This window comes from Perognathus longimembris, chromosome 8, assembly GCF_023159225.1.
Source record: "Perognathus longimembris pacificus isolate PPM17 chromosome 8, ASM2315922v1, whole genome shotgun sequence".
Taxonomy (NCBI): domain Eukaryota; kingdom Metazoa; phylum Chordata; class Mammalia; order Rodentia; family Heteromyidae; genus Perognathus; species Perognathus longimembris.
In genome coordinates, this window is record NC_063168.1 from 11,823,536 (window position 1) to 11,948,896 (window position 125,361).

At 40.6% G+C, this 125,361-nt stretch overlaps 10 gene segments (V, D, J or C); all 10 read left to right on the forward strand.

Moving 5' to 3' along the window:
* LOC125356164 overlaps positions 1-8,909 on the forward strand; it is a 24,193-nt gene extending 15,284 nt beyond the window's left edge. The window contains 1 exon segment of the V gene segment in view: positions 8,502-8,909. Within this exon segment, the coding sequence occupies positions 8,502-8,893 (392 nt within the window).
* Positions 8,910-12,290: 3,381 nt separating this feature from the next.
* LOC125355931 lies at positions 12,291-36,873 on the forward strand. The segment is given in 5 exon segments: positions 12,291-12,345; positions 12,469-12,533; positions 15,704-15,803; positions 34,474-34,792; positions 36,762-36,873. Coding segments are annotated over 5 exon segments (651 nt in total).
* A 1,186-nt stretch (positions 36,874-38,059) lies between these two features.
* On the forward strand, positions 38,060-38,915 carry LOC125355932. The segment is given in 2 exon segments: positions 38,060-38,108; positions 38,584-38,915. Coding segments are annotated over 2 exon segments (381 nt in total).
* A 12,519-nt stretch (positions 38,916-51,434) lies between these two features.
* Positions 51,435-51,933, forward strand: LOC125355933. The segment is given in 2 exon segments: positions 51,435-51,489; positions 51,611-51,933. Coding segments are annotated over 2 exon segments (378 nt in total).
* Positions 51,934-56,867: 4,934 nt separating this feature from the next.
* On the forward strand, positions 56,868-80,276 carry LOC125355934. The segment is given in 4 exon segments: positions 56,868-56,953; positions 65,584-65,666; positions 78,567-78,785; positions 80,241-80,276. Coding segments are annotated over 4 exon segments (393 nt in total).
* A 1,974-nt stretch (positions 80,277-82,250) lies between these two features.
* On the forward strand, positions 82,251-86,255 carry LOC125356173 (the record flags this gene model as incomplete). The annotated part of the segment is given in 2 exon segments: positions 82,251-82,319; positions 85,924-86,255. Coding segments are annotated over 2 exon segments (387 nt in total), but the record flags the coding sequence as incomplete, so codon positions are not given.
* A 1,924-nt stretch (positions 86,256-88,179) lies between these two features.
* LOC125355935 lies at positions 88,180-115,449 on the forward strand. The segment is given in 5 exon segments: positions 88,180-88,184; positions 103,471-103,478; positions 111,727-111,799; positions 111,923-112,115; positions 115,257-115,449. Coding segments are annotated over 3 exon segments (441 nt in total).
* Positions 103,203-104,133, forward strand: LOC125356177. The segment is given in 2 exon segments: positions 103,203-103,270; positions 103,680-104,133. Coding segments are annotated over 2 exon segments (381 nt in total).
* On the forward strand, positions 106,479-107,244 carry LOC125356187. The segment is given in 2 exon segments: positions 106,479-106,527; positions 106,928-107,244. Coding segments are annotated over 2 exon segments (366 nt in total).
* Positions 115,450-120,226: 4,777 nt separating the features above from the next.
* LOC125355936 lies at positions 120,227-120,786 on the forward strand. The segment is given in 2 exon segments: positions 120,227-120,281; positions 120,395-120,786. Coding segments are annotated over 2 exon segments (447 nt in total).
* Positions 120,787-125,361: the final 4,575 nt, after the last annotated feature.

Here is a 125,361-nt window from a genome sequence, read left to right on the forward strand (position 1 = left end):
TGGGAGAGCCGGCTTCCATCTCCTGCAGGTCTAGTCAGAGCCTCCTGCATAGCAATGGAAACACATATTTGGAATGGTTCCTGCAGAAGCCAGGCCAGTCTCCACAGCTCCTTATCTATAAGGTTTCCAACCGAATATCTGGGGTCCCAGACAGATTCCGTGGCAGTGGGTCAGGCACGGATTTCACACTCACCATCAGCAGGGTGGAGGCTGAGGATGTTGGGGTTTATTACTGCTTTCAAGAGACACATTTTCCTCCCACAGTGATACAGCCCTGAACAAAAACCTCTCTGCTTGAGGTGGCATAGCTGTCAAATGTAGCTGGTTTGGGGAGCAAGCTGTCCTGAGTGTGAGAACAAGGAGCTGGTGAAGGCAGCTCAATACATTTCAGCTGAGCTCAGGGTACCATGAGTGTTTCTGCTAAACCTTAAGATATACTGGGATAAAAGCCATGGCTCAGGCAGCAGGAGAATAAATATGGCTCGTTGAGTGGCTCGTTGATACAATAATTCATGATAAACTTGGTTAAATCCTCCTTCTGTTCCTATCTGTTCTTATGTCATGTATTAATTGGATTTGAGTACCACTAATTGGGTAATACTTGGTATGATTAAGAAGAGGTGTTTCTCAATAATTCTCTCCTTGGGCTGATGTGGTGGGAAGATACCAGCTCAGTTTTAGCTTCAACTATATTGAGAATTTGAAGCCACTCTTGGTTACATAATAAAACCCTGGTCAAAAGCAAAACAAAACAATCACGGCAAATGAGTAAATCTTCCATTATGCTGTTCAGGTCTGGTGTTTTGTCATGGGTACTGAGATAAATAACTACCACAACCCTGTGTAGGAAAGCCATGAGGGAGGCATTCGTGCTGTCATGTTTTCATGTAGGAAAGAATTTTTGCTGAAGACCATTCCTGCAAGAACTCATTGTCATGTGATCATAAGAACCAAGAGATGGAGAGAGCTCTTATCAATGCAGAGGCTCTGGGGAAAGGAGGGTCCTGTTTTTTGTACACATAAGAAAAATTTGTATGCAGCAATATCTGGAACTGCTGTTCACATGTGTGAATGTATAATGTGTCAAATACCAGTGGGTGTGAAAATACAAGAAAGTTAGCAGTTGGCACAAACAGTTTCAAAGTCATGTCACATTTCCACATCCAGTGGAATCCGGTGTCTTATGAACAGTTTGATGGAAATAAATTTTTATGGACTTGCTGAGAAGTACACAAAACGAGCTAAATATTCCAAAAGTAATGAATACTTTTATTAGGTGGTTAATTTTTTTTTCTGTTTCCATCCTCCTGCTTCCTCTATTTAGCACGTGCCTCTCCCCTACCCCTCATCCCTATAGACATAATGGAGTAACCTAAACTGCTTTTCCTTACAGGGAGATATCAGGGGTTCTTAAGCAAGGAGATGTGAGATCACGATAGCCATTCTCCATTCAACACAACATCATCAGAGAGAACTTTGAAACTGATAACCCTAGAGGTGGCCCAGCAGAGCCTATGTGGCTGGTGTCATGGAGACAGAAGACACAGGACACGATGAGCAGAAGACCAAACAGCACCTGCAACACTGAGGGGACAGTAGAGACAGAGCCCAAAGCTCATGTGACAGGTATCTATTGAGGGTGATCTTTGCAGCCTTGAGGAAAAATATTCCCAGTAAGTGGGGGATTTCCACTTTCTTCTCCCCACCCACATCCTTTCTCTTGAATCAGATCACAACAAATTGCTGTGGCAATGGCATGATGGGAGAACATGGCTTGTCAACCTCCAAAGCTCAGCTCACTTCTCTTTGCTCACTTGACTTTCTCTGCCTCTGTCCAGGTTAAAAAAATTTGCCTCTGTCCAGTTGTGGTGACTATGACCAAAAAAGAGAATAGCAAATGCTCATTAGTTCAACTGGTATGAGTTATTTCTATATTCAGGAGTTCTAGATCACCCAATCCATATTTCTTCCATTGCTTTCTGGTATTATCAAGATATCACTACATTATATACTTTCCATATTTGTGAAGTGCTCATTTTTGGAGAAATGTTTTAAGCCCATCAAGGCCTTATCAGGAAATGGAAATTATTTTCACTTTTAATGCAGTTCATATTTTAGAGAAGGCATTATCAGCAATGTGTGATTTTAGAAAGAATGAAAATGCTCTCTTCTCAGAAAAAAAAACTCACATGGCATACTCATTTGGCAAAAATTAATCTTAGTTCTATATTCTAGAAATCATCTATTTTGGAAAAACACATTTCATAATTTCTGATTAAAATGGTATTAAAATATTTTTTGGAACAAGTTAGCTTCGTTGCTGTTACATACAATGCCATTCACAGTATAAGGCTATTTCAATCATCTGGGGAAACAATCTTTTTTAGTCAGATTGATTTTATCATGGGGAAAATGATTCTGTGGTTTTTACAATTGTATATTGTGCAAAAATGAAATTATATATATATATGAAGTAGTTGGCGACATAGTTCTTCATAATATATATACATGTATACATATATATATATAATCACAAGTGTTAGTATACACATCCAAAGTTCTGCTGATTTCACTCAATTACCAGATATGTGTGAGAACTCGGTGCATACATCTTCGAGCTTGATATATGAATCAAACACGAAAGATGTAAAATATTGGAAATAGATTTAGAGCAATAATGGAATATTCAAGTACTCTATTTTCACTAACATTGAATATAAGTAGAAGACTAGTAATGAAAAGGATGAAAGCATTTATTTCTATAAAATTATAGAACAATTATATCTTCAAGATATAATGCACATTACACCACCAACTGCATAATACACATTTTTTCTCATAGAACATTCTTTATGTGATTATAACTTTCCAAAAGTCTTAATAAACTTAAAAAGAGTAGAAGAACTCAATTTATTTTTACTAATGTTAAAGGATGGAAATTGCAAATCAACAGCAAAAGAAAATCTGAAAATTTTACAAATTTCTGGGAAGAAAATATTAAATTGTTTTCTTAAAGTTGATCTAAGAAGAAATCCAAAGGCATACTTGAAAATTATCATGACAAAAATGTAAAAGCAAACTATTATACTAAACTTATGAGATTCAGAATACATTGGCATTAGAGCAACAATATATTACCATGAGCGCCTACTTAATAAAGAGCAGAGTTCTTGAATTACATTTATTTTTGGAAAACTGGCTTCAAAAAATCACCTTTGTAAAAACTTAAATTTCTTTCACCCTCAAGAATCATGAACACTCACAGGATCAACAGAAATGATAAAGTTAGCTGGGCACAGGTGTTTCACACCCGTAATCATAGTACACTGTACATAGTACACATAGTACATAGTACACTGGAGGCTAAGATCTCATGATTGCAGTTGAAAGTGACCCCAAAGTCCAGGCAGAAAAAAATTCTGAGAATTTTGTTGTTGTTGCTGGTTCTGGGATTTGAACTCAGGGCCTTTGGGCTGTCTCCACTTTTTTGCTCAAGGCTAGCACTCTACTACTTGAGCCACAGGTCTACCTCAGTCTTATTTAGTTTATTCTCTGGTGGTTAATTTGAAATAAGAGTTCGATGGACTTTACTGCTCAAGCTGAGTTCGAACTATGATTCTCGATCTCAGCCTCCTGAGTACCTAGGATTACCAGTATATACGAGCCACCAGCACCCATCTAAGACAGAGATAGCTGTTAACCATCAAAAGGCCAGTAGGGAAGACCTGGCTCATGTATACAGTGCTAACCTTGAGTGAAAAGGTTAAAGGACAGCCCAGTTCTGACACAGAAATAAAGTAAAGTGAGTCACAAAGTTAGAAAAACTACCTAAAGTGGTTTAAAAGGAAAAGAAGACAAACTGAGCAACTTATAGACAATGTTTCCAACTTAAGGCCCAAGTCCCTCACAGTTCAGTGGCAGTAGGTTAGACAATGATGTCTCTCTGAGCAGAAGTAGCATCTTGGAGGTACAGGTGTGGGAGGATAGGGAGAGGAGGGAGAAGAAGAGACATGGAAAGGGACTGAGGGACTGTATTTGTGTTTGGGGAGAGGAACCAAGAGTTGGGGAGAGAGAAAGGAGAGGGTGATGAGGTGACTGTAACTGAAGTACAGTGTATGATTGTATAAAATCAGTATAAAAATCATGAAAAGGGAACAATAGAAGAGTAAAGTGCAGTAGTAAACTTGATCAAATAAAGTGTATTTATGTATGAATGTCTCATAATGAAGCCTCTTTGCAAAAGTAATATATGCTCAAGGAAATGTAGAGTAGGAAGAAGACGGAGACATAGAGGAGGAGGACAGCAGAAGGAGGAGGAGGGAGAGGAGAAGGAGGTGATTAGTGAAATCTAATTCCTGAGATCCTACAAGATATAATTTCACAGTATGACCATTAGATGGCACTCTACACACACAGAGCTTCCTCTGAGAAACACCAGGGAACTAGAAGAAATATGTCTGTTGTCACTAGCAACACCCCCTTGAACCCTGAACAGTGCAACAGTCCAAAACACAAACTCCTCATTTAGGACTTCCCTTAGCAGGGTGAATTTCGGGGCAAAAGTCCTCTGCCTTTACTGGTTCTGAGACATGAGCCTGGCATTGCCTCTATCCCTGTCTTCTCTATGCCACCAAAGCCATCTTTAAAGGAAGGGATATTGGAGAAATGTCCTGCAAGAGGGAAGTGAACATTAAGAAGGAGGGTAGAGGGAGAATCCAGTCATAAAATCCAAGGATTATCCTACAAAATGAAGAAGATTGAGAAAAGGTATGTTGGAAGGGATGGGACAGAATGAGGCAGGGGTGGTATTGAACAAGATGCACTGTATTCTTAAACAGTCTTGTTAGAGGGCAACGCTTTATACAGCTACTTACAGATAAGTTTTAAAGGAGAAGTCATACAGGGAGGAACAAATTCCACAGCACCAATGTTGTTGGAATAAAAGATACATGGGTGTGCTGACTCAAGACCTGCTCCCAGGCATCGAGCCTTGTGAGGACATGGCAAGAAAGAGATCCATCAGGACATCCAGCTGTCGGACTTCCCCAGCCTCCAGAACTTTGAGAAGACAAATTCCCGTGCATCAGTTTCTCCTGCTCCAGGGATTTCATTCCCTATGGCAATAGAAACAAGGTTAGGATTCCATGTCCAGAGGTTAAAACCTAAAGGCTGATCCTGTTCAAGAGAACTTGTTTGGTGTATTAGTTTGTTTGGTTTGACATATACATTCTTGTCATGTCCTCACAATGCAATGCAAGTTGATTATGGGTTTTCTTTCCTTCTTTTGGTGTTCTTTTTATCCTAAATGGGATCTTTATCCAAATTATAAAGCTGGAGGTTAAGACCAAGAAACCCAGGGAGACCAGGGAGACAGCCTCTTCAACAAATGGTGCTGGCAGAATTGGCTAAACATCAGTGGAAAACTAAAATTAGAAACTTATATATCACCTTGAAGCAGAATAAGTTCCAAATAGATCAAAGGTATTGCATGAAAGAAAAGCCCTCAAAACATTAGAGGATGGGATAGGAGAAATACTATGGCTTCTTGGCATAGGTCAAAACTTCCTTAATAAAGACACAGAAACACAACAAATTAAAACAAATTAGATAAATGGGATTGCATGAAACTGCAGAGCTTCTGCATGGCAAAGGACATAGCTAGCAACATAAATAAAAAGTCCACAGATTGGGAGAAGATCGTCACATACAACAGACAAGGGCCTCATATCCAAAATATACTTAGAACTGAAAAAACTAAGTTCCCCCTAAACATATGTTCAAAGAAACAACTGTTCCATTAACAAGTAGGCTGAAGACTTAAAGAGAGACTTCTCTTCAAAGGAAACAAGAAAGGCCAATGAGCACATGAAGAAATGCTCAACACCTTTGGCCAATAAAGAAATGCAAATCAAAACCATATTGAGATTCCACCTGTCCACAGTTAGAATAGCATTATGAGGAAACCTAATAACAACAGATGATGACAGGGAGATGGCCAAAAGGGAAAGCTATTACACTGTTGGTTGTAAACATGTTAAACCACTCTGGAATGCAGTATGGAGGTCCCTCCATACACTAAACATAGAGCACCTCTATGGCCCAGCAAACCTACTCTTGAAAATGTGCCCAAATGACCACAAACACGACTTACTGATGCTACTAGCACAACTTTGTTGATTGCAGCATTTTTTACCATTGCGAAGGTATGGAATCAACTCAGATTCCCCTCAGTAGATGAATGGATCAAGAAGATGTAGCATATACTCACAATGGAATTCTAAGCTTCCATCAGAAAGAATGACATTACCCCATTTTTAGGAAAACAAAGATTTGGAAAAAGTCATATAAAGTAAAGTATGACAGAGTCAAAGAAACATAAGCTCCATGGTTTCCCTTTTTGTAATATTTAGTATATGTCTAGGTTAGTCATAGAAGAGGATTACTGTAAGTCAATAGGTATAAACATATGACTATTTAAGATGAAGCTAATTGAAATGAACTCCAAGATATGGAAAGAAGAGGTTTTTCTTTGATATTTTTAAATTACTGTGTGAAGTTATTTCTATTTTCTTTATTTCCCTTAGTTTATCCCCTGTTGTCACTACATTCATTTTGGTACCCTGTGTCATGTCATTTGTGTATATGTATACACACACATAAATACACACATATACATATATATGCTTATCTGAATTAGGTAAGGGAAGGGTAAAAACAAACAAAATAGTGACACTTAGAAGAAGACAATTTTATGTTGGAAATGAATTTTACAGCTTAGGGGTATTGGGATAGGCAGGGAAAATGAAAGAAAAATGAGGGAGGGGGTTAACAATGTTTGACAAGAAATTTTCTCATTACCTTACATATGCAACTGTAACTCCTCTGTACATCCCCTTGACAAGAAAATTAAATTTAAAAAAAGAATTCAGAAACGAATATTGATGAGGAAAATAAATAAACAAAACAAAGGAACCATGATTGGGAATATTATAAAGCATGGAAATACGTCATTTCCAACTGTAGTTGGAGAAAACAAAACACAACAATGGATTTTCCTTCCAGAGTAAGATAAGATCAGAAGGATAATCCTAGCAAAAGATCACAGTAGCTCAAAAGCTATGTCCAGATGAATACATAAGATGATGCTAAATGAAATGAACTCCAAGTTATGAAAACAAGTGCTTTATCATTGTTGTTATTTTCAACATGCCACGTGACATTCTGCCCTTTTCCTGTTGTCATTTTTTCCCACAGTTTTACCCCTGATATCACTATAACTGATTTTGGTGTCTTGGATATTATATATAGGTGTATTGGAACTAGGGAAGGGAAAAGGATTCCAAAATGGAGAGTCAAAGGCCCAAAAGGCAAACCAAAGCAACAGCAACACTTAACAAAACTATATGGTATAAACCAATTGCAAAACTCATGGGTGGGGAGGATAATGGGGAAAGGGTAAGGCAGAGGGGGAGAAATGAGGGAGGAGGAAACAAATTGTACAAGAAATGTACCCACTGCCTTACGTATGAAACTCTAGCCCCTCTGTACATCAGTTTGACAATAAATAATTACTCAGAATAAAAAGATTTCAAACTGAAAATTCCATAAATTGCTGTGTCACGAACCTGACATGAGATGACCAACAAACCTCCCAAAAAGCAAAGCCCAGAGGCTGCTCTAAGAAACCCTTGGGAAAGTGGGAATGATGCTGCCCTATTGTCAGTGGAATCCTAAGGAAGGGGAGCTCTCTGCAGGCTTCCTGGTACTCATGATGCTGGGACTCTGTGTCTCCCCATGCACGAATCCCTGAATCTCTCCTGTGCTACACAATCTGTGACAAGTACACCTGACAAAATAGAGGAGCTTATGTCTTACCTGCTATGTCAGTCATAATGATGCAATGTATGAATTAAATCAGTTTCAAATGTGAAGACATTCTATTCTCTCCTGACTTTCACTTCCGTTTTGATATCCTGAACATGAAAAAATCATTTTTCTCTGATTCATTCCAATTTAAACAGTAATTACAAGGAAAATCAAGAAATTAGGTCCTCATCCCTGAAGATGCCAATAGATGTATTCAGCAGACAGAACAGCAGATTGATTGACACTTGTGCTCTCTGGGTGAAGCACATTTTCTCTTCTAAACCAAGAAACCAGGGCCCCACAAACCTGTGATGATTTCCTGAGACCAGCCAGCTCACCAGCTCTTTCCAGTTTTGCTCAGCCCTGCTGATTTGCATATGCCTAAATCAGAGCCTATGCCCCACTGACTTCATAACATGCTGCTTACACCCTGTGCAGCAGTCAGTCCCAGTCAGCGCCCAGCATGGACATGAGGACCCCTGCTCAGCTCCTGGGGCTCCTGCTACTCTGGTTGCCAGGTAAGGAAGGACAGCACTTCTCCCACCCTGTGTGTTCTGTGCCACCTGGGTCTTCAGGTAATTCCTGTTAGAACAAGACTAATAGTGTGTGTATTGCTTTTATGATTCCAATGGCAGGTGCCAGATGTGACATCCAGATGACCCAGTCTCCAGCCTCCCTACCTGCATCTCCAGGAGGCACAGTCTCCATCACTTGCCGGGCCAGTCAGAGTATCTATGGTTATTTAGCCTGGTATCAGCAGAAACCAGGGAAAGCTCCAAGGCTCCTGATCTACGGTGCAACCAGTTTGCAACCGGGGATTCCATCCAGGTTCAGTGGCAGTGGATCTGGGACAGAGTACACTCTCACCATCAGCAGCCTGCAGCCTGAAGATGTTGCCACTTATTACTGTCTACAGTATAGCAATTGGCCTCCCACAGTGATACAAGTCATAACAAAAACCTCCATGGAAGCAGAAGTGAGAGGCTGGGCTGCCCCAGCTGCTCCTCCTGGGGCCTCCACCTCCTGACAGAGCTTCTCAGATGTGGCCAGACTCTTACCTTACTACAAGCTTTGGGTTAGCGTTTGCAAGGAGGCTCCTCTGTACTCTCTGTATCTTTCCTCCTCTTCAGCTCCAGAAGCACAAACATGGTCATTTCTCTTCTCATATAAGGGGATCTCTTGGGATTCACAAGTGAAACAGAAGCCAGCTAAGACTCTCCAAGTAGAATTTTTTTTTTCCTACTGGAAACCAGTTGGATCTACAGTTGTTGAAGTTCTGACATGGCCACAAAATATGGAAGTAAGGGGGTGGGAATCCCTGGTTTGACTAAGCTGTCCCAGTGTTTGTTCACATAAGCCAGTGATTCTCCACCCTGTGGAGAAACCCAGGGCCGGCTGCTGATGCTCTAACCTGCCCCAACAATACCTCCAGTCATTCTCCAGCCTCACCTCTGTTCACATGTCAGATAGCTTACATCAATAAGCACTAAGTTTTCTCCTATCTTCCAAATTTTATAGAGTGACCCTGAATTATGAAACTCGGCAGGAAACCAGAGAAGCACCAGTGATTGTAGAAACCCAGCCTAGGGCTTCTACAAGCAACCCTACTGAACACAGTGATTCATCCGATTGAGGTATCTGGCAGCTCAGGATAGTCAAGTTTCCAACAATCCTCAAAACTTTTCATTTCAGTGATGGCACTAGAATACATGGAAGTGTGAATTTCAGTGTTGTCTTCCAACCTGTGATCATAACAAAAAGAAATGAAAACACATACACATACACACACACACACACACACACACACACACACACACACACACACGAGGGGCGGGGGGTGGAAATGGTACAGGAACAGCCATGAAGAAAGGAATGTAGGTCACGTGGTAAAAATCTTCTCAATGTTCACCCCGCCTCATATGCTGAGCTGGAGATACTGGTCGAGTTGATACTGAGCTGTGAAACAGAAGAATATTGAGATGCATTTCTTGGGAAAGATTCAAGAATTGAAGGGACCTCTGGTCATAGTCTGATGCTACTGCAAGCTCATGAGGAAGAGCATCATGTTGCACTCTGGGTCTGTATTATCCCAAATGGTTTTTAATATTTTCTGATCAAATGCAAATTATCTCATATCATAACTTTCTAATCAATCTAGCAGCATCTACCTGAGCATCCAAAAGTTGATTCTGCCTCCACCGTATATCTGGGCATGAGTGATAAAGAATGGTCATTCAGAAGCAACTAGAGAGCTAAAATATTGATGACCAGAAATAAACTCAATGGGACTCCAGTAACTTGTAAGCAAAAGGGAAATACTAACACCTCACTGTAGGAAGAACCATAGGATTCAGGAAGGTTTATTATACATTTATAGCTTAATCCCTTGATCATTTCCATGGTCTAAACATCAGCAAACATCCCATGGAAAGTTATAATCTGGTCTTTTTAAGACTCTATCTGTGCCCAGTTGCTAAGGTAGTTCATGCAATTTCCAAAGCTCAGCTGGATTCACTTTGCTCTGTTAAAATCCCTCCAGTTAAGATACAGCAGAACCTATTTGAGCACATATATTTGGCTAATTTTATTAAAGATCAAAATGACATCTTATCTACAAAGTCTCATTCCTTCTCTAGAATTTCATGTAATCTTATTTTCATCTCACTCATAACATTCCAATATCCTCAAAAGCGAATGTTTGAAAGTAATTTTAAAAATTTTTATCCATGTCTGTCAATGTTAGATACATTGAGCAGTAGGTGAATTAATAAATACAATTTACATGATTAGCAAGAACTTGCAGACATGTGAAAAGAAAAGTAAAGAATGAATGATAATGATATCATCATCAAAATTGCATGCAGAGGTTAATGAAAACAATGAATTCATTTTGATAATAAACTTGTCAACGTATACAACTTTAAACATCATCCACTTAAAATACTTCTCTAAGAATGTGTGCGTGTGTGTGTGTGTGTGTGTGTGTGTGTGTGTGTGTTATATCTTGTCATTATCCAATGGTAATAGACTTTGGGAGATAATTCTATACCGTCATATCTGTGATTTGTTTTGCAAGATTCAGCAATTGCAGTGAGACACATATATTGCTAATAGACTTCTTTAGAAAAAGAATGGTTGGGAGTATGGCAAATAGAGACTGCTATTACAGTCAATAAAAAATGATGTCTTATTTTCCATCCTCCCTGGAACTAGATCATGTCAAGCTGTCTGCTAGTAACTTTTGAAGTTCAGCCCATAAAAATACAGGCCACGTTTCATGGCCATTGGCAGCCATGCATCAGTAATATTCTCAGAGTCCCCAGGCTCAACCTTGTCATTGCTGAAAGGAAAGCTAGGGTCACTTTTCCTTGCTGAACTGGGCGGGGACATCCAGGGCAAAGGCAGAGATGTGACAAATGAGGTCTTTAAATCTATGTGCAACTCTTGCACAGATCCCACTGGTTTCTACACATAGATCTGCATTGGCTTGAGAAGGGATCCAGACTCCTCCTGGAGAAGCAGACAGCAATGCTACAGTCTAGTCAGGATGGTAAATTCCCTGGATGATAAAGAGTAAAATACAAAAGTGCAGTTTATAGTGCATAGCGGAGACATGCCTTGTATATCAGTGGATTTTGTTGGTGCAGTCAGAACGGTAATCGAGTAAGCCCTTCTTACTGCTGAGCTATGAGAACTACCAAATGGCTTTAAATGGAACAGTATATAAGAAATCCCAAATGAAGAAATAAGCCATCCCTAGAGTTCTGAACATGAGAAGTGTAAATGTAAACAAGTCAATAGAAATCATGGCATTATCATTTCTATGGTATCATTTTATATTTTGCAATATACTGCATTTGCAACATATTGCTTTACCATTTACTATAATGACCATGATTAAGACTATCACAAAATTATGTTATTTAAAAATTACTTTTATATTACCAGGGTATCAAACAATTTTAAGCTCACAAAAATTGTAAAGGGAACATAATTTTTTAAAATTATTTCTTTCCCAATCAGCATTATTAGGAGTGAGTTAAGATACCTATGATAGTGTTCTTTGTGATCTCTAGGGAGACATGACCCAGAAGGATCTCACTCTATCTCTGGGACACATGACTTCATTTAGTGCTTTTTTTCCATTATAGCATTACAATAATAGTCGTTTAGGTAGCATTTGCGATGGAATGGTCTCAAAGGACATTGTCTCCAGAGAAGTCTATGCTGCCTTGGCCTCGGCTGGCACCCAATGGGACCTAAGGCTGAGTTACTGAGAAGAGCCAGTCCTGCAGCTGTGCCTGTCCCTACCCAGACCCTGCTAATTTGCATGTGCACAGAAGAGCACAGCCCACTGCCCTGAGCGCTTGTTCATAGGCTGCTCACTCCCTGAGCAGGGGTCAGTGTCTCAGTCAGTGCACAGCATGGACATGAGGGTCCCTGCTCAGCTCCTGGGGCTCCTGCTGCTTTGGATCCTAGGTAAGGAAGGAAAGCACTGAGAATATATATTCAGCTCCTTGGGTTTCATCACTGCTGCCTGGTACTTATGTCATCTTGCAACATGCTTAATTGTGTGAATGTTTGCCATGTTTCCGATTGCAGATGCCAGAGGTGGTATCCAGATGACCCAGTCTCCATCCCCCCTCTCTACATCTCTAGGAGAGAGGGTACCCATCACTTGCAGAGCCAGTGAGGACATTAGGAATTGGTTAGCATGGTATCAGCAGAAACCAGGAAATGTCCCTAAGCCCCTGATCTATCAAGCATCCAATTAGGAATCAGGTGTCCCATCGAGGTTCAGTGGCAGTGGATATGGGACAGAGTTCACGCTCACCATCAGCTGCCTGCAGCCTGAAGATGTTACCACTTATTACTCTCAGCAGCTTTATAGTACCCCGCCCACAGTGATACAAGTCATAACAAAAACCTCACAGGATAAAAAGAAGTGAAAGGTTGGCCTGCCCCAGCTGCTCCTCCTGCTGCCCCACTAGCTGAGAGTGCTTCTCAGATGCAGCCAGACTCTCAAGGCCACCAGGAGGTTTAGGTTAAAGGCTTCAGAGACCACCATTTTCTGTTGTCTCTGTTTCCACTTGTGCAGTCCTAGCAGAGCAGAAGTGGCAGTGCCTTTTTAAGGCCTGTGAAAGTCTGAGTTACAGAACAGTGGGATTCCTTGTAAACTAGAGACACTAACAAATAAAAGCATGGACTTTGTTTACAATGCAGCAATTAATAGCTGTTTCTTTTTCATTCAGGAATTTTGTCTAGGATCAGCCTTTGCCATTTTATATACAAAAATCAACTGCTATGTTAAAGGAAAATGCACTTTACATTCTGATCACATTCCAAAGAGATGCAGTGAGATCAATATGACCAATGCAAAAATGATATAGTGTAGATTAAATATAAAACTCAATCACAATCTGAAATACCAATAGAGATCTCAATCACTCATTTATTAGGCAAAAAATATAACCTAAAACACAACATTAAAAAAACCATGAAGTATAGATCCTCTGGTTTCCTTCACTTGTGGGATCTAGAATGGCCTAGAAGTCTTTAAGTAACCCTAGTGGGTGGTATCCAAGCATTTATAAATGAATAAGCATTCTATGGAGAGCACAAACTGTATAATTCTTCAGAAAGACTAAGTTAGAGCTCAACACAAGAAATACTACAAAATGGGTACTTGCAAGAGGGGAGGTGAAGGCCAAAGAGAGTGGGATATAAGGTGAAAGAGACAAGTGGGGAATGCAGGCAAAAATCGATTGTATATACCAGGGAATTGAGAAATATAAGGGGGTGAAGATATTGAAGGGATAGCACAGATAAAGATGCATAGCACACCCAAAATGAATGGCAAAAATTCAATGCATTAATTTAAAAAATAAGAAAAGTGCAGGAAGGGCTGGAGTGGGAGGGGTGGATGAGAATGTAAAGGACTGACATTTACCAAGAGGCACTATGCATAGTTGCTCGGTTGAATGGCAACTCTTCTATACACGTACATAAAGAAAATAAATATATTCAAAAAATTAAACATTCTAAAATATCCTAAATTTGAAGGCCTAATTGTGTATAATATTGACTTTGATTTTCATCCTCTTTTACCCCCTTAACATACATCATCTCTGACTTAGCTCTAAGGGGTTTCAAAAAACTGTTTCCATATTTTCTATGACCTCAAATATGATGAAAAGGAAATTATTTGCCCCAGCCCAAGAATACCATCTTTTCATTTTTCTGTTCTTATGTCAGCAATTCTTTTGATAAGTTAATAGAATGAGTTAGCCTTTGTGTACAGCACCTTTAGCAAGGGTTACAAATGTGACCAGAGACCAAGCTTCTGACCAATCTATCCATGCTGTGTCTGAGAGTTGAATTCCAGCCTCAAAATGTTAGTATTTTTGGTGAAAAGCCAAAGTACTCTACAAACAGTGCTCTCAAAACCATTATAAATGAATTGGATGGCTGAGGAGCCTTTCAAAAAATCAGGTAGTAAGGGAAAGGCAGGTACAGTCCGGATTCCAGAACTAGTGATTGACTTCCTCAGAGCCCTCTTCAGTGGCGCAAAGAGCAGCGGGTGGTATGCCAGAATGGGTTGGGAGTGGTTGGAAGTCTGGGTTGGAGGATTTTCAACAGGAGACCTACCTGATGGGTATGCCTAGTCAGGAAACTCATAGTACCATGTTCTTAGTAAAAACGACATCTGACATTTTATGTAGATAGGATCACCTACACCTCTGACTGTCCTGAGCCAGTTCCTTCACAAAATTCCTGGTAACGTAAAAAGTATTTTGTTTTCAACTAGCTATGACGTGTATTAAAGAGAAGTATCATTAATTTTCTACAGAATCTTGCTAAGTAATAAATACAATAGTATGAACTTGCATATGGGTAGATAAAGTTTAGCTAATAAGTGTAAAGTTGGTATTATAGGATCAACTTGTGAATATGGGTTAAAAAAATTGGCATAAATCAAGTGAACAACTCATGGGGGGAGAGGAAAAGGAGGAGAGGGAGCGGGGAAATGAGGGAGGCGGAAACAAATTGTATAAGAAATGTACCCACTGCCTTATGTATGAAACTCTAGCCCCTCTGTACATCAGTTTGACAATAAATAATTACTCAGAATAAAAAGATTTCAAACTGAAAAATCCCATAAATTGCTGTGTCACGAACCTGACATGAGACGATCAACAAACCTCCCAAAAAGCAAAGCCCAGAGGCTGCTCTAAGAAACCCTTGGGAAAGTGGGAATGATGCTGCCCTATTGTCAGTGTAATCATAAGGAAGGGGAGCTCTCTGCAGGCTTCCTGGTACTCATGATGCTGGGACTCTGTGTCTCCCCATGAACGATTCCCTCAATCTCTTCTATGCTACACCATCTGTGACAAGTACACCTGGAAAAATAGAGGAGCTTATGTCTTACCAGCTATGTCAGTCATACTGATGCAATGTGGGAATTAAATCAGTTCCAAATGTGAAGACATTCTATTCTGTCCTCACTTTCACTTCCATTTTGATATCCTGAACATGAAACCATCATTTTTCTCTGGTTCCTTCCAATTTATAGTCATTACAAGGAAAATCAAGAAAACTTGGTCCTCATCCCTGAAGATGCCAATAGATGTATTCAGCAGACAGAACAGCAGATTGATTGACACTTGCGCTCTCTGGGTGAAGCACATTTTCTCTTCTAAACCAAGAAACCTGAGCCCCACAAACCTGTGATGATTTCCTGAGACCAGCCAGCTCACAAGCTCTTTCCAGTTTTGCCCAGCCCTGCTGATTTGCATATGCCTAAATCACAGCCTATGCCCCAATGACTTCATAACAGGCTGCTCACACCCTGTGCAGCAGTCAGTCCCAGTTAGCGCCCAGCATGGACATGAGGACCCCTGCTCAGCTCCTGGGGCTCCTGCTGCTCTGGTTGCCAGGTAAGGAAGGACAGCACTTCTCCCACCCTGTGTGGTCTGTGCTGCTTGGGTCTTCAGGTAAGTCCTCTTAGAACAAGACTAATAGTTTGTGTATTGCTTTTATGATTCCAATGGCAGGTGCCAGATGTGACATCCAAATGACCCAGTCTCCAGCCTCCCTACCTGCATCTCCAGGAGGCACAGTCTCCATCACTTGCCAGGCCAGTCACAGTATCTTCAGTAGTTTAGCCTGGTATCAGCAGAAACCAGGGAAAGCTCCAAAGCTCCTGATCTATGATGCAACCACTTTGCAATCCGGGATTCCATCGAGGTTCAGTGGCAGTGGATCTGGGACAGAGTTCACTCTCACCATCAGCAGCCTGCAGCCTGAAGATGTTGCCACTTATTACTGTCAGCAAAGTAGTATTTATCCTCCCACAGTGATACAAATAATAACAAAAACCTCCAGGGAAGCAGAAGTGAGAGGCTGGGCTGCCCCAGCTGCTCCACCTGCTGCCTCTACCTCCTGACAGAGCTTCTCAGATGTGGCCAGACTCTTGCATTACTACAAGCTTTGGGTTAGCATTTGCAAGGAGGCTCCTCTGTACTCTCTGTATCTTTCCTCCTCTTCAGCTCCAGAAGCACAGACATGGTCCTGTCGCTTCTCATATAAGGGGATCTCTTGGGATTCACAAGTGAAACAGAAGCCAGCCAAGACTCTCCAAGTAGAATTTGTTTTCTTCCTGGAAACCAGTTGGATCTACAGTTTTTGAAGTTCTGACATGGCCACAAAATATGGAATTAAGGGGGTGGGAATCCTGGTTTGGCTAAGCTGTCCCAGGGTTTGGTCACATAAGCCAATGATTCTCCACCCTGTGGAGAAAGCACGGGCCGGTCGCTGATGCAGTCAATTGCCCCAACAATACCTCCAGTCATTCTCCAGCCTCACCTCTGTTCACATGTCAGATAGCTTACATCAATAAGCACTAAATTTTCTTGTATCTTCTATATCTTACAGAGGGACCCTGAATTATGAAACTCGGCAGGAAACCAGAGAAGCACCAGTGATTGTAGAAACCCAGCCTAGGGCTTCTACAAGCAACCCTACTGAACACAGTAGTTCATCTGATTGAGATAGCTGGCAGCTCAGGATGGTCACGTTTCCAACAAGTCTCAAAACTTTCGGGCTGGGGATATAGCCTAGTGGCAAGAGTGCCTGCCTCGGATACACGAGGCCCTAGGTTCGATTCCCCAGCACCACATATACAGAAAATGGCCAGAAGCGGCGCTGTGGCTCAAGTGGCAGAGTGCTAGCCTTGAGCGGGAAGAAGCCAGGGACAGTGCTCAGGCCCTGAGTCCAAGGCCCAGGACTGGCCAAAAAAAAAAAAAAAAACTTTTCATTTCAGTGATGGCACTAGAATACACAGAAGTGTGAATTTCAGTGTTGTCTTCTAACCTGTGATCGTAAGAAAAATCAACCCCCCAACAAAACCTTCATTAATCTTGGAGGAAACTGTAAGGAGGTAGAAAATTTGTTAAATATCGCATTATTTTTTATCTTACACAGCAACAAACCATTGAAAGAACTTTCCTAATAAAACAAATCAGAAGCAAATCATCAGAATACTTTAAAGTGAGGAAATATTTTTTTGTTTTAAGGACCGTTTTTCCTAATGATATGAAGAAGTATTTTAATAAGACTTAATGTTATTTATCATTTCTTGTTCATATTTCCTGGGAAGTTGTAGTTCTGTTAGGCAATAATTATCTTTGACATTACCTTCTAGTATTTTCACTAGTTTAGATTCAGTGCTTTAGGTCAGGAATTAATAATGTGAATCAAATTTGGATTGATTTTGTAATGGACAGATAAGGGAAGTAGTTCAATCTTGTATATGCACCTATCCAATTTTACCAACACCAATTTTCGAATTTGAAGAGTCACTCTTTTCTCCAGTGTATGATTGTGACACCTGACGTAAAAAATGAGATGGTAGCCCCAGCTTCCCTAGAAGTGGAATCCCAGTGGAATCAATCCTGGTGATATGGCTCTCCTGGTTCCTGTGTGAGCTGGTTGCCTGGAGGAGCTCTTATCAAGGGAAAATTTACCACATGGGTTTTCCCTCCTGTTCTTGCAATGTTTTCATGTGTGGTCAGCCACTTCCTGAGATGATGTCAGTCTATCATTGCTATTGTCCTGATATAGCCCTTCATGTTAACGGTCCTAATGTCTTTAAAACCAATGCCTTTCTTAGCCTCCACTTTCTATGTGCTCCTCTGACCAAGTTGCAGTTATTTCCCCATCTTTCTGCTCTGTACTTTGTTCCTGATTTCACTGTAAGTCTAGATGAAGAAGGCAGCAATAATGTCCTGAGTGTTGAACTCCCTTGGAATTCACTTGATCAGCGTAGTCCCATCGTGTTTAAAGTCAGTCTCCTCACCTCCCTCAAAGTACTGTGGCATGGAGAAAAGATAGAGAGGATCTTGGCTACAAAACAACATGAATGGAATATTGTCCTATTCCGGATAAAGTTTTTATTCCCATCTGAATTCTCAGCAGCAGTTTTTAATTTCCTTATCCTTTCCTACTTTGCCACCTCCAGGTGAGCCGTCTCAACTGCTTCCTGAAGCATGTGTCCATTTGTTTAAAGCACCCTCCCAGGTACCTCAAAAACTGCTTTCTCAATTCTCCAGGATTGTCTCCATCTACACTAGCTGACTCCTCAATGTCACTGTCACAATCAGGAATGTATACATTCCGGAATATTCTTTCCAAGTTGAAGCATGTCAATTTATTTTTAACTTCATGAACAAATTAAGATGCTATGTCAGGCTTCCTTAAACAACTAATCACAGATGGAAAATATTTTGGGAAATATGGTAATTGTCCAAAATGTGAGAGACTTCTGTTGATATTATTCTCTAAAATATGACAGTATTTAACATTGAAATTATTTAAAGTAGGAGACAATGCACATGGGTCAGATGCAAATGCCATTATTACCAAAGGGTTTTACTGATGGTTTTGCGATTCTCAGAACAGAAGTCAGAGTATCAGACTGTGGTTGCTGGAAAACAGAGGACACTCCTTTCCATAACTCTTAGTAATACATATAAGCGATAAGTGGGACAAAAGTTGTTTGGAGACTCTGTATGAACGAGAGTATGAGGAACATGTGGGAGAGGTTTGGGGATTTTATGTGGTGGGTTCTGGTTGGGGGTAGGGATGGATTCAATGAGGAACCCCGGCAGAACCCTGCTGTGTTTCTTCTGGGCTGTTACTGCTGATGGGACCATGGACTGACTTCGTTGACGCTATGTTCATCTCCACTAATTTGCACTGTAATATAATGCATTGTGCAGAACCGTATATGTGCAGATGCCCAAGATTTAGAGATGTGCTCGTGTAGAAAGACCAGTGGTCACGAAACTCAGTCCTACACATAGCAACACAGGTGAGGGCACTTTCTGGAATGCTCCCAGCTTCAGGAGGCGGTCTCACCCAGAATGTATGTCTGGGATTGGAGACACATAGAATGCAGTGACATGCTAACCAGATGTCCAGCATGATCGACACCAACGAGGAGCTGTGGGTTTAGACACCAGTGCCCAGGATTCAGATCCACATGAAGGATGGTCAGTGATGCCATGAAAGACAAAACGTTCTGCTTACTCAGAGTAAGATTTAGTCTGCAGTCACAGGTATAAGAAAATAGCTCTTAGGTTACATGGTGGCCTTTGTACCATGGGGGCTCTGGTGAACTCGCCCTTCCCAGGTATATCTTCTGCCTGTTCCAAATGAGACCTCGTGTCCCAATTCAAATTTGACATATGCAATCAAGAAATTAAAACTGTACTGTTATAAGCCGATCTGAATTGGAATCCTCATTATGGTGATTTAGCTTTTAAGGGAACCATTATTGCCATTATCATTGTGTTTAATTAATATTTATGTTTTGAAGCTTGTTTAATCTAAGTTTACCTAAGCAATGGTGATTGTGGCTTTTCATCCCATGATCAATGGGCTTGAGAATAAAGATTGATTTCTTTTCTTCCATGAATAATTTTTTACCAATGACAACATTGGCAGAATATTATAATAAAAAGAAAGACAATTCTGATGGAAACTCTAATGCATTGCCTTCATAATACAGGCTTAGAATCTTTGCAGCAATGGTATTAAAAATACTTTAGTTGAGGGGCTGGGAATATAGCCTAGTGGCAAAAGTGCTTGCCTCGTATCCATGAAGCCCCAGGTTTGATTCCTCCGCACCACATATATAGAAAATGGCCAGAAGTGGCGCTGTGGCTCAAGTGGCAGAGTGCTAGCCTTGAGCAAAAAGGAAGCCAGGGACACTGCTCAGGCCCTGAGTTCAAGCCCCAGGACTAGGAAAAAAAAAAAAATCTTACTTTTTTTTTTTTTTTTTTGCCAGTCCTGGGCCTTGGACTCAGGGCCTGAGCACTGTCCCTGGATTCTTCCTGCTCAAGGCTAGCACTCTGCCACTTGAGCCACAGCGCCGCTTCTGGCCGTTTTCTGTATATGTGGTGCTGGGGAATCGAACCTAGGGCCTCGTGTATCCGAGGCAGGCACTCTTGCCACTAGGCTATATCCCCAGCCCCAAAAAATCTTACTTTATAACACTAAATATAGTATTACAAGAAGAGTTTTGATTTAATAATGAGCAGGTCTGTTACCTATCATGCCATGATGACTTGACTAAAATTATATTTTATGTATGTAACAAAATAAATTTTTTTTTATTTTGTTAAAACCAAGGCTTGAATTCAAGGTTTTGAACTCTCACTTTTTTTTCTTGATTATGTCTGGCCCCTGCCACTAGAGATTTGCCTCCATTACAGGTTTTCATTATTTCCTTTATAAAAGAACTCTCCAAGATATGTCTGCCTTCACTAATTACAAAACCTGAATCTCCAGATCTCAAAATCCTAGGTAGCTAGAAATGCTGGCATGAACTAAAAGCAACCAGCTAGATAACAGTGCTGTCGGGAGAGGAAATAAATCACATTGAGATGTCCTATGCCAGGACAATGGGTCTTGGTGCAGTTATGCTTAAATTTGTCTTTTTAGACAGAACAAAAATGGGTATATGGTAACTGAGTATAGCACGTAAGAAGCAAAGCAAGTTTTCAAAAGCTGTTCCCATGCCCTGTAAGTTCAAGGTGTGTACATGTAGCTCTGATGCTTTTGCTCCCGCAGTCACACAAGAGATGCAGGATGCACCCTAGTGAAGAAGACACTCGTTAGACCAATGCAATGCAATGGACTAAACCAGAATTTCCTCAAGGATGCTCGGTCTAATACTGTTGCAAGACCTGATAAAGCATATTGAGGACCAGTGGGAAACCAGCCTAGGATGACTTGCAAATGGCAGCAGAGCCTTTGAGGAAGAGATCGCAAAGGTTTCAGGCAATGGACCAGGTCACCTATCTTCTGCATCCCCATCTAGCATCTGTCAGGGCCTCAGGAGGGAGAGTGTCTCTCAGGCCTTGCTGAGAACAACGTCCTTCCGCTCTCCACAGTTTTCTGATGAGCTCATAGCTGCCAGGATGCTCAGTCTTGGCATCAGAGGAAGAGATCTTTTGCAGACAATTTTGCTTCTTCTGTCACATTCCCTCTAGTGGAGGAAGCACCTAAAGAAACACAGTATCATCAGTGATACCTGTGAAGATCCAATAAAAAGAAATGGCCAGCCAAGCACCCATGGCTCACACCTGTAATCCCCACTACTCAGGATACAGATACCTGAGGATCCCAGTTCAGAGCTAGTCCAAGCAGCAATGTCTATGGCATTCTTATCTCCAATGAACTACCAAAATGTCAAACCAGAGCTGTGGCTCAATGGCCCAACTCCAGCCTTCAGCAGAAGAGATCAGAGATAGCGTGCAGTCCCTGAATTCAGGATATAGGACACACACACACACGAAATCTTGTTAATTTGCAGCTTTCCTTATAATTAGGAGGATCTAGAATTGACTTTATAATTCCCTTATTTTTCACAGGGCTTAGTTTTCCTGTCCTTCTATTAGAAAACCGCTAGGGGACAGTCAAGGCACATACTCCCAGACACATATCGATTTATAACTCTAGTCTTAACACATTTCCTTGGCGTTTTGTTAATTTGTAAGTGCTTAGTTCAGTTGTGCCCAAACTTGTTTTCTCCTTTCTCAAATGCACACTTTACACAAGTTTTCAAACAAGTTTGTTTTTAGCTGTCTTCATTTTCTTCTATCTGTGTTAAAGTCCCTGATCTCTATCACTAATTATGTAGGTTAAAGTTGAATCTGTGAAATCTTTGTTTTAATCTTGAAACATTAACTGATACAAGGAGTACTCATTGTATACGTAGCAAAATATGTGTGTAACTACATGCAGGTGAACAACACATTTTCTCTTTTGTGGTACAATTTCCACATGAAATTTCCTATTCCCAGTCAAGGATATATCCTTTTCTCCCATAAGACAAGTGTTAGTTCTTTCTCTAGTAGGGGTTACTCACTCTTTCAACTTCTTCAGAATTGAGTGCTCTCACAGAATTCATTCTGTACTAAGTAAGGCCAGAGCTTTGTGCTAATCTGTGCTAGCAATCTTAAACACTTAGGCTGCCCACACAACATATCCCAGTACTGTCCAACCAGTACTGCAGAAGGACTGTGTCCTTCTCAAGATTCCATGGAGCTGGGGAATGTGAAGATGGAGCCAAGCACAGGGACCATTTCCTCTGCCAAATCAAACTAGGTGCAGATCTCAATGGATGCAGTTTCCAGTTGTGGCTGTTCCTGAGGCTGTGCTTTATGCAACACATCCTGTTCACACATCCAGACTTACACAGTTGGGTTTTTCTTAACATTGCACGTGGCATGGACTTTATTACATTTCATACAAATTCAGAACACTTTTCTGTCACTTCTCTCCAAAGAAGAGATTTTCTGCATGGCTCTTGGTTTTACTAGATTATTGCACCCCCTGGCTGATGTGTATATTGCTCCCTAGGGAGGGTCTTCATTTCTCAGAATGAGATACTCAAATCTCACTTGGTGTTGGCTATTCAGCACTTGTCATTTCAATGCAAAATGAGGTTCCTTACTCAGCTCCTAGGCTGCTAATGCTGTGGGGGGAGATGAGGAAGGAGATGGGGAGGAAGAGTGAGCTCTGATACCCACTGCTCCCCTTGTGTGTTATTCCCTTGTGTGAGATGTCCAGTTCCTGTCCCCTGGGGTGGACATGTAATGCTTTCATCTGTAAGAATGAGGAAAATCCCGGAAAAGATACAGGACACACACACACACACACACACACACACACACACACACACACTGAAAGACCCCCCCCAAGTTTGGGGAAGTCGATCAGTCAGAGAGACCCCTCCAAGGAACAGCGAGACACACGATGGATGCAAAAGCAAGAGGTTTATTATGGGTCGGGTACCCGGGCGTCCAAGTCCTCGCAGGGAGATGGCGCGCCGGGGCTCGGTTTCTAGGGGTTTTTATGGGGTTGCAGAAGCGGGCTTACAGAAGCTAAAGGCATAGTTACGGGATTCTGATTGGACAGCCCAAATAAGGCAAGGAACAGGGTTACACGATCCTGGTTGGTTTTCCTTCAAGAAGGGGCCAGGAACTGACCTAAGGACCCTTTTACGACCTTCCCAGTTATCAGCCAAAAACAGTTATGGGCTGTTCCGGCCTTTCAAGTGCAAACAGCCTTGTTCTATTTTAGTAATCAGACAAAACAATTTGGTATCTCCCTTGGTCTCGTTCATGTCCTCCAGATGGCTGAGCACAGGCATCCTGTTTTGTTTCTGGCCCTTTCCAGCTGCAGCTCTGTAGATTGTTGAGGTACAAAAATAGGGCTGTTTGGGCCTAATTTATGTTTGCAGTCTACATTGGCTGGAGGAAACCTTTCATTCCCCCCTTTTTCTTTGAACTGAATAAAATCTTTTATTCAACTAGGAGAGCCGTTTCTCGGCTGGTCCCAGGCTCTTGTTGCCTTAGTTGGTGATACTGTTGGGTAAGTACCAAGGCTTGTATAACAGACATTCTGTCTTTCATGAACTGTACTAGCCTATTAAGAATGCAAGGGCCAAAAAGCAAAATTAACAGAACAATGGTAAGGGGTCCCAACAGAGTGGAGATTAGGGTTGTAAACCAGGGGGACCTGGTGAACCAACTCTCAAACAACCCTGCTGTTCCTAAGGCCACACATGAACAAATCCAGGCTTTACCTACAAAACCATCTCAGCGAGGGAATCAAGCAGTTAAAGATATGAGGTCTTTTTGGTTAACATTTAGATGGCATCACATAAGTCCCTTAACCCCGCAGATGCAGGTACAGAAGTTTCACATCGAACCCCCAATTCTGACCCTATTTACCTATTTATATTATAGCCAATTTGATTATATACCAACTTTACTCATAAGCTCTAATTTTAAGACATATTGATATCATTTGCTACACACTCAATCTTTCTAGGGATTGTCATTCTTACTTTTAGCATGCCAAAACCGTTTTATCTAAAGGAAATGTTTTTGCTTTCCTAATTCTCTTTCTAAAGTCTTTCTTTATACAGTTTAACATATCCCTACTCACACCACCTTTTACTTCCTCACGCCAGCAGTGACTTACTGGAACATTCTGTAACACTTGACTTTTTAAATCCCTTTCTTATTCTCCAAGGCTTACTATACTAACTTTCCTCTTTACAGTTTCTGGGGCTTCTTTGCTGCTAGAGTTTTTCTTCCTCTGGTTTGCAGAATCTAGTTTATCTCAGCTACATCAAGGCAATTTACTGTGACTCTACCCACAGGCTGTTAGGGAAAACAAAGGTGGGGCAAGGGTCAGCCTGATGGGGACTGCTGCTTCTAAAAAGCCAGACCAGAGCCAACTATCATGAGTTACTATTTTAGAGTGGATTTCTCCTGATTCCAGTGCCTTTAAGTGCCTAAGGTTGGCCAGTGGCATCTGTAAGATCCACCCTCAGGAGGGCTCCATGAAGATGCCCCCAGACAGTTTAAATCTCTGTCCAGTTACCTTGGTATCTGGCACACCTGATGGCAGTTACCTCCCTTTCTTCTGAGGTCACACCCTAATTTATCTGGACACATTTTAATACTCCCACTCCAGGCATTGCCTGGAAGTGACTCTCCAGCCTGTCATATATGTTTTGATTTTAGCAGCAGGCCAGTCTGCTTGAAAATTTCTTACAATATCCAATTTTCTTAATAGAGCTAGTTATCTCCAGTCAACTCAAGAATACCCCCTAAAATTTTAGTTTTAGCAGATCCAAAGCACTTTCCAGCAGAAATCAGCTGCTTATGATAAGAATCCCATTTGTTTTACCAAGATAGGGCCACACAGGGTGAAAATGTAGATTCTTTCAGATGACTGTTAGACTCTCCTTGATCCTCACTCAAATGCAATGGGCAGGGGTCATGGTGGTATCAGGCAGCAGTGGCTTCCAGTGGTTCCAGTAGAATGTCACACCTTCTGGGTTACCTGCAACTTTCTCCATAGACTGGTTAGAGAAGCTTAACCTAAGTTAACCTAAGGCATAACTTTAGTCAAATTTCCTTGTATTTTCCTGATTCCTTCTTAAGCACACTAGATTTTGTAGGCTGGCACATCACTGAATGTCAAGACGGCTTTAGCAATTAATGGACCTTGGGCCATTTTGCCAGGGCAATAAGTTTAAATCAGATATTTCCAATAAGGCTAGGTTTTTTTTTTTTTTTTTTTTTTACCAACATAGAAGGTTTGGCCTGTAACCATTTCCCACAAGTGCAGTTTCTGTACACTGTTACCTCTGTTTTCCATGCCCCTAGTTTATCCTGTCTTATTTTCCCAAAAACAACTTTGGTCCCTTGGTCCTAAAAGGGGGGCTGATGGGCGAAGATCATCCATCTTCTGTAACTTCTTCAGGCTGACTCAGGGGCGTTGGCCTTACCTAGCCAGGAACCCATAACCTTAGTCTACTTTACCAAGGGGCTGCAGGGTCAGATGTCCAGTAGGAGCTTTACTCCAAACTGAAAATTACATTCAACATTTAACTTAACTATACAGACTTTTCGGGGCTACATCAGTATAGCCTTTTAACATTTTAGTTTGCAAAAGAATTTTCCTGACTGGCTGGGGAAATGGATCTCTGATAACCTAACAATGCCTAAATTACCTTTGTAGGCCTCAGGTAGGTCTCGATAAAGACATAATCTCAGGTCCACAAGTTTCCTTTCCTGAACAGATATGCCAACTCAGAATTTTCACTGCCAGTTAGGGCTTTGAGCAGATGCAGGGGGTTGGGATTTTTAAACTATCCCCTATTTAACAAACTTGGCTTTACTACTCACTACCGCAAATGACTGGCAAGTTCCCGTCCAGTTACAAAATAGATAGATATGGGCAATAAAAGGCATGCTTACGAACTATTCTTCTAGGACCTCCCGGCTCTGATTAACTTTTGAAAGGCCAAACAGGAGTGACTCTAGGATCTGACACCCTCTCTGCCATCCAAGCAGTGGCTTACTGCCTCTGGATGCTCCATCACTTTTGTCCCAGGAGGAGTGACTTTTCACTGGACTTGGACTCAGGGCCTGAGTGCTGTCCCTCAGCTCTCCAGCTCAAGACTAGCACCCTACCACTTTGAGCCTCAAAGCAACTCATGACTATTTCCAGCACTTCTGCTGGTCAGCTGGACACGAAGACTCCCACAGGGACCTTTCTCTGCCCGGGCTGGCTTCGAACAGCAGATTTCAGATCAATGAGTCTTACAAGAGGCCACTTAACTCCAATTAAAAGCAACAAGGTGGTCCATACAGAATTAATTTTTAAGCATACTCTTACCTGGAGCTTATTAAGGGCCAGTGTTAGATCTTGACAAACTTGTAGGGATCATCTGTCCTTCTCTATGGGCCTGCTGGAAATGGTTACAAAAAAAACCTACAAACAGACTGGAATGGCAATTAAACATTCATTTTGGTAGCCATAATTTTCCTCTATCCAACTTAAAACATTTAGGACAAGTTTTACTTCCAAATCTCTTACCTTGAAATGCATTTTGTCTTAATTTAAAGTCTTTAATATTTACTCTTTAGCACTCTGGCTGCTCAAATTCTTTATCTGGAAATGTATTTTAAAACCTTTAAAGTCAAGGCTTTTACACCTTTGCCCCAGTCTTATTTGCACCCAAAAGCTCTGAAACCCAGGGGGCATCCAGCCTCCTGGCTGCCTGTTTAAAAGAGCCTTTTTTTTTTTTTTTTTCTCTTTTTCTTTAGTCCCAGTTACCACATGAAGACCTTTAAACCCAAAAGACAATTTTTCTTAATGCAAGAGTTACAATTAATTACAATTACAAAATTAGAAATACTTATCCATTCAGCTTTCCAATAAATTAGTGAGAAACATTAGCTTGTTTTTTTTTTTTTTTACATACAGAGAGTTAATGAGAGTCTACATACTTTAAAATACTTGCCTGATCATATGTAACTTAAGATAGTTACGAGTCTTACTATTACATCACATAAAATTCAGTACCTGAATCATTAAACTGATATCCAAAACAATTGTAACAAAAGTTAAAACAGTCACCAAAATTACAAACACATGAAATCCAGTCTCAGCATCTTTGCTTTTTCAATACATCCGAATTACAAAATAGCACAGGAATCAAATTACATCAGATAAATATACTTTTTAATCATTTAAAAAACTTTTTTTTTTCTTAGTACTTCAAGGGGCAGTTTTTTTTAAAATTCCAGCCAAACCATTCATTTTTACCACCAGGTTTCCAAAGTTCACCTGAAAACAAAAGAGTCAAAAGAGAGGCCTCCATGGCCTGTCCTGCCAAACAGCCTATTTTCATCTTTTCATCCTACTCCTCAGAACTTGATGAACTGTCTTGGTGCCGGCCCCACTTCTCTTCCACCATGCAAGGACACCCCCTTTTGGCTGTCCCACCACGTGGATTCCCTCCAGGGCCTGTGCCACCACGTGGGCTGGCTAAGCTGTACTGTTGCCAGACCACCCCTCACTCCTGTGGATAGGCATACGGGCCCATTTTTTTTCTAGAAACCCAAGCAATTTTTTTTCCTTTTTTTTTTTTTTTTAACAGTGATAAACCTTTACATCAAAATTTCTGACACTTAACCTTAATTTCTTTTTTTTAATTAATGAAACATTTTCTTTAACTACAGTTCCTCTTTAAAACAATGCAATAATCCTTTAAAGCATTTGGTAACGCCCAAACTTAATGACCATTTGAATTTAAACTTAAACTCACTCAATTTTACATCATGCTAACAGTCTTGTACATGTTCACACTCACACATGCACACACACACACACATTTAAAAGATCTTAAAGCGCGCAAAATAAACATCGGCCGTACATTTTCCAGTGGCAGGAGGTATTTTTGCCAATCTTACTCCTGCAACACCAAATTTTAAGACAAAGCTTTTAACAAATGATTTTAGCATTCCCCAGCCTCATTTTCCTGGGCTTGATAATTTTAGCACAACATTTTAGCATACCAAATAATTTTCTGCTGAAGAAGGCTGGGTGGGGGGGTCACCCAGAGTTCTTTTTGCAGACCCTCACACTCTGATTGTGAGCTGTCGCCTGCACATCTTTCAAATGAGCTAAACATAAATCCAAGGGGGTAGAGGGAATCTGTCCCATTACGTCAGTCACAGTCAGGAGATACAAAAAAACAGGGAAGAACAGTCCAGACCAGACAATTTTTTCTACAACATAATCTTTTCTAGTATGTAATTGGATTTACTATTACTTTCTTTTCTAATTTACCACCAGACCTAGTCTCCTCTATACTCACTCTCGTCCTAGGCCCTTCTGCTTTCAATTTCACTTTCTCTTTTACATCAAAGTCCAATTAACCACATCATTTAGACTTCTCAGAGCATTTTACATAAACCAGACAAACATACAAAAGTGACGAGAGTAAAAGCAGTTTGACAAATCTGGAGAAGCAACGCTGCTAAGGAAAGGTAGGGAGGAAAATTCTGCTGGGGACATAAAGAGAAAGAGAAGGAGTCATCCCTGGAAGTCTTCTGTTTGTCACATTCTCAGCTTAATCCCCATGCCTAGGAGGAATTCAACAAACACAGGACAAGGTAACAAAACAGGTTATGCAGGTTTGACACAAAAGAGATACACAAAGTCCTAGGACAGTCAAAGCGAACAGCAGGGAGGCGAGACCAAGACAGACTTTCGCGGCGCGGCTTCGGTACCGAAAACAAAACTTCAGATGGAGACCTAGTGAGAGCCCGGCTACTCTCGTCTCCCAGAAGAACCACGTACCCGTATTTGGGTAGGATTCACAGAATGCTGATGGGCCAAATACTTGGCCCCAGACAACAGATGGGCCACCCTGGCCCCAGACACCACTGGGACGTCTCCCAGGGCTGCGGTCGGGAGTCCTGAGCTCGTCAGCTCCTCCACGGGTCCGCCAGATACAGAGCTAGTTAGCCAACTAGTGCAGACGCAGGCGCAGTACAGAAACCTCACAAAAACAACACAGAAGCAACGCCGAGTAAAATACGATTGCTGGCCAGCTTACCTCCCGTCGGTGGGTCGGTGGTCCCTGGGTGGGGGTCTCTATCCCGGACGAGCCCCCAACTGAAAGACCCCCCCCAAGTTTGGGGAAGTCGATCAGTCAGAGAGACCCCTCCAAGGAACAGCGAGACACACGATGGATGCAAAAGCAAGAGGTTTATTATGGGTCGGGTACCCGGGCGTCCAAGTCCTCGCAGGGAGATGGCGCGCCGGGGCTCGGTTTCTAGGGGTTTTTATGGGGTTGCAGAAGCGGGCTTACAGAAGCTAAAGGCATAGTTACGGGATTCTGATTGGACAGCCCAAATAAGGCAAGGAACAGGGTTACACGATCCTGGTTGGTTTTCCTTCAAGAAGGGGCCAGGAACTGACCTAAGGACCCTTTTACGACCTTCCCAGTTATCAGCCAAAAACAGTTATGGGCTGTTCCGGCCTTTCAAGTGCAAACAGCCTTGTTCTATTTTAGTAATCAGACAAAACAATTTGGTATCTCCCTTGGTCTCGTTCATGTCCTCCAGATGGCTGAGCACAGGCATCCTGTTTTGTTTCTGGCCCTTTCCAGCTGCAGCTCTGTAGATTGTTGAGGTACAAAAATAGGGCTGTTTGGGCCTAATTTATGTTTGCAGTCTACATTGGCTGGAGGAAACCTTTCAACACAAAATCTTGTTAATTTGCAGCTTGTGTTTCTGGGAAAGATTTTGAAACACGATGGAAAAGGTATAGGAGATTTCTAGACTCCTTTTAATGTTTTGCAAATCCATGTTTAATACTGTAAGTATTCTGAAACTATGGAAGAAATCCTTTCCAAGTTCTTTCCATTCCTTCTTAAAATCAATCATGAGAAATCATAAAGTTGTCACACATTGTTTGGCTGATATCGAAGACAAGAATGACTGAGATGTTAATGTGCTTCTTTTGTATGGATATTTCAGGATTCAGTGGGAAGTTGTGACAACCAAAACTCCACTCCTTTTGTCTTTCACTGCTTGAGAGCTGACCTCCATCTCCTGCAGGTCTAGTGAAAGCCTCCCATATAGCAGTGGAGACATATTTGAACTGGTTACTGCAGAAGTCAGGTCAGGCTTCACAGTACCTGATCCATTTGGTTTCCAAGTGGGATTCGAGGATCTAAGACAGGTTGATCAGCACTGGAGCAGGGACACATTTAACACTGACAATCAACTTGGTGTTGCAGTGAGGATGTTGCAGTTTTTACTGCAGGCAAGGCATACATGAACCTCCCAGGGTGGAGCAACCCCAAACAAAGCCTCCCTGCATATGGTGACCCAAATGCCCTCATGTGTTTGTCTGTCTGGGGAGAAGCCAGGCCAATTCTCTTAATCTGGGTGAAAAGAACAGAGTGAAGAGCTGACTTCTGGATTCATCCCAATTCTTCCTGTCTTGTACACACACAATAATTGAATTCATCCATGACTTCAGTCATCTGATTAAAGCTGAGGATGAATCAACTTTAATCAGTGCCCATCTAATATGAATTCGCAAAGAAAATATAGCTTTCTTATACAATGGACCTCTTATCTTTCACTCCTGCATGGAGAATAATTAAATTTTGTTGTTTGTTACAAAATTTTGACTGCCACTGGCTCATACTCAAGGTCCTAGCTACTTAGGAGGATATGATCTCAGGATCTCATTTGAAGCCATCATAAGAAAGGAAAGTCTGTGAGGCTCTTCTCTCCAGTTAACTGCCCAAAAGCTGAAATTGGAGCTGTATCTCAAGTGGTAGAATGCTAACCCTGAGCCAAAAATTCATGTCCAGTGTCCCTGCACTGAGCTGAAGCTACAAGAGTGTCACAAATAGCAAACCAAAACAAAAATCTAAAAGGTAAGAGTAAAAAAAAAAAAGGGCTACTCACAAAGGAAAATATCAATTGTACATCTAAATATAGGACTAAACCACTGGATAAAGATCAGTGTATTCCGATCTAAATCAAATTAATAAAATCAAACTATACAGCCCAAAAGATCTGTTGCTGGTAGTGGGATTTGAACTCAGGAGGTTTCTTGTGCTATTAAGCTGTTATTCAATAACTGCTCACTGTTTTGCCCCAGATTGCCTATCTATAATACTCCTATTCATATTTGCCACACAACTATGGTGACAGACATGCAACAATATGTCTTAGACATACACAAAGGAAAACCAGCACAGCATTATGAGCTGGGTAGGGTCCAAGAATGTTGCCATTTTCAATTTTTGTTTTTTTCTTATTTTATTTATTGTAAACTTGGTGAACAGGATGCTATAGTTACAAAAGTAAGGGAATGAGTACATTTCTTTTTAAACATTATTATCCCCTCCCTCATTTTCTCCAGCTTACCACTCCCTTCTCCTCTCCCCCCAAGTTGTAAAGTTGATTTCGAACATAGTGTCTAGTATCGTTCATACTTTGTCCTACTCTTTCTGTGATTCACTTTCCCTTCCATCAACCACATAAGCTTATACACAAGAAAAGAATACAGTAAGTAAAGAAAATGAAAAAAAATAGAAATAACTGCATACAAGACATTAAAAGAACCTCTTGTTTCCTAATTGTGGAGTGCATTTTCAAATTTACAATTTTTTTTTTTGCATTTCAATTACAATTTTTGTTCATACACTCCATCTCATGGTCCAAATTTGAACTCAGCAAAGGAAACAACCTGCTATTGTTCAGGGCTCTGACCTTGTCCATCTGATAAAGCAGCTCTCACAGAGACCATGGCAGGAGGACACCTTTACATCAGCAAAGTCTCTGCATGCAACGTTCCAGAATCCGCATGATCTCTTAAACTGCAAAAGCTATCAAAATAGCAGAAGAATATCAAATCAACTGAAAAGAACTACTTCTTTTGATTATTTTTTAATTTGTCTCCTATGGTCTTCAATTCATCCACAACATTCTGATGTCCTCATACACTTACCTTTGAATTTCTTAATCTTTTAAAGTATCATACAAAATTGTCACAGTGCTTGGATGAGTCTTCACGTAGAGAATACTAAAGTGGAAGCCCATGCATGTTCAATTGATTACAGTTTATAGTTGTAGGCTTTGGTACAATATTTCAAAGCATTAAGCCCCAGATCAGATTATACGATTATCTGCCAAAAAATGAAAATGAAGAAATAAAAACAACAGAAGAAAGAGTGATCATTGTGTCATCCCCAAAGTTATGTACAAAGGTTAGAGAATATATATATGTATATAGATCCATTTTAAATAATTATTTAATCCAATGTTTTTATTCAGAGCATCTCATCTACAGTTGTATTACAGGATAAATCAAAATTAATATACAGAGTAAATTTTTTATTTTGACATGATTACCTATTCTAAGATAATATAAAATGTGATGGGTGCAGTTACAAATCCAAAATGTTATACTCATTGGGTTTGGAAGAGTGCTGTACAGTGTGTATGGAGTGCTGGACTGGGTCATTCATGCCCTTATAAGGAACAGTGATCACAGGCTTGGGAGCTTTGTGGTTCTCTTCACAAGCTGTCATGAGCCAACAGCTGTATTCAAACCAACAAGGAAGAGTGAAAAGTGATGCGATTTCCTGTATGTGACCACAGCCACTTGGGGTTCAGGACTTGGTGCCTTGTGAGAAATCAACCAGAGCCAAAGTGTAGAGGCTCATAAGGTCTATAGTATGTTGATATTCAGGGTCTGCTCTACCCACAACTGAATTGGAAAATAAGTCTGTTTCATGTCTGAATTGCAATTTTACTCACAGAGATTCTTCAGGATGAATTGAAGATAATCTCTCATGTAATGTTTGACATGACCTGTCCATTTCCACACCATTAGTTAGAGGCCTTTGGAAAAGATCTTTGCTAGAGAGGCTCTGGGAGAGTGTGCAGCCTGATGAAGGAAGGAGGATGGGAAGTGGAGTCCTCTGTTGCCAGTCTTGAGATGGGGATAGAGTTGCAGGTCTGCTCTGCTGTAGTGCAAAGTGCTCAATTCCTCAATCACAGTCCCATTCCACATTTGAAGCATTGGGTGATTGACCAGTAATGATGTGGTTCTGGGAGCACAAGTGGTCTAAAAAGAAACACTGAACAGTCATTTCTTTCATGTATTTACTTACATATGACATAAAGCATCTTCTGAAAAACAATGAGCATTACTTTTTTCAAAAGATCACAGAATCAATTTCTGGTTCCTTAAAGTAGAAGTACAAAATAGCTACCATTCAAAAAATCAAGTTTACAAGTTCAGTGCAACTTGATTGATGTCAACCCATCTCCACTTAATTATTCTCCCTCATGCCCTCCCCTCTCTCAATATTCTTAGATTCATCAGATCGTCTTTGGATTTTATTACTCAGTTCTCCCCATCTTCCTCTCTTAGTTTATCTACTCTTTCCCTTTGACATCTCCTTCACATCTCTCAAATGCCAGTGTTCCTTTTGTTGAACTATGAGTTATATATTCTAAAAGTTATGCAATTAAAATCCTCCCCTGTAAATACCACGGATTGGTGGTAAATATGTTTGATATACTTCCACATGACCTCATATGAATATTCTTGTGTATTTATACATTAGATCTATCTTAACACATAGAAGAGAAAACGTGGATCCTTTTTGTCTCTAGACCTGCTTCACTTAACATAAATTGTCCCCAATCCATCCATTTCTTTACAAATGTTGTAATATTCTTTCTAATGGGGTTTTAAAGTCTATATACAAGTTTACTTCATATTATAGCTCTTTCTACAGCTGCACTGATACTGGCTTTATAACAGATGCAGACTCTCTCTCTCTCCATGGAGACACAGACAGCAAGGCTTGTGTCTAGGCCTAGTCACTTGCAGGTGCCCAAACCCCTGCCCAGCCCCACCCAGAGTCCTGCTGATTTGCATGTGCCCACAGCACAGTCAGTGCTCTGCTATCTTCTTAATAGGCTGCTCATCACAGATGCAGGAGTCAGTTCTCATCAGAACACAGCGTGGACATGAGGACCCTCACTCAGCTCCTGGGGCTCCTGCTGCTCTGGATTCCATGTAAGGATGTCCTCAATGTGCTGTAGTCAGGGGTGCTTTGCTATTAATGAAGGTTTCTTATAATATGCTTGACTCTATGTATATTTATGACTTTTCCAATGCTAGGTGCCAGATGTGACATCCAGCTGACCCAGTCTCCAGCCTCCCTATCTGCATCTCCAAGCGACACAGTCTCCATCACTTGCCGGGCCAGTAGGGACATTAGCAAAAGTTTAAACTGGTATCAGCAGAAACCAGGGAAAGCTCCTACGCTCCTCATTTATTACACATCCAGTTTGTCCTCTGGAGTTCCATCAAGGTTCAGTGGCAGTGGATCTGGGACAGAGTTCACTCTCACCATCAGCAGCCTGCAGCCTGAAGATGTTGCCACTTATTACTGTCAACAGTATAGGAATTGGCCTCCCACAGTGATACAAGCCATAACAAAAACCTCCCAGGGAAGCAGAAGTGAGAGGCTGGGTGCCCCAGCTTCTTTCCCCCTGCTCCTACTTGCAAGAACAGGCCTAGACCCCTAGGACAGGAACCCTGCCCAGGCTAGCATGGAGTAGCAATCCTCAAGGCCTGAAACTTCAGAGTAAGTGTGATTATAGGCTTAAGCTACCAGTGCTGTTCTGAAAATTGCAATATTAGTATTATATTCCAGACTGTAAATGTGGAAATACCTTTATTTACTTATGTTTCTTTTCACCCCGAACAAGTATATTTACATTGTGCACAGTGATGCCTCTAAGTTATTTTTTCATATATTTTGTTTTCCCCTCTCCTGGGTCTTGAACTCAGGACCTGAGCACTGTCCCTGGCTTTTTTTTGCTCAAGTCTAGCACTCTACTACTTGAGCCACTGCACCACTTCTGGCTTTTTCTATATATGTGGTGCTGAGGAATCGAACCCAGGGCTTCATGTATATGAGGCAACCATTCTTCCACTAGGCCATATTCTCAGCTATTTCAAGTGTTTTATTTTTAGAATATTAAATACTTTATGCTAAATTTGTCAGCAAATAAAGACATTTTCCCAATTCATTTTGTGAGTTTTGTTTTTGTTGTTATTATATTCTCTCTTATTGTATTTGGAGAACCTTAGTATAAATTGAGGTCAGAAGATGATAGTGAACATTTCAGTCTTTAATACAACTTGAGGAGCAACATGCTAAATCCTATATAAATGAATACAATTCTGCAGAGTAGTTAACAATGGTGTAACAGTCACACACACAAGGAAACAGAAGCAGACAGAAGGAACTTTTTTCTTTGACTTTTTAAAATTTTTTTATTTTAAGATTTTTATTATCAAACTGAATTAAGAGAGGTTACAATTTCATACATTAAGCATTGGATACATTTCTTATACTGTTTGTTACCTTGTCCCTCATTCCCCCTTGCCCCTTTCCCTTCCCTCCCCCCATGAGTTGTTCAGTTCATTTGCACCAAACAGTTTTGCAAGTATTGCTTTTGTAGTTGTTTGACTTTTTTACTGTGTCTCTTGATTTTGTTATTCCCTTTCAATTTCCTAGTTCTAATGCCAGTATACACGATTTCCAATATACTCAGATAAGATACAGAGATAGTGTAGGTACAACCACAGGAAGGTGATACAAGATCACCACTAATAGAAGCTACAGTTACACATGGTACCTTGAAAGTACTCACAACTGTGATATAACAATTGTTTCCATAACATGGAGTTCATTTCACTTAGCATCATCTTATGTGTTCATAAGGGTATAGCTATTGGGCTCTTGTGATCCTCTGCTATGACTTGCCTAAACCTGTGCTAATTATTCCCAATAAGGGAGACCATAGAGTCCATGTTACTTTGGGTCTGGCTCACTTCACTTAGTATAACTTTTTCCAAGTCCTTCCATTTCCTTAAATGGGGCAATGCCATTCTGTCTGATAGAGGCATAAAATTAACTGATGCCACACTCTATTAAGCAAGGGAGGAAGGGAAGGAGAGAGGGAGGGAGGCAGGGAGGGAGGCAGGGGCCTGGGAGGCACATTATGTGACCTCAAGCCCTGCACAGTGACAGCGGGACTATGTCAGGCAGAGAATTTGGCTTCGCGGTAGAGTGCTTGCCTAGCATGCATGACGCCCTGGGTTCAATTCCTCGGCACCACATACACAGAAAAGGCCAGAAGAGGCACTGTGGCACAAATGGTAGAGTGCTAGCCTTGAGCAAAAAGAAGCCAGGGACAGTGCTCAGCCGACTGGCAAAAAACAAGACAGCTGGACTGTGGCAGTGGAAGTGCTCTTCACCCTGAGTCTACAAAGATATTCCTGGGATTGAAATGGAACAAATAAAGCTTCTCTCTTGAAACACATGTGGCAGAAGGGAAAGAACAGAATTTAATTTTTATAGGGAAACTAGAAGATTGACGGGTCGTCATCCAGAGCCAGAACACAGAGCTGCTCGCACTGTCCATTGAGCCGTGCATGGGTGAGGACCAGCCATCCGATGAACACAACATGGACAACCAGGAAAAACCCAACGTGGCTTCCACGTAGACCTGGTTTTCACACTGCTAGATAGCAGAGACCCTGAGATCACTGTGATTTTTCACTCATAACAGTTACCTCATTAATGAGCACCTGCTTGTGTGGCTCCATACTTTTGGTGTCACTGTCTCTGTCTCTTATGGTTCCGTACAGTAATCACTTGATAAAATCTTCACCTTGACTCCTGGAATGTTCATGTTAGATTAAAGAACAATTCCACTGCCATCAAGTTTAAGTGAGACCCATTTAAGTGTATGTTTTTAAATTTACACGTTTCTAGTACACATGCCTTGGCAAAAAAAATGAGATGCTAACAGATAAGAAAAAAATGAGATATCCTGGCACAGTGATGCATGCCTATAATTTCACTACACAGGAGGCAGAAGTAGAAGCATCTCAGTCCAGGGTCAGCTCTGGCATTTTTCAGATATGTCAGCTGATATATCAACAATGAGTTAAAGCAAAATCAGTTGAGAGAGCTGGGACTATTGCCTATTGTCAAGAGAGCTTGTCTTGTATACATGATGCCCTGGGTTCCATTCCCCAGCACCACATATATAGAAAACGGCCAGATGTGGAGCTGTGGCTCAAGTGGTAGAGTGCTAGCCTTGAGCTAAATGAAGCTATGGACAGTGCTCAGGCCCTGAATTCAAGTCCCAGGACTGGCAAAACAAAAACAAAAACAAAACAAAAAACATGCTGAAGAATTCCATGGTTTGTCTGAATTATACATCTGTATAAAACTGTATTAATTGCACATTTCCTACCTCTGATTTCTACATAATATGCAGATTTTATTAAGCAAAATAAAATGGCTAAACCTAAACCTTTAAACAAACACCTAGAAAATAAAAAAGAATAACTTAATATTTATGCAAATGGTTCCTTTTTCGAGAAAAGTGTAAAAAGTACCTGGGAAGGGGTTGAAGAATTAGGAAGCAGGCTGAGAACAGGAGGAACCATGAAGGCACACGCATTAGATCTCTCTTGCTTCTCTTGACCATAGTTAATATCTGCTCACAGGAGAGGCCCCACCCTCCTGGTGTCTCTTTCCACCTCACTGACAGTTTGTCTCCCACCACTGCACCCAGCAGGACATTTGCATATTTCTCCCTAGGGAGGAGCTTCCCTGCAAGTCCAGCATAAAAGCTCAGCTCTCAGCTGCCTGCACTGACCAGGACTGCTCCCTCTCACCATGAGGTGCCCTGCTCAGCTCCTGGGGCTGCTCATGCTCTGGATCCCAGGTGAGAACACACTAGAGAGGAGGGAGGGGAGGGGGAGGGGCAGAGCTCTGGAGCCCACTGCTCCCCACATGTTTTGTGTTGTGCATACTAATGAGATGTGCAGAATTGCTCTCATGGATGGACATATATATATATATAGAGAGATATATATATGTATATATATACATATATATACATATATATATATATCTGTGAGAGTGAGAGGATTGCAGGAGTAACACAGACCTGTGCTCTTCTTAGGATGAAATAAGGGGAACATGTTGGCAAATTTTACAGGTCCTCGTGGTTTACAAGTGCCAATTTGTGTGTGTGTGTGTGTGTGTGTGTGTGTGTGTGTGTGTGTGTGGTGTTTAATGAGCATATGGTGCATAAAGCATCATTAAAATTTATCTTCTGAAATAAATTAAGAAAGATGATCATGAAAATGACTCATAAAGCTTGTGATTAACCGTGTCCATGTCTCTCATTATTTTAGGAATGAATGGAGATGTTGTGCTGACCCAGACTCCACTCTCCCTGCCTGTCACCCTGGGAGAGCCGGCCTCCATCTCCTGCAGGTCTAGTCAGAGCCTCCTGCATAGCAATGGAAACACATATCTGCATTGGTACCTGCAGAAGCCAGGCCAATCTCCACAGCTCCTTATCTATAAGGTTTCCAACCGATTTTCTGGGGTCCCAGACAGGTTCCGTGGCAGTGGGTCAGGCACGGATTTCACACTGACCATCAGCAGGGTGGAGGCTGAGGATGTTGGGGTTTATTACTGCATGCAAGCTACACATTACCCTCTCACAGTGATACAACCCTGAACAAAATCCTCTCTGCTTGAGGTGGCACAGCTGTCAAATGTGGCTGGTTTGGGGAGCAATCTTTCCTAAGTGAGTGTGAGTGCAAAGAGCTGGTTCAGGCAGCTCAATACATTTCAGTTGAGCTCAGGGTACCATGAGTACCTTTGCTAAACTTGAGATATACTGGGACAAAAGCCATGGCTCAGGCAGCAGGAGAATAAATATGGCTCGTTGAGTGGCTCGCTGATACAATAATTCATGATAAACTTGATTAAATCCTCCTTCTGTTCCTATCTGTTCTTATGTCATGTATTAATTGGATTTGAGTACCACTAATTGGGCAATACTTGGTATGATTAAGAAGAGGTGTTTTTCAATAATTCTCTCCTTGGGCTGATGTGGTGGGAAGATACCAGCTCAGTTTTAGCTTCAGCTATACTGAGAATTTGAAGCCACTCTTGGTTACATAATAAAACCCTGGTCTAAAGCAAAACAAAACAATCATGGCCAATGAGTAAATCTTCCATTATGCTGTTCAGGTCTGGTGTTTTGTCATGGGTACTGAGATAAATAACTACCACAACTCTGTGTAGGAAAGTCATGAGGGAGGCATTCGTGCTGTCATGTTTTCATGTAGGAAAGAATTTTTGCTGAAGACCATTCCTGCAAGAACTCATTGTCATGTGATCATAAGAACCAAGAGATGGAGAGAGCTCTTATCAATGCAGAGGCTATGGGGGGAGTAGGGTTCTAGTTTTTGTACACATAAGAAAAATTTGTATGCAGCAATATCTGGAACTGTTGTTCACATGTATGAATGTATAATGTGTCAAATACCAGTGGGTGTGAAAATACAAGAAAGTTGGCAGTTGGCACAAACAGTTTCAAAGTCATGTCACATTTCCTCAGCCAGTGGAATCCTGTGTCTTATGAACAGTTTGATGGAAAGACATTTTTATGGACTTGCTGAGAAGTACACAGCCTGAGCAAAATATTCCAAAAGTAATGAATACTTTTATTAGGTGGTTAAAAATAATTTTTTTCTGTTTCCAGCCTCCTGCTTCCTCTATTTAGCACGTGCCTCCCCCCACCCCCCGTAGACATAATTGGGTCACCTAAACTGCTTTTGCTTTTGGGGAGATGTCAGGGGTTCCTGAGCAAGGAGATGTGAGATCACGATAGCCATTCTCCATTCAACACAACATCATCAGAGAGAATTTTGAAACTGATCACCCTAGAGATGGCCCAGCAGAGCCTATGTGGTTTGTGTCAACGAGACAGAACACACAGACCAGGATGAGCAGAAGACCAAACAGCACCTGCAACACTGAGGGGAAAGCAGAGACAGAGCCCAAAGCTCATGTGACAGGTATCTATTGAGGGTGATCTGTGCAGCCTTGAGGAAAAATATTCCCAGTAAGTGGGGGATTACCACTTTCCTCTCCCCACCCACATCCTTTCTCCTGAATCAGATCACAGCAAATTGCCCATGGGAAATTGGCCTGGTTGGAGAACATGGCTTGTCAACCTCCAAAATCAGCTCACTTCTCTTTGATCACTTGACTTTCTTTGCCTCTGTCCAGGTTAAAAAAAAATTGCCTCTGTCCAAATGTGATGACTATGACAAAAAAAGAGAATAGCAAATGCTCATTAGCTCAACTGGTATGAGTTATTTATATATTCAGGAATTCTAGATCACCCAATGCATATTTCTTCCATTGCTTTCTGGTATTATCAAGATATCACTACATTATATACTTTCCATATTTTGGAAGTGCTCATTTTTGGAGAATGTTTATGAACATCAATGCCTTATCAGCAAATGGAAATTATTTTCATTTTAATGCAGATGATATTTTAGAGGAGGCATTAGCAGCAATGTGTGATTTTAGAAAGAATGAAAATGCTATCTTCTCAGAAAAAAAACTCACATGACAAAGTCATTTGGCAAAAATTAATCTTAGTTCTATATTCTAGGAAGCATCAGTTTCAGAAAAACATATTTCATAATTTCTGATTAAAATGGTATTAAAAAATTTGGTACAAGTTAGCTTCGTTGCTCTTACATATCATGCCATTCACAGTATAAGCCTATTTCAATCATCAGGATACATAATCTGGGGAAACAATCTTTTTTAGTCAGATTGACTGTATCATCGTGAAAATGATTCAGTGGTTTTTATAATTGTATATTGTGCAAAAGCAAAATTATTTATATATATATATATAAAGTAGTTGGTGACATAGTTATTCAGAATGTATATATATATATGTGTGTGTGTGTGTGTGTGTGTATACATTTATAATCACAAGTGTTAGTATACACATTCAAAGGTCTGCTGATTTCACTCAATTACCAGATGTGGTGTGAGAACTCCATACATACATCTTTGAGCTGGATATATGAACCAAACACCAAAAATGTAAAATAATGGAAATAGATTTAGAGCAATAATGGAATATTCAAATACTCTATTTTCACTAACATTGAATATAAGTAGAAGACTAGAAATGAAAAGGATGAAAGCATTTATTCCTTTACAAGTATAGAACAATAATATCTTCAAGATATAATGCACATTACACCACCAACTGCATAATACACATTTTTTCTAATAGAACATTCTTTATGTGATTATAACATACAAAAAGTCTTATTACACTTAAAAAGAGTAGAAGAACTCAATTTATTTTTACTGTGAAAGAATGGAAAGGGGCTGGGGATATGGCCTAGTGGCTAGAGTGCCTGCCTTATATACATGAGGCCCTGGGTTCGATTCCCCAGCACCACATATACAGAAAATGGCCAGAAGTGGCGCTGTGACTCAAGTGGTAGAGTGCTAGCCTTGAGCAAAAAGAAGCCAGGGACAGTGCTCAGGCCCTGAGTCCAAGCCCCAGGACTGGCCAAAAAAAAAAAAAAAAGAATGGAAATTGCAAACCAACGGCAAAAGGAAACCTGAAAATTTTATGAATATCAGGGAAGAAAAGATTAAAGTGTTTTCTTTTTTTTTTTTTTCAAATTTTCATTATCAAACTTATGTACAGAGAGGTTACAGTTTCATACATTAGGCATTGGATACATTTCTTGTACTGTTTGTTACCTAGTCCCTCATACCCTCTCCCTCCTCCCCCTTTCCCTTTCTCCCCATGAGGTGTTCAGTTCACTTACACCAAACAGTTTTGCAACTATTGCTTTTGTAGTTGTTTGACTTTTTTTACTCTGTGTCTCTCAATTTTGGTATTCCCTTTCAATTTCTTAGTTCTAATACCAGTATACACGGTTTCTAATATACTCAGATAAGATTACAGAGATAGTGTAGGTACAACCCCAGGAAGGTGATACAAGAACATCATCAATAATAGAAGCTACAGATACAGATGGGACGTTGAAAGTAGTTACAACTGTGATATAACAATGGTTTCCATAACAAGGAGTTCATTTCACTTAGCATCATCTTATGTGTTCATAAGGTTATAGATATTGGGCTCTTGTGATCCTCTGCTATGACTTGCCTAAACCTGTGCTAATTATTCCCAATATGGGAGACCATAGAGTCCATGTTTCTTTGGGTCTGGCTCACTGCACTTAGTATAATTTTTTCCAAGTCCTTCCATTTCCTTACAAATGGGGCAATGTCGTTCTTTCTGATAGAGGCATAAAATTCCATTGTGTATATGTACCACATTTTCCTGATCCACTCGTCTACAGAGGGCCATCTGGGTTGGTTCCAGATTCTAACTATGACAAATTGCGCTGCAATGAACATAGTTGTGCTGGTGACTTTACTGTGATTTTGTTTGTGGTTTTTTGGATAGATACCCAAAAGTGGGGTTGCTGGGTCATAGGGGAGTTCTATATTTAGCCTTCTGAAAAATCTCCATACTGCTTGCCAGAGTGCTGAACCAGTTTACATTCCCACCAACAATGAAGTAGGGTTCCCTTTTGGCCACATCCCCTCCAACAATTGTTATTGTTAGTTTTCTTGATATACGACATTTTTACCAGGGTGAGATGGAATCTCATTGTTGTTTTGATTTGCATTTCTTTTATGGCCAGTGATGTAGAGCACTTTTTCATATGTCTCTTGGCCATTCTCATTTCCTCATCAGAGAAGTGTCTTTGTAAGTCTTTAGACCACTTGATGAGGGGGCTATTGGTTCTTTGCGGTTTTGTTTTGGAGGAAGGTAATTTTTTTAGTTCTACATATATTTTAGATATGAGGCCTTTGTCCATTAAATGGCAGGTAAAGATCTTTTCCCAGTCTGTGGGCTTTCTGTTTATCTTACGAGCTATGTCCTTTGCCATGCAGAAGCTCTGCAGTTTGATGGAGTCCCATTTGTCCAACCATTCTTTGATTTGTAGCCTTTCTGGGTCATTGTTAAGGAAGTTCCGACCTGCGCCAAGGAGCCCAAGTGTTTCTCCTACTCCTTCCTTTAGTGTTTTCAGGGTGTCTGTTTTGATTTCGAGGTCTTTAATCCATTTGGAATTCATTTTGGTGCAGGGTGATATATAAGGATGTAGTTTTAGTTTGTTGCATGTGTTGAGCCAGTTTTGCCAGCGCCATTTGTTAAAGAGGCTATCTTTCTTCCAAACTATTGTTTTAGCTTTTTAATCAAAGATTAAGTGGGCGTAGTTCTATGGGTTCATTGCTGGGTCTTCAATTCTGTTCCATTGGTCTTTAGGCTTGTATCGGTGCCAATACCAAGTTGTTTTTATTACTATAGCTTTATAATACAGCTTGAAGTTGGGTATTGTAATTCCTCCAGCATTGTTCTTTCTGCTTAGGATTGTTTTTGCTATTCTAGGTCTTTTATTTTTCCATATATATTTCTGGATTGCTTCCTCTATTTCGTTAAAAAAAATAGTGTTGGGATATTAATGGGTATTGCATTGAATTTGTAGATAGCCTTTGGCAATATTGCCATTTTGATTATATTAATCCTCACAATCCAGGAGCATGGGAGGTTTTTCCATTTCCTTAGTTCTGACTTAATTTCGTTTTTCAAGCTTTTAAAGTTCTCATCATAGACGTCTTTCACTTCTTTGGTTAAGGTTATTCCTAGGTGTTTTATGTTTTGGGGGGCTATTGCAAAAGGAGTTGCTTTCCTGATTTCAGCCTTGGTCTTCTGGTCGTTAGCATAGAGAAAGGCCATTGATTTTTGAGGGTTTATTTTATATCCTGCAACTTTGCCAAAGTTTTGGATCAGCTCTAGTAGCTTGGGAGTAGAGTCTATGGGATTCTTTAGGTATAGGATCATGTCATCTGTGAAGAGAGAAAGTTTAACTTCATCTTTTCCTATTTGGATCCCCTTTATATTTTCTTCTTGCCCAATTGCTCTGGCTAGGAATTCTAGTACTATGTTGAAGAGCAGGGGAGAGAGTGTACATCCCTGCCTTGTTCCTGATTGTAAAGGGAATGGCTTTAGTTTTTCATCATTTTGAGTTATGCTTGCTGTTGGTTTGTCATAAACTGCCTTGATTATATTCAGGAATGTTCCCTGGCATCCCAGTTTTTCCAGGGTTTTTAGCATAAATGGGTGCTGGATTTTATCGAACGCTTTTTCCGCATCCAGAGATAAAACCATGTGGTTCTTTACCTTGCTCCGGTTGATGTGGTGGATTACATTAATTGGCTTGCGTATATTAAACCAACTTTGCATCCCTGGGATGAATCCAGTTTGATCGTGGTGTATGATTTTTTTGATGACCTGTTGAATTCGATTGGCCAGAATTTTGTTGAGAATTTTTGCATCTATGTTCATCAGGGAAATGGGTCTATAGTCCTCTTTCCGTGATGAGTCCCTGCCTGGTTTGGGGATGAGGGTTATATTGGCTTCATAGAATGTGTCTGGTAGTGAACGTTCTCTTTCAATTTCATTGAAGAGTTTGAGAAATATTGGTGTGAGTTCTGTTTTGAAGGCCTTGTAGAATTCTGCAGTGAATCCGTCTGGACCTGGGCTTTTCTTGGATGGGAGATCATTCATTGCCGCATCTATTTCAACACTGGGTATTGGTCTGTTTAGACGTTTTAAATCTTCATGGTTAAGTATGGGGATATGAATTTTTTCTAGGAAATCGTCCATTTCTTCCAAGTTCTCGAATTTGTTGGCATAAAGGTTTGCAAAATAGTCCCTTATTATGGTCTGAATATTGGTTATTTCTGTGATGATATTACCTGTTTCATCTCTTATCTTGTTTATTTGAGTGTGCTGCCTTCGTTTTTTGGTCAGGTTTCCCAGGGGTCTATCTATCTTGTTGAGTTTTCAAAGAATCTACTCATTGTTTTGTTGATTCTTTTGATGGTTTTTTTTTTTGTCTCTAATTGATTTCATTCTGATTTGATTTTAATTATTTGTTTCCATCTATTGACTTTGGGTTTGGCTGGTTGTTCTCTTTCAAGGAAATTAAGGTGTTTCCTTAAATTATTGAGTTGCTGTTTCTCCCGTTTGTTGGTGTATGCACTCAGAGATATAAATTTTCCTCTGAGTACTGCCTTTGCTGTGTCCCAAAGGAGCTGGTACTTTGTGTCCTCAACTTGGTTGAATTCCATAAACATTTGAATTTGTTTTAATTTCTTCAATGACCCACTAATGGTTCAGCAGTGTGTTCTTTATTCTCCATGAATTGTAGGATTTTCTGTGGTTGCTGTTTGAGTTGTGCTCTAATTTTATTCCATTGTGTTCTGAGAGAATGTAGGGAATGGTTTTGATACTTCTGAATTTGTACAGATTTTCTTTGTGCCATAAGATGTGATCTATTTTGGAGAATGTTCCATGTGCTGCTGAGAAGAATGTGTATTCTGTTGTTGCTGGGTGGAATATTCTGTAGATGTGGGTTAAGTCTAGTTGGTCTATACAATTATTTAGTTCTGTGGTATTTTTGTTCAGTTTTTGGCGTGTTGATCTGTCCAGAGGTGATAGTGGAGTGTTGAAGTCCCCAACTATCAATGTGTTTGGATCTATGAGTGTTTTTAGAGTCAGTTGTGTTTGTTTGATGAAGTTGGGTGCTCCTGCATTTGTGGTGTAGATATTTAGAATGGTTATATATTCCTGTAGGAGAGATCCCTTTACTAGTATGTAGTAACCTTCTTTGTCTCTTCTTACCTTTTTTAATTTGTAGTCAATTTTGTCTGATACTAGGATTGCAACTCCAGCCTGCTTATGGGGGCCATTTGCTTGATAGATTTGATTTCAGCCTTTCACTTTTAGAAGATGTTTACTTTTGCTGGATAGATGTGTCTCTTGGAGGCAGCAGAAAGATGGATCTTGATTTTTGATCCAACTTATGAGCTTATGTCGTTTGATTGGAGAATTAACTCCATTAATGTTGAGAGTTAGGATTGAGAGATGATCGTTTGTTCCTTTCATATCACTATCTTGTTAAAAGCTGTGTCTTCCCATTTCTTGATCTGATGTTAACTATTTAGGGTTCTTCAGCTCCTGAGATTTGATCCTCTGCTTCAGTTGGTCGGGACTGTAGGCTAGCTACTTGATTTCAAATCTCTTTTCCTTCTCACTGGTCTTTCCTGATGATTTCCTTGTCATCTCTTAGGTCTTGCATGGACTTCTTTACTTCATTAATTTGGTTTTGAGTGCTGTGTCTCAAATCTTTTACCTGGGTAGCTATCTTTTCATTTGACTCTTGAATTTCATTTATCTTTCTATTTGTTGAGGCCATGAAATCATCTATTACTTTATGGATGGATTGCTGTATTGATTCAAACTTTTCATTTAACATGTTTACCAGTAGACTTTGTAGAGCATTTTGAGGGTTCTCTTCTATGTCTTTGATTAACTGCTCTGTTTCCTGCTTGTTTTTAGTGGGAGAAAAGACTCCATTGTTTGCCATCTTTCTTGTGTTTCTTCTGCCCATTTGGATTGGGAATGCCAATCTACAAGCACCTGTGAGCACCGTTTAAGACCCAAAGCATCCCTTACCAAGCACTGTTGTGTAAATCTTATAAGTTCACAATTATATTCAGATACCTTGTATACCTGTCTATAAAATTAGATTTGGTGTTTCTAAAGAATATAATTTCAATATAACAACCGATCCTGGGCCCTGTATTCAGTAGTTATTTACTGTTACAACCCTATAAGCAATTCTTGTTCTTATATTAAGTTCTTTTAGGACTGGCTTTCTCTATGAACCCCTTTGATTCACTAAGATTAAACAGGAATACCCTCTACCCAATAACCAGGAGTCAATGGAACCTGGAGGTCCAGGCAGTAAGTCAGGAGGGTAAGTTAGAGGTGGTAAAGAGAATAGAGTAAAATGTATTCGGGGGGTGATTTTGGGTTAGTTTCAAGACGTGGAAATGTGGAGAAGAGTAGAATCAGCAGAGAGAACAAGGTTAAAATGATAGACAATGGAGAGTTACCAGAAAAGAATGGAGGTGTTATTCATAGGAAAGTAATTTTTAAAGAAAGAGAACACAAAGAGAGAAATAAAGTAAAAATACTGGAAGACAGATGAACAAAACAGAGAAAAATTATTTTAAAAAAATAAAAATAAAAAAACAAAAACAAACAAAAAAACTTGATAAAACAAACAGGTAAAAATGGAAAACAAAAAAACCAATGACGTTTCCGAAGTGAAAAAATTAAAAAAGAATTTTTTTTAAAGTTTAAAAAATGATTGAAAATAAAAAAAAAAATGGAGTCCTCCTTGTTTGGGTGGTCTTTCCCCAGTCTCTGGTTTCCTTGTGATGGTCTGCCGTCTATTTTCCTGATTGGCTGGTTTGACTTGCTTTCAGTTTGCAGGGGGTGGATCTGTTCTGACCCTTCTTTCCTGTTGGTGCAATCCTGGGTCTCTGTGGTTCGCACAGCTTGCAGGTCGGCCTTGGGCATCCTCTGTAGATGGGTACGTGAGCAGTCTCGGGAACTGTGGCTCCTCTGTCTGCTGTGGGGCCGCTGCCTTTAACACCTGGCTTTGAATAGGCTGTGGACTCAGCAGGGCGGGGTGCCTCTGGCCTGGTTTACCTGGCTGAGAGTTGCTTGCCTGGGGGAGGCTCCTATCTCCTGGGCGGGTCGGCCTCCTTGGCGGAGCTGGCGATGTAATCCAGCTCCGTTTCGGGCTGGGAATTGGGCTTCCTCTGTGACGGGACTGTTTATCTGTCTCAGGAACTGTTTGTTCCCCCATCTGGTGTTTTCGTGCCGCCAGTAGCTGCTCGCCACTTTCGCTTTAAATTTAGAAATTCCTGTGGGCAAGGTGGGGCACCTCTCACTAAGCCGCGGCCCAGGACGCGCCTCCCGCATGGGCAGGGGTTGTTCTCCTGGGCGTAACTGGCTCTCACTGGTCGTTCCCTCTTGCCCTTTTCAAAGATCTCTCCTTTGTCCTCGCTTTCTCCTGGCCCACTATCGTTCCAATCTGGTCTGACCCTATGCCAGTGTCAAAAATGGCGCTTTGCTCTGGTGGTGGTGGAAGTGCTACCTTCCAGAAGCTGCTCGGTGGGCGCGAGTGAGAATATATTTCGTGGGGTACTCATGCTTTCTCTGCGATTTCAGGGCGTCCATGCTCAATCACCATCTGGAGGATTTCTCCCTGGTCTATGCTGTGTGCTTTAGCCGCGTGGAGTGTGGGTCGCTGTGCCGGGTGCTGTGCTGGCACCAGCACTGGTACAGTGGCTGGACGCCGCCCGGTGCTCAAATCTGTGTTTTTAGACGAGCAAAGTCGATTTTTCCTTCCTGGCCAGAATCCCTGTACTGTTAGAACTTACTCTGGCTGTCTTTCTAGGGGTAAAAGTTTCTGTGGGGTGAGAAAACTGCGATGTCGGAGGGAGCTCAGTGAGGGCTCTGCTGCTGCTCTGCCTTCTTCCCAGAAGTCCGATTAAATTGTTTTCTTAAAGTTGATCTAAGAAGAAATCCAAAGGCATACTTGAAAAATATCATGACAAAAATATAAAAGCAAACTAGAATACTAAACTTATGACATTCAGAATACATTGGCATAAGAGCAAATATATACTACCAATGAACGCCTAATTAATAAAGAGCAGAGTTCTTTAATTACATTTCTATATGGAAAACTGGTTTCAAAAAATCGCCTTTGTAAAAACTTATATTTCGTTCATCCTCAAGAATCATGAACACTCACAGGATCAACAGAAATGATAAAGTTATCTGGGCACAGGTGTTTCACACCCGTTCATAGTACACTGGAGGCTAAGATCTCATGATTGCAGTTGAAAGCCTCCCCAAAGCCCAGGCAAAAAAACAATCTGAGAATTTTGTTGTTGTTGTTGGTTCTGGGATTTGAACTCAGGGCCTTTGGGCTGTCTCAGCTTTTTTGCTCAAGGCTAGCACTCTACTACTTGAGCCAAAGGTCTACCTCAGTCTTATTTAATTTTCTGGTGGTTAATTTGAAATAAGAATTTGATGGACTTTACTGCCCAGGCTGACTTTGAACTATGATTCTCAGATCTCAGCCTCCTGAGTACCTATGATTACTAGTATATATGAGCCACCAGGACCCAGCTAAGACAGATACCTGCTAACCATCAAAAGGCCAGTAGGGAACCTAGCTCATGTATAGAGTGCTAACCTTGAGTGGAAAAAGTTAAAGGATATCCCAGTTCTGACACAAAAATAAAATAAACTAAGTGACAAAGTTAGAAAAACTACTAAAAGTGGTTTAAATGGAAAATAAGACAAACTGAGCAACTTATAGACAAAGTTTCCAACTTAAAGCCCAAGACCCCTCACAATTTATTGGCAGTGGGTTAGACAATGATGTCTCTCTGAGCAGCAGTGGCAGCTTGGAGGTACAGGTATGGGAGGATAGGGAGAGGAGAGAGAATAAGAGACATGGAAAGGGAGTGAGGAACTGAGGTGAATTTTCGTAAAGATGGACTGCATTTGTGTTTGGGGAGGGGAACCAATAGATGGAGAGAGAGAAAGGAGAGGGTGATGAGGTGACTGTAACAGAAGTACAGTGTATGACTGTATAAAATCAGTATAAAAATCATCAAAAGGGAACAATAGAAGAGTAAAGTACAGTAGTAAACTTGATCAAACAAAGTGTATATATGTATGAATGTCTCATAAGGAAACCTCTTTGCACAAGTAATATATGCTCAAGGAAATGTAGAGTAGGGAGAAGACAAAGAGATAGAGGAGGAGGACAGCAGGAGGAGGAGGAGGAGGGAGAGGAGAAGGCAGAGGAGAAGGAGGTGATTAGTGAAATCTAATTCCTGAGATCCTACAAGATATAATTTCACAGTATGACCATTAGATGGCACTCTACACACACAGAGCTTTCTCTATGAGAAACACCAGGGAATTGAAAGAAATATGTCTGTTGTCACTAGCAACACCCCCTTGAACCCTGAACAGTGCAACAGTCCAAAACACAATCTCCTCATTTATGACTTGCTCTTAGCAGGATGAGTTTGGGGGCAAAAGTCCTCTGCCTTTACTGGTTCTGAGACATGAGCCTGGCATTGCCTCTATGTCTTCTCTATGCCACCAAAGCTATCTCTAAAGGAAGAGATATTTGGAGAAATGTCCTGCAAGAGGGAGGTAAACGTTAAGAAGGAGTGGAGAGGGAGAATCCAGTCACAAAATCCAATGCATATCCTACAAAATGAAGAAGATTGAGAAAAGGTGGTTTGGAAGGGATGGGACAGAATGATTCAGGGGTGGTATTGAACAAGATGCACTGTACCCTTGACCTGCCTTGTAACAGGGCAACACTTTATATAGCTACTTACAGATAAGTTTTAAAGGTGAAGTCATACAGGGAGGAACAAATTCCATAGCACCAATGTTGTTGGAAGAAAAGATACCTAGATGTGCTGACTCTTTACCTGCTCCCAGGCATCGAGCCTTGTGAGGACATGGCAAGAAAGGCATCCATCAGGACATCCAGCTCTTGGACTTCCCCAGCCTCCAGAACTTTGAGAGGACATATTCCCATGGATCAGTTTCCCCTGCTCCAGGTATTTTTTCATTCCCTATGGCAATAGAAACAAGGTTAGGACTCCATGTCCAGAAGTTAACACCCAAAGGTTGATCCTGTTCAAGAGAACTTGTTTGGTGTATTAGTTTGTTTGGTCTGCCATATATATTCTTATCATGTCCTCACAATGTGATGCAAGTTGATTATGGGTTTTCTTTTCCTTCTTTTGGTGTTCTTTTTGTCCTAAATGGGAAACAACCTTTCCTTCCTATATTTCCTCCTTACTCCTATGGTCATTCACATAGAACTTTCATTAAGGAATAGAAAAATATTATTTTCTGAGCTATGAGGAGAGTAATAGATTCCTGTACAAATGACACAGAGACCAATTCCACCTTGTGAACTTCAGGGAAAAACAGGTTCTGTGTAGTCACATACCTGTAAGCTGATCTGACCTAGGACACATGGGGACTAGGAGCCTGTGCTGAGTGACATACAGGAAGGAGTGATCCCTGAAGATGAGCCCAGCTGTACAAAAGCCTTATTGATTTGCATGTGCACAAAGCACACTCCCTTTCTGAAGTTATCCCAATAGACTGCTCACACCCTGTGCAGCAGTCAGTTCCCAGTCAGCACTCAGCATGGACAGGAGGACCCCTGCTCAGCTCCTGGGGCTCCTGCTGCTCTGCCTCCCAGGTAAGGACAACACTAGAAATGTTCTCAGTTCAATGTCATCAGAACTGCCTGGATTTTCATGGAAATCCTTTTCTAACATGATTAACACTGTGGATTCTTGTTTCCATGTGTCCAATCTTAGGTGCCAGATGTGACATCCAGATGACCCAGTCTCCAGCCTCCCTGTCTGCATCTCCAGGAGACATAGTCACCTTCACTTGCCAGGCCAGTCAGGGCATTAGCGATACATTAAACTGGTACCAGCAGAAACAAGGGAAAGCTCCTACACTCTTGATCCATCATGCATCCAAGTTGGCCTCTGGGTTCCCATCAATGTTCAGTGGCAGTGAATCTGGGAGAGAGTTCACTCTCACCATCAGCAGCCTGCAGCCAGAAGATGTTGCAACTTATTACTGTCAACAGCATAGGAGTTTCCCTATCAGAGTGATACAAGTCATAACATAAACCTCCCAGGGATGAGGAAGTGAAAGGATCCTGACTCTAAGCAGATTTTTCTGTTGTTGTTTTTTTTTTTCAGCTACTGGGAGTATTTTGTTCATATGGAGCCATGCACTGTTGGCAGCCATGCATCAGTAATATTCTCAGAGTCCCCAGGCTCAACCTTGTCATTGCTGAAAGGAAAGCTAGGGTCACTTTTCCTTGCTGAACTGGGCAGGGACATCCAGGGCAAAGACAGAGATGGGACAAATGAGGTCTTTAAATCTATGTGCAACTCTTGCACAGATCCCACTGGTTTCTACACATAGATCTGCATTGGCTTGAGAAGGGATCCAGACTCTTCCTGGAGAAGCAGACAGCAAAGCTACAGTCTAGTCAGGATGGTAAATTCCCTGGCTGATAAAGAGTAAAATACAAAAATGCAGTTTATACTGCATAGTGGAGAGATGCATTGTATATCAGTGGATTTTGTTGGTGCAGTCAGAACGGTAATCGAGTAAGTCCTTCTTACAGCTGAGCTATGGGAAATACCAAATGGCTTTAAATGGAACAGTATATGAGAAATCCCAAATTAAGAAATAAGCCATCCCTAGAGTTCTGAACATGAGAAGTGTAAATGTAAACGAGTCAATAGAAATCATGGCATTATCATTTCTATGGTATTACTTTATATTTTGCATTATACTGCATTTGCAGCATATTTCTTTTCTATTTACTATAATGACCATGATTAAGACTATCACAAAATTATGTTATCTAAAAATTACTTTTCTATTAACAGGTATCAAACTATTTTAAGCTCACAAAAATTATAAAGGGAACATAAAACTTTTTAATTTTTTTCTTTCCCAATCAGCATTATTAGGACTAAGTTAAGATTCCTATGATAGTGTTATTTGTGATCTCTAAGGAGATATGACCATGAAGGATCTCACTCTAACTCTGGGACACATGACTTCATTTAGTGCTTTTTTCCATTATGCATTGCAATAATATTCGTTTAGGTAGCATTTGTGATGGAATGGTCTCAAAGGACATTGTCTCCAGAGAAATCTATGCTGCCTTGGCCTCAGCAGGGACCCAATGGGACCTAAGGCTGAGTTACTGAGAAGAGCCAGTCCTGCAGCTGTGCCTGTCCCTACCCAGCCCCTGTTGATTTGCATGTGCACAGAAGAGCACAGCCTACTGCACTGAGCGCTTGTTCATAGGCTGCTCACTCCCTGAGCAGGGGTCAGTCTCAGTCAGTGCACAGCATGGACATGAGGGTCCCTGCTCAGCTCCTGGGGCTCCTGCTGCTCTGGATCCTAGGTAAGGAAGGAAAGCACTGAGCATATATACTCAGCTCCTTGGATTTCATCACTACTGCCTGGTACTTATGAGTCATCTTGCAACATGCTTAATTGTGGGATTATTTGTTATGTTTCCCATTCCAGATGACAGAGGTGACATCCAGAAGACCCAGTCTCCATCTTCCCTCTCTACATCTCTAGGACAGAGGGTACCCATCACTTGCAGAACCAGTGAGGACATTAAGCATTGGTTAGCATGGTATAAACAGAAACCAGCAACTGATCTATGGTGCAACCAGTTTGGTATCAGGTGTCCCATCGAGGTTCAGTGGCAGCAGATATGGGACAGAGTTCACTCTCACCATCAGCAGCCTGCAGCCTGACGATGTTGCCACTTATTACTGTCAACAAGCTTATAGTACCCCGCCCACAGTGATACAAGTCATAACAAAAAACTCACATGAAAAAAGAAGTGAAAGGCTGGGCTGCCCCAGCTGCTCCTCCTGCTGCCCCACTAGCTGAGAGTGTTTCTCAGATGCAGCCAGACTCTCAAGGCCACAGGGAGGTTTAGGTTAAAGGCTTCAGAGACCATCATTTTCTGTTGTCTCTGTTTCCACCTGTGCAGTCATAGCAGAGCAGAAGTGGCAGTGCCTCTTTAAAGCCTGTGAAAGTCTGAGTTACAGAATAGTTGGGATTCCTTATAAACTAGAGACACTAACTAATAAAAGCATGGACTTTGTCCTAAATACAGCAATTAATGTCTGTTTCTTTTTCATTCAGGAATTTTGTCTAGGATCAGCCTTTGCCATTTTATATGCAAAAATCAATTGCTATGTTAAAGGAAAATGCACTTTATATTCTTATCACATTCCAAAGAGATGCAGTGAGATAAATATGACCAAAGCAAAAATGATACAGTGTAGATTATATATAAAACTCAATCACAATCCAAAAACCCCAATAGAGATCTCAATCACTAATTTATTAGGCAAACAATATAACCTAAAACTCAACATTTAAAAAAACCATAGAGTATAGATCCGCTGGTTTCCTTCATTTGTGGGATCTAGAATGGCCTAGAAGTCTTTAAGTAACCCTAATGGGTGGTATCCAAGCATTTATAAATGAATAAGCATTCTATGGAGAGCACAAACAGTATAATTCTTCAAAAAGACTTAAGTTAGAGCTGAACACAAGAAATACTACAAAATGGGTACTTGCAAGATGAGAGGTGAAGGCCAAAGAGAGTGGGATATAAGGTGGAAGAGAGAAGTGGGGAATGCAGGCAAAAATCAATTGTATATACCAGGGAATTGAGAAATATAAGGGAAGGGGTGGGTCGAAGGGGGTGAAGATATTGAAGGGATGACACAGATAAAGAAGCACAGTATACGTAAAGTGCTTTGTTCAATGGCAAAAATTCAATGCATTAATTTTAAAAAAAGAAAAGTGAGGGAAGGGCTGTAGTGGGAGGGGTGGATGAGAATGTAAAGGACTGACATTTATCAAGAGGCACTGTATGTATAAGTTGCTCGGTTGAATGGCAACTCTTCTATACAAGCACATAAAGAAAATAAATATATTAAAAACATTAAACATTCCAAAATATCCTAAATTTGAAGGCCTAATTCTGTATAATATTGACTTTGATTTTCATGCTCTTTTTCCCCCATAACATACATCATCTCTGACTTAACTCTAGGGGGATTCAAGAAAACTGTTTCCATATTTTCTATGATCTCAAATATGATGAAGAGGAAAGTATTTTCCCCAACCCAAGAATACCATCTCTTCATTTTTCTGCTCTTAAGTCAGCAATTCTTTTGATAAGTTAATAGAATGAGTTAGCCTTTGTGTACAGCACCTTTAACAAGGGTTACAAATGTGACCAGGGACCAAGCTTCTGACCAATCTATCCATGCTGTGTCTGAGAGTTGAATTCCAGCCTCAAAATGTTAGTATTTTTGGTGAAAAGCCAAAGTACTCTACAAATAGTTCTCTCAAAACCATTATAAATGAATTGGATGGTTGAGGAGCCTTTCAAAAAATCAGGTAGTAAGGGAAAGGCAGGTACAGTCTAGATTCCAGAACTAGTGATTGCCTTCCTCAGAGCCCTCTTCAGTGGCTCGAAGAGCAGCGGGTGATATGACAGAATGGGTTGTGCGTGGTTGGAAGACTGGGTTGGAGGATCTTCAACAGGAGAGCTACCTGATGGGTATGCCTAGTCAGGAGACTCATAGCACCATTCTCTTAGCAAAAACAACATCTGACATTTTATGTAGATAGGATCACCTAGACCTCTGACTGTCCTTAGCCAGTACCTTCAAAAAATTCCTGGTAACCTAATAAGTATTTTGTTTTCTTTTTTTTTTTTTTTTTTTTTTTTTTTTGGCCAGTCCTGGGCCTTGGACTCAGGGCCTGAGCATTGTCCCTGGCTTCTTCCCACTCAAGGCTAGCACTCTGCCCCCTGAGCCACAGCGCCACTTCTGGCCGTTTTCCATATATGTGGTGCTGGGGAATCTAACTGAGAGATTCATGTGTAGGAGGCAAGCACTCTTGCCACTAGGCCATATTCCCAGCCCAAGTATTTTGTTTTCAACTAGCTATGAAGTGTATTAAAGAGAAGTATCATTAATTTTCTACAGAATCTTGCTAAGTAATAAATAAAATAGTATGAACTTGCAAATATGGGTAGATAGATTCAGTTTAGCTAATAAGTGTAAAGTTGGTATTATAAGATCACCTTGTGAATATGGGTTAAAAAATTGGCATAAACCGATTGAACAACTCATGGTGGGAGAAGAAAAAAAGGAGGGGGAGGAGGGAAATGAGGGAGAAGGAAACAAATTGTATAAGAAATTTACTCACTGCCTTATGTATGAAACTCTAACCCCTCTCTACATCAGTTTGACAATAAATAATTACTCACAAAAAAAGATTTCAAACTGAAAATCCCATAAATTGCTGTGTCACAAACCGGACATGAAATGACCAACAAATCTCCCAAAAAGCAAAGCCCAGAGGCTGCTCTAAGAAACCCTTGGGAAAGTGGGAATGATGCTGCCCCATTGCCAATGGGATCCTGAGGAAGGGGAGCTCTCTGCAGGCTTCCTGGTACTCATGATGCTGGGACTCTGTGTCTCCCCATGCACGAATCCCTGAATCTCTCCTGTGCTACACAGTCTGTGACAAGTACACCTGACAAAATAGAGGAGCTTATGTCTTACCTGCTATGTCAGTCATAATGACGCAATGTGTGAATTAAACCAGTTCCAAATGTGGAGACATTCTATTCTCTCCTCACTTTCACTCCCATTTTGATATCCTGAACATGAAACCATCATTTTTCTCTGATTCCTTCCAATTTATAGAGTCATTACAAGGAAAATCAAGAAAACTAGGTCCTCATTCCTGAAGATGCCAATAGATGTATTCAGCAGATAGAATAGCAGATTGATTGACACTTTTGCTCACTTGGTGAAGCACATTTTCTCTTCTAAACCAAGAAACCTGGGCCCCACGGACCTGTGATGATTTCCTGAGATGAACCAGCTCAGAAACTCTTTCCAGTTTTGCCCAGCCATGCTGATTTGCATATGTCTAAATCATAGCCTGTGCCCCACTGACTTCATAACAGGCTGCTCACACCCTGTGCAGGAGTCAGTCCCAGTCAGCCCCCAGCATGGACATGAGGACCCCTGCTCAGCTCCTGGGGCTCCTGCTGCTCTGGCTCCCAGGTAAGGAAGGACAGCACTTCTCCCACCCTGTGTGGTCTGTGCCACCTGGGTCTTCAGGTAAGTCCTCTTAGAACAAGACTAATAGTTTGTGTATTGCTTTTATGTTTCCAATGCCAGGTGCAAGATGTGACATCCAGATGACCCAGTCTCCAGCCTCCTTACCTGCATCTCCAGGAGACACAGTCTCCATCACTTGCCGGGCAGGTCAGAATATCTATAATAGTGTAGCCTGGTAGCAGCAGAAACCAGGGAAAGCTCCAAGGCTCCTGATCTACGGTGCAACATATTTGCTACCCGGGATTCCATCAAGGTTCAGTGGCAGTGGATCTGGGACAGAGTACACTCTCACCATCAGCAGCCTGCAGACTGAAGATGTTGCCACTTATTACTGTCAGCAAGGTAGCATTTATCCTCCCACAGTGATACAAGTCATAACAAAAACCTCCAGGGAAGCAGAAGTGAGAGGCTGGGCTGCCCCAGCTGCTCCTCCTGGGGCCTCCACCTCCTGACAGAGCTTCTCAGATATGGCCAGACTCTTACATTACTACAAGCTTTGGGTTAGCATTTGCAAGGAGGCTCCTCTGTACTCTCTGTATCTTTCCTCCTCTTCAGCTCCAGAAGCACAAACATGGTCATGTCTCTTCTCATATAAGGGAATCTCTTGGGATTCACAAGTGAAACAGAAGCCAGCCAAGACTCTCCAAGTAGAATTTGTTTTCCTCCGGGGAACCAGTTGGATCTACAGTTTTTGAAGTTCTGACATGGCCACAAAATATGGAAGTAAGAAGGTGGGAATCCCTGGTTTGGCTAAGCTGTCCCAAGGTTTGGGTCACATAAGGCAGTGATTCTCCACCCTGTGGAGAAAGCCCTGGCCAGCTGCTGATGCTCTAACCTGCCCCAACAATACCTCCAGTCATTCTCCAGCCTCACCTCTGTTCACAAGTCAGATAGCTTATATCAATAAGCACTAAATTTTCTCCTATCTTCCAAATCTTACAGAGAGTCCCTGAATTGTGAAAATCGCTTGGAAACCAGAGAAGCACCAGTGATTGTAGAAACCCAGCCTAGGGCTTCTACAAGCAACTCTACTGAACACAGTAGTTCATCTGATTGAGATAGCTGGCAACTCAGGATGGTCAAGTTTCCAACAAGTCTCAAAACTTTTCATTTAAGTGATGGCACTAGAATACACAGAAGTGTGAATTTCCGTGTTGTCTTCCAACCTGTGATCTTAACAAAAAATTAACCCCCTGAAGCCTTCAATAATCTTGGAGGAAACTGTAAGAAGGTAGAAAATTTGTGAAATGTCACATTATTCGTGATCTTACCCAACAACAAACCATTGTAAGAACTTTCCTTATAAAGCAAATCAGAAGCAAAATATCAGAACACTTTAAAGTGAGAAAACAAATTTTTTGGTTTAAGATCCTTTTCCTAATGATATGAAGAAGCATTTTAATATGACTTAACCCTATTTATCATTTCTTGTTCATATTTCCTGGCAAGTTGGAGATCTGCTAAACAATAATTACCTGTGACTTACCTTCTAGTATCTTCTCTAGTTTTCTTAGTTTAGATTCAATGTTTCAGGTCAGGAATTAATAACGTGAATCCACTTTGGATTGCTTTTGTAATGGACTGATAAGGGAAGTCGTTTCAATCTTCTTTATGCACCTATCCAATTTTACCAACACAAATTTTTGAATTTGAAGAGACACTCTTCTCTCCAGTGTATGATTGTGAGACCTGATGTAAAAAATCAGATGGTAGCCCCAGCTTCCCTAGAAGTGGAATCCCAGTGGAATCAATCCTGATGACATGGCTCTCCTGGTTCCTGGGAGAGCTGGTTGCATGAAGGAGCTCTTATCAAGGGAAAATTTGCCACATGGGTTTTCCCTCCTGTTCTTGCAATGTTTTCATGTGTGGTCAGCCACTTGCTGAGATGATGTCAGTCTATCATTGCTATTGTCCTGATACAGCACTTCATGTTAACGGCCCTAATGTCTTTAAAAAACAATGTATTTCGTAGCCTCCACTCTCTAAGGGCTCCTCTGACCAAATTGTACTTATTTCCCCGCCTTTCTGCTCTGTACTTTGTTCCTGATTTCACTGGAAGTCTAGATGAAGAAGGCAGGAGTAATGGCCTGAGTGCTGAAATCCCTTGGAATTCACTTGATCAGAGTAGTCCCATCGTGTTTAAAGTCAGTCTCCTCATCTCCCTCAAAGCACTGTGGCATGGAGAAAAGATAGACAAGAAATTGGCTACAATACAACACGAATGGCGTATTGTCCTATACCCGATAAAGTTTTTATTCCCATCTGAATTCTCAGCAGCAGTTTTAAATTTCCTTATCCTTTCCTACTTTGCCACCTCCAGGTGAGCTGTCTCAACTGCTTCCTGAAGCATGTGTCCATTATTTTAAAGCACCCTCCCAGGTACCTCAAAAACTGCTTTCTCAATTCTCTAGGATTGTCTCCATCTACACTAGCTGACTACTCAATGTCACTGTCACAATCAGGAATGTATACATTCCGGAATATTCTTTCCAAGTTGTAGCATGTCAATTTATTTTTAACTTCATGAACAAATTAAGATGCTATGTCAGGCTTCTTTAAACAACTAATCACAGATGGAAAATAGTTTGGGAAATATAGTAATTGTCCAAAACGTGTAAGACTTTTGTTGATATTCTCTAAAATATCACAATATTTAACACTGAAATTATTTAAAGTAGGAGACAATGCATATGGGTCAGATGCAAATTCCATTATTACCAAAGGGTTTTACTGATGGTTTTGGGATTCTCAGAACAGAAGTTAGAGTATCAGACTGTGGTTGCTGGAAAACAGAGTATACTCCTTTCCATAACTTTTAGTAATACACATAAGCATAACGTGGGACAAAATGTGTTTGGAGACACTGTAGGAATGAGAGTATGAGGAACATGTGGGAGAGGTTTGGGGATTTTATGTGGTGGGTTCTGGTTGGGGGTAGGATGGTTTCAGTGAGGAACCCAGGCAGAGGCCTGCTGTGTTTCTTCTGGGCTATCACTGCTGATGGGACCATGGACTGACTTCCTTGATGCTATGTTCATCTCCACTAATTTTCACTGGAATATAATGCATTGTGCAGAACTGTATATGTGCAGATGCCCAAGATTTAGATGTGCTTGTGCAGAAAGACCAGTGGTCACGGCACTCAGTCCTACACATAGCAACACAGGTGAGGGCACTTTCTGGAATGCTTCCAACTTCAGGTGGTGGTCTCACCCAGAATGCATGTCTGGGATTGGGGACACATAGAATGCAGTGACATGCTAACCAGATGTCCAGCATGATCTCCACCAATGAGGAGCTGTGGGTTTAGACACCAGTGCCCAGGATTCAGATCCACATGAGGGATGGTCAGTGATGCCATGAAGGACAAAACGTTCTGCTTACTCAGAGTAAGATTTAGTCTGCAGTCACAGGTATAAGAAAATAGCTCTTAGGTTACATGGTGGCCTTTGTACCATGGGGGCTCTGGTGAACTTGCCCTTCCCAGGTATATCTTCTGCCTGTTCCAAATGAGACCTCCTGTCCCAATTCAAATTTGACGTATGCAATCAAGAAATTAAAACGGTACTGTTATAAGCTGATCTGAATTGGAATCCTCATTATGGTGATTTAGCTTTTAAGAGAACCATTATTGCCATTATCATTGTGTTTAATTAATATTTATTTTTTGAAGCTTGTTTAATCTAAGTTTACCTGAGCAATGGTGATTGTGGCTTTTCATCCCATGATCAATGGGCTTGAGAATAAAGATTGATTTCTTTTCTTCCATGAATAATTTTTTACCAACGACAACATTGGCAGAATATTTTAATAAACAGAAAGACAATTCTGATGGAAACTCTAATGCATTGCCTTCAGAATACAGGCTTAGAATCTTTGCAGCAATGGTATTAAAAATACTTTAGTTGAGGGGCTGGGAATATAGCCTAGTGGCAAAAGTGCTTGTCTCATATACATGAAGCCCCAGGTTTGATTCCTCCATAACACATATATAGAAAATGGCCAGAAGTGGCGCGGTGGCTCACGTGGCAGAGTGCTAGCCTAGAGCAAAAAGGAAGCCAGGGACACTGCTCAGGCCCTGAGTTCAAGCCCCAGGACTAGCAAAAAAAAAAACAACAAAAAAAAAAACAACTTAGTTTATAACACTAAATATAGTATTACAAGAAGCGTTTTGATTTAATAATGAGCAAGTCTGTTACCTATCATGCCATGATGACTTTACTAAAATTATATTTTATGTATGTAACAAAATAAATTAGTTTTTATTTTGTTAAAACCAAGGCTTGAATTCAAGGTTTTGAACTCTCACTTTTTTTCTTGATTATGTCTGGCCCCTGCCACTAGAGATTTGCCTCCATTACAGGTTTTCATTATTTCCTTTATAAAAGAACTCTCCAAGATATGTCTGCCTTCACTAATTACAAAACCTGAATCTCCAGATCTCAAAATCCTAGGTAGCTAGAAATGCTGGCATGAACTAAAAGCAACCAGCTAGATAACAGTGATGTCGGGAGAGGAAATAAATCACATTGAGATGTCCTATGCCAGGACAATGGGTCTTGGTGCAGTTATGCTTAAATTTGTCTTTTTAGACAGAACAAAAATGGGTATATGGTACCTGACTATAGCACGTAAGAAGCAAAGAAAATTTTCAAAAGCTGTTTCCGTGCCCTGTAAGTTCAAGGTGTATACATGTAGCTCTGATGCTTTTGCTCCCACAATCACACAGGAGATGCAGGATACACCCTAGTGAAGAAGACACTCGTTAGACCAATGCAATGCAATGGACTAAACCAGAATTTCCTCAAGGATGCTCGGTCTAATACTGTTGCAAGACCTGATAAAGCATATTGAGGACCAGTGGGAAACCAGCCTAGGATGACTTGCAAATGGCAGCAGAGCCTTTGAGGAAGAGATCACAAAGGTTTCAGGCAATGGACCAGGTCACCTCTCCTCTGCATCCCCATCTAGCATCTGTCAGGGCCTCAGGAGGGAGAGTGTCTCTCAGGCCTTGCTGAGAACAACGTCCTTCCGCTCTCCACAGTTTTCTGATGAGCTCATAGCTGCCAGGATGCTCAGTCTTGGCATCAGAGGAAGAGATCGTTTGCAGACAATTTTGCTTCTTCTGTCACATTCCCTCTAGTGGAGGAAGCACCTAAAGAAACACAGTATCATCAGTGACACCTGTGAGGATCCAAATAAAAAGAAATGGCCAGCCAAGCACCCATGGCTCACACCTGTAATCCCCACTACTCAGGAGACAGATACCTGAGGATCCCAGTTCAGAGCTAGTCCAAGCAGCAATGTCTATGGCATTCTTATCTCCAATGAACTTCCAAAATGTCAAACCAGAGCTGTGGCTCAATGGTCAAACTCCAGCCTTCAGCAGAAGAGATCAGAGAGAGGGTGCAGTCCCTGAATTCAAGATACAGGACACACACACACACACACACAAACACACACACACACACGAAATCTTGTTAATTTGCAGCTTTCCTTATAATTAGGAGGATCTAGAATTGACTTTATAATTTCCTTATTTTTCACAGGGCTTAGTTTTCTTGTCCTTTTATTAGAAAACCACTAGGGGACAGTCAAGGCACATACTCCCAGACACATATCGATTTATAACTCTAGTCTTAACACATTTCCTTGGGGTTTTGTTAATTTGTAAGTGCTTAGTTCAGTTGTGCCCAAACTTGTTTTCTCCTTTCTCAAATGCACACTTTACACTAGGTTTCAAACAAGTTTGTTTTTAGCTGTTTTCATTTTCTTTTATCCGTGTTAAAGTCCCTGATCTCTATCACTAATTATGTAGGTTAAAGTTGAATCTGTGAAATCTTTGTTTTAATCTTAAATCATAACTGATACTAGGAGTACTCATTGTATAAGTAGCAAAATATGTGTGTAACTACATGCAGGTGAACAACACATTTTCTCTTTTGTGGTACAATTTTCACATGAAATTTCCTATTCCCAGTCAAGGATATATCCTTTTCTCCCATAAGACAAGTGTTAGTTCTTTCTCTAGTAGGGATTACTCACTCTCTCAACTTCTTCAGAAATGAGTGCTCTCACAGAACTCATTCTGTACTAAGGCCAGAGCTTTGTGCTCATCCTGTGCTAGCAATCTTAAACACTTAGGCTGCCCACATAACATATCCCAGGACTGTCCAACCAGTACTGCAGAAGGACTGTGTCCTTCTTGAGATTCCATGGAGCTGGGGAATGTGAAGATGGAGCCAAGCACAGGGACCATTTCCTCTGCCAAATCAAACTAGGTGCACATCTGGATGGAAGCAGTCTCCAGTTGTGGCTGTTCCTGAGGCTGTGCTTTATGCAACACATCCTGTTCACACATCCAGACTTACACAGTTGGGTTTTTCTTAACATTGCACGTGGCATGGACTTTATTACATTTCATACAAATTCAGAGCACTTTTATGTCACGTCTCTCCAAAGAAGAGTTTTTCTGCATGGCTCTTGGTTTTACTTGATTATTGCACCCCCTGGCTGATGTGTATATTGCTCCCTAGGGAGGGTCTTCATTTCTCAGAATGAGATACTCAAGTCTCACTTGGTGTTGGCTACTCAGCACTTGTCATTTCAATGCAAAATGAGGTTCCCTACTCAGCTCCTAGGCTGCTAATGCTGTGGGGGGAGATGAGGAAGGAGATGGGGAGGAAGAGTGAGCTCTGATACCCACTGCTCCCCTTGTGTGTTATTCCCTTGTGTGAGATGTCCAGTTCCTGTCCTCTGGGGTGGACATGTAAGGCTTTCATCTGTAAGAATGAGGAAGATCCCGGAAAAAGATACAGGACACACACACACACACACACACACACACACACACACACACACACACATACACACACATGAAATCTTGTTAATTTGCAGCTTGTGTTTCTGGGAAAGATTTTGAAACACGATGGAAAAGGTATAGGAGATTTCTAGACTCCTTTTTAAGTTTGGCAAATCCATGTTTAATACTGTAAGTATTCTGAAACTATGGAAGAAATCCTTTCCAAGTTCTTTCCATTCCTTCTTAAAATCAATCATGAGAAATCATAAAGTTGTCACACATTGTTTCGCTGATATGGAAGACAAGAATGACAGAGATGTTAATGTGCTTCTTTTGTATGGATATTTCAGGATTCAGTGGGAAGCTGTGACAAGCCAAACTCCACTCCTTTTGTCTTTCACTGCTTGAGAGCTGACCTCCATCTCCTGCAGGTCTAGTGAAAGCCTCCCATATAGCAGTGGAGACATATTTGAACTGGTTACTGCAGAAGTCAGATCAGGCTTCCCAGTACCTGATCCATTTGGTTTCCAAGTGGGATTCGAGGATCTAAGACAGGTTGATCAGCACTGGAGCAGGGACACATTTAACACTTACAATTAACTGGGTGGAGGCTGAGGACGTTGCAGTTTTCTACTGCAGGCAAGGCATACATGAACCTCCCAGGGTGGAGCAACCCCAAACAAAGCCTCCCTGCATATGGTGACCCAACTGCCCTCATGTGTTTGTCTGTCTGGGGAGAAGCCCAGCCAATTCTCTTAATCTGGGTGAAAAGAACAGAGTGAAGAGCTGACTTCTGGATTCATCCCAATTCTTCCTGTCTTGTACACCCACAATGATTGAATTCATCCATGACTGCAGTCATCTGATTAAAGCTGAGGATGAATCAACTTTAATCAGTGCCCATCTAATATGAATTCATAAAGAAAATAGAGCTTTCTTATACAATGGACCTCTTATCTTTCACTCCTGCATGGAGAATAATTAAATTTTGTTGTTTGTTACAAAATTTTGACTGCCATTGGCTCATACTCAAGGTCCTAGCTACTTAGGAGCATCTGATCTCAGGATCTCATTTGAAGCCATCAAGAGAAAGGAAAGTCCGTGAGGCTCTTCTCTCCAATTAACTGCCAAAAAGCTGAAATTGGAGCTGTATCTCAAGTGGTAGAATGCTAACCCTGAGCCAAAAATTCATGTCCAGTGCCCCTGCACTGAGCTGAAGCTACAAGAGTGTCAAAAATAGCAAACCAAAACAAAAATCTAAAAGGTAAGAGTAAAAAAAAAAAAGGCTACTCACAAAGGAAAATATCAATTATACATCTAAATATAGGACTAAACCACTGGATAAAGATCAGTGTATTCCGATCTAAATCAAGTTAATAAAATCAAGCTATACAGCCCAAAAGATCTTTTGCTGGTAGTGGGATTTGAACTCAGGAGGTTTCTTGCAAGGCTTGTGTCTAGGCCTAGTCACTTGCAGCTAACCAAACCCCTGCCCAGCCCCACCCAGAGTCCTGCTGATTTGCATGTGCCCACAGCACAGTCAGCGCTCTGCTATCTTCTTAATAGGCTGCTCATCACAGATGCAGGAGTCAGTGCTCATCAGAACACAGCGTGAACATGAGGACCCTCACTCAGCTCCTGGGTCTCCTGCTGCTCTGGATTCCATGTAAGGATGTCCTCAATGTGCTGTAGTCAGGGGTGCTTTGCTATTAATGAAGGTTTCTTACAATATGCTTGACTCTATGTATATTTATTACTTTTCCAATGCTAGGTGCCAGATGTGACATCCAGATGACCCAGTCTCCAGCCTCCCTGTCTGCATCTCCAGGAGGCACAGTCTCCATCACTTGCCGGGCCAGTAGGGACATTAGCAAAAGTTTAAACTGGTATCAGCAGAAACCAGGGAAAGCTCCTATGCTCCTCATTTATTACACATCCAGTTTGGCCTCTGGAGTTCCATCGAGGTTCAGTGGCAGTGGATCTGGGACAGAGTTCACTCTCACCATCAGCAGCCTGCAGCCTGAAGATGTTGCCACTTATTACTGTCAACAATATTGGAGTTGGCCTCCCACAGTGATACAAGCCATAACAAAAACCTCCCAGGGAATCAGAAGTGAGAGGCTGGGTGCCCCAGTTTCTTTCCCCCTGCTCCTACTTGCAAGAACAGGCCTAGACCCCTAGGACAGGAACCCTGCCCAGGCTAGCATGGAGCAGCAATCCTCAAGGCCTCAAACTTCAGACTAAGTGTGATTATAGGCTTAAGCTATCGGTGCTGTTCTGAAAATTGCAATATTAGAATTACATTCCAGACTGTAAATGTGGAAATACCTTTATTTACTTATGTTTCTTTTAACCCTGAACAAGTATATTCACATTGGGCACAGTGATGCCTCTAAGTTATTTTTTCAAATATTTTGTTTTTCCCTCTCCTGGGTCTTGAACTCAGGACCTGGGCACTGTCCCTGGCTTCTTTTTGCTCAAGTCTAGCACTCTACCACTTGAGCCACTGTGCCACTTCTGGCTTTTTCTATATATGTGATGCTGAGGAATCGAACCCAGGGCTTCATGTATATGAGGCAACCACTCTTCCACTAGGCCATATTCTCAGCTATTTCAAGTGTTTTATTTTTAGAATATTACATACTTTATGCTAAATTTGTCAGCAAATCAAGACATTTTCCCAATTCATTTTGTGGGTTTTGTTTTGGTTGTTATTATATTCTCTCTTATTGTATTTGGAGAACCTTAGTATAAATTGGGGGCAGAAGATGATAGTGAACATTTCAGTCTTTAATACAACTTGAGGAGCAACATGTTAAATCCTATATAAATGAATACAATTCTGCAAAGTAGTTAACAATGCTGTAACAGTCACACACACAAGGAAACAGAAGCAGACAGAAGGAACTTTTTTCTTTGACTTTTTAAAATATTTTTATTTTAAGATTTTATTATCAAACTGAATTAAGAGAGGTTACAGTTTCATACATTAAGCATTGGATACATTTCTTGTACTGTTTGTTACCTCGTCCCTTATTCCCCATTCCCCCTTTCCCTTCCCTCCCCCCATGAGTTGTTCAGCTCATTTACACCAAACAGTTTTGCAAGTATTGCTTTTGTAGTTCTTTGTCTTTTTTACCGTGTCTCTCGATTTTGGTATTCCCTTTCAATTTCCTAGTTCTAATACCAGTATACACGGTTTCCAATATACTCAGCTAAGATACAGAGATAGTGTAGGTACAACCACAGGAACGTGATACAAGATCATCACTAATAGAAGCTACAGTTACACATGGCACGTTGAAAGTAGTTACAGCTGTGATATAACAATTGTTTCCATAACATGGAGTTCATTTCACTTAGCATCATCTTATGTGTTCATAAGGGTATAGCTATTGGGCTCTTGTGATCCTCTGCTGTGACTTGCCTAAACCTGTGCTAATTATTCCCAATAAGGGAGACCATAGAGTCCATGTTTCTTTGGGTCTGGCTCACTTCACTTAGTATAACTTTTTCCAAGTCCTTCCATTTCCTTAAATGGGGCAATGCCATTCTTTCTGATAGAGGCATAAAATTAACTGATGCCATACTCTATTAAGCAAGGGAGGAAGGGAAGGAGGGAGGGAGGGCGGCAGGGGCCTGGGAGTCACATTATGTGACCTCAAGCCCTGCACAATGACAGCTGGACTGTGTCAGGCAGAGAATGTGGCTTAGCGGTAGAGTGCTTGCCTAGCATGCATGAAGCCCTGGGTTCAATTCCTTGGCACCACATACGCAGAAAAGGCCAGAAGAGGCACTGTGGCACAAATGGTAGAGTGCTAGCCTTGAGCAAAAAGAAGCCAGGGACAGTGCTCAGCCGACTGGCAAAAAACGAGACAGCTGGATTGTGGCAGTGGAAGTGCTCTTCACCCTGAGTGCACAAAGTTATTCCTGCGGTTGAAATGGCACAAATGAAGATTCTCTCTTGAAACACATGGGGAAGAAGGGAAAGAACAGAATTTAATTTTTATAGGGAAACTAGAAGATTGACAGGTCATCATCCAGAGCCAGAGAACTGAAGCCAAAGCATAGAGCTGCTCACACTGTCCATTGAGCCGTGCATGGGTGAAGACCAGCCATCCGATGAACACAACATGGACCAGCAGGAAAAACCCAACGTGCGTTCCACATAGACCTGGTTTTCACACTGCTAGATAGCAGAGACCCTGAAATCACTGTGATTTTTCACTCATAACAGTTACCTCATTAATGAGCACCTGCTTGTGTGGCTCCATACTTTTGGTGTCACTGTCTCTCTGTCTCATATGGTTCTCTATAGTAATCAGTTGATAAAATTTTCACCTTGACTCCTGGAATGTTCATGTTAGATTAAAGAACAATTTCACTGCCATCAAGTTTAAGTGAGACCCATTTAAGTGTATGTTTTTAAATTTACACGTGTCAAGTATACATGCCTTGGCAAAAAAAATGAGATGCTAACAGATAAGAAAAAAAAGATATCCTGCACAGTGATGCATGCCTATAATTTCACTACACAGGAGGCAGAAGTAGAAGCATCTCAGTCCAGGGTCACCTCAGGCATTTTTCAGATATGTCAGCTGATATCTGAACAATGAATTTAAGCAAAATCAGTTGAGAGGGCTGGGACTATTGCCTAGTGGCAAGAGAGCTTGCCTTGTATACATGATTCCCCAGCACCACATATATAGAAAACGGCCAGATGTGGTGCTGTGGCTCAAGTGGTAGAGTGCTAGCCTTGAGCTAAATGAAGCTATAGACAGTGCTTAGGCCCTGAATTCAAGCCCCAGGACTGGCAAAACAAAAACAAAAACAAAACAAAAAACATGCTGAAGAATTCCATGGTTTGTCTGAATTATACATCTCTATAAAACTGTATTAATTGCACATTTCCTACCTCTGATTTCTACATAATATGCAGATTTTATTAAGCAAAATAAAATGACTAAACCTAAACCTTTAAACAAACACCTAGAAAATAAAAAATAACTCAGTATTTATGCAAATGGTTCCTTTTTCGAGAAAAGTGTAAAAAGTACCTGGGAAGGGGTTGAAGAATTAGGAAGCAGATTGAGAACAGGAGGAATCATGAAGGTACACGCATTAGATCTCTCTTGCTTCTCTTGAGCATAGTTAATATCTGCTCACAGAAGAGGCCCCACCCTCCTGGTGTCTCTTTCCACCTCACTGACAGTTTGTCTCCCACCACTGCACCCAGCAGGACATTTGCATATTGCTCCCTAGGGAGGAGCTTCCCTGCAAGTCCAGCATAAAAGCTCAGCTCTCAGCTGCCTGCACTGACCAGGACTGCTCCCTCTCACCATGAGGTGCCCTGCTCAGCTCCTGGGGCTGCTCATGCTCTGGATCCCAGGTCAGAACACACTAGAGAGGAGGGAGAGGAGGGGGAGGGGCAGAGCTCTGGAGCCCACTGCTCCCCACATGTTTTGTGTTGTGCATACTAATGAGATATGCAGATTTGCTCTCATGGATGGACATATATATATGATATATATAATATATACATATATATAATATATATGATATATATAATATATACATATATAATATATATACATATATATATATATATATATATATATGTCTGTGAGAGTGAGAGGATTGCAGGAGTAACACAGACCTGTGCTATTCTTAGGATGAAATAAGGGGAACATATTGGCAAATTCTACAGGTCCTCGTGGTTTACAAGTGCCAATGTGTGTGTGTGTGTGTGTGTGTGTGTGTGTGTGTGTGGTGTTTAATGAGCATATGGTGCATAAAGCAACATTAAAATTTATCTTCTGAAATAAATTAAGAAAGATGATCATGAAAATGACTCATAAAGCTTGTGATTAACCCCGTCCATGTCTCTCATTATTTTAGGAATGAATGGAGATGTTGTGATGACCCAGACTCCACTCTCCCTTCCTGTCACTCTGGGAGAGCCGGCCTCCATCTCCTGCAGGTCTAGTCAGAGCCTCCTGCATAGCGATGGAAACACATATCTGAGTTGGTACCTGCAGAAGCCAGGCCAATCTCCACAGCTCCTTATCTATAAGGTTTCCAACCGATTTTCTGGGGTCCCAGACAGGTTCCATGGCAGTGGGTCAGGCACGGATTTCACACTGACCATCAGCAGGGTGGAGGCTGAGGATGTTGGGGTTTATTACTGCATGCAAGCTACATATTACCCTCCCACAGTGATACAACCCTGAACAAAAACCTCTCTGCTTGAGGTGGCCCAGCTGTCAAATGTGGCTGGTTTGGGGAGCAATCTTTCCTAAGTGAGTGTGAGTGCAAAGAGCTGGTGCAGGCAGCTCAATACATTTCAGCTGAGCTCAGGGTACCATGAGTGTTTCTGCTAAACCTTAAGATATACTGGGACAAAAGCCATGGCTCAGGCAGCAGGAGAATAAATATGGCTCGTTGAGTGGCTCGCTGATAAAATAATTCATGATAAACTTGATTAAATCCTCCTTCTGTTCCTATCTGTTCTTATGTCATGTATTAATTGGATTTGAGTACCACTAATTGGGCAATACTTGGTATGATTAAGAAGAGGTGTTTTTCAATAATTCTCTCCTTGGGCTGATGTGGTGGGAAGATACCAGCTCAGTTTTAGCTTCAGCTATATTGAGAATTTGAAGCCACTCTTGGTTACATAATAAAACCCTGGTCTAAAGCAAAACAAAACAATCACAGCAAATGAGTAAATCTTCCATTATGTTGTTCAGGTCTGGTGTTTTGTCATGGGTACTGAGATAAATAACTTCCACAACCCAGTGTAGGAAAGTCATGAGGGAGGCATTCGTGCTGTCATGTTTTCATGTAGGAAAGAATTTTTGCTGAAGACCATTCCTGCAAGAACTCATGTCATGTGATCATAAGAACCAAGAGATGGAGAGAGCTCTTATCAATGCAGATTCTCTGGGGAAAGTAGGGTACTGTTTTTTGTACACATAGTAAAAATTTGTATGCAGCAATATCTGGAACTGCTGTTCACATGTGTGAATGTATAATGTGTCAAATACCAGTGGGTGTGAAAATACAAGAAAGTTGGCAGTTGGCCCAAACAGTTTCAAAGTCATGTCACATTTCCACATCCAGTGGAATCCGGTGTCTTATGAACAGTTTGATGGAAATAAATTTTTATGGACTTGCTGAGAAGTACACAAAACGAGCTAAATATTCCAAAAGTAATGAATACTTTTATTAGGTGGTTAATTTTTTTTTTCTGTTTCCATCCTCCTGCTTCCTCTATTTAGCACGTGCCGCTCCCCTACCCCTCATCCCTATAGACATAATGGAGTAACCTAAACCGCTTTTCCTTATGGGGAGATATCAGGGGTTCCTGAGCAAGGAGATGTGAGATCACGATAGCCATTCTCCATTCAACACAACATCATCAGAGAGAACTTTGAAACTGATAACCCTAGAGGTGGCCCAGCAGAGCCTATGTGGTTGGTGTCATGGAGACAAAACACACAGGACACGATGAGCAGAAGACCAAACAGCACCTGCAACACTGAGGGGACAGTAGAGACAGAGCCCAAAGCTCATGTGACAGGTATCTATTGAGGGTGATCTTTGCAGCCTTGAGGAAAAATATTCCCAGTAAGTGGGGGATTTCCACTTTCTTCTCCCCACCCACATCCTTTCTCTTGAATCAGATCACAACAAATTGCTGTGGCAATGGCATGATGGGAGAACATGGCTTGTCAACCTCCAAAGCTCAGCTCACTTCTCTTTGCTCACTTGACTTTCTCTGCCTCTGTCCAGGTTAAAAAAATTTGCCTCTGTCCAGTTGTGGTGACTATGACCAAAAAAGAGCATAGCAAATGCTCATTAGTTCAACTGGTATGAGTTATTTATATATTCAGGAATTCTAGATCACCCAATCCATATTTCTTCCATTGCTTTCTGGTATTATCAAGAAATCACTACATTATATACTTTCCATATTTGTGAAGTGCTCATTTTTGGAGAAATGTTTTAAGCCCATCAAGGCCTTATCAGGAAATGGAAATTATTTTCACTTTTAATGCAGTTCATATTTTAGAGAAGGCATTATCAGCAATGTGTGATTTTAGAAAGAATGAAAATGCTATCTTCTCAGAAAAAAACTCACATGGCATACTCATTTGGCAAAAATTAATCTTAGTTCTATATTCTAGAAATCATCTATTTTGGAAAAACACATTTCATAATTTCTGATTAAAATGGTATTAAAATATTTTTTGGAACAAGTTAGCTTCGTTGCTGTTACATACAATGCCATTCACAGTATAAGGCTATTTCAATCATCTGGGGAAACAATCTTTTTTAGTCAGATTGATTTTATCATGGGGAAAATGATTCTGTGGTTTTTACAATTGTATATTGTGCAAAAATGAAATTATATATATATATATGAAGTAGTTGGCGACATAGTTCTTCATAATATATATACATGTATACATATATATATATATATAATCACAAGTGTTAGTATACACATCCAAAGTTCTGCTGATTTCACTCAATTACCAGATATGTGTGAGAACTCGGTGCATACATCTTCGAGCTTGATATATGAATCAAAAACGAAAGATGTAAAATATTGGAAATAGATTTAGAGCAATAATGGAATATTCAAGTACTCTATTTTCACTAACATTGAATATAAGTAGAAGACTAGGAATGAAAAGGATGAAAGCATTTATTTCCATAAAAATATAGAACAATTATATCTTCAAGATATAATGCATATTACACCACCAACTGCATAATACACATTTTTTCTCATAGAACATTCTTTATGTGATTATAACTTTCAAAAAGTCTTAATAAACTTAAAAAGAGTAGAAGAAATCAATTTACTTTTACTAATGTGAAAGGATGGACATTGCAAATCAACAGCAAAAGAAAATCTGAAAATTTTACAAATTTCTGGGAAGAAAAGATTAAATTGTTTTCTTAAAGTTGATCTAAGAAGAAATCCAAAGGCATACTTGAAAATTATCATGACAAAAATGTAAAAGCAAACTATTATACTAAACTTATGAGATTCAGAATACATTGGTATTAGAGCAACAATATATTACCATGAGTGCCTACTTAATAAAGAGCAGAGTTCTTGAATTACATTTATTTTTAGAAAACTGGCTTCAAAAAATCACCTTTGTAGAAACTTAAATTTCTTTCACCCTCAAGAATCATGAACACTCACAGGATCAACAGAAATGATAAAGTTAGCTGGGCACAGGTGTTTCACACCCGTAATCATAGTACACTGGAGGCTAAGATCTCATGATTGCAGTTGAAAGCGACCCCAAAGTCCAGGCAGAAAAAAATTCTGAGAATTTTGTTGTTGTTGCTGGTTCTGGGATTTGAACTCAGGGCCTTTGGGCTGTCTCCACTTTTTTGCTCAAGGCTAGCACTCTACTACTTGAGCCACAGGTCTACCTCAGTCTTATTTAGTTTATTCTCTGGTGGTTAATTTGAAATAAGAGTTCGATGGACTTTACTGCTCAAGCTGAGTTCGAACTATGATTCTCGATCTCAGCCTCCTGAGTACCTAGGATTACCAGTATATACGAGCCACCAGCACCCATCTAAGACAGAGATAGCTGTTAACCATCAAAAGGCCTGTAGGGAAGACCTGGCTCATGTATACAGTGCTAACCTTGAGTGAAAAGGTCAAAGGACAGCCCAGTTCTGACACAGAAATAAAGTAAAGTGAGTCACAAAGTTAGAAAAACTACCTAAAGTGGTTTAAAAGGAAAAGAAGACAAACTGAGCAACTTATAGACAACATTTCCAACTTAAGGCCCAAGTCCCCTCACAGTTCAGTGGCAGTAGGTTAAACAATGATGTCTCTCTGAGCAGAAGTAGCGTCTTGGAGGTACAGGTGTGGGAGGATAGGGAGAGGAGGGAGAAGAAGAGACATGGAAAGGGACTGAGGGACTGTATTTGTGTTTGGGGAGGGGAACCAAGAGTTGGGGAGAGAGAAAGGAGAGGGTGATGAGGTGACTGTAACTGAAGTACAGTGTATGATTGTATAAAATCAGTATAAAAATCATGAAAAGGGAACAACAGAAGAGTAAAGTGCAGTAGTAAACTTGATCAAATAAAGTGTATTTATGTATGAATGTCTCATAATGAAGCCTCTTTGCAAAAGTAATATATGCTCAAGGAAATGTAGAGTAGGAAGAAGACAGAGAGATAGAGGAGGAGGACAGCAGAAGGAGGAGGAGGGAGAGGAGAAGGCAGAGGAGAAAGAGGTGATTAGTGAAATCTAATTCCTGAGATCCTACAAGATATAATTTGACAGTATGACCATTAGATGGCACACTACACACACAGAGCTTCCTCTGAGAAACACCAGGGAACTAAAAGAAATATGTCTGTTGTCACTAGCAACACCCCCTGGAACCCTGAACAGTGCAACAGTCCAAAACACAAACTCCTCATTTAGGACTTGCCCTTAGCAGGGTGAATTTGAGGGCAAAAGTCCTCTGCCTTTACTGGTTCTGAGACATGAGCCTGGCATTGCCTCTATCCCTGTCTTCTCTATGCCACCAAAGCCATCTTTAAAGGAAGGGATATTTGGAGAAATGTCCTGCAAGAGGGAAGTGAACATTAAGAAGGAGGGTAGAGGGAGAATCCAGTCATAAAATCCAAGGATTATCCTACAAAATGAAGAAGATTGAGAAAAGGTATGTTGGAAGGGATGGGACAGAATGAGGCAGGGGTGGTATTGAACAAGATGCACTGTATTCTTAAACAGTCTTGTTAGAGGGCAACTCTTTATACAGCTACTTACAGATAAGTTTTAAAGGAGAAGTCATACAGGGAGGAACAAATTCCACAGCAACAATGCTGTTGGAAGAAAAGATACATGGGGGCTGGGGATATAGCCTAGTGGCAAGAGTGCCTGCCTCGGATACACGAGGCCCTAGGTTCGATTCCCCAGCACCACATATACAGAAAACGGCCAGAAGCGGCGCTGTGGCTCAAGTGGCAGAGTGCTAGCCTTGAGCGGGAAGAAGCCAGGGACGGTGCTCGGGCCCTGAGTCCAAGGCCCAGGACTGGCCAAAAAAAAAAAAAAAAAAAAAAAGAAAAGATACATGGGTGTGCTGACTCAAGACCTGCTCCCAGGCATCGAGCCTTGTGAGGACATGGCAAGAAAGAGATCCATCAGGACATCCAGCTCTCGGACTTCCCCAGCCTCCAGAACTTTGAGAAGACAAATTCCCGTGGATCAGTTTCCCCTGCTCCAGGAATTTCATTCCCTATGGCAATAGAAACAAGGTTAGGATTCCATATCCAGAGGTTAAAACCTAAAGGCTGATCCTGTTCAAGAGAACTTGTTTGGTGTATTAGTTTGTTTGGTTTGACATATACATTCTTGTCATGTCCTCACAATGCAATGCAAGTTGATTATGGGTTTTCTTTCCTTCTTTTGGTGTTCTTTTTATCCTAAATGGGATCTTTATCCAAATTATAAAGCTGGAGGTTAAGACCAAGAAACCCAGGGAGACCAGGGAGACAGCCTCTTCAACAAATGGTGCTGGCAGAATTGGCTAAACATCAGTGGAAAACTAAAATTAGATACTTATATATCACCTTGAAGCAGAATAAGTTCCAAATAGATCAAAGATATTACATGAAAGTAAAGCCCTCAAAACATTAGAGGATGGGATAGGAGAAATACTATGGCTTCTTGGCATAGGTCAAAACTTCCTTAATAAAGACACAGAAACACAACAAATTAAAACAAATTAGATAAATGGGATTGCATGAAACTGCAGAGCTTCTGCATGGCAAAGGACATAGCTAGCAACATAAATAAAAAGTCCACAGATTGGGAGAAGTTCGTCACATACAACAGACAAGGGCCTCATATCCAAAATATACTTAGAACTGAAAAAACTAAGTTCCCCCTAAACATATGTTCAAAGAAACAACTGTTCCATTAACAAGTAGGCTGAAGACTTAAAGAGAGACTTCTCTTCAAAGGAAACAAGAAAGGCCAATGAGCACATGAAGAAATGCTCAACACCTTTGGCCACTAAAGAAATGCAAATCAAAACCATATTGAGATTCCACCTGTCCACAGTTAGAATAGCATTATGATGAAACCTAATAACAACAGATGATGACAGGGAGATGGCCAAAAAGGAAAGCTACTACACTGTTGGTTGTAAACATGTTAAACCACTCTGGAATGCAGTATGGAGGTCCCTCCATACACTAAACATAGAGCACCTCTATGGCCCAGCAAACCTACTCTTGAAAATGTGCCCAAATGACCACAAACAAGACTTACTGATGCTACTAGCACAACTATGTTGATTGCAGCATTTTTTACCATTGCGAAGGTATGGAATCAACTCAGATCCCCCTCAGTAGATGAATGATCAAGAAGATGTAGCATATATTCACAATGGAATTCTATGCTTCCATCAGAAAGGATGGCATTACCCCATTTTTAAGAAAATGGAAAGATTTGGAAAAAGTCATATAAAGTAAAGTATGACAGAGTCAAAGAAACATAAGCTCCATGGTTTCCCTTTTGTAATATTTAGTATATGTCTAGGTTAGTCATAGAAGAGGATTACTGTAAGTCAATAGCTATAAACATATGACTATTTAAGATGAAGCTAATTGAAATGAACTCCAAGATATGGAAAGAAGAGGTTTTTCCTTGATTTTTTTTAAAGTACTGTATGAAGTTATTTCTATTTTCTTTATTTCCCTTAGTTTATCCCCTGTTGTCACTACATTCATTTTGGTACCCTGTGTCACGTCATTTGTGTATATGTATACACACACATAAATACACACATATACATATATATGCTTATCTGAATTAGGTAAGGGAAGGGTAAAAACAAACAAAATAGTGACACTTAGAAGAAAACAATTTTATGTTGGAAATGAACTTTACAACTTAGGGGTATTGGGGTAGGCAGGGAAAATGGAAGAAAAATGAGGGAGGGGGTTAACAATGTTTGACAAGAAATGTTCTCATTACCTTACATATGCAACTGTAACTTCTCTGTACATCCCCTTGACAAGAAAATTAAATTTAAAAAAAGAATTCAGAAACAAATATTGATGAGGAAAATAAATAAACAAAACAAAGGAACCATGATTGGGAATATTATAAAGCATGGAAATACGTCATTTCCAACTGAAGTTGGAGAAAACAAAACACAACAATGGATTTTCCTTCCAGAGTAAGATCAGAAGGATAATCCTAGCAAAAGATCACAATAGCTCAAAAGCTATGTCCAGATGAATACATAAGATGATGCTAAATGAAATGAACTCCAAGTTATGAAAACAAGTGCTTTATCATTGTTGTTATTTTCAACATGCCATGTGACATTCTGCCCTTTTCCTTTTGTCATTTTTTCCCACAGTTTTACCCCTGGTATCACTGTAACTGATTTTGGTACCTTGGATATTGTATATAGGTGTATTGGAACTAGGGAAGGGAAAAGGATTCCAAAATGGAGAGTCAAAGGACCAAAAGGGAAACCAATGCAACAGCAACACTTAACAAAACTATATGGTATAAACCAACTGCAAAACTCATGAGTGGGGAGGGAAATGGGAGAGGGTAAGGCATAGGGGGGGGGAATGAGGGAGGAGGAAACAAATTGTACAAGAAATGTACCCACTGCCTTACGTATGAAACTCTAGCCCCTCTGTACATCAGTTTGACAATAAATAATTACTCAGAATAAAAAGATTTCAAAATGAAAATTCCATAAATTGCTGTGTCACGAACCTGACATGAGATGACCAACAAAGCTCCCAAAAAGCAAAGCCCAGAGGCTGCTCTAAGAAACCCTTGGGAAAGTGGGAATGATGCTGCCCTATTGTCAGTGGAATCCTAAGGAAGGGGAGCTCTCTGCAGGCTTCCTGGTACTCATGATGCTGGGACTCTGTGTCTCCCCATGCACGAATCCCTGAATCTCTCCTGTGCTACACAATCTGTGACAAGTACACCTGACAAAATAGAGGAGTTTAGGTCTTACCTGCTATGTCAGTCATAATGATGCAATGTATGAATTAAATCAGTTTCAAATGTGAAGACATTCTATTCTCTCCTGACTTTCACTTCCGTTTTGATATCCTGAACATGAAACCATCATTTTTCTCTGATTCCTTCCAATTTAAACAGCAATTCCAAGGAAAATCAAGAAATTAGGTCCTCATCCCTGAAGATGCCAATAGATGTATTCAGCAGACAGAACAGCAGATTGATTGACACTTGTGCTCTCTGGGTGAAGCACATTTTCTCTTCTAAACCAAGAAACCAGGGTCCCACAAACCTGTGATGATTTCCTGAGACCAGCCAGCTCCCCAGCTCTTTCCAGTTTTGCCCAGCCCTGCTGATTTGCATATGCCTAAATCACAGCCTATGCCCCAATGACTTCATAACAGGCTGCTCACACCCTGTGCAGCAGTCAGTCCCAGTCAGCCCCCAGCATGGACATGAAGACCCCTGCTCAGCTCCTGGGGCTCCTGCTACTCTGGTTGCCAGGTAAGGAAGGACAGCACTTCTCCTACCCTGTGTGGTCTGTGCTGCTTGGGTCTTCAGGTAAGTCCTCTTAGAACAAGACTAATAGTTTGTGTATTGCTTTTATGATTCCAATGGCAGGTGCCAGATGTGACATCCAGATGACCCAGTCTCCAGCCTCCCTACCTGCATCTCCAGGAGGCACAGTCTCCATCACTTGCCAGGCCAGTCAGGGTATCTATGGTAATTTAGCCTGGTATCAACAGAAACCTGGGAAAGCCCCAAAGCTCCTGATCTATGGTGCAACCAGTTTGCAACCGGGGATTCCATCAAGGTTCAGTGGCAGTGGATCTGGGACAGAGTACACTCTCACCATCAGCAGCCTGCAGCCTGAAGACATTGCCACTTATTACTGTCAACAGTATAGGAATTGGCCTCCCACAGTGATACAAGTCATAACAAAAACCTCCATGGAAGCAGAAGTGAGAGGCTGGGCTGCCCCAGCTGCTCCTCCTGGGGCCTCCACCTCCTGACAGAGCTTCTCAGATGTGGCCAGACTCTTACATTACTACAAGCTTTGGGTTAGCATTTGCAAGGAGGCTCCTCTGTACTCTCTGTATCTTTCCTCCTCTTCAGCTCCAGAAGCACAAACATGGTCATGTCTCTTCTCATATAAGGGGATCTCTTGGGATTCACAAGTGAAACAGAAGCCAGCCAAGACTCTCCAAGTAGAATTTGTTTTCCTACTGGAAACCAGTTGGATCTACAGTTGTTGAAGTTCTGACATGGACACAAAATATGGAAGTAAGGGGGTGGGAATCCCTGGTTTTCTAAGCTGTCCCAGTGTTTGTTCACATAAGGCAGTGATTCTCCACCCTGTGGAGAAAGCCCGGGCCGGCTGCTGATGCTCTAACCTGCCACAACAATACCTCCAGTCATTCTCCAGCCTCACCTCTGTTCAGACGTCAGATAGTTTACATCAATAAGCACTAAGTTTTCTCCTATCTTCCAGATCTTATAGAGGGACCCTGAATTATGAATATCGGCAGGAAACCAGATAAGCACCAGTGATTGTAGAAACCCAGCCTAGGGCTTCTACAAGCAACCCTACTGAACACAGTGATTCATCTGATTGAGATAGCTGGCAGCTCAGGCTGGTCAAGTAACAATCCTCAAAACTTTTCATTTCAGTGATGGCACTAGAATACATGGAAGTGTGAATTTCAGTGCTGTCTTCCAACCTGTGATCATAACAAAAAGAAATGAAAACACACACACACACACACACACACACACACACACACACACACACACACACGGGGGGGGGGGGGAAATGGTACAGGAACAGCCATGAAGAAAGGAAGGTAGGTCACGTGGTAAAAATCTTCTCTTGGTTCAATGTTCAGCCCGCCTCATATGTTCAGCTGGAGATACTGGTCGAGTTGATACTGAGCTGTGAAACAGAAGGATATTGAGATGCATTTCTTGGGAAAGATCACAGAATTAAAGGGACCTCTGGTCATAGTCTGATGCTACTGCAAGCTCATGAGGAAGAACATCATGTAGCACTCTGGATCTGTAGTATCCCAAATGGTTTTAAATATTTCCTGATCAAATGCAAATTATCTCATATCATAACTTTCTAATCAATCTAGCAGCGTCTACCTAAGCATCCAAAGGTTGATTCTGCCTCCACCATATACCTGGGCATGAGTGATAAAGAATGGCCATTCAGAAGCAACTAGAGAGCTAAAATATTGGTGACCAGAAATAAACTCAATGGGACTCCAGTAACTTGTAAACAAAAGGGAAAAACTAACACCTCACTGTAGGAAGAACCATAGGATTCAGGAAGGTTTTTATACATTTATAGCTTAATCCCTTAATCATTTCCACAGTCTAAATATCAGCGAACATCCCATGGAAAGTTATAATCTGGTCTTTTTAAGACTCTATCTGTGCCCACTTGTTAATGTAGTTCATGCAATTTCCAAAGCTCAGCTGGATTCACGTTGCTCTGTAAAAATCCCTCTAGTTAAGATACAGCAGAACCTCTATGAGCACATATGTTTGATTAATTTTATTAAAGATCCAAATGACATCTTATCTACAAAGTCTCATTCCTTCTCTAGAATGTCATATCATCTTATTTTCATTTCACTCATAACATTCCAATATTGTCAAAAGCCAATGTTTGAAAGTAATTTTTTAAATTTACATCCATATCTGTCAATGTTAGATACATTGAGCACTATGTGAATTAATAAATACATGATTAGCAAGAACTTGCAGACATGTGAAAAGAAAACTAAAGAATGAATGATAATGATGTCATCATCAAAATTGCATGCAGAGGTTAATGAAAACAATGAATACATTTTGATAATAAACTTGTCAACGTATACAACTTTAAACATCATCCACTTAAAATACTTCTCTAAGAATGTGTGTGTGTGTGTGTGTGTGTGTGTGTGTGTGTGTGTGGTGTGTGTGTGTGTTATATCTTCTCATTTTCCAATGGTAATAGACTTTGGGAGATAAATCTAGACCGTCGTATCTGTGATTTGTTTTTCAAGATTCAGCAAGTGTAGTGAGACACAAATATTGCTAGTAGACTTCTATAGAAAAAGAATGGTCAGAAGTATAGCAAATAGAGCCTGCTAGTCCAGTCAATAAAAAATGATGTCTTATTTTCCATCCTCCCTGGAACTAGATCATGTCAAGCTGTCTGCTGGTAACTTTTGAAGTTCGGCCCATAAAAATACAGGCCACGTTTCATGGCCATTGGCAGCCATGCATCAGTAATATTCTCAGAGTCCCCAGGCTCAACCTTGTCATTGCTGAAAGGAAAGTTAGGGTCACTTTTACTTGCTGAACTGGCGGGGACATCCAGGGCAAAGGCAGAGATGTGACAAATGAGGTCTTTAAATCTATGTGCAACTCTTGCACAGATCCCACTGGTTTCTACACATAGATCTGCATTGGCTTGAGAAGGGATCCAGACTCCTCCTGGAGAAGCAGACAGCAAAGCTATGGTCTAGTCAGGATGGTAAATTCCCTGGCTGATAAAGAGTAAAATTCAAAAGCACAGTTTATAGTGCATAGTGGAGACATGCATTGTTTATCAGTGGATTTTGTTGCTGCAGTCAGAACGGTAATCGAGTAAGCCCTTCTTACTGCTGAGCTATGGGAAATACCAAATTGCTTTAAATGGAACAGAATATAAGAAATCCCAAATGAAGAAATAAGCCGTCCCTAGAGTTCTGAACATGAGAAGTGTAAATATAAACAAGTCAATAGAAATCATGGCATTATCATTTCTATGGTATCGTTTTATATATTGTAATATACTGCATTTATAGCATTTTGCTTTACCATTCACTATAATGACCATGATTAAGACTATCCCAAAATTATGTTATCTAAAAATCACTTTTCTATTACAGGTATCAAACTATTTTAAGCTCACAAAAATTATAAAGGGAACATAAAACTTTTTAATTTTTTTCTTTCCCAATCAGCATTATTAGGAGTGAGTTAAGATTCCTATGATAGTGTTTTTTTTTTTTATCTCTATGGAGACATGACCTGGAAGGATCTCACTCTATCTCTGGGACACATGACTTCATTTAGTGCTTTTTTTCCATTATGCATTGCAATAATATTCATTTAGGTCGAATTTGCAATGGATTGGTCTCAAAGGACATTGTCTCCAGAGAAGTCTATGCTGCCTTGGCCTCGGCAGAGACCCAATGGGACCTAAGGCTGAGTTACTGAGAAGAGCCAGCCCTGCAGCTGTGCCTGTCCCTACCCAGCCCCTGCCGATTTGCGTGTGCACAGAAGAGCACAGCCCACTGCCCTGAGCACCTGATCATAGGCTGCTCACTCCCTGAGCAAGGGTCAGTCTCAGTCAGTGCACAGCATGGACATGAGGGTCCCTGCTCAGCTCCTGGGGCTCCTGCTGCTCTGGATCCCAGGTAAGGAAGGAAAGCACTGGGCATATATACTCAGCTCCTTGGGTTTCATCACTACTGCCTGGTACTTATGAGTTATCTTGCAACATGCTTAATTGTGGGATAATTTGTTATGTTTCCCATTCCAGATGCCAGAGGTGATATCCGGATGACCCAGTCTCCATCCTCTCTGTCTGCATCTCTAGGAGAGAGAGTACCCATCACTTGCAGAGCCAGTGAGGACATTAAGCATTGGTTAGCATGGTATCAACAGAAACCAGCAACTGATCTATGGGGCAACATTTGGTGTCAGGTGTCCCATCGAGGTTCAGTGGCAGTGGATCTGGGACAGAGTTCACTCTCACCATCAGCAGCCTGCAACCTGAAGATGTTGCCACTTATTACTGTCAACAAGCTTATAGTACCCCGCCCACAGTGATACAAGTCATAACAAAAACCTCACAGGAAAAAAGAAGTGAAAGGCTGGGCTGCCCCAGCTGCTCCTCCTGCTGCCCCACTAGCTGAGAGTGCTTCTCAGATGCAGCCAGACTCTCAAGGCCACCGGGAGGTTTAGGTTAAAGGCTTCAGAGACCACCATTTTCTGTTGTATCTGTTTCCACCTGTGCAGTCATAGCAGAGCAGAAGTGGCAGTGCCTTTTTAAGGCCTGTGAAAGTCTGAGTTACAGAACAGTGGGATTCCTTGTAAACTAGAGACACTAAGTAATAAAAGCATGGACTTTGTTTTAAATACAGCAATTAATAGCTGTTTCTTTTTCATTCAGGAATTTTGTCTAGGATCAGCCTTTGCCATTTTATATACAAAAATCAATTGCTATGTTAAAGGAAAATGCACTTTACATTCTGATCACATTCCGAAGAGATGCAGTGAAATAAATATGACCAAAGCAAAATGATATAGTGCAGATTAAATATAAAACTCAATCACAATCTGAAATACCAATAGAGCTCTAAATCACTAATTTATTAGGCAAACAATATAACCTAAATCTCAACATTTAAAAAACCATAAAGTATAGATCGTCTGTTTTCCTTCATTTGTGGGATCTAGAATGGCTTAGAAGTCTAAGTAAACCTAGTGAGTGGTATCCAAACATTTATAAATGAATAAGCACTCTATGGAGAGCACAAACAGTATAATTCTTCAGAAAGACTAAGTTAGAGCTCAACAAAAGAAATGGGTACTGAGAAATACTACAAAATGGGTACTTGCAAGATGGGAGGTGAAGGCCAAAGAGAGTGGGATATAAGGTAGAAGAGAGAAGTGGGGAATGCAGGCAAAAAGCGATTGTATATACCAGGGAATTGAGAAATATAAGGAAGGGGCAGGTCAAAGGGGGTGAAGATATTGAAGGGATGACTCAGATAAAGATGCATAGTATACGAAAAGTGCTTTGTTCAATGGCAAAAATTCAATACATTAATTTAAAAAATAAGAAAAGTGAGGGAAGGGCTGGAGTGGGAGGGGTGGATGAGAATGTTAAAGGACTGACATTTATCAAGAGGCACTGTATGCATAAGTTGCTCGGTTGAATGCCAACTCTTCTATACAAACACATAAATAAATATATTGAAAAAATTAAAAATTCCAAAATATCCTAAATTTGAAGGCCTAATTGTGTATAATATTGACTTTGATTTTCATCCTCTTTTTCCCCCTTAACATACATCATCTCTGACTTAGCTGTAGGGGGATTCAAGAAAACTGTTTCCATATTTTCTATGACCTCAAATCTGATGAAAAGGAAAGTATTTACCCCAGCCCAAGAACACCATCTCTTCATATTCTGTTCTTATGTCAGCAATTCTTTTGATAAGTTAATAGAATGAGTTAGCCTTTGTGTACAGCACCTTTAACAAGGGTTACAAATGTGACCAGGGACCAAGCTTCTGACCAATCTATCCGTGCTTTGTCTGAGAGTTGAATTCCAGCCTCAAAATGTTAGTATTTGTGGTGAAAAGCCAAAGTACCTGCTCTACAAACAGTGCTCTCAAAACCATTATAACTGAATTGGAGGGTTGAGGAGCCTTTCAAAAAATCAGGTAGTAAGGGAAAGGCAGGTAGAGTCCGGATTCCAGAACTAGTGATTGCCTTCTTCAGAGCCCTCTTCAGTGGTACAAAGAGCAGTGGGTGATATGCCAGAATGGGTTGGGAGTGGTTGGAAGACTGGGTTGGAGGATCTTCAACAGGAGACCTACCTGATGGGTATGCCTAGTCAGGAAACTCATAGTACCATATTCTTAGCAAAAACAAAATCTGACATTTTATGTAGATAGGATCACCTAGACCTCTGACTGTTCTTAGCAAGTATCTTCACAAAAAACCTGGTAACCTAATAAGTATTTTGTTTTCAACTAGCAACAAAGTGTATTAAAGAGAGGTATCATTAATTTTCTACAGAATCTTGCCAAGTAATAAATACAATAGTATGAACTTGCAAATATGGGTAGATAGATTCAGTTCAGCTAATAAGTGTCAAGTTGCTATTACAGAATCAACATGTGAATATGGGTTAAAAAATTGGCATAAACCAATTGAACAACTCATGGGGGAAGAGGAAAAGGAGGAGGTGGAGGAGGGAAATGAGGGAAGGAGAAACAATTTGTACCAGAAATGTACCCACTGCCTTATGTATGAAACTCTAAGCCCTCTGTACATCAGTTTGACAATAAATAATTACTCAGAATAAAAAGATTTCAAAATGAAAATTCCATAAATTGCTGTGTCACGAACCTGACATGAGATGACCAACAAAGCTCCCAAAAAGCAAAGCCCAGAGGCTGCTCTAAGAAACCCTTGGGAAAGTGGGAATGATGCTGCCCTATTGTCAGTGGAATCCTAAGGAAGGGGAGCTCTCTGCAGGCTTCCTGGTACTCATGATGCTGGGACTCTGTGTCTCCCCATGCACGAATCCCTGAATCTCTCCTGTGCTACACAATCTGTGACAAGTACACCTGACAAAATAGAGGAGTTTAGGTCTTACCTGCTATGTCAGTCATAATGATGCAATGTATGAATTAAATCAGTTTCAAATGTGAAGACATTCTATTCTCTCCTGACTTTCACTTCCGTTTTGATATCCTGAACATGAAACCATCATTTTTCTCTGATTCCTTCCAATTTAAACAGCAATTCCAAGGAAAATCAAGAAATTAGGTCCTCATCCCTGAAGATGCCAATAGATGTATTCAGCAGACAGAACAGCAGATTGATTGACACTTGTGCTCTCTGGGTGAAGCACATTTTCTCTTCTAAACCAAGAAACCAGGGTCCCACAAACCTGTGATGATTTCCTGAGACCAGCCAGCTCCCCAGCTCTTTCCAGTTTTGCCCAGCCCTGCTGATTTGCATATGCCTAAATCACAGCCTATGCCCCAATGACTTCATAACAGGCTGCTCACACCCTGTGCAGCAGTCAGTCCCAGTCAGCCCCCAGCATGGACATGAAGACCCCTGCTCAGCTCCTGGGGCTCCTGCTACTCTGGTTGCCAGGTAAGGAAGGACAGCACTTCTCCTACCCTGTGTGGTCTGTGCTGCTTGGGTCTTCAGGTAAGTCCTCTTAGAACAAGACTAATAGTTTGTGTATTGCTTTTATGATTCCAATGGCAGGTGCCAGATGTGACATCCAGATGACCCAGTCTCCAGCCTCCCTACCTGCATCTCCAGGAGGCACAGTCTCCATCACTTGCCAGGCCAGTCAGGGTATCTATGGTAATTTAGCCTGGTATCAACAGAAACCTGGGAAAGCCCCAAAGCTCCTGATCTATGGTGCAACCAGTTTGCAACCGGGGATTCCATCAAGGTTCAGTGGCAGTGGATCTGGGACAGAGTACACTCTCACCATCAGCAGCCTGCAGCCTGAAGACATTGCCACTTATTACTGTCAACAGTATAGGAATTGGCCTCCCACAGTGATACAAGTCATAACAAAAACCTCCATGGAAGCAGAAGTGAGAGGCTGGGCTGCCCCAGCTGCTCCTCCTGGGGCCTCCACCTCCTGACAGAGCTTCTCAGATGTGGCCAGACTCTTACATTACTACAAGCTTTGGGTTAGCATTTGCAAGGAGGCTCCTCTGTACTCTCTGTATCTTTCCTCCTCTTCAGCTCCAGAAGCACAAACATGGTCATGTCTCTTCTCATATAAGGGGATCTCTTGGGATTCACAAGTGAAACAGAAGCCAGCCAAGACTCTCCAAGTAGAATTTGTTTTCCTACTGGAAACCAGTTGGATCTACAGTTGTTGAAGTTCTGACATGGACACAAAATATGGAAGTAAGGGGGTGGGAATCCCTGGTTTTCTAAGCTGTCCCAGTGTTTGTTCACATAAGGCAGTGATTCTCCACCCTGTGGAGAAAGCCCGGGCCGGCTGCTGATGCTCTAACCTGCCACAACAATACCTCCAGTCATTCTCCAGCCTCACCTCTGTTCACATGTCAGATAGCTTATATCAATAAGCGCTAAATTTTCTCCTATCTTCCAAATCTTACAGAGAGTCCCTGTTATTATGAAAATCGGTTGGAAACCAGAGAAGCACCAGTGATTGAAGAAACCCAGGCTAGGGCTTCTACAAGCAACCCTACTGAACACAGTGGTTCATCCGATTGAGATAGCTGTCAGCTCAGGATGGTCACGTTACCAACAATCCTCAAAACTTTTCATGTAAGTGATGGCACTAGAATACACAGAAGTGTGAATTTCCGTGTTGTCTTCCAACCTGTGATCTTAACAAAAAATTAACCCTCTGAAACCTTCATTACTCTTGGAGGAAACTGTAAGAAGGTAGAAAATTTGTGAAATGTCACATTATTTGTGATCTTACCCAACAACAAACCATTGTAAGAACATTCCTAATAAAACAAATCAGAAGCAAAATATCAGAACACTTTAAAGTAAGAAAACAAATTTTTTGGTTTAAGATCCTTTTCCTAATGATATGAAGAAGCATTTTAATATGACTTAACCCTATTTATCATTTCTTGTTCATATTTCCTGGCAAGATGGAGTTCTGCTAAACAATAATTACCTGTAAACCTTACCTTCTAGAATCTTCCCTAGTTTTCTTAGTTTAGATTCAATGTTTCAGGTCAGGAATTAATAACGTGAATCCACTTTGGATTGATTTTGTAATGGACTGATAAGGGAAGTCGTTTGAATCTTGTATATGCACCTATCCAATTTTACCAACACCAGTTTTTGAATTTGAAGAGTCACTCTTTTCTCCAGTGTATGATTGTGACACCTGATGTAAAAAATCAGATGGTAGCCCCAGCTTCCCTAGAAGTGGAATCCCAGTGGAATCAATCCTGATGACATGGCTCTCCTGGTTCCTGGGAGAGCTGGTTGCATGAAGGAGCTCTTATCAAGGGAAAATTTGCCACATGGATTTTCCCTCATGTTCTTGCAATGTTTTCAATGTGCAGTCAGCCACTTCCTGAGATGCTCTCAGTCTATCATTGCTATTGTCCTGATACAGCACTTCAAGTTAATGGTCCTAATGTCTTTCAAAACAATGCCTTTCTTAGCCTCCACTTTCTATGGGCTCCTCTGACCAAATTGTACTTATTTCCCCGCCTTTCTGTTCTGCACTTTGTTCCTGATTTCACTGGAAGTCTAGATGAAGAAGGCAGCAGTAATGGCCTGAGTGCTGAAATCCCTTGGAATTCACTTGATCAGAGTAGTCCCATCGTGTTTAAAGTCAGTCTCCTCATCTCCCTCAAAGCACTGTGGCATGGAGAAAAGATAGACAAGATATTGGCTACAATACAACACGAATGGCGTATTGTCCTATACCCGATAAAGTTTTTATTCCCATCTGAATTCTCAGCAGCCGTTTTAAATTTCCTTATCCTTTCCTACTTTGCCACCTCCAGGTGAGCTGTCTCAACTGCTTCCTGAAGCATGTGTCCATTATTTTAAAGCACCCTCCCAGGTACCTCAAAAAGTGCTTTCTCAATTCTCTAGGATTGTCTCCATCTATACAAGCTGACTCCTCAATGTCATTGTCACAATCAGGAATGTATACATTCTGGAATATTCTTTCCAAGTTGTAGCATGTCAATTTATTTTTAACTTCATGAACAAATTAAGATGCTATGTCAGGCTTCTTTAAACAACTAATCACAGATGGAAAATATTTTGGGAAATATAGTAATTGTCCAAAACGTATAAGACCTTTGTTGATATTATTCTCTAAAATATCACAATATTTAACACTGAAATTATTTAAAGGAGGAGACAATGCATATGGGTCAGATGCAAATGCCATTATTACCAAAGGGTTTTACTGATGGTTTTGGGATTCTCAGAACAGAAGTCAGAGTATCAGACTGTGGTTGCTGGAAACCAGAGTACACTCCTTTCCATAACTTTTAGTAATACACATAAGCAAAACGTGGGACAAAAGGTGTTTGGAGACACTGTAGGTATGAGAGTATGAGGAACATGTGGGAGAGGTTTGGGGATTTTATGTGGTGGGTTCTGGTTGGGGGTAGGATGGTTTCAGTGAGGAACCCAGGCAGAGGCCTGCTGTGTTTCTTCTGGGCTATCACTGCTGATGGGACCATGGACTGACTTCCTTGATGCTATGTTCATCTCCACTAAGTTGCACTGGAATATAATGCATTGTGCAGAACCGTATATATGCAGATGCCCAAGATTTAGATGTGCTCGTGCAGAAAGACCAGTGGTCACGGCACTCAGTCCTACACATAGCAACACAGGTGAGGGCACCTTCTGGAAGGCTTCCGGCATCAAGAGGTGGTCTCACCCAGAATGCATGTCTGGGATTGGGGACACATAGAATGCAGTGACATGCTAACCAGATGTCCAGCATGATCTCCACCAACGAGGAGCTGTGGGTTTAGAGACCAGAGCCCAGGATTCAGATCCACATGAGGGATGGTCAGTGATGCCATGAAGGACAAAACGTTCTGCTTACTCAGAGTAAGATTTAGTCTGCAGTCACGGGTATAAGAAAATAGCTCTTAGGTTACATGGTGGCCTTTGTACCATGGGGGCTCTGGTGAACTCGCCCTTCCCAGGTATATCTTCTGCCTGTTCCAAATGAGACCTCGTGTCCCAATTCAAATTTGACATATGCAATCAAGAAATTAAAACGGTACTGTTATAAGCTGATCTGAATTGGAATCCTCATTATGGTGATTTAGCTTTTAAGGGAACCATTATTGCCATTATCATTGTGTTTAATTAATATTTATTTTTTGAAGCTTGTTTAATCTAAGTTTACCTGAGCAATGGTGATTGTGGCTTTTCATCCCATGATCAATGGGCTTGAGAATAAAGATTGATTTCTTTTCTTCCATGAATAATTTTTTACCAATGACAACATTGGCAGAATATTATAATAAAAAGAAAGAAAATTCTGATGGAAACTCTAATGCATTGCCTTCAGAATACAGGCTTAGAATCTTTGCAGCAATGGTATTAAAAATACTTTAGTTGAGGGGCTGGGAATATAGCCTAGTGGCAAAAGTGCTTGTCTCATATCCATGAAGCCCCAGGTTTGATTCCTCCGTAACACATATATAGAAAATGGCCAGAAGTGGCGCTGTGGCTCAAGTGGCAGAGTGCTAGCCTTGAGCAAAAAGGAAGCCAGGGACACTGCTCAGGCCCTGAGTTCAAGCCCCAGGACTAGGAAAAAAAAAACAAACTTAGTTTATAACACTAAATATAGTATTACAAGAAGAGTTTTGATTTAATAATGAGCAGGTCTGTTACCTATCATGCCATGATGACTTGACTAAAATTATATTTTATGTATGTAACAAAATAAATTATTTTTTATTTTGTTAAAACCAAGGCTTGAATTCAAGGTTTTGAACTCTCACTTTTTTTTCTTGATTATGTCTGGCTCCTGCCACTAGAGATTTGCCTCCCTTACAGGTTTTCATTATTTCCTTTTTAAAAGAACTCTCCAAGATATGTCTGCCTTCACTAATTACAAAACCTGAATCTCCAGATCTCAAAATCCTAGGTAGCTAGAAATGCTGGCATGAACTAAAAGCAACCAACTAGATAACAGTGATGTCAGTAGAGGAAATAAATCACATTGAGATGTCCTATGCCAGGGCAATGGGTCTTGGGGTAGTTATGCTTAAATTTGTCTTTTTAGACAGAACAAAAATGGGTATATGGTAACTGAGTATAGCACGTAAGAAGCAAAGCAAGTTTTCAAAAGCTGTTCCCATGCCCTGTAAGTTCAAGGTGTGTACATGTAGCTCTGATGCTTTTGCTCCCGCAGTCATACAGGAGATGCAGGATACACCCTAGTGAAGAAGACACTCGTTAGACCAATGCAATGCAATGGACTAAACCAGAATTTCCTCAAGGAGGCTCGGTCTAATACTGTTGCAAGACCTGCTAAAGCATATTGAGGACCAGTGGGAAACCAGCCTAGGATGACTTGAAAATGGCAGCAGAGCCTTTGAGGAAGAGATCACAAAGGTTTCAGGCAATGGACCAGGTCACCTGTCTTCTCCATCCCCATCTAGCATCTGTCAGAGCCTCAGGAGGGAGAGTGTCTCTCAGGCCTTGCTGAGAACAACGTCCTTCCGCTCTCCACAGTTTTCTGATGAGCTCATAGCTGCCAGGATGCTCAGTCTTGGCATCAGAGGAAGAGATCGTTTGCAGACAATTTTTCTTCTTCTGTCACATTCCCTCTAGTGGAGGAAGCACCTAAAGAAACACAGTATCATCAGTGACACCTGTGAGGATCCAAATAAAAAGAAATGGCAAGCCAAGCACCCATGGCTCACACCTGTAATCCCCACTACTCAGGAGACAGATACCTGAGGATCCCAGTACAGAGCTAGTCAAAGCAGCAATGTCTATGGCATTCTTATCTCCAATGAACTTCCAAAATGTCAAACCAGAGCTGTGGCTCAATGATCAAACTCCAGCCTTCAGCAAAAGAGATCAGAGATAGCATGCAGTCCCTGGATTCAAGATACAGGACACACACACACACACACACACACACACACACACACACACACACACACACACGAAATCTTGTTAATTTGCAGCTTTCTTTATAATTAGGAGGATCTAGAATTGACTTTATAATTCCCTTGTTTTTCACAGGGCTTAGTTTTCCTGTCCTTCTATTAGAAAACCGCTAGGGGACAGTCAAGGCACATTCTCCCAGACACATATCGATTTATAACTCTAGTCTTAACACATTTCCTTGGGATTTTGTTAATTTGTAAGTGCTTAGTTCAGTTGTGCCCAAACTTGTTTTCTCCTTTCTCAAATGCACACTTTACACTAGGTTTCAAACAAGTTTGTTTTTAGCTGTTTTCATTTTCTTTTATCCGTGTTAAAGTCCCTGATCTCTATCACTAATTATGTAGGTTAAAGTTGAATCTGTGAAATCTTTGTTTTAATCTTGAAACATAACTGATACAAGGAGTACTCATTGTATACATAGCAAAATATGTGTGTAACTACATGCAGGTACACAACACATTTTCTCTTTTGTGGTACAATTTTCACATGAAATTTCCTATTCCCACTCAAGGATATATCCTTTTCTCCCATAAGACAAGTGTTAGTTCTTTCTCTAGTAGGGATTACTCACTCTCTCAACTTCTTCAGAATTGAGTGCTCTCACAGAATTTATTCTGTACTAAGGCCAGAGCTGAGGATGAATCAACTTTAATCAGTGCCCATCTAATATGAATTCGCAAAGAAAATATAGCTTTCTTATACAATGGAGCTTTTATTTTTCACTCCTGCATGAAGAATAATTAAACTTCGTTGTTTGTTACAAAATTTTGACTGCGACTGGCTCATACTCAAGGTCCTAGCTACTCAGGAGCATCTGATCTCTGGATCTCATTTGAAGCCATCATGGGAAAGGAAAGTCCATGAGACTCTTCTCTCCAATTAACTGCCAAAAAGCTGAATTTGGAGCTGTAACTCAAGTGGTAGAATGCTAACCCCGAGCCAAAAATTCATGTCCAATGCCCATGCTGTAAGCTCAAGCTGCAAATGTGTCACAAATAGCAAACCAAAACAAAAATCTAAAAGGTAAGAGGTAAGTAAAACAAAAAAAGGGCTAGTTCCAAAGGAAAATATCAATTGTACATCTAAATATAGGACTAAACCACTGGAAAAAGATCAGTGTATTCAGATCTAAATCGAGTTAAATCAAAATATACAGCCCTAAAGATCTTTTGCTGGTAGTGGGATTTGAACTCATGACGTTTCTTGCACTATTAAGCTGTTATTCAATAACTTCTCACTGTTTTGTCCCTGGTTGCCTATCTATAATACTCCTATTCTTTTGCCACACAACTGTGGTGACAGACATGCAAAAATATGTCTTAGACATACATGAAGGAAACCATCATAGCATTATGAGCTGGGTAGGGTCCAAGAATGTTGACACTTTCAATTTTCTTTTTTTTTCTTATTTTATTTATTGTAAATGTGGTGAACAGGTTGCTATAGTTACAAAAGTAAGGTAATAAGTATATTTCTTTCTAAACATTATTATCCTCTCCCTCATTTTCTCTACTCCCTTCTCTCCTCCCCCCAAGTTGTAAAGTTGATTTCCAACATAGTGTCTAGTATCATTGTTGCATTAGTTCCTACTTTGTACCTACTCTTTCTGTGATTCACTTTCCCTTCCGTCAACCACATAAGCTTATATACAAGAAAAGAATACAGTAAGTAAAGAAAATGAAAAAAAATAGAAATAACTGCATACGACATTAAAAGAACCACTTGGTTCCTAATCTTGAAGTACATTTTCAAATTTACATTTTTTTTGCATTTCAATTACAATTTTTGTTCAGACACTCCCTCTCAGTGCCCAAACTTGAACTCAGCAAAGGAAACAACCTGCTATTGAATATTCAGGGCTCTGACCTTGTCCATCTGATAAAGCAGCTCTCACAGCAACCATGGCATGAGGACGCCTTTACACCAGCAAAGTCTCTACATGCAATGTTCCAGAAGCTGCATGATCACTTAAACTGCAAAAGTTATCAAAATACCAGGAGCATATCAAATCAACTGAAAAGAACTACTTCTTTTTATTATTTTTTAATTTGGCTCCTATGGTCTTCAATTCATCCACAATATTCGGATGTTCTCATACTCTTACCTTTGAATTTCTTATCTTTTAAATTATTATACACAATTGTCACAGTGCATAGATGAGTCTTCACGTAGAGAATGCTAAAGTGGAAGCCCATCCATGTTCAATTAATTACAGCTTACAGTTGTAGGCTTTGGTACAATACTTCAAAGCATTAAGCCCCAGATCAGATTATACAATTATCCCACCCCAAAAGAGAAAACAAAGAAATGAAAACAACTGAAGAAATAGTGATCATTGTTTCACCCCCAAAGTTATGTATAAAGGTTAGAATACATATATATCCATTTTGAATAATTATTTCATCCAATGTTTTTATTCAGAGCTTTTCATCTACAGTTGTATTATAGGACAAATTTAAATTAATATACATAGTAGATTTTTTTTATTTTGATATGATTACCTATTCTAAGATAATATAAAATTTGATGGGTGCAGTTACAAATCCAAAATGTTATACTCATTGGGTTTGGAACATTCAGGAGTAGAGTGTATATGGAGTTCTGGACTGGGTCATTCATGCCCATATAAGGAACAGTGCTTACAGGCTTCTATGGAGCTTTGTGGTTCTCTCCACAAGCTATCATAAGCCAACAGGTGAATGGGAAACAACAAGGAAGAGTAGAAAATGATGCGATTTCCTGCATGTGACCATAGCCACTTGGGGTTCAGGTCCTGACGCCCTGTAAGAAATCAACCAGAGCCAAAGTGTGGAGGCTCATTAGGTCCATAGCACGTTGATATTCAGGGTCTGCTCTACCCACAACTGAATTGGAAAGTAACTCTCTGTTTCACGTCTGAATTGCAATTTTAGTCACAGATACTCTTCAGGATGAATTCAAGATAATCTCTCTGATGGACATGACCTGTCCATTTCCACACCATTAGTTAGAGGCCTTTGGAAAAGATCTTAGTTAGAGAGGCTCTGGGAGAGTGTGCAGCCTGATGAAGGAAGGAGGATGGGAAGTGGAGTCCCCTGTTGCCAGTCTTGAGATGGGGATAGAGTTGCAGGTCTGCTCTGCTGGAGTAAAAAGTGCTTAATTCCTCAGTCACAGTCCCTTTCTACATTTGAAGCATTGGGTGATTGACCAGTAACGATGTGGTTCTTTGAGCACAAGTGGTCTAAAAAAAATCACTGAACAGTCATTTCTTTCATGTATTTACTTACATATGACATAGAGCATGTCACACATCTTCTGAAAAACAATGAGCATTATTTTTTCAAAAGATTACAGAATCAATTTATGGTTCCTTAAAGTAGAAGTATAAAATAGCTACCATTCAACAAATCAAGTTTATAAATACAATGCAAGTTTATTGATGTCACCTTTTCTCTGCTTAATTGTTCTTCTCCTAAGCCTTCCTTGCCCCTCAATTTTCTTAGTTTCATAGGGTCTTCATTGGATTTTATTACTAAATATTCATCATCTTCTGCTCTTTATTTACCCACTCCTTTTGACCTCTCCTCCACATCTTTCATGTGTCTGTGTTCATTTTGTTGAACTATGACTGTGTAAATCTAAGGATTTATACCATTAGAATTCTCTTCCCTAAATACCATTCTTTGGTATTTAATTTGATATACTTCCATAAGACATCACATGCATATATTTGTGTGTTTATACATTAGATCTATCATATCAGTATAAAAGAAAACATGGATCCTTTTTGTCTCAAAGCTTGACTTCACTTAACATAATTTTCCCCAAACCATTCACTTCTTTACCAATGATGGAATATTCTTTCTAACAGAGTTTTAAAATCTATATGAAAGTTTGCTTCATATTATAGCTCTTTCTATAGTGGCATCGGTACTAGTTTTATAACAGATGCAGGCTCTCTTGGAGACACAGACAGCAAGGCTGGTGTCTAGGCCTAGTCACTTGCAGCTACCCAAACCCCTGCCCAGCCCCACCCAGAGACCTGCTGATTTGCATGTGCCCACAGCACAGTCAGCTCTCTGCTATCTTCTTAATAGGCTGCTCATCACAGATGCAGGAGTCAGTTCTCATCAGAACACAGCATGAACATGAGGACCCTCACTCAGCTCCTGGGGCTCCTGCTGCTCTGGATTCCATGTAAGGATGCCCTCAGTGTGCTGTAGTCAGTGGTACTTTGCTATTAATGAAGGTTCCTTAAACTATGATTGACTCTATGTATATTTATTACTTTTCCAATGCCAGGTGCCAGATGTGACATCCAGATGACCCAGTCTCCAGCCTCCCTGTCTGCATCTCCAGGAGACAGAGTCTCCATCACTTGCCAGGCAAATGACTATGTTAGCAATTATTTAGCCTGGTATCAGCAGAAACCAGGGAAAGCTCCTAAGCTCCTGATCTACCTTGCATCCGGTTTGGCCTCTGGAGTTCCATCGAGGTTCAGTGGCAGTGGATCTGGGACAGAGTTCACTCTCACCATCAGCAGCCTGCAGCCTGAAGATGTTGCCACTTATTACTGTCAACAAGGTTGGAGTACTCCTCCCACAGTGATACAAGTCATAACAAAAACCTCCCAGGGAAGCAGAAGTGAGAGGCTGGTGCCCCAGCTTCTTTCCCTCTGCCCCCACTTGCAAGAACTGGCCAAGACCCTTAGGACAGGAACCCTGCCCAGGCTAGCATGGAGCAGCAATCCTCAAGGCCTCAAACTTCAGACTAAGTGTGATTATAGGCTTAAGCTATCGGTGCTGTTCTTAAAATTGCAATATTAGAATTACATTCCAGACTATAAGTATAGAAATATTTGGTATTTATTTATGTTACTTTTAATCCTGAACAGAAATATTCACATTGTGCTCTCGCTATCACTATAGCGAGCGATGCTTCAAAGTTATTATTTCAAGTATTTTATTTTTAGAATTTTAAATACTTAATACATACATTTTATCATCAAATAAAGACATTTTACCACTTCAATTTTTGGCTTCATACCTTTTCTTGTTTTGTTTTGTTGTGTGTGTGTGTGTGTGTGTGTGTGTGTGTGTATGTGTGTTATGTTTTTTCTTATTGTACTTGGAGAACCTCTATAATTTTGGATAAGATGATGATAGTGAGCATATCAGTCTTTAATACAACTTTATTGTTAAAATGTTAAATACCTTATCAAAAAGTACAATGTTTGTTACATATATTTACATGCAATTTATAACAACAGGTGTTTTTTCCCCATTATACCTGCCCTTCTGGTATATCATGAATAGCTGCTTACTCTTTTAAAAACGGGTTGTTGTTTTTTTTTTACCTAATATGGGGACAATCATATAGTTTTTCTCTTTAACTCCATCAGAATGATGAACTACAAGGGTCAATAATCTAATATTAAAACACACTTACATTTGTGAAATATATTCAACTTGATCAAGGAGAAGGAGATGGAAAAAAGAGAAAGAGAGCGGCAAATATGAATGAGGGCAAGAGAGGAATGGGAAAGGAAGCAGGGAAAGACAGAGAGAAGAACAAAGGAAGGATTGATTTACTTTACCTATTTTCTCTAAATCCCAGTTCCACTTATCAGTTACCATTACACGGTTAAGAGAAATACTGAATGAAACTGACATATGTACACTAGGTGTCGAGCCATTCTTCCAGCTCATGGAATCTTCTCTGTGTTAAACTCAAAACTCTAGGAATCTTTGATAGTCATAGGAATAACACTGAAGTCTATCATTTGTGATAGGAAAAATTTAGAAGCTTCAAGACAAAGCAGATCTTCTTTATGTCTGAAGCCCTGTAGCTGACCAACTGCCAAGTGCACGACATGCACACGACTTACGTATCATGTGTGTATACACATATATACATTGTGTATAAAACATATTACCTGATAATTAAATATATATTGTATAAATATATATGATGTAATATTAGCTATTAATTTGTGGGGCATATCTTAGGAATTTTCTTTTCTTATTTATTCTATTTTATTATCTTATATCGTTTATGTGTCTTGTTAAGTTCCTTCCATTTTCTTTTTGTTTTTTGTTTTGTTTTGTTTTTCCTTTTGTTTTTTTTTCCAGTCCTGGGGCTTGGACTCAGGGTCTGAGCACTGTCTCTGGCTTCTTTTTTGCTCAAGGCTAGCACTCTACCACTTGAGCCACAGCACCACTTCTGGTTTTCTCTATATGTGTGGTGCTGGGGAATCGAACCCAGGGCTTCAAGTATATGACTCAAACACTCTTGCCACTAGGCCATATTCGAAGCCCTGATCCCTCTGTTTTATGAAACATTGTTCAACCAATTATAACTTTTACCTGGACATATATCCAAGTAATCATAAGGAATAACTTGAGAAAAAATCATTCCAAAACAGACTTTAGGATGGGTATGGGCAATTTTTCATTAGTGATTATCATGAGCCAAGTATTTGGAAAAAGGTTAATAAACAAAAAGTTGAATTAAGAGTAAATAAAAAATTGACAACTAAAGTACGTTTTCTCTTTTATAGGAAAAATTCTAACAATGGATGTAGGAGGAAATAGAATGAGGAGATAGATATGTGGTGTGATTAAAGACCTCAGAGATTTGTTTCCACTGAGTAAAATACTAAGAATTATGAGATATGTGAACTTAGCCACGGAAGCAATTTGGGCGAGGATGGAAGAAGATTAAATCCCAAAGAAAGATGCTGCAAAGTAATTAACAATGCTGTAACAGTGACACACACAAGGAAATTGAAGCAGATAGTTAAGGAACTTAACTGATGCCACACTCCATTAAGCATGGGAGGGAGGGAGAGAGGGAGGGAGGGAGGCACATCATGTGACCTCAAGCGCTGCCCAATGACAGCCGGACTATGGCGGTGGAAGTGCTCTTCACCCTGAGCCTACAAAGATATTCTTGGGATTGAAATGGCACAAATGAAGCTTCTCTCTTGAAACACATGGGGCAGATGGGAAAGAACAGAATTTAATTTCTATAGGGAAACTAGAAGATTGACAGGGACGTCATCCAGAGCCAGAGAACTGATGCCAAAGCACAGAGCTGCTCACACTGTCCATTGAGCCGTGCATGGGTGAGGACCAGACATCCGATGAACACAACATGGATGAGCAGGAAAAACCCAACGTGGTTTCCACAAAGACCTGGTTTTTGGACTGCTAGGTAGCAGAGAGCCTGAGATCACTGTGATTTTTCACTCATAACAGTTAGCTCATTAATACCACCAATGCTTGTGTGACTCCATAGTTGTAGTGTTGCTGTCTCCTATGGTTCTGTACAATAACTTGTTGATAAAAATTTCACCTTGATTCCTGGAGTTGTTTTTTTTCAGACTTATTCTGAAAAAAACTTATTCAGTTTAAGAACAATTTGACTGCTATCAGCTTTGAGTCAGACCCATAGAAGTGGATGTTTTACAGTTAAACATGCTAAGTATATGTGTCATGGCCAAGGTCAAGATATGACAACACAACAAATAAGAAGAAAATGAGAATTCCAGGCACAGTGCCACATGCCTGTCATTTCAGCTACACAGGAGGCAGTGTAGAAGGGTCCCCGTCCATGGCCTGCTCAAGAATTTTCCACATATGTCAGATGATGTCTGAACAATGAGTGAAAGTGAAAGCAGTTGGGAATGTAGCTCAGTGGACAGAGTACTGGCCTAGCAAGCCTACTGCCCTGAGTTTAAACTCCAGTACCGTCCAAAATAACTATGAGATATGGAGCATGAAAATTAGAATACCTCACAGATGGAAGTTTCCATGCAAACAAAATCAGAATAAGTTACTTAGTCTTCAGCTCTGACATATCAATCCGTTTGAAATATCAAATCAGTGGGTGCAAAGTTACCCAAACTTTGGACTAAGCATATGTCTCCCTTTTCCTCAGCTTATCAATCAGAAGCACATCTCCTATGCAGACACAGCTCATTATTAAACCGCATACTTAAACACCAGCCTCAACATGGAGCGTGCAGCATTAGGTCTGGCTACTTGCTTTCAATTGTCAAATATACAAACAGTCAAGGGCAGAGAAGAGTGATTTATCATGGCAGCCACTGGAAGAAAGCATGTCAGTACATCTCAGTCATCTCTGGATAAGTCTTTGTGAGTCTTATCTCCAATGAACTAGCAAAAAGCCAGAAGTGAAAGTGTGGATCAACTGGTAGAACTTCAAAGTTCAAGACCCAGTAATGGCACCAAATTACAAGATATTATTGAATGTACAGGCAACAGAAGAAAACTGAAAATATTATATATATATTTGGTGTTATATGCCTATAAATTATATTACACACCTAAGAATAAATGATAAATTAAAAATTAAAAAATATTTGGGTGTTTGAACTCAGGGTTTCCTACCAAGTTTTCAGAACTATGGGGCCAGAAATATCATTGAGAAAGAAGAAAACAAGTTAAGACATTAAATCCTAAAGACACCCAAGAATTACTAAATCATTACAACTACTTGGCTTTTTTGGATGCAAAAACCACAGTAGTATGTTAACTCTTTAAATTAAGAAGAAAGAGTTTTATTCTTCATTTGTGTAAGCTCACAGAATCCATGATGAACTGGCTTTAGGAAAGGTAAGAGGGCCTCCCCTTCCTCAATGACTGTCAAGCAGGTGCTGCTCAGGTCCCACGAAATTAACAACGGACAGAAGCTGAGATCCAACTGGAACTGAGAATTTGAAGACAGGCTTTCCTCTTGGGTCATCATTTCTTTCTGCCCAATACACCCCAACAATGACCAGGGAAGCCATTATCCTAAGAAAAAGATACTGCCTGTTAAAGCTTTTTTTTTTAATTTAATTTCACTTTCAAGGTGATGTAGAAAAGGTGACAGTTACATACGTAAGGTAGTGAGTACAGTTCTTGTCATATTTGTTACCCTGCTCCTCATTTTTCTCCCACTTTCCCTCCCTCAATCACCCCCCCCCAGAGTTGTATAGTTCATTTTCAACATACTGATTTATTAGCATCACTATTGCGTTGGTTTACCCTTTATCCTTTGGCCATTTTGATGTTCCCTTTTTCATAAATGCTGTCTCTAAGTCTTGAGACTTTAGTCTCTGTGAAATGAAACCGTTTATTGAAGCATGACAGATACATCAGAAAATCATCAGGTTTCAGACAAGTCTCTGCTTCCACCAGTATCAAGACTGAATAGCAGTTGGAACAAATGTTCACTGGATCTATACACCAAGAGGGTTTTATAAGGTGAAGTTTGCATTGCAAAAGATGGTATATTGTATATACAGAGGACAAGTATGGTAGAGAGGTTGCCTGTATACAAAGTTCTTGTTGCTTATGGACTGGTTGGGGGGGTCACAAGTGCAGAAATTCATTGTTACTATGATTCCTAAGTTATGAGTTGTGGGATACTGGGGATTTAAATTTTCAACACATTGTCTGGAAGGTTTTGGAAAATTTTCAGTGTTTTTGCCTGTAGCTTTTAATTATTAACTTTCCTTACCTCTCCCTTTTCCTTCCTCCAGCTTTTGAAACTTAGAATAAGTATGCTTTTAGCATGCCTCAGAACCACTGACTAAACAGAAGGTATACCAAAAGAAAGACTAACTGAATCTCTAGGGCCTCCAAATCCAGTGACACTGAAGTACCTCCAGTGCTACCTAGGAAGCATTGGCGCTGAAGAGTTCGAGGCCTTAGAATGCCAGACACGGTGGTGGAATTCCAATTCAAAGGCTACTACAATTTAACAGAAGACTGCATCTCACTGTCTAATTTACCCATAGTTCTAGATTACCTGAAAACACTCCAGAATGTTGTATGTAATCAATGAAAGTCACAGAAGACAACTGGAAATCTATATCCTTCATCCTTCTAGACTAAGATGTGTCCTTCTAATGCTGTAACTACAAGGAAAGGAAGTCCTCAGGATGCCTCTATCCACTTGGCTACAAGAAGGGACAATTTTCCCCAAGGATTGGGATTGCTCATGTGACTAGAGTGGTTGCTTCTGTAGCAGGAAGGATTTCACTGGCTTACCCAATCACTTCATCTTTTTGTTAAGTTATTTCTTTCTCTCAAAGGAGTTCTCTGTGTTCTGAGTGTTTCCAAAAGTTATTCACAATGCTAATTCACAAATAAAGACAGTAGCGTTTTAAAGAAAAATGAAAAAGGTTTATATTTTTCACAAATATAATGAGGACAGTAAAGATTCACATTCAAAGTTCTATCATCCTACTTACGAGAAAAAAGCTTCCAATTTAAAGAGGCTGCTCAAGGGCTCTGCTCCAGAATGTATGAAGGATGGATATCCCAAGAATACATGATAGCCACCTCATACTTCTTGGTACCACATCTCTGAAGTGTGTCTGTTTGGCAGAGGTTTAATAACTTCTTGGGATCAGAGAGATGAGGTGCAATTGTTTGGATAGAAAGTATATTAAACTTCTATTTCTCTGCAAAGAGTGGAGGATTAGGAAGAGAAAAGGGAAACAGATGCAAGTTTGGATTCTCAAATAAGCAAACTTGATCAGTAACACAAGCTGTCTAGGAAGAGGAAGAGGAGGGAAGGGGGAAGTAGAGGAGGAGGAAGAAAACAAATGAACATTGTTGTAAAGACCAGATGGGAATTTGAGAATCCAATAGAGAAATACACTATGTAGACATATTATCCCTTGAATCTTGCAGAAGAATCAATGAACTGGAAGATACATCAGTCAAAAAAAAAGTGACAGAAATTTATAAGTCAATGTGATCATTACTATAGTAAGGTTATGAGCAAAGACTACAAAGAAAAAGAGTGAGCTAAAATATTTGAAAAATAGTTTTAAACATGAGCATTAATTTATGTATTAAAGAGTACTGCTGAAACACAGTTGTGTAAAAAAAGACAAAAAGCTGTTGCACAGTGAAAAAGAATCTTCCAGAAATTTATACCTTTTTACACATGAGGCATTTCAGTAATATCCTGGATTATATTCAAATTATTTGGCTTTTTTTGTCCAGAGCTGAAGACCAAACTCACTTGCAAGCCAAATGCTCTTCCACTGAGCTAAATCCCCAGCCCTGATATATTCATATTATTAACAACTGAGGTTAGACTATAGAATGGTATAGGTGAATAATGAAAGAATAACAGAAGCCTACCAAGAATTCTGTATTCGTGAAAGCAAAGTAATAACACTGTTTTCAGTGGGGAGGCAGTGAGTGATAAAGGCCTCAGGAAGTTCAGAAACAAGAAAGATGCTATAACAGAAGGAAACACTGGCTTCAACATATGTGATGATCACGTCTAAAGAAAAGCAAAGTACTGTGGCATAGATCAAGACAGTCCCTTCAGAATATTATATCAGTGTTAGGGGTTGCTAGGGCAAAAACATGCATCAAAGGAACTCGATGCAGAATTCCATAGTTTGTCTAAGTTACACATCTGTACAATAAAACTGTAGTAATTACACATTTCCTACCTCTGCTTTCTACATTATATGCATTTTGAATTAAGCAAAATAAAATGACCACACCTGAAATATTAAACAAATATCTAGAAAATAGATAAGAAAGACTCATTGTTTAGGAAAATACATCCTTATTCAAAGAAAGTGTAAAATGTACCTGGGAAGGGGTTGAAGAATTAGGAAGCAGGCTGAGAACAGGGGGAATGATAAAGGCACACGCATTAGATCTCTCTTGCTTCTCTTGACCATAGTTAATATCTGCTCACAGGAGAGGCCCCACCCTCCTGGTGTCTCTTTCCACCTCCCACCACTGCACCCACCAGGACATTTGCATATTGCTCCCTAGGGAGGAGCTTCCCTGCAAGTCCAACATAAAAGCTCAGCCCTCACCTTGCCTGGACTGACCAGGACTGCTCCCTCTCACAATGAGGTGCCCTGCTCAGCTCCTGGGGCTGTTCATGCTCTGGATCCCAGGTAAGAACACACTAGAGAGGAGGAAGGGGAGGGGGAGGGGCTGAGCTCTTGAGCCCACTGCTCCCCACATGTGTTGTGTCCACTCTGGATATGGGAAGATCTTCCCTCCTCAATGGACATGGGACATATGTATCTGTGAGAATAAGGAAGATTCTAGAAAGGGCAAGGACCTGTGCTCAGCTGACTTAGTTCCAGATAAGGAGAAAGTGTTGATAAATTCTAGAGAACCTTGTGGTTTACAAGCCTCAGTGTGTGTGTGGCAGAGGGAGTGGGAGGGGTTGTTTAGTAAATGTTTCAAGACATAAAACATTATTAAAAATTTACACTCTGGAATAAATTTAGGGAGATGATTATGAAACTGACTCCTGATGTTTTTAATGAACCCTGTCCACTTCTCTCATTATTTTAGGATCCAGTGGGGATGCTATTTTGACCCAGACTCCACTCTCCCTGCCTGTCACCCTGGGCGAGCCGGCCTCCATCTCCTGCAGGTCTAGTCAGAGCCTCCTGCATAGCAATGGAAACACATATCTGGCTTGGTACCTGCAGAAGCCAGGCCAGTCTCCACAACTCCTGATCTACTTGGTTTCTAAGCGAGCATCTGGGGTCCCAGATAGGTTCAGTAGCAGTGGGTCAGGCACGGATTTCACACTGACCATCAGTAGGGTGGAGGCTGAGGATGTTGGGGTTTATTACTGCTTTCAGCATACACATTTTCCTCCCACAGTGATTCAGCCCTGAACAAAAACCTCCCTGCTTGAGGTGGCACAGCTGTTATATGTAGCTGGTTTGGGGAGCAGCACAATGACTTTTCTGAGTGAATGTGAGAGCAAGGACCTTATGATGTCAGCTCAATATGTTTCATTAGAGCTCAGAGTACCATGAGCACCTCTGCTACCATGCAGGTATTCTGGGACAAAAGCCAAGTCACAGGCAGCAGGAGAATAAATATGGCTCATTCAGTTGCTACTTAATTGGCTAAACACCTGTAGAAAACTAAAGTTAGATTCTTGTATGTCATCCTGCACCAGAATCAATTCCAAATGGATCAAAGACCATAAGATAATAGCAGATACCCTGAAAACATTAAAGGGAGGAATAAGAGAAACACTGGGGCTCCTGGAAACAGGTCAAACTTTCTTAACAAAGACCCAGAAAAACAACAAATAAAAAAAATGGTTGGACAAATAGGATTGTATTAAATTGCAGAGCTCTGGCAAAGCAAAGACATAGCTAGTGAGATAAATAGCCCACAGATTGGGAGAAGATCTTCACTGGCCATGCAACAGACAAGGGCCTCCTGTCTAAAATATACTTAGAACTCAAAACATTAAATCCTCCAAAACCAAATGCACAAAGAAACACCTACCCCATTAGTAAGTGGGTGAAAGACTTAACTTAAAGCCAGACTTCTCTGAAGAGAAAATAAGAATGGCCAATAGACATATGAAGAAATGCTCAACATTTCTGGCCACAAAATAAATGCAAATCAAAACAACATTGAGATGCCACCTCACCCCAGTTAGAATGGTCATTATCAAGAAATCTAATAAAAACAAATGCTGACAAGGATGTGCTACTACAGTGTTGGTGGTGGGAGTGTGAACTTGTTTGACCACTCTGTAAAGGAGTATGGAGGCTCCACAAAAGACTAAACATAGAGTTCCCCTATGGTCCAACAATCCCACTCCTGGGTATTTACTCAAATGATCACAAACAAGACTATACTAAAGCTACCATCACAACAATGTTCATTGAAGCATTATTGACCATAGCTAAGATATGGCTCCAACCCAGATACCCCTAAGTAGATGAATGGATCAAGAAAATGTGGTATATATACAAAATGGAATTCTATGCTTCCATCAGAAAGAATGATAGCACTCCATTCATAAGGAAATGTAAAGACTTGGAAAAATCATATTAAATGAGGTAAACCAGACCCAATGAAACAGAGATTCCATGTTTTCTCTCATTTGTAATAATATACGTCTAGGATAGTCCCAGCAAGGTATCACAGTTCAATAGCTTTGTACATATGACCATATTAGATGATGGTAAGTGAAACGAAAGCCAAGATATGGAAACAAGAGGTTTTCCTTAATTCCTACGGTTTTTAATGTACTGTGTGAAGTTATTTCTTGTTTCTTTCATTTTTTTCCCGTATGGTTTATCCTCTGTTGTTACTGTATTTGATTTTGGAACCCTGTGTCTTGTATATATGTTTATCTGAATTAGGGTAATGAAAGGAAACAACAAAATGGTGAGACAAGGGCCAAAGAATAAACCAATGCAACAACAATACTCACAAGACAATATGTTAAAAATGAACGGTACAAACTGCACAATTTGGAGAGGTCATTGGGGGTGGGAATGTGGGAGGAAAATGAAGGAGGAGGTAACAAGTTCGACAAGAAATGTACTCACTACCTCACAAATGTAACTAAGTCCTCTGTACATCAAGTGTAAAATAAAATTAAATAAAAAGGAAAATGAACTAAATGTTTGAAAAAATTTTTGAATGTGACATATTAATTCTACTGAAACATAGTCATGTTAAAAACAGATTAAAAGCTGTTGTACAGTGAAAAAGAATCTTCCCAATCTATTGTGGCTCATGTCAGGACTGTCACTTCAACATTAAAGAAGTGTTTGATTATGAGGGTAAAAAACATGCATCTGAGGAACTTGATACAGAATTCCATAGTTTGTCTAAATTATGTGTATATGTATATAAAACAATGGTAGTTGCACATTTTATATCTCTGCATTCTACATTATATAAACTTTGTATCCAGTAAAATAAAATTACCAAACCTAAACTTTTAAACAAATATTTACAAAATTAGTAAGAATGACTCATTGCTTATCGAAATGTATCTTTATTCAAGAAAAGGGCAAAATGCAACTGTGAAGGGGTTGAAAAACCAGGAACCCTGCCAAGAGTAGGGGAAATCATGAAGGCATCACTCTCTCTAAGGAACGTATATTAGATCTCTCTTGCTTCTCTTGACCATAATTAATATCTGCTCACAGGAGAGGCCCCACCCTCCTGGTGTCTCTTTCCACCTCACTGACAGTTTGTCTCCCACCACTGCACCCACCAGGACATTTGTATATTGCTCCCTAGGGAGGAGCTTCCCTGCAAGTCCAGCATAAAAGCTCAGCTCTCAGCTGCCTGGACTGACCAGGACTGCTCCCTCTCACCATGAGGTGCCCTGCTCAGCTCCTGGGGCTGCTCATGCACTGGATCCCAGGTAAGAACACACTAGAACTGGGGAAGGAAGTAGGGAGGGGCTGAGCACTGGTGCCCATGTGTGTTGTGTCCACACATGAGATGTGCAGATTTACCCTCCTACATGGACATGTTACACATGTGTCTGTGAGAATGAGGAATATTCCAGAAGGAGCAAGGACCTGTGCATTGCTTAGGACTGGATATGAGGAAAGTGCTGGCAAATTCTAGAGGTTGTCATGGTTTAAAAGAATCAGTTGTGTGTGTGTGTGTGTGTGTGTGTGTGTGTGTGTGGAGGTTAATGAATGTTTTGGTGAATAAAACATCATAAAAATTTATATCGTGAAGTAAATTAAGAAAGATGATATGAAAATGACTTCCAAGTTTGTAATTAACCCTGTCCTCTTGTCTCACTATTGTAGGATGCAGTGGAGATGTTGTGATGACCCAGACTCCACTCTCCCTGCCTGTCACCCTGGGAGAGCCGGCCTCCATCTCCTGCAGGTCTAGCCAAAGCATCCTGCATAGCGATAAGAAAACTTATCTGAATTGGTACTTGCTAAAGCCAGGCCTGGCTCCACAACTCCTGATCTACAGGGTTTCCAGGAGAGTTTCTGGGGTCCCAGACAGGTTCAGTGGCAGTGGATCACGTACAGATTTCACATTGACCATCAGCAAAGTGGAAGCTGAGGATATTGGGGATTATTATTGCATGCAAGGTACACATTTTCCTCCATAGTGATACAGCCCAGAACAAAAACCTCCCTGCTTGAAGTGGCACAACTGTCAGATGTAGATTGTTTGGGGAGTAGCACAATAGTTTTTCTGAGTGAAGATTAGAGCAAAGATGTGATTATGTCAGCTTGAAACATTTCAGTTGAGCTCAGGGTACCATGACTGCCTCTGCTACCTTCAGGTATACTGGGACAAAAGCCATGGCTCAGGCAGCAGGAGAATAAATGTGCCTCATTCAGCTGCTGTCGATATCATAGTTTATGAAAACTTGATGAAATCCTCCTTCTGATCCTATCTGCTTTTGTATCATGCATTAATTGTATTTAAACACTATTAATTGGACTACATTTGGTATTATTAAGAAGAGATTTTTTTTTTTCAAATAATCTCCTTGGGCCGATGTGGTGGGATTTACCAGCTCTGTTTTAGCGTCAGCTGTATTGTGCATTTGAGAGCAGTCTTGGTTATATAATGAAACCCTCTTCAAAAGAAAACAAAACAAACATGGAAAACTCTTCCATTTATGTTGTTTATGTCGGGTCTTTTGTCATGGCCACTGAGATAAATAACTACTACAACCCTCTGTAAGAAAGCCATGACGGAGGCATTTGCACAGTCATGTTTTCATGCAGGAAAGAACTTGGGCTGGAGACCAGTCCTGGAAGAAGTCATCATCATATGATGATAAGACCCAAGAACCAGAGAGAGCTCTTATCAATACAGAGCCTCTAGGAACCTATGGTCCTCTTCATTGGGCAGTAATATCTGGAACAGCTGTTGAGATGTACAAATAAATGCATAATGTGTCAAATACCAGTGGGTGTGAAAATACAAGAAAGTTGGTAGTTGTCACCAACTGTTCCAAAACCATATGAAATTTCCTCATCTACTGGAATCCTCTGTCTTATGAACAATTTGTTGTAAAGGAATTTTTGTGGACTTGCTCATAAAGTATACAACCTGAGCAAAATATGCCAAAAGTAATGAATACTTTTATTTTGTGGTTTAAAAAAAAGTGTTTTGTTTTTTTCTGTTTCCAATCTCCTACTTCCTCTATTTAGCACCTACCTTTCCCCATCCCCAGCCCCCGCACCCATAAACATAGTGGAGTAGCTTTCATATGGTTTTTCCTCATGGGGAGATGGCAGGGGCTCATGAGCAAAGACATGTGAGATCATGATAACCATTTGCCATTCAACACAACATCATCAGGGAGCTTTGAAACTCATTACCCTAGAGGTGGCCCAGCAGAGCCCATGTGGTTGGAGTCATGGAGACTTAACCCACAAGGTCAGGATGAGCAGAAGACTCAACAGAGCCTCCAATACTGAGGGGACAACAGAGGAAGAGCCAAAAGCCCATGTGACAGATATCTATTGAGGGTGATCTATGCAGCCTTGAGGAAAAATATCTCCAGTAAGTGGGAGATTTCTATCCTGGTCCCCACACTCCCATACTTTCTCCAGAATCAGACCTCAGAAAATAACCCATGGGAAATCTGCCTGATGGGAGAATGTGGCTTGTCAACCTCCAAAGCTCAGCTCACTTCTCTTTTCTCACTTGGCTTTCTCTGCCTCTTCCCTGGTTAAAATTTTTGCCTCTGTGCAAATGTGGTGACTATAACAAGAAAAGAGAATGGCAAATGCCCGTTAGTTCAACTGGTGTGAGTTACTTATATATTCATGAATTCTAAATCATCCAATCCATATTTCTTCCATTGTTTTCTAGTGTTGATATTTCCATATTTTTGAAGTGTTCATTTGTGGAGAAAAGTCTTACCAGAAAATGGAGGTTCTTTTCATTTTTAATACAGATGATGTTTTACAGCAGACAATTTCAGCAATATGTGATTTTAGAAAGAATGAAAATATTATTATCTCAGGAAAAAAGCCTCATATGATATAGTTATTTGTCAAAAATTAATCTTAGTTCTATATTCTAGAATTAATCATTTTTGGAAAACACATTTTAGAGTTTCTGATTAAAATGATTTAAACAATTTGGATTAAGTTAGTTTCATTGATGTTACATATCATGCTATTCACAGCAAAGGGTTTTTAATATTTCCTGCTCAAATGCACCTTAGCTCATATCACAAATTTCTAAATAATCTAGCAGAGACCACCTAAGCATCCAAAAGTTGATTCTGCCTTCACTATTCACCTTGGCACGAGGGAAAGGGAATGGTCATTCAGAAGTAACTATATAGCTAGGATATCAAAGACCAGAAATAAATCTGGGATTGTAAAAGTCAGAAGGAAGAAGCAATGATGCTACAGTAACTTGTTGTAGACAAAAGGGAAAACCAGCATATCACTGCAGGGGGAACCCATGGGATTCTTGAAAGTTTACTCTACATTTGAAGCTCAATCACATAATCTCCTTTTCCTGTCTAAACATTAGCAAATATCCCAAGGAAAGTTCAAATCTGGTCTTTTTAAGACCTGAGTCCATACCCAGTCTGCTAAGGTAGTTAATGCAACTGCCGAAGCTTGGCTGCATTCTCTTTTCTCTGTCAAAATCTCTCTGAGACAGATCAGAACCTCTATAAACACCTAAATTTGGCTAATTTTCTTAAAGATCAAACAGAAATCTCATCTGCAAAATTACATTCCTTCTCAAGTATTGCATGTTATCTGACTTTCATTTCACTCATAACATTCCAATGCCATCAAAAACCGGTATTTGAACTTACTATTTTTTTAAAAAAAATTTCATCCACATTTGTCACAATGTATCTATCATTGAGCACTAGGTAAATTAATGAATGCACTTACATGAAGTTGCAGACAAAGGAAAAGAAAATTAAAGGATTAATGTTAATAATTTCATTATCAAAATTGCATGCAGAGGGTAATAAAAATTATTTCTACATTTTAATAATAAGCTTGTAAACATATACAATTTTAAACTTCAACTACTTAAAGTACTGCTCTAAATATATGTGTATGTATGTATGTATATGATGAGTGAAGCAGGGATATATGTATATGTTATGCATATATATATATACATATTGAGCAAAGCAGGGATATATCTTCTCTAATCATCCATTACAAATGGACTTTGGGAGGTGATTCTAGACACTGGGATCTCTGATGTGCTTCCCAGCTTCTGAAAATGCAGCTATACACAAATATTGCTCATAGAACTCTACAGAAAACAAATGCTCAAGAGTACAGCAAATAGAACCTGCTATTACAGCTTCCCAACAATGCCGTCTTATATTCCACCCTCCCCGGAACAAGATCCCGTAAGACTGTCTGCTTGACATTCAGTCCCCCAGAATAGAACAAGGCTTCATGGCCATCGGCAGTCATGCATCAGCGATGTTGTCAGAATCCCCAGGCTCAACATTGTAGATGCTGAAAGGAAAGCTAGGGTCACCTTTCCTGTTGCTGAGCTGGGCGGGGACATCCAGGGCAAAGGCAGAGGTGTGACAAATGAGGTCTTCAAATCTATGTCCAACTCTTGCTTTCTTGCACAGATCCCACATGTTTATATAGGTAGATGTGCATTGCCTTGAGAAGAGATTCAGACTCCTCCTGGAGAAGCAGACAGCAAAGCTATTGTCTGGGTCAGGATGGTAAATCACCTGGCTGATAGAAAGTGAAGTACAGAAATTCAGTTTATACTGCATGATGAACTCCTGCATATTGTATCAGTGATTTTTTGTTGAAGTAATTGGGTCAGTAATCTAGTAAACTGTTCGTGCTGCTGAGCTATATGAAATACCAAATGGCTATAAATGCAACAGCATATGAAAGATCCCAAATTAAGAAAATAGGCTGTCCATAGAGTCCTGAACCTGAGAAATGACTCACAGATGTGAATGAGTTCATAGAAGTTGTTGCATTATTATTTTTATGTTATCATTTTATATTACACAATATACTGCATCTTCAGTAAATGGCTTTGTCATTTGTTAAAATGACCATGACTAAGACTACCACAAAATATTTAATTACACAAAAGTATATTACCTATAAATTATCTTTTTATGAAAAGGTATCTAACAATTTCAAGCTCATAAAGACTTTAAAGAGAACACAAACTTTTGTTATTGTTGTTGTTGTTTTCTTTCCCAATGAGAATTATTTAAGAGTGAGTTTAGACTCTAATGGTCTAAATCTATGAAATGGTTATTTATGATCTCTATGGAGACATGACCTTGAATGATCTCACTCTATCTCTGGGACACATTGACTTTATTTAGTGCTCTTTTCCATTATGCACTGCAATAATAGTCTTCTAGGTAGCATTTGCGATGGAATGGTCTCAAAGGACATTGTCTCCAGAGAAGTCTATGCTGCCTTGGCCTCGGCTGGGACCCAATGGGACCTAAGGCTGAGTTACTGAGAAGAGCCAGTCCTGCAGCTGTGCCTGTCCCTACCCAGCCCCTGCTGATTTGCATGTGCACAGAAGAGCACAGCCCACTGCCCTGAGCACTTGTTCATAGGCTGCTCAGTCCCTGAGCAGGGGTCAGTCTCAGTCAGTGCACAGCATGGACATGAGGGTCCCTGCTCAGCTCCTGGGGCTCCTGCTGCTCTGGATCCCAGGTAAGGAAGGAAAGCACTGAGCATATATACTCAGCTCCTTGGGTTTCATCACTGCTGCCTGGTACTTATGTCATCTTGCAACATGCTTAATTGTGTGAATGTTTGCCATGTTTCCCATTGCAGATGCCAGAGGTGGTATCCAGATGACCCAGTCTCCATCCTCCCTCTCTACATCTCTAGGAGAGAGGGTAACCATCACTTGCAGAGCCAGTGAGGAAATTAGGAATTGGTTAGCATGGTATCAACAGAAACCAGGAAATGTTCCTAAGCCCCTGATCTACCAAGCATCCAATTTGGAATCAGGTGTCCCATCGAGGTTCAGTGGCAGTGGGTATGGGACAGAGTTCACTCTCACCATCAGCAGCCTGCAGCCTGAAGATGTTGCCACTTATTACTGTCAACAGGGTAGTAGTTTCCCTCCCACAGTGATACAACTCATAACAAAAACCTCCCAGGGAAGCAGAAGTGAGAGGCTGGGCTGCCCCAGATGTTCCTCCTGTGTCCCTACTATCTGAGAGTGCTTCTCAGATGCAGTCAGGCTCTCAAGGCCATTGGGAGATTTAAAGGAATCAGTGTTTGTCCTCTGTCCTCTCTCTTTCCACCTGTTCAGTCCTAGAAGAGCAGTCATGACAATGCTTCTTTGAGGCCTGTGAAGAGACTGAGCTACAGCATAGTTGGGATGCATTCATAAAATAGAAGTCCTAAATATTAAAAAATGGGACTTTGTTTTAAATACAGGAATTAATGGCTGTTTGTTTTTCATTCAGGAATTATTGTCCAATATTCAGCCTTTCCAGTTTTATATACAAAAATTAATTGCTCTCCTTTTTTTTGCCAGGCCTGGTGCTTGAACTCAGGGCCTGAGCACAGTTCTTGTCTTCTTTTGCTCAAGGCTATCACTTGAGCCCCAGCACCACTTCTGGCTTTTTCTATATATGTGATGCTGAGGAATCGAACCCAGGGCTTCATTTATGCGAGGCAAGCACTCTACCACTAGGCCATATTCCCAGCCCTATTCTTTGCTATTTTAAAAGGAAAATACTCTTGACAAACTAATCACATTCCAAAGAGATATAGTGACATAAATGTGACCAAAGCAAAAAATGATACACTGTAGATTAAATGTAAAACTCAACCACAATCCCAAAAAACCTAATAGTTATTACAGTCACTAATTTTTAGCCAAACAATACAGCCTAAAAACCAACATTTAAAAAATCATGAGGTATAGGTCCTCTGGTTCCATACATTGGTGGGATCTAGAATGGCCTAAAAATCTATAAGTACACTTAGTGGGTGGTATCTAGCAGATATAAATGAATTAGCTCTTAATGGGGAGCACAAATAGTATAATTATTTAGAAAGATTAATTCAGAGCTCAACAAAAGAAGTAGTAGGAAATATATACTTGCAAGTGGGGAAGGTGAGGCCAACAGGAGCTGGGTAGAATTAAGAAAAAAAGCAGGAGAATGTAGGCAAAATTGATTGTATATACCAGAGAATTGAGAAATATAAGGGAAGGGGTGGGTTGAACGGGGTGAAAATATGGAAGGGATGACACAGATCGAGATGCATTGTATACGTAAATTTCTTTGTTAAATGGCAAACATTCAATACATAAATTTAGAAAATAACAAAAGTGAGGGAAGGGCTGGAATGGGAGGGGTGAATGAGAATGTTAAAGGACTGACATTGATCAAGAGGCACTGTATGCATGTACTGCTCGATTGAATGACAATTCTTCTGTACAAGTGCTTTAAAGAAAATAAGTACTTAAAAGAAAATAAATACATTCACAAAAGAATGTTTTATTCTTAAAATATTCCAAAAAAAATCCTAAACCAGAAGGCTTGATTGTGCATAATACTGACTTGGATTCTCATTGTCTTTTTCCCCCCTTCCACACATACTTTCTCTGGCCTAAATCTAAGAGTTTCAAGACAACTGTTTCCATATTTCCTGTGACCTCAAATCTGATGAAAGGGAAAGTATTTGCACAGCCCAGAAATAGCATCACTTAATCTTCCTGTTCTGATGTCACCAATTCTTTTGATGAGTTAATGGAATGGGTTACCCTTTGTGAACAACACCTTGAGCATTAGTTATAAATGTGACTCGAGACCAAACTCCTGACCAATCTGTCCTTGTTGTGTCTGATAGTTGCTGTCAAGTTGCTCCAGCCTCAGAAGGTCACTATATTTGGTAAAAACAACAACAACAACAAAAACCATAGTGCCTGCTGTACAAACAGTATTCTCAAAATAATTATAAATGAATTGGATGGTCAATGAGCCTTTCAAAAAAGCAGGTAGTACGCGAAATACAGGTACAGTTTTGATTCCAGGTCTAATGACTGCCTTCCTCAGAACCCTTTTCAGTGGTGAGATAAGCAGCAGGTGATATGCCAGAATGGTTTGGAAATGATAGAAAGAGACTGGGATGGAGGTCCTTGGACAGGAGAGCTAGCTGACTAACAGGCCCAACCAGGTCACACATGGCACCGTTCTCTTTGCCAAAATGATATTTGACATTGTGTCTGCAGAAAGGACAATCTAGACCTGTAACTGTCCTTAGTCATTATCGTTGGAGAATTCCTGGTAAGCTAACAAATAATTTGTTTTTGTCTTGCTATGAAATTTATTAAACAGAGATATCATTAATTTTCTACAGAATCTGGCCAGGTAACAGATAAAAGAGTATCAACTTTCAAATGTGGGTAAGAAGATTCAGTCTAGCCTAACAAGTACCAAGTTGGTACTAAGTTTTAACTAACTATGAAATACATTAAAAATGCAATGATACATAAAAGTATCATTAATTTTCTATAAATTCAGTTCTAGTGAATATGGCTAAAAAGATTTCAAACTGAAAAATTCCATAAATTGCTATGTCACACACCGGCCATGAGATGGCCAAACCTCACACCATGGACTTGCGGTGATTTCCCCAGATGAGCCAACTCTGCAGCTGTTCCCGGCTTTGCCCAGTCCTGTTGATTTGCATGTACACAGAGCACAGCCTACTGCCCCAATAACTCCATAATAGGCTGCTCACACCCTGTGCAGCAGTCAGTCCCCAGTCAGCACCCAGCATGGACATGAGGACCCCTGCTCAGCTCCTGGGGCTCCTGCTGCTCTGCCTCCCAGGTAAGGAAGGACAGCACTTCTACCACCCCATGGGATCTGTGCGCCCAGATCTTCAGGAACGTTCTCTTATAACATGTCTAATATGTTTGGATATTTGCTTTTCCACTTCCATTATCAGGTGCAAGATGTGACATCCAGATGACCCAGTCTCCAGCCTCCCTACCTGCATCTCCAGGAGACAGAGTCTCTCTCACTTGCCGGGCCAGTCAGAGTATCTATAGTAATTTAGCCTGGTATCAGCAGAAACCAGGGAAAGCTCCAAAGCTTCTGATCTATGATGCGACCAGTTTGCAATCTGGGATTCCATCCAGGTTCAGTGGCAGTGGATCTGGGACAGAGTTCACTCTCACCATCAGCAGCCTGCAGCCTGAAGATGTTGCCACTTATTACTGTCAACAGTATAGGAATTGGCCTTTCACAGTGATACAAGTCATAACAAAAACCTCCCAGGGCAGCAAAAGGGAGAGGCTGGTTGCTGCTTCTCCTGCTGCCTCCACCTGCTGACAGAGCTCAGATATAGCCTGGCTCTTAACATTACAGCAAGCTTTTGTTTGGAGTTTTCAAGGAGGCTGCTCTGTAATCTCTGCCTCTTTCTGCCTCCTCAGGTCCAGAGGCACAGACTTGGCCATGTCTCTTCTCATATAAAGTCTCATTTGGGATTCACACAGTAAAACAGAATCTAGTTGTGATTGTCCATGCAGGATTTGTTGTATTAATGGAAACAAGTCTACTCTATAGGTTCTGAAGCTCAGAGATGGCCTGAGAAGTTGGAACTAGGAAGCTCTGCTTTGGCAAAGGTGTCCTAGGTTTTGGGCCACATAAGCCAGTGATTATCCACCCTTCAGAAAAATGCAGGGCGGGCTCTCACTTGCCCCAACTATTTCTCCGGTCATTCTCCAGGCCTCATCTCTGTTCAAGTGTCAGATAGCTTATATCAATAAATACTACATTCTCTCTTATCTTCCAAATCTTATAGAAGGACTCTCAATGATGAAACTCTGCAGGAAACCAGAGAAGAACAGGAATTTCAAATATGGGCTTCTCCAAGCAATCATAATGATTGTAATGATGGTTTAAGATAGCTGACCGCCCAGGATGGTTCCATTTCCAACGACTCTCAAAACTTTCCACTTAAGGATGGCACTAGAAGACACTTATGTGTGGTTTTCAGTTTTGTCTGCCAATCTGAGATCACAACAAAAAATTAACCCCAATCTTTCATTAAATCTTGGAGGAAACTCTAAGAAGGTGGAAATTGTGTGAAACATCACAAGTTGTTCATGATCTTACACTGCAAAAACTACTGAAAGGACTTTCTTGACAAAACAAGACAGAAGTAAAACACCTTAAAGTGGAAAAATAAATTTTTTGGCTTAAGAATCCTCTTCTTACTGACATGCAGAAGTATTTCAATTTGATGCAACCCTACTTGTCATTTCTTGCTCTTATTTCCTGGGCAGCTGGGTTCTGCTAACAATTACCTGTGACATTACTTTCTATTATTTTCCCTAGTTTTCCTACAGTAGATTCAAAGTTTCAGGTCACCCATTAATAACCTGAGTCTAGTTTGCATTGCTTCTGTAATGGTCAGACTAGGGAGTAGATCCAATCTTGTATATGTAGGTATCCAATTTTCCTAACAACAATTGTTGAAGAAACACTTTTCTCCAGTGTGTGTTTGTGACGCCTGTGGTAAAAAAAAAAAAAAAAAAAAAAAAAAAAAATCAGATGGCTCTAGCTATGTGGGATTCTTTGTGGATCTTCCATTTCCCTGATCTCCAGGTAGTCCAAGCTTCCCTAGAAATGGAATCCCAGTGAAATTAATCATCCTGACATGACATTCCAGGATCCTGTATGAGCTGGTTGCCTAGAAGAGCTCTTTTCTCAAGAGAAAGCTTTCCACATGAGTTTATTTTCTCATGTTCTTTCAACCTTTCCATAGGTGTTCAGCCACTTCCTGTGATGATATCAGTTTATGTTTCCTATTTCCTTGACACAAAGCTTCATGTTAATGATGCTAATGTCTTTCAAAATTTATATGTGCTTGTGCAAAAAGACCAGTGATCATTACTTTCAGTCCTACACTTAGCAACACCGGTAAGGGCAGCTTCTGAAATACTTCCTTCTTCATGGGGTGGTCATACATAGAATACAGGCCTGGGATTGGGAATATGTAGAATGCAGTGACCTGCTAACCAGATGTCCAGCATGGTCTACACCAACAAGGAGATGTGTGTTTAGAGACCAGTGCCCAGGATACGAATCCACATTAAGGATGGTCTGTGATTTCATGAAGGACAAAATATTCTGCTTATTCAGAGTAAGATTTAGCCTGCAGTCATAGGCATAAGAAAATAGCTCATGTTAGATGGAGCTCTGTGTACCATTGAGGCTCAGGTGAACTCTCACTCCCCAGGTATACCTTCTGTCTGTACCAAATGAGACCTTGTGTCCCAATTCAACTTTGGCATATACAATAAATAAATTAAAAGCGTGTTGTTATAAGTCAGTTCGAATTGGAATCCTCATTATGGTGATTTAGTTTTTATGGGACCCAATACTGACAGTATATTTGTGTTTAATGAATATTTAATTTTTGTAGCATGTTTATGTTTACTTGTGCAGTGGTGATTTTGGCTTCTCATCCCTTGATCTGTGGACTTGGGAATAAAGATTCATTTCTTTTTTCCCTGAATATTTTTGTAGAGATGACAACATTGGTAGCATATTGTGATAAAAAGAAAGACATTTCCAATCAAAACATTAACATGTTACTTTCAGAATACAGGCTTAAAGTTTGAGTAGCAATGGTATTAAAATATTTTAGTTTTACTACTAAATATAGTACTCTAAGAAGAATTCTTATAATGACCATGTCCATTACATATCATGCCGTGAACAACTTGACTAAAACTATGCTTTGTGTAACAGAATAAGAGAATTTTATGTTTTTGTCAAAATCAAGGCTAGAATTCAAGACCAATATTAAATAAACTAAAAAAAAGAGCATTTCCAAAAGGTGTTTCCACATCCCGTGTATTCACAAGTCGAAGATGTGTACATCCAACATCGATGCTTTCACTCCCACAATCACACGTTTCCCCAGGAGATGCAGGACCCACCTTAGTGAGAAGGACGCTCATTTGACCAATGCAATGTAATGGACTAAACCAGAATTTCCTCAAGGAGGCTCGGTCTAATACTGTTGCAGGACCAGCTAAAGCATATTGAGGACCAGTGGGAAACCAGCTTAGGATGACTTGCAAATGGCAGCAGAGCCTTTGAGGAAGAGATCACAAAGGTTTCAGGCAATGGACCAGGTCACCTGTCTTCTGCGTCCCCATCTAGCATCTGTCAGGGCCTCAGGAGGGAGAGTGTCTCTCAGGCCTTGCTGAGGACTCCCTCCTTCCACTCTCCAGGGTTTTCTGTTGAGCTCATAGCTGCCAGGATGCTCAGTCTTGGCATCAGAGGAAGAGATCGTTTGCGGATAATTTTGCTTGTTCTGTCACATTCCCTCTACTGCAGGGAGCATCTAAAAATCAATATTTTATTTACAAATTAGTGATAAGTTTTGAAGATCCAATAAAAAGAATTGGGTGCCCAAGTACCCATAGTTCACACTAGTAATCCCAACAATTTAGGAGACAGGATCCCTGAGGACCCCTGTTCAAAGCTAGCCCAAACATGAAAACCTATGTCATTCTGACCTCCAAGTAACTACCAAAATGTCAAAACTAGCTGTATCTCAGTGGTAGAGGTCTAGCCTTGAACAAGGAGATCAGAGAAAGTGTGAAGTCCCTGAATTGAAGACCCAGGACAGAGAGGGAGAGAGGGAGAAAGGGAGACATGGAGAGGGAAGAAGGAGAGAGAGAGAGAGAGAGAGAGAGAGAGAGAGAGAGAGAGAGAGAGAGAGAGAGAGAGAGAGAGAGAGAAATATCCTTAACTTGCAGCTTTCCCTATAATTAGCAGGATCTATATTTGCCTTTGTAATTTCTTTCTTTTTCAGTTTAGTTTTCCTGTCATTATAATAGACACCACTAGAGGGTAGTCAAGTCACGAATCGCCAGACATCTAGTTGCAACTCTTGTCCCAAGGTGTTTCTGCATTCACACATTTCCTTGGGATTTTGTTGATTTGTGAGTGGTTAGTTCAGTTGTGAACAGAGTCACTTTTTCCTCTCTCAAATGTACACTTTTCGCAAGGTTTCAAATAAATATTTTTTTTAACTTGTCTTCATTTTCCTCTATAAGTTAGGCGATGATAGGTTAAGGCTGAATTTGAGAAATCTTATTTTGTGAACCTTGAAACATAGTTAACTAATACAGGGAGTGCTACTCTACTGTCTGTGTGAGTCTCAAACGTGTATATAAGTACTTACATGTAAACAACAGCTTTTCCCTTTCACTGTACAATTTTCACATGATATTTCCTATTCCCACTCAGGGATATATACTTTTCTGCCTTAAGACAGATGTGTTGCTTCTTTCTCTAGAAAGGATTACTTGCTTTCTCTAAAACTTCTTCAGAATTGAGTGCTCTTACAAGATTCACTCATTTCTCCAGGATGTGAATATTTACAAGATGGGTGGGACCAAAGATAGAGGGGGAGAAAAATGAAGTGGGGAGGGGCAAAAAGTGGTCAAGAGTTCACTGTATATACCTCAAAATTCAGAAAAGACAAAGAGAAGGGTGAGTTGAAGTGGAGTGAGAATGCAGAAGGGCATGAAACTAATCAAGATGCATTTTATTCATAAAGTGCTTTATCAAATGACACTTGTTTTTTTTTTTGCCAGTCCTGGGGCTTCGACTCAGGGCCTGAGCACTGTCCCTGGCCTCTTTGCTAAAGGCTAGCACTCCAGCACTTTAGCCACAGTACCACTTCTAGCTTTTTTTTTCTGTTTATGTGGTGCTGAGTAATGGAACTCAGGGCCTCATGCATACTAGGCAAGCACGCTACCAATAAGCCACATTCCCAACCCCACACTTCTTTTGTGTAACTACTTTAAGATGTAAAAAGAACAGAAAGTAATCTTAAAAATATCTTCCATAATCAACTGGTCTCCAGGGAGAAATGCATTCTTAACAGGCAAACGTCTGCCTCTCTTCTTTGACTGGGCCACCTGCTCATGCCAAGCCTGTGGTGAGTGCAGGCTTACAGGGGTGCCCAGCCTCACCCAGACTCTGCTGATTTGCATGAGCCCAGGACACAGCCCACTGCCCTGAGCACTTCTTCATGAGCTGTTCACAGTCTGGGCAGGGTCAGTCCCAGTCAGCACCCAGCATGGACATGAGGATCCCTGCTCAGCTACTGGGGCTCCTGCTGCTCTGCCTCCCAGGTGAGGAGGGACAGCAATGGGGATGAACTCGGCTCAGAGTGTTTGTGCACTGCTGCCTGGTATTGGTGAGGTTCTCTTACAGCATGTTTAGTTGTGTCTGTTTCCTTTTCCAGGAGCCAGAGGTGACATCCAGATGACCCAGTCTCCAGCCTCCCTCTCTGCCTCTCTAGGAGAGAGGGTAACTATCACGTGCAGGGCCAGTCAGAGCATTAGCAAATGGTTTAACTGGTATCAACAGAAACCAGGAAAGGCTCCTAAGCTCCTGATCTATGATGCAACCAGTTTGTTATCAGGTGTCCCATCCAGGTTCAGTGGCAGTGGATATGGGACAGAGTTCACTCTCACCATCAGCAGCCTGCAGCCTGAAGATGTTGCCACTTATTACTGTCAACAGCATAATGATTATCCTCCCACAATGATACAAGTCATAACAAAACCTCCCAAGGAAGCAGAAGTGAGAGGCTGGGCTGCCCCAGCTGCTCCTCAAGGCATCTTCAGCTGCTGACAGAGCTTCTCCGATGGAGTCAGCCTCTGAGATCATAGGAGGTTTCGGTTAAAGGGATCAGGGGCCATTCCCTGTCTCTGGTCTTTCCACTGGTTCAGTCCTAGAACAGATACGGCAATTCCTCTTTGAGGCATGTGGGGTGTCTGGGCTACAGAATGGTTGAGATTCATTTGTAGAGTCAAGATACTCTGAATATTAAATGCATGTACCTTCTTTTAAAATTCAAGCATTAAAGTGTTATTTCCATACAGGAATATTTACATACAGAAATACAGCCTTTCTATGGTAGAGTTATGTTACTGAGAAAACCTGAAAATTCACGAAGATCTTTGTTTGTTTGTTTTGCTATAGACACGGGATGTCACCCAGGAGTGAGAATGAAGGCTGTCCTCTGCTGGGAGCAGAAAGGCCAGAGCTCATGCTTTCTGCTTTCAACTGCTTGCAGCTCCTACTGGGCATACTCCAGGCCTTCTGCTGCCCCTCCCTGCCAGCAGGGAAGACTGCATGTGAAATCACTATCTCCTGTCCTTTTGTCTCTGGAAGGACTCTGCAGAAACACTCCAGAAAGTCACAGAGAAAAAATGGTTGTGGAAGTAACTGCATATAATGAGATGATGACAGTGACAGCCCAGGGTCAGCCTTGTCCTAGGTAGCTATCAACAAACAGTCAAACAATCACCTCAGCAATGTGTGCTCCGCTCTGGGCCTTCGTTACAAGCCAAGTGATTTGATGAGATCCATCCTTCAGTGCCATTTTATTTGTTTATTTTTGTGCATACAGTATATCTGCTGGTTTAATTTCTGTACTTTTATAACAATGCAAAAATAAAATCAGTAGACATAACACTAGAATTTAGACCTGAGATTTTTAAAAAAATCTATCTCAGTCCAATGAATTTCTATTTACAATTTACTATAACTTTTTAAATTTTGTAAATTACTTTGGAAGTCTTAATTTCATTTCATTGAGTCCTTAGGTCAATCTAAAGAAAACTGGAACAGTACACTACAGTTCAAAAACCATAAAAATGTTCTCTTTTAATCCATACCTATTTTTAAACCGTAATGTTCTGTGTACAAATTTTAACAGCAAATAAAAATCTTCTGTCATTTCATTTGTGTCATGTCTTCCTTTTCTTTCTTGACTTACTGCATCTGGAGAATCTCAGTATAATCTTGGATAGAGGAAGCCATATTGTTCATTTCAGTCTTCTATGAAACCTGAGGATGATGTACTACAGTTATGAGGGGTCAGTGAGTATCATGTTTGTTACACATTTTTGTTAGGTCCAAATGGCCAGATGTTGCTATCTAGAGGACCCAGAACAGTGTCTTGATTCACAAACACACTCGCTGGCCCTCATTCCCAGACTAGATAAATTCATGCTACAGGCACTAAACAAAAATTACTCCCAGCTTGGACCTTGAGCAGGTACCCCAGCTCAGCTCCCTCCCTGTCTCCCACTGTGACCTTATTCCCCACCATATACCCACTATTAGTTATGTTTAAACCACCTCCATTAGACAGTGCTAGCATTCTTTCAGACCCACTGTAATGACTATACATTGTAAGCAAGCAATGAGATTTTAGCTTTGACTAGAGCCTTCCACATTGCAGAGTTGTTCAATTTTTTGTGTTTAGATAACAAACCTGTATTGATGTTCATCCCTCTCATATCTACTCATTTTCACATCCATTTTTTCCTTTTTAAGCCTTATAAATGATTTCCATTATTTCTGCCTTGTGGGAAGTTTTATCATGGATAGCTCTTACTTTACAATTTATCACCTACTATTGAGATAATCATATAGTATTTTTTCATAATTTTGTCAGAATGATTAATTACAGGGGTCAGAGATCTCATTTACAATAGTGTTCTACTTGTGAGATATATTCAGCTTGATATAGATAGCTTTTATAAAGTGGAGAAGAGAAACGGAGGATAAGAAGAGGAAAATAAGTGAAGAAGGAAGAGAGAATATTCAAAGAAAGAAGGAAAAAAGGAAGTAAGGGAGGGAAGGAGGGAGGAAAAAGGAAGGACAAGTGGACAAGCCTCAAGATAAGGCAAACTTTTAAGTCAGTAACAGCCCTGTCATTCTTATAGTGCCAAGTGCACACATGCACACAACTTATGTACTATATGTATGTTTTGATCCCATATATAATATAAATATGATGCATTAGGTATAGTTATTGGGTTATTATTGCTTGATGATTTTCTTTACTGGCTTACTCTATTCTGTTGTCATTTTAGTTTATGCCACTAACGTATGTTGTTATGACTCACTTATTTTCTTTACCAATGAGTGGGGAAAAAATCTCACATCTTATGTACGTTGACATATAAAATGTGGTTCCTCCTAGGATATGTTTCAAAACCATGAGGTAAACCTGTAGAAAATCCTCTGAAACAGACTAGAGTGGGGATTTTTCATTATTGCACATGAGTTAAATTTTGAGGAAGGTTTAAGAAAGGCAAGACTCAAGCAAAAGTACATAAGAAAGGACAGCAACATGATATCCTCCTTTTCATAAGGCAAAATTCTGACAGTTGTGAATTGGTTCACACCCTGGAAATTAACTATACAACTTGGGGAGGAGGGAGTCAGGAGGGGAAAATCTTGGAGAAAATGAGAGAGTGACACTGTTGAAAGGGAAATGTACTCTTTACCTGATTAATGTAGCTGCAACCACTCTGTACACCACATTTACTATAAAATATATAAAAATAACACATAGAAATTAATATTCAGCCCAAATTAATATAGATGGAAACAACTTTTTATCCAAAGAAACTAAATTCTGCTAGTGGAGGAAATTCTTATAGAGAAGAGAAATGGGATGGATGGCACAATTGGAGGTCTGACGGGTTTGTTACAAGTTGAAGTACATGATGAGGTTTACAAACCATGTAAGAGTGAAAATTCAGCCCTAGCACATGCATAGTCATGGAAGCTTGAAACTCACAGAAGTAAACTGTGACATTATTAATGTCACCTTACCAGTTACACATGTGAGGTAACTATCATTAAGCAAAGAGGGGGTGGTCACACCCCTGAATCCATGTTGTATAACTTCAGGTATTTTACGGTAACAGCTAGATTGATATGGACGATGCCTTGTACCGTGAAGTGACAATGATAATCATGTAGTTTAGTGGGTGTTAAATAAGTGTTCTTTAACAATACCAAGTTGTTTTCCTCCTTATAATTCTGATTAGTGAAGCTTGAAATCTGGGATTTTGAAGCACTAACATTGCTTTTTATGGCTGGAATTTCTTTGGCTATTCGAGGTAATATGTTGTTCTTGTGAATTTGGGGTTGTTTTCTCTATCTCAGGAAAGAATGGTATTAGAATTTTTATGGGTATTGCATTACTTTGTATATCTTATTTGGAAGTATGGCCATTTTTTTCAATACTAATGCTACCTATAAAGTTGTCCGTATAAAGGTCTTTTGCTTCCTTGGTTAGGTTTATTACCAAATATTTTAATTTTTGTAGGCTATTGAAAATGGAGCTGTTTTCCTGATTTTCTTCGCTGCTTGTACACTGATAGTGAACAGAAAGGCTACTGATTTTGCAGGCTAATTTTGTATCCTTCTACTTCTAGAGCTTCTAGAGCTGATCAATAATTTAGATTTCAGACCATGTCATCCACACGTGAAGACAGTTTGGCTTCTTTCCTTAGGGAATATCTTTGGTGTCTCTTTCTTGCCTTATGGCTTTGGCAAGGAATTCTAGAATTATATTGAAAATGAGTGGAGAGTGTGCACTTCCTTGCCTTGTTCCTTATTTTAGACAAAAGGGTCTTTAGTTTTTCACTGTTTAGTGTAATGTTGTCTGTTAGTCTTCCATATATTTTCCTGAATCTATTGAGATGATCGTGTGGCTCTTGTCTTTGGCTGTTAATGTGATGTATTATGTTTATTGATCTGCATATGTTAAAGAAGCCTTGTATCTCTGGGATTAAAACCCACTTGGTCATAAAGCATGAATTTTTTTGCTTGTTGCTGAATCCTCTTGGCTAGTATTTTATTGAAGAGCTTTGCTTTTATGTTCATTGGAGGTGTGTAATCTCCGTTTTATTCCCTACGATGCCTATCTGATTTGGGGATGAGTGTCATGATAGCTTCATAAAATGAGTTTGGGGGCTGGGGATATGGTCTAGTGGCAAGAGTGCCTGCCTCGGATACACGAGGCCCTAGGTTCGATTCCCCAGCACCACATATACAGAAAACGGCCAGAAGCTGCGCTGTGGCTCAAGTGGCAGAGTGCTAGCCTTGAGCAAAAAGAAGCCAGGGACAGTGCTCAGGCCCTGAGTCCAAGGCCCAGGACTGGCCAAAAAAAAAAAAAAAAAATGAGTTTGGAATTAATCTTTCTCTTTCTATTTCACTGAAAAGTTTCAGCAGAGTGATGCTATTTCAATATTAAAAGTCTTGAATTCAGCTGTGAATCCACTGGGACCTGGCCTTTTCCTTGTTGGAAGACTCTTGATGACTTCCTCAATGGCATTATGTGTTATGGGCCTATTTTCATGGTTTATGTCTTCTTGACTCAACTTAGGCAGCTTGTTT